The following is a 144,179-nucleotide window of genomic DNA, read 5'->3' on the forward strand; positions in this document are numbered from 1 at the left end:
GTTACCTTTTGGAATTAATAAAGGGGCCTTTAGTGGCCATTTAATCCAGAAGGTGTTGTGTTGTTAATTTAGGTTAAGGGGTATGTAAGGTGGTGTTAGTTAAGGGGTAATGAGCTAGGACTCTAGCAGTGCACCAGTCATCGAAAAACAAGGGTTTACTTCCTCTTTAACTTTATCTAAATCCCAGAAATGACAGTATCTAAAGATGCAGCATGATAAAGTCTGACATCTTACCTGTAAAAGAAAATAATAAGAGAGTTATAAAAATGACACCGAGTGTCTTCCATGGTGTATGTATTCTCAATAACCGTCTTATATTATAGAGTACAATAAAAAGCCTAAAGACTTCATGATTCATGGATTCATGAGATTCATGCGATTTTCAAGAGGAACATCTTCGATGGAAAACGGTAAAAGAAATGGAGGAAGAATGCCTTCGTAGGCCTCAGATTTAAATCCAAAGCCGATCCATTATCACAGTCCTGATATTATCACAGTCAGGAACTTCATCACATTTTTATCAGTTCTCAAAGCCCAGAGTGCCGGGACACATAACTTTAATTTAACAAGCTGTTAAAAGAAGAGAACATTTTGGGCTAAGGTCAGCTCATCTTAAAGAACAAAAAAAAAAAACACTTTGATAGATTTTGTATTACTTGGTGACAATTCTCTTGGTATGTCGTTATCTCTATCAGTCTCTTTCACAGATCTCTATCAGTTTGGCCCTCCAATGTGAGCGTATTCATCCACTCAATAGGATGATTCTGAGGAATACGGCTTTCTGAGGCTTTGGAGATCTAACTGTATTACTGAAGAAACAGGGAATGGAATGAACTTGGAGAAGAGAGAACTTGGATGAGATGGAGAGGAGGGGCAGTGATGTCACCGCTTCCATCCAGAGAATGAATTGTATTAATTTAAGAGAGAAAATGGAGAGAATAGTGCGCATACCACATGGATAATAAAAAAAAAATATTAGAGCAGCGACTCAAAAATGTTATACAACATATATAGTACAAAGAAAAAAGCTGGAATCCCGCTAAAAAAAGATTGAGAATACCTTAGTGAAAAGTAAATATTAAATGTGTAAATATCTGTGAAAAAAATCCATATAGAGTCCAAAAAAAATGATGAAAAGACAGAAACTTTTCTTGCAAAGTCTATGAAATATACAGAAGTGTTCAGTCTAAATAGTGTTAAAGACCACTGCTGCAATGGATGATGACAATGTGGAGACCACCCAAAACGACAATGCTGACCCTTACCAGAATCAATGATCCTAACGGATCAAGTCGTGCAGGAAGTCTCACAATCAAAAGGATGGATGTAGCACGCCACCTAGCGGGGTCCTCAGTAGCCACCGATCACGTCACAGAACATCCAAAGAAAAGATACTCACATAGTGTAAAGCCGTATATACAATCAAAACACAAAGGACATCACCCAGTGATTGACTGACGGACAGTGTGAAAAATAAAAAGGGTTACCACCACCACCAAACACACTGACCCTTACCAGAACAAATGATCCCAATGGGGATCAGACAGAGCAGGGAAGGTGTAATCCAGCATGGGGGAATGAAACGTCCTAGATGTTTAAGGTCCTCGGGGTCACCAATGAAGTGGCAGAGTGTCCATAAACAAAAATAGACTCATATAGTGTAATACCGCCATAAAATTTAATGTAAAAATAAACGGATACACTTACAATTAAGATAAAAAACAGCATAACATGAAACAGCCGGCCGGCGTAGCAGAACGAGGATTCGCGCTCAGCGTGCGGTGACCTCAGAGCGTCGCCTCCCGACGTTTCATCTGAAAGAGACTTGATCACGGGATGAGGAGAACGTTCTGTGTCACCGCATAAAAACATAGGGTGGGCGGAGTCAGCATCAGGCACAGATCTCGAACGGCCGCACACACGCCATCTTAACTGAGGGAAAGAGCAATGGAACTTGCTCAATATTAAATAGAAGGAAACAGCTAAATAAATAAAACTATGGTATAACCGGGGAAACTTGTAAAAGCGTTAACACTCGGTTTAGCAGGCTTAATACATAGTGAATACCTCACTGAAGGGAATGATATACACAGATATTAAATCAGTTATATTGTGTCTGCCGTAAGAGACCAGTGCCAGCACACTGACAACAATAGCATATCACAGTGAACAAAAAATGCATATATATAAATTATTAACCGCCAAACATAGCTGATAACTATGCATATAATACTCAAATAAAGAAAAAAAACATTTGGGGAAAAATGGAAATGTAAAAGACTAATGTATTTTGGAACTGTCCTCAAAAAAATCATGGAGCCTAACAAAGAAAGGCTGCACTAACAGTACCAAATACTATAATTATCCAAATATGAAAGATAAAAATATGAATAAAACAATAAAAATAAAAAATATATATATATAATATGGGTTAAAAAATATAATTAATTAATCCCGGTACATCTAGGAATTGTCAATGAAGCAGTTGACATCTACCTCTATATTGAGGCCATGCGGTTCATAACATTTGAGCGTATGCACCCACATCATCTCGGATCTAGAGATACTCCTAACTAAATCACTGCCTCTCCAATGGGCCTGATATTTGTCTATCCCCAAGAAAGTAGTACCTGTGGGGTCTTTATTATGGACCAACAAATAATGTTTAGAAACAGTGATTGGCAAAACCACTGTATATGTTGGCCAGATGTTCATTCAAACGTATTTGTAAAGAACGTTTAGTCCTGCCCACATATTGTAGCCCACATGGGCATTGGAGCAGATAGACAACTCCCATAGTGGAGCAAGTAATAAATGATTCAATCTGGTAGTTTTTTGATGTACAACTAGAGCGAAAACTGATGTTTTTTTTTAGGGGTACCTCTATTTATTGTACAAACCTGACAACGACCACATTTTAAAAAAAAACACAAGTCCAGATAGAAACATGGATTGAATTCTAGGTGGGTTTAGCACATTCGGTGCCAGTTTGTTTTTCAATGATGATGAACCCCTGAACACCACCTGAGGTTTATCAGGTAAGATAGTATTTAGAACCTTATCGCTTTTTAGAACATGCCAGTGTTTAGACATGATATGCTTCACATTGGCATGCTGGCAAGAAAAATCAGTGACAAAGGGACTTTTAAATCCACTAGCCAAACCGCTTTTGGGCTTGCTCTTAAGTAGGTCATCCCTGTTGGTATTGATTACCATCTCTAATGTTCCCAAAAGTGAATTGCGACAATACCCCTTCTCCACAAACCGCTCAGTCAAGACATTCGCCTGTCTGAGAAAGGTATCGTGATCACTGCAATTCCTTTTCAAACGAAGAAATTGGCCCTTGGGCACCGCCTTAAGCCAAGTAGCATGATGGCAGCTATCTTGTGGAATGAAGGAATTCCTGTCTGTGGTTTTGAAGTATGTCGACGTGACAAACTTCTCATTTTCCACACCAATAACCAAGTCCAAAAAATTATTTTTTTCCTTGCTGGCTTCATAGTTGAGGACGATACCCCTATCATTAGAGTTAAGGAATGTCATGAATCGAGAAAGATCCTCCTCAGAACCATTCCATAGGAGGAGGATGACGTCAATGTATCGGGCCCACAGCACGACCTGGGGCCTGGAGACCGCATCGACGACATCCTCCTCCCACTTGGCCATAAATAAATTTGCCAAGCTGGGGGCGTATTTGGCCCCCATGGCGACTCCTCTGTCTTGCCTATAGTAATGGCCATCATGCCAGGAAAAGTTGTGAGAGGCAGCGTACTGTAACAATTCCATAATGAAAGAAATTTGGACAACAGAGAGTCCCGAATCCCTTTCAAGAAAATGGGAAACTGCTTCCAATCCTAGATTGTGGGGAATAACAGTATATAATGACGTGACGTCTGCGGTTATTAACCACAAATTAGGAGGAGGTTGTATGTCAGACAGTAGATTAATAACATGTCTGGTATCCTTCACAAAAAAAGGCATACCCTTCACCAATGGCTGCAGAAAAAAGTCAATATATTTGCAAGAAAAGTTTCTGTCTTCTCATAATTTTTGTTGGACTATATATGGATTAATTTAAGAGAACTAAACTGGGTACCACAAATTGAAAACGCTATTTAATAAATTATTCATATTTAAAGCAAACTCACCCATCATCCATGTCTCCATGCTTTATTTTGTTGAGATAAACACCTCCCTAGCAGTTATAGCTGTGGCCATCTTGAGAAAGGGCGGATGATTCATGTAGCATTTACTTCCTGTCCTGAAATCCATCTGCCCTTAGTTCAGGCATGCAGGTAGGAGGGCATGCTTAGCTGAGAAAGAAAAATGTCAATGAAGACTCCTGAGATGTATAACATAATTTTGGCCTAGGCCAGAAACCAGGAAGCAACTGAAGAAATGTAAATAAAAAAAATCAATGAAAACAAGTAAATATAATATACACTATTTTGGGGCTCAACATTTTAAGTCCTGAGCTACTAGCCAGACCTCAAGGGTTACTCGCCACCAGTTGCCCCACCCAACCCCTACGCTGCCCTGCCCCTAATTCCACCCCTAAACACGCCCTCATAAATTATCTCGTGAAATTACACTTAAATGTTTTATGCAGAATTAAGTTTAAAAATATTAACAACAACTTTATCAGTGCAGCCTCACCTGTGCCCAACAATGCAGCCTATCTGTATTCATCAATGCCACTTCACCTGTGCCCAACAATGCAGCCTATCTGTGTCCATAAATGCCGCTTCACCTGTGCCCACCAATGCAGCCTACCTGTGTCCATCAATGCAGCCTACCTGTGCCCATCAGTGTAGCCTACCTGTGCCCAACAATGCAGCCCCACCAGTGCCTTCAGTGCAGCCTACCTATGCCCAACAATGCAGCATATATTTGTTCATCAATGCTGCTTCACCTGTGCTCAACAATACAGCCTACCTGTGTCCACCAATGATGCTTCACCTGTGCCCAACAATGCAGCCAACCTGTGTCCACCAATGCAGCCTACCTGTATCCATCAATGCCACTTCACCTGTGCCCAACAATGCAGCCTACCTGTGTCCATCAATGCAGCCTACCTGTGCCCATCAGTGTAGCCTACCTGTGCCCAACAATGCAGCCCCACCGGTGCCTTCAGTGCAGCCTACCTGTGCCCAACAATGCAGCATATCTTTGTCCATCAATGCTGCTTCACCTGTGCTCAACAATACAGCCTATCTGTGTCCAACAATGCAGCCTACCTATACCCAAAAATGCAGCCTCACCTGTTCCCATCTGTGCAGCCTACCTATGCCCAACAATGCAGCCTACCTGTGTCCATCAATGCTGCTTCTCCTGTGTCCATCAATGCAGCCTCCCTGTACAGGGAAAGAGAGGAGAGGAAGAGGATTGCCGGCCTGATCATTAGAGCGCAGAGGAACATCACTGTAGCAACTTAGATTTCAATTGCTGTGTGTTTCCAGCGCTCGCTGTCACATACAGCCCCGTCTCCTGGCCCGGGGACTTTGATATACGCCACAGGTCCCGGAAATGGACAGGTGATCTGTCTATCAAAGAACCCGGGCCAGTGGGCGGAGCTGTATGCGACGTTGATTGCAGGAACACATGACAATTGAAATGTAAGCTGCTTCATTGATGTTCTGTGCTCTGATGATCTGGCCGACTCTCTCTTCTCTCAGCACAGCACAGTGGTGTAGTGGTTAGCACTTTCACCTAACAGCAAAAGGGTCGATGGTTCGAATCCCGACCACGACACCATCTGCTTGGAGTTTGCATGTTCTCCCTGTGCCTGCGTGGGCTTTCTCCAGGTACTCTGGATTCCTCCCACACTCCAAAGACATGTTGGTAAGTTAATTGGATCCTGTCCAAATTGGCTCTGTATATACGTGTGTACGACTGTGTGTCCCAAACGTGTCGAGATCCTGTGGGGTAAATGACCGCACCAGCCAGGAAGACACTGGCTGCAAAAAGCGCCAAGAGGCGATTCAGTTCACAGTATCGCTATACAAGTTATTCATTCTTCCTCTGGGACACCTGCCTTTACACACACATGAACTTTAACTTTTATAATATTAAGTTGACCCACTCTTTGCAGCTATAACAGCTTAAACTCTCCCGGGAAGGCTGTCCACAAGGTTTAGGAGTGTGTCTATGTGAATGTTTACCATTCTTCCAGAAACACATTTGTGAGGCCAGGCACTAATGTTGGATGAGAAGGCCTGGCTCGCAGTTTTCGCCCTAATTCACCCCAGAGGTGCTCTACTGGGTTGAGATCAGGACTCTGTGCAGGCCAGCCAAGTCCCTCCACCTAAAACTCGCTCAACCATCCATCCATTTATGGACCTTGCTTTGTGCACTGGTGTGCAGTCATGTTGGAACAGGAAGGGGCCGTCCCCAAACTGTTCCCACAAAGTCAGGAGCATGAAATTGTCAAAAATGTCTTGGTATGCTGACGCCTTAAGAGTTCCATTCACTGGAACTAATAGGCCAACCCCAACCCCTGAAAAACAACCCCACACCATAATCCCCCCTCCACCAAATGATTTGGACCAGTGCACAAAGCAAGGTCCATAAAGACATGGATGACCGAGTTTGAGGTGGAAGAACTTGGCTGGCATGTACAGGGTCCTGACCTCAACCCAGTAGAACACCTTTGGGATGAACATTTTTTTTTCTAATATTGCAATGTGTTTGAGGCAACCACATAAGAGGCACAAGTAATATTCATCAATTGATTGTGGATCTTATAGATCAGATACTTATTGTACATGTTTTGGAATTTGTTCTGTCCCTGCCGAAGGGAGACATTGGAACCCCCCAAAACGTGTTGGTTTTTTGTAATGAAAACATTAAGACAGGGTTTGACAAATTTGCTTGGAATCTAGGAGCCAGCTAAAAAAGTTAGGAGCCAGAAAACATGCCCCGTCCCGACGAGCTTGCGCGCAGAAGCGAACACATACGTGAGCAGCGCTCGCATATGTAAACGGTGTTCAAACCACACATGTGAGGTATCGCCGCGATTGGTAGAGCGAGAGCAATAATTCTAGCCCTAGACCTCCTCTGTAACTCAAAAGATGCAACCTGTAAACCTGTTTTTTTAAACATCGCCTATGAAGATTTTAAAGGGTAAAAGTTTGTCGGCATTCCACGAGCAGACGCAATTTTGAAGCGTGACATGTTGGGTTCGAATTTACTCGGCGTAACATTATCTTTCATAATATAAAAAAAAATGGGGATAACTTTACTGTTGTCTTACTTTTTTAATTAAAAAAAGTGTAATCTTTTCCCCAAAAAAGTGCGCTTGTAAGACCGCTGTGCAAATACGGCATGACAGAAAGTATTGCAACGATCGCCATTTTATTCTCTAGGGTGTTAGGATAAAATATATATATAATTTTTGGGGGTTCTAATTAGAGGGAAGAAGATGGCAGTGAAAATAGTGAAAAATGACATTAGAATTGCTGTTTAACTTGTAACGCTTAACTTGTAATACCAACGGGCACTAACAGATGGCGCCAGCTCACACATCTGGTGGTAATAACTTGTAATACCAACGGCTCACCACCAGATGGCGCCAGCTTCCAAGCCAAGTCGCCAGGATGCTATTTCTAGTCGCCATGGCGACCTGGCGACCGGGATTTGTCGAGCCCTGCATTAAGGTTTAATAAAACGTATGGACTAGAAAACTGGCTTTGTGTTTTTTCTCCCTATATTTTAAGTGGATCTAATGTCTAAAGGTCTAATTGTGTCTGGATTTCCACTTAAGCATGAGGTCACCATATCATGGATCATCACATGACAACGTACTCTGCCTGTAACATTGATAAGCAGCAGATAGTGACTACCATACATTACACACCTGCTCAATGCTCTCACCTTTTTATGACGGTGAATGTTATTAGAGTGTTAGTGACCTTTGTATGATTTGTGAACATCATGCAGAAATAGTTCCATCCTTCTGGGCTCAGCGCTGAGTCTCTTTCACAACCCACTCCGTGTCGGCCCCTCAGCAAGGTATTGATCAATCGTGATCTGGGTTGAGTAAGCTCTTGAGTAAGAAAATATTAACTAGATCAAAAGCTCTAATACCCATATGCTCATGAAGAGAAAGCAGAGACTCATGAAGAACTTAGTTTGAAGAGACGCAGGTGAGGACAATTCATTTTCTTTTTTTCAAAAAGTATAAAATGATGAAGACATTGAGGCCAATTTACTGGAGGAGAGTGTTTTTTTTTACTGCGGCCTTTGTTCACAGCAAATGCCAAGTCTGGTTTAAGGGAATTTTGAAACAAATACAAATTTATTTTCGGAAAGTTTGGTTAATGAATAGCTTGAAATAATAGAACTTAATTATTTAATCAGCACCATTGTTCAACACAGTATATTAAGCAGACATATTACACTCTCATTAAACCTGTAAGCTGAGTGTATGTTATTTAATAATATTTTTATAAAACAGCAATAAAATTTAACTTTATTTCATGTAAATATCACACAAACACACAAATAAAAAAAATAGAGCAATAGTTTTTAGGAAAATACATTTATATTGTATAAATACCACCAGTACTACTACTACTAATATACTACTACTACTGATAATAAAAATAATAATAATCATAATAATATTGATACTATTAATGAGAGGAAGAATATACTATTACAATGTAGTAGTAGTAGTATAATACTACAACTACTACTAATAAAAGGTTAGTAGTCATTTATTAATAATATATTAATGATGGTGATGATGATGATGATGATGATGATAATAATATTGATAATATTAATGAGAAGAATATACCATTACAATGTATTTTATTATTATTATTATTATTATTATTATTATTATTATTATTATTATTAGAAGTAGTAGTAGTATAATACTACAACTACTACTAATAAAAGGTTAGTAGTAATTTATTAATAATATATTAATGATGGTGATGATGATAATAATAATAAATAATAATAATAATAATAATAATAATAATAATAATAATATTGACAATATTAATGAGAAGAATATACCATTACAATTTATTATTATTAATAATAATAATAATAATAATAATAATAATAATAATAATAATAATAATAAATTGTAATGGTGTATTCTTCTCATTAATATTGTCAATATTATTATTATTATTATTATTATTATTATTATTATTATTATTATTATTATTATTATTATCACCATCATTAATATGTTATTATTAAATGACTACCAAACTTTTTCTTATTAGTAGTAATAGTTGTAGTACTGCACTACATACAAAGTAATAATAATAATAGTATGTTATAATTAGTAATTATTAATAATGAATTAATAATAATATTAATAGTAATTTAGACAGAAAAAGCAGTATATTATTATTATCAATATATATGAATTAATATCTACTAATTATATTATGATTATTTTTAACAGTAGTAGTAGTAGTAGTAGTAGTAATAATAGAAGTAATATACTACATTTACTACAAAATAATAATAATACTTATAATGCACTATTGTTTTGTCTTTTTTATTGTTGCTTTTATTAGTAATAATTATAATAATAATAATATTAATAGTAATAATACAATTGTATATAAAACCTACATCTTCAGTGTTGCATAAACTGATGGCATCCCCAGGGCCGGATTCCAGACAAGGCCAGGCCTCGGGGCGGCAGTGGGTGCAGGGGCGGCACTGTGGCTGAGAGGAGAGGACACTTTCACCACTTTCACTCTCATTTCGGGAGCTCCCCCCTGTCATGTCACGGATGGTGAGAGGAGAGAACTCCCCCCCCCCCCGCTTCTCAATGCAATTTTCAGCAGCAGCACCCCCCCTCCCCCGGCGGATAATGTCCCCCCTGTACTGCGGGGGCGGCATTGAAGGACCCAGCCTTGGGGTGGCAAAGGGAGTAAATCTGGGCCTGGGCATCCCATGTGATATAAAATTGTATCAAAAACATATAGCCTAAAAGTGGTTATAAAATGATAAAACAGCGCTAAGATGGATAAAGTCCAGTGTATAATAAATATTGGAAAAGTCCACAGGTAAGTAAGTAAGGCACAGTTCAGAGAAGTATAAGAAGTGCTTCAAGTAATGGTAATACACCCTCCATCGACTACCAATCTTCACCACGCAAAAGTGAGGCACACTTCCCCTCTGGGGTTTTACACTCACCAGATAGCAGGTAAAACAGAGCCTTAAGGCCTCGTACACACGACGAAACACATCGTTTTGCTCGTCGAGTTCCCAATTTTCTCCATTCCCGTCAAGGAAATAGAGAACCCGTTCTCTTTTTGGCTCGTCGAGTTTCTCGACAGTTTCCTCGACGAAAATGTACACACGACCGGTTTCCTCGGCAAAAAAATATCTCCCAGCAAGTTTCATGCTGGTTTTTGCCGAGAAACTCGGTCGTGTGTACGAGGCCTTATAAATAGATCCTCCTGATCAGACCTCCAACATCATTCCAGAAACAGCAAAGGTTTTAATTCCAACTCACGGATCATAAAAAACAAAAGCACCAATATAGTGTAATTCCACTTTAATGTAAAAAAGAACCCGTTTATCAACACCCCCGCTTCCTATCTACGTACAATAAAACAACTGTAAAAGAGCATAAACGAGTGTGACTACACAGGGGGTCGCGCTTGTGCTCAATGCACGCTGCTGGAGATGCCTGTCCTGGTTGCGATGGTTCAGTCGTGGAGCGCACTCCTAACAGTTCCTGGATACGCCGTCGTAGCCACGCCCTGACGCGTTTCATCACATCCGACTTCAACAGGGCGTGGCTACATCGGTCGGAGGAAGCCTATTTTCAGGCGTATCTAGTTCTATGGGCACGGTGCACATTGACACTTACGTGGCGTATCTATAGATACATTGGCGTAAGTGTTACGTGAATCCAGGCCTATAACTTTTACGCAAACCAATAAATATACGCTTATTGCGTTTTTTTTACCAAAAATATGTAGAAAAATATGTATCGGCCTAAACTGAGGAAAATTTTTTGATATTTATTAAATCAAAAAGTAAAAATGATTGTGTTTTTTTCAAAATTGTCGCTCTTCTTTTGTTTATAGCACAAATAATAAAAACCTCAGAGGTGATCAAATACCACCAAAAGAAAGCTCTATTTGTGGGTTAAAAAACCCATAAAGATTTCATTTGGGTACAGTGTTGCATGACACAAACGAAAAATTGGTCTGGGCAGGAAGGGGATGAAAATGCCCGGTATGGAAGAGGTTAAACACATTCCAGTTAACTTAAATTCTTACCACCCACAACAAATGTATTATGACTTCTGACACATGTGGTGTTAGTAACGCTTGGAAGATTTGCATGGCATTATTAAAATGGAGGCGTATAAAATGTCTAGTCAAGGGCCCATTTAATGTCTCCAGGAAGTCTCCTAAAGTTAGGGTAAAATCATTTGAATGAATGATGCCGAAACTTTCTTTAATGGCTCTTCACGCACTTTGTAGAAAACCACTGCAGGCTCTTTTTATTGCTGCAATTCTAGTGCACAAAGTCACCATGCAGCAAAGCAGAGAGGCTTTCAAAGACTTCAATGTTATAATTTTCTTCTACGAACAAGCCGCATCCATTTCCATTAACAGACATTATAAGTTCAAACGTGTACTTTACTAAACATATAATATGTCCCAAGTATTACATTATATTCAGCATATTTGTCAATAATTGTACAAAAATATTTTTTACCATCATGTAACCAAACCTATATTTTATTTTTTATCACAGGGTGTTTATTTGGCATTATAGGTGTTGCTTACCCCTTTCATGACCAAAAGTCATTAAAAACCTAGATACCCAGACCAAATGTAGCAACGGCAATATGTGTTGATTTACTTAAAGCAGAGTTCCACCCAAAAATGGAACTTCCGCTTTTTTAAATCTTTCCCCCCTCCAGTGTCACATTTGGCACCTTTCAGGGGGGAGGAGGGAGCAGATACCTGTGTAATCCAGGTATTTTCTCCCATTTCCTAGCATAGATCACCGCGGTGACCTACGCTACATCTGCTGCCTACTCCGTCCCCTGCACTGTCTTCTGGGAGATACACAGGGACAAGTGGGATGGCGCATGCGCAGTAGGGAACTGTAACGGTCAGGGGTTAACACCGTTTACGATATTCCATTCCACCAACCCAAGACAGCTTATCCGACACTCCAACAATCCAGCAGACACGATCCATCAGAATTCCCCAGAAGGACGAGACACACACAGCTCTGTCTCTGGTCAAACAAATTAATACTTTAATGGTACACTCAGCTTGTTATATACAGTTGAAACTAAGGCCCCGTACACACGGTCGTTCCAAAACGATGAGAATGGTCCGACGGGCCATTTCCATCGGTTCACCGCTGAAGTGGCCTGATGGTCTGATGTGCGTACACACCATCGTTCCAAAAGCCGATCAGGTCAGAACGCGGTGACGTCAAACACACGACGTGCTGAATAAAACTAAGTTCAATGCTTCCAAGCATGCGTCGACCTGATTCTGAGCATGCGCAGGTTTTGAACCGATGCTTTTCTGTACTAACCATCGGTTTGGTCTGATGGGGCAGCGGTCCATCGGTTCGATTTTGAAGCATGTTTTACAATTTTGGACCGAAGGAAAACAGACCGATGGCCTATACACACGGTCGGTTTGGACCGATGAAACTGAACCTCGGTCCATTCTCATCGCTTTTGTCCGACCGTGTGTACGGGGCCTAAGAGTGGACAATGACTCAACTCCACCCACCACTTTACACATTCTTTTAGACAATGACATTCAGGTGTGTTAATTACTACTCATTACCCAGATGGTCTGGCTCTGCGACAAGTTATCCTCACCTGTTACACAAAACACATTCCTTTACTAAACATAATTGACATGCTAATTCCCTACCCCTGAAAGGTCAGATTTTCTGGCACCGAATCTAGAGGAGTTAATTACTACAGCTGACAAGTCACATTCCACATCTATTATCAATGGTATCTTCACACAAAACAGTGTCATTAGCATACACAATGAAAGATCTTAGAAGCAGATGTAATTAGCACAATGGACAACAGAATGCAATCACAGCAAGCCCCACCACTACAGCCAGGTGGACTTAATTAGCATCTCAACAGTCTATGTTACACATTGAATGAATTACACTCTATTGACCTGTTGAGGTCAAAATAAACCACCTGTAATATGTCAAGATATCCTGTAATACATGAATTATAATTTCTCAGTCATCCTATGCCCAAAAGGGACATAGGATGACCCTAGACCCAAGTGTCATTAGTGAAGCTGGCACAGGAGTAGAAGTGAAGCAGCACTCATTCCCTTACTGAAGATGGCGACTGCAACACCGAGAGCCGAGGGACTGATCGACATTGCGGGCGTCCAGGACAGACAAGCGTCCTAATATTAAAAGTCAGCAGCTGCAGTATTTGTATGCTCCATTCATACTTACCTACAGTAGGTGGATGCTGCATCTGTCCCCTGGCGCCTCTGCACTGAGAACTGTGCGATCGAACACAGAGTCGGTTCTCACAGATCCCTGAGTAGAGAGCTGCTGACTGTCAATCATCAGCTCTCCTGCTCTGCTCCTCCATGCTCACTGGAGCTCTGAGCTGTGGAGGGCGGGGAGCGTCCGTCTCAGGCTCTCAGCGGCCTTGCATCATGGGCATCATTATTGTCACGATGACTCAGTGCCTGGACTGATTCCTGTGACGTCAGTAATGAGTGTACTTCAGCCTGCTCTCTGCTGAAAATGGGTCACAGGAGTGCAAAACAAATTGCACTCCTGTGACCCATAGGAGAAGCCCAGCCAAACGAGCTCAGGCTGGACTTCCCCTTTAAATAAAACTCTATTAGCTAGATTCACAAAGAGTTACGCCGGCGTATCAGTAGATACGCCGGCGTAACTCGGAATCTAAGCCGTCGTATGTTTAAGTGTATTCTCAAACTGAGATACACTTAAACCTAGCTAAGATACGATGGCCTGCGCTGTCGTATCTTAGCTGTCTAGTTCCGTCGGCCGCTAGGGGCGTTAACGCTGATTTACGCCTAGAATGCGTAAATCAGCGAGATACGCCGATTCACCAACGTACGCTTGCCCGTAGCAGTAAAGATATGCCGTTTACGTAAGTCGTTTTCCGGCATAAAGTTAGTCAAACAAATAGCTGGCCTAGTCAATGTTAAGTATGGCCGTCGTTCCCGCGTCGAAATTTGAAAATTTTACGTCGTTTGCGTAAGTCGTCCGTGAATGGGGCTGGACGTAATTTATGTTCACGTCGAAACCAATACGTCCTTGCGGCGTACTTTGGAGCAATGCACACTGGGATATGTCCACGGACGGCACATGCGTTTTTTTTAGCCATCAATAATTTTTTTTTTACATTTCCTTTAACAACCAGCTATAAACAGGTTAAAAAAACAAAAAACACAAATCGCTGCAAAATCGCGGTAAAAACGCGGTACTTGCGGGGGAAAAAGTCACCGACCCTTTCCAAAAACGCAGAGGCACAAAAAAGCATTGATGTGAACATGTTCCATAGGAACCCATGTTAAAAAATTTCCCTGCTTTTCTGCAAAATGCACCAAAAAACGCATTAGTGTGAATGGAGCCTAACAGCTTCAACTCTTCTGGGAAGGCTGCCCACAAGGTTTAGGAGTGTGTCTATGGGAATGTTTGACCGTTCTTCCAGATGGACTAAGACTGGGACGCCATTAAAGTTCATGTGCATGTGAAGCCAAGCATCCCAATACTTTTATATATATATACGGTATATACATAAAAGAAAAAAGAGATAGATAGCACACCTGAACTTCAAATGTAGGGTTGGAATAAATCCACCCCTGGCTGCTCCCACCCCCTCCACAGCCCAACACTCCAGTGAGCGTGGGGGGGGGGGGGGGCAGAGCAGAGAGCCGGTGATTGAGGCTGCATTCACACTAATGTTTTTTTTTATGCATTTTGCAGAAATGCAGGGAATTTTTTTTAACATGAGTTCCTATGGAACGTGTTCACATCAATGCTTTTTTGTGCCTCTGCATTTTTGGAAAGGGTCAGGGACTTTTTTTCCTGCAAAAAACAGCGTTTTGCATGCAATAGAATTCAATGGACCTGCATCAAAAACGCAAGTGCCGCGATTTTGCCGCGATTTGCGTTTTTTTTTTACCTGTTTATAGCTGGTTGTTAAAGGAAATGTAAAACAATTAAAATTACTGGCTAAAAAAAAAAAAAACGCAAATCGCGGTAAAAACGCACATCAAAAAACGCAGCAAGCACCGCAAAAACGCTCAAAAGCAACATGCATAGGTGTAAATCGAGCCTGACAGTCAACGGCTCTCTGCTCAGGGAGCTCTGAGAACTGAGCGATCGGCTGTGTTTGATCCCTCATTTTTCAAGCTGGCGAGGGACACCTAGGTAAGTATGATCCCCCAGAGAAAAAAAAATCCCATACTTCTCTTTTAATTATCTTATAAAACAGGACTTCCTTTGTTAAATTATATTAACATAAAACGTTATTTTTTCTTTCATATAGGATAAGCATTCAATCCAAGGGTTAATATTTCCTTAAGATTAGGGCTTATATATTACTTGCATAAAGTAACCTCTGGTGGACAGAGATAAGACCTCGTTTAGCTAAAATGCCCAGATAAATTGACTATATGCTTAGTAAGCAAACTGATGTTAAACACAATCTCTTATGATGGAAATAAAACATTTCAAAGTTAATCCATAAGATTCTAAAACATTGGCACCTCTGAACTCCAGTATACTTAATTTAATGGAGTTTAAGATATGTCAAGGTTCTGAACACAGAACTTCCCAAATAAGCCAAAACTTTTGAGCTCTCATGTCATGTTCAGTGCAGCTTGATCTGCTCTTACAGAGAAGAGACAGAAGGAGCAAATCTCAAATGTAAAATAATCTCCTGTTCCACCACATCCCAAAGGTGCTCTATTGGATGAGATCTGGTGACTGTGGAGGCCATTGGAGTGCAGTGACCTCATTGTCCAGTGGTGAGATGATTGGAGCTTTGTGACATGGTGCATTATCCTGCTGGAAGGCGCCATCAGAAGATGGGTACACTGTAGTCATAAAGGGATGGACATGGTCAGCAACAATACTCAGGTAGGCCGTGGCGTATAAACAATGCTCAATTGGTACTAAGGGGCCCAAAGTGTGCCAAGAAAATATCACCCGCACCATTACACCCCCACCACCAGCCTGAACCATTCATACAAGGCAGGATGGATCCATGAGTTCATGATTTTTCACAGCAAGGGGGCGGAACGGACTAAGGTTTTTCTCTGTAAGTACGTTTTATTTCATTGAACAATAAAAGAGGATTGCTCAGAGCTGGATTAACTCTGTGTGGCAAGACTGGGCACAGATGATAGGAAATCTTATACTCTACATTGTGACATAAAAAAAATAAGTGATTTTGAATGTGGTATGGTTGTTGGTCCCAGACGGGCTGGTCTGAGCATTTCAAAAACTGCTGATCTACTGGGATTTTTACGCACAACCATCTCTCAATGGCTCGAAAAAGAGAAAATATCCAGTGAGCGGTGGTTGTGTGGAGGACAATGCCTTGTTGATGTCAGAGGTCAGAGAAGAATGGGCAGACAGATAGAAAGGCAAAAGTAACTCAAATAACCACTTGTTACAACCAAGGAATGCAAAATACCATCTCTGAACACACAACAGATCGAACCTTGAAGCAGATGGGCTACAGCAGCAGAAGACCACACCGGGTGCCACTCCCGCCAGCTAAGAACAGGAAACTGAGGCTACAATTCGCACAGGCTCACCAAAATTGGACAATAGAAGATCGGAAAAACGTTGCCTGGTCTGATGAGTCTGTAACATTCAGATGGTAGGGTCAAAATTTGCAATAAAAATCATGAACTCATGGATCCATCCTGCCTTGTATGAATGGTTCAGACTGGTGGTGGTGTAATGGTGCGGGGGATATTTTCTTGGCACACTTTGGACCCCCTAAGTACCAATTGAGCATCGTTTATACACCACGTCCTACCTGAGTATTGTTGCTGATCATGTCCATCCCTTTATGACTACAGTGTCCCCATCTTCTGATGGCTCCTTCCAGCAGGATAATGTCACCATGTCACAAAGCTACACTCATCTCACCACTGGACACCATTTTGCCAATTTTTGGAAAACAGTGGTCACCAGTTTAGACAGGTGGTATACATTTTTTACATTTTTTATATCCCCCACTTGTCAGCTTCATTTGTTATTGCCCCCCCCCCCCCCCAGGGCAGGGCCCCACTTTGAAAGCCTTATTTATTACTGTACTGTCCCCAGCCCCAGTGCCCCACCTTGTCACCTGACCTGCTCCAATCAGGTTCCCTTTGCTCACCTTCTAATCTGGACTGGTGTGGTGGGCGGTTGAGTGCCAGTCTTTTTTCCCTGGTCCAGGTTGGTCCCCCCCCCCCCAGGCAGTCGGGCGGCTCGGGCCGCAGGCGGGAGGAGGAGAAGTCGGGCAGTGCACTGTGGGAGTCGGGACGGGCAGTCAAACCATGGATCCAAGCCAGCCAGCACTACAGAATGCCGCCACCTGCCGGGAGCAGGGCTCAAGTCCTACGGGAACGCTTGGGAACGGAGTTCCTGCACTTTTTTCACAGCAGGAACTCAGTTCCCTTTGCAGGACTAGAGCAGCCGAGCCGACCGAGCCAATCCTTCACTAAGCAGCGATGCCCAGCTTGAGTCACTGTCATGGGCAGGCGAACCTTAGTAATCCTTTATGTTACTGGCCGCTTCCTGTATATGGATTCATCGGGTAGTGTGCGGGTATTCCGTCACTTCCTCGATGCCGCAATGTCTCCTGGGAGCTTTTGTCATTGTTACCAGGAGACATTGCGGAGGTCTGCAGTGAGTTATCGCGGGATTTAGAAAGAACTTGCTTAAAAAATAAAAAAAAACATGCAGTTTAGTAATTATGCATATGAGCCTATCATTTTTTTTTTTTGGTGGGGGAGTGGATCTTGGGTGGGAGTTCCCACACTTTTTTCCCCAGGACTTGACCCCTGGCCGGGAGGTCACTGAAGCCTCAAGGAGTCTGGAGGTGCTGCTGCCGCGGTCGGAGAAGGAGAGGAGGTGGGTGGACTGGGAGAGCAGGGCAGCACTGGGTAAAGGCCTTAATCCTCTCTGCCTCGCTCTGAGACTCTGCGAATGTGACGTCACTGGTTGCTGGATGCCAGGTGGGGCGACCCTAGCAAGCAGTTTGGCAATTGTCTATTAGGGTGGCTGTGTGTCCTCATTTCATTCCGGGACACTATATTGTCCTGGAATGAAGGTGCCCAGGACACGGGACACAAATGCAAATTGCGGGACAATCCCTGGCAATCCGGGACACGTGGGCACCCTATGACCCATTCTCTTACTCAAATAAAAATAAGCACTAGGGGGAGGAAATTAAAGGTAGAGATCTGCTGTTTGATCAGAAATCTTGCGACCAAACACTCATAAAACGCTTAAGTCATGTGTTTTCAGGCGTTTCTATAGAAGTCTATGGGGCCAAAAAAACTTGTAATCTGCCAAAAAGAAGCTCATGTACTTTCTTGAGCGACAAACATTTTGCGTCAGACGACAGAATGCTCATATGTGAACAGGGGCCATTGAAATTAATAGGATTTGGCTTGTTGAACTTCTAAGAGCTACAAGCTTCAAGCTGAAAATCGCTCAGGTGTGAATGGGGCCTAATACATCACTTAGCCCACTGCAGACGTTTATATTTAAAATGTTCCCAGGAATCTGTCTGCTGATCAATGACCTAAAGTGGAGTTCCACCCAAAAATGGAATTTCCACTTTAAGTGACGGTGACCCCCTGACATGCCACATTTGGCATGTCATTTTTTTGGGGGGGGGGAGCGCATACCCTCTTGTAAGGGCTAACCAGCTCCCACTTCCTCCCGGGGCTCTGCGGTGCCAGAAGGAAGTACACCTTTCACCCCTCCCTCTCTGCAATCTTCTGGAACAGGTCACAGGTCCCAGAAGATTGCCCTGCCAAACGCAGCATGTAGTGTGGCTCGCGCATGCGCAGTGTGTGCCAGGCTGTGAAGCCACAGCTGGGCGCCCACAGTCACAATGCCGGCACCGAGGAGAGGGAGAAGAGCGGGACTTGGTACACCCGCATCTCTGGACCGTGGGACAGGTAAGTGTCCGATTATTAAAAGTCAGCAGCTACACTTTTTGTAGCCGTTGACTTTTATATGGGTGGAACCAGGGCCGCCATCAGGGGGGTACAGGCAGTACACCTGTAAGGGGTCCGGAGGTCCCCAGGGCCCCGGATGGCAACCCCCTTTTTTTTATAAATTTTTTTAAAATAAAATTATATTATTTTTCTTTTTTTTTTCTTTTTATTTCTTTATATATATATATATATATATATATATATATTTTTTTTTATTATTAAAGGGCTCAGAGGTCCCCAGGGCCCCATGTGGCAAACCCCCCCCTTTTTTTTTATAAATGTTTATTTTTGTTTAAATATTTTTTTTTATTTTTTTTTTATTAAAGGGCCCAGAGGTTTCTTTTTTTTATTATCATTATTAAAGGGCCCAAAGGTTCCGGATGACAACCCCCCTTTTTTTATAATTTCTTTTTATAAAAAAAATTATAATTTGTGTATATATTAGGGTTGTCCCGATACCACTTTTTTAGGACCGAGTACAAGTACCGATACTTTTTTTCATGTAGTCGCCGATACCGAATACCGATACTTTTTTTAAATGTCATGTGACAGTTTTCAAACCACAATACAGACTAAGGATATTTTCTTTAGAATTATGAAGAACTCTAACTCAAGACATTATAAAAGAATAAAAATGAGTAAAAATGAATAAAAATGTTTTATTTGCTTGTCACGCAGTAGTAAAAAACTCAAAGAATTTTCATAGAACATGTTGATAAATACAAAAAAAGTATTCTATTTAGGTATCGGGAGCATTTGCGCGAGTACGAGTACTCCCGCAAATACTCGGTATCGGTCCCGATACCGATACTAGTATCGGTATCTGGACAACCCTAGTATATATATATATATATATATATATATATATTTTATTAAAGGGCCCAGAGGTCCCCAGATGGCACCCCCCCCCTTTTTAAAAAGAAATAAATATATATTTTTTTATTTCTCTTAATTAAAGGGCCCAGAGGTCCCCAGGGACCCGGATGGCTACCCCCCTTTTTTTACATATATTTTTCTTTATTTCTTCTCTTTTTTTGTAGAGGGCCCCCCCCGCTTCTCAATTCGTGGCACGCCCCCCCCCCCCCGCTTCTCAATTTCAGGCGGCAGCACCCCCCCCCTGACCCCAGTTCTCTGCTCCAGGAGGGCCCATGCCTGAAGCTGTGTAAGGGGCCCCATAATTCCTGATGGCGGCCCTGGGTGGAACTCTGCTTTAATAAAATTGTCAGCTATAAGGAGAAGTGCTTAAAGAAGAGGTCCGGGGGGGAAAAAAAAAATGAAAAGCCAGCAGCTACACATACTGCAGCTGCTGGCTTTTAATAAATGGACACTTACCTGTCCTGCTGTCCCTCGATGTCAGCAGTAGGGTTCCCGCCGGGAACCCTACTGAGCATGCGCGAGGCCCCGCTCCTCTCTCCTATTAGCCCGGCGGCCAGGGGAGGAGGAGAAGGGAGCCCCACAGTGACGTCACTGCCACGTCACGGCCGCGGCCAGTCTCCCGGAAGTGGGATAGGATACCTGTGAAAGACAGGTATCCTGTCCCCCCTTCCCTCGAAAGGTGCCAATTGTGGCACCGGAGGGGGGGAGGAATCCGATGAGCGGAAGTTCCACTTTAGGGTGGAGCTCCGCTTTAAGTAAGGAATTTATCAGTCACCACATTCATTTTTGCATTTTTCTTATCTTACCAACCTACAAGAGGCCGTGTCGTTTTTAGACAGAGATAGAGACGGCAACTCAGTACAGCCTATGGAGAAAAAAAAGAGAAGAAAGACTAGTAAGTGAATTTGTCTCTCACTTTTACCCTAGAAATCACTACTCTATCCGCCAGTGGAACTACATGTACCAGCCTGGCACGCTGCTAACCTATTAAATCACCAGGTCATTTAGCAATCAGACAGTTTCTTGCAACTTATAATCACAGAAGTAGTTTGAAAAATAGCGTTCCTTTCACACTTGAAACAGGTAACTAAAAATGCACTTTACCTGGCTAAGTGCCAAACCGCAGGGTCTTCTCAAAACTTACAACAGTTTCTACTATCTCTTCCCGTATGGCAATGTGTTAGTAAGCATGTCCAACTTAACACGGGCGCAAACACTTACCACATCCAATTTACACCAGATTGTAAGATTGAGGTGATTAAACTAAAGCAGTAGGTGCGTTTACAATAAGTTGCGCCAGTCCAAAACGGTATTTTAGGGCATTGCAGCCCACTATTATTTAAAAGCAAATTCATACAGATAGCTCTTCCAACGCAGGAGGTTTTCACCATTACTGCAAACACATAGGCCCGGATTCACAAAGCACTTACGCCAACGTATCTCGAGATACGCCGCGTAAGTCTATCTATGCGCCGTTGTATCTGTGCGCCATGCCCACAATCTGAGATACGCCTAAAAATAGGCTTATTTTTCTTGTGAAAAAAAAATAGGCTTCCTATGACCGACGTATCTTGCCTACGCCGTCGTATCGTGGGCGCATATTTACGCTGGGCGCATTTTCCGCTCCCATTGATTTTCAATGCACATATGCAAATGAGGGAGATACGCCGATTCACGAACGTAGTTGCGCCCGGCGCATAATATACGCGGTTTGCGTAAGTCGTACGTCCGGCGTAAAGTTTTTCCCCATATAGGAGGTGCAACTCATGCAAAGGTATGGACCAGGGAACACAGCCGTCGTATTTTACGTCATTTACGCAGTACGTGAATAGGGCTAGGCGTTGGTTACGTTCACGTCGTCGGCAGTGATTCGACGTATCTTAGGCAGCTGTTTCGATGTGATTCTGAGCATGCGCACTGGGATGCGTCCACGGGACGGCGCATGCGCCGTACGTTATTCGTAACTTTATGACGCTCAGTCCTTCATTTACATGGGGTCATGCCTCATTAGCATGGCTCACGCCCACTTCCACCTACGCTGGCTTACGCTGAGGAAACCCAGTGTAGATTTGAGAGCGACTGGGGGCCAGTGCTTTGTGAATACTGTGCTTGCATCTGTGCGCTGCACCGGCATAGCGTAAAAGAGATACGCTACGGCGGCATAAATATGCGCCGATGTATGTGAATCCCGGCCATAGCATTCAGCCTCCAGGCTTTCTTGTGGCAGCTTTACCTGTTCAGTGTCTTTCTGACCATCAAACACGTTTTAGTCTTCCTGACAATCAAACACATCCAAGAGTTATGCACAGATACTAATCTTTAGCTCTGCATCTTTCCTTGCAGCTCCTCATTGTCCCTCCTAGACTTTCTCTGCAGCTTCTTGGCTGCTCCCGTTCCACATAGACTTCCTCTGAGGCTTGAGCCTTCCTCGGCCCCAACCTAAACACCTTGATGCATTGGAGCAACTCACATGGCTCCCTTTAGGAACACTAACCTCTCTCAGGATGGTGGGGCCCTGAGCTCCAACTCTGGCTCTATTATAAAGCCAGCACATACCTGAACCATCAATGTGCTTGCTACTCTCAAAATTTGGCATTAACCACCATTTTACCAATGAACACAGGGTCACTCTGCTACAACATTCATATGCCTAGGTGGATGTATCAGCCGTTCATTTTTTTTTTCTTCAAAACCATACCTATCTAGGTGGATGCAGCATCAGTCTGATGCTGTATTTGTCCCCCACCAGCTCTAAGACTGAGAACCGAGCGATCAAACACTGCTGATTACTCAGTTCTTAGAGCTCCGTGAGCAGAGAGCTGGTCACTGCCAGTCAGTGTCTCTCTGCTCTGACCCCCGAGTTCACTGGAGCACTGAGCTGTGGAGGGGGGGGAGTGGCCATCTCAGGCTCTCAGCAGCTCACTGAGAGGCTGAGACAGGTACCGGTACAGGATTGTGGGTGAATATCTTGACTTTATTGTCAAGATCTTTCCCCAGCCTGGACCGGATCTGTGACGTCAGCTTCGGCCCGCTGTCTGCTGAAAATGGGTCACAAGAATGCAGAACGAACTGCACTTATGTCACCCACAGGAGAAGTACAGTCCTTCTTCTTTAAGGCAATATACCTTGATCTTCTTGAAGCCGAAGCCTTGTAAAGCAACCCTAATGGTAGCTACTTCTGGGAGCCCACACATTCAAGAAGGTTAGTTAGATGTTAATCCAAAACATAGACAGATAAACATAAAACATATAACTACTCACAGAGGTTCTTGAATGGTGTATAGACTTGAGGTTCCAAACCTGCCTGCCCTACCACAGAAGTCTCCAAACATAATAGTGATAAAATACTCAAGAGGCGCAGGGCTCAAGTCCTGTGGGAACGCGTGGGAACGGAGTCCCTGCACTTTTTTCATAGCAGGAACGCAGTTCCCTTTGCAGGACTAGAGCAGCCGAGAGCAGCCGAGCCGCCCGAGCCAATCCTTCACTAGGCTGCGATGCCCAGCTCGAGTCACCGCCAGGGGCAGGCGAACCTTAGTAATCCTTTATGTTACTGCCGCTTCCTGTATATAGATTCATCAGGTAGTGTGCAGGTATTGTCACTTCCTCGATGCCGCAGGCATCGAAGAAGTGACAGAATACCGGAACACTACCCGATGAATCCATATACAGGAAGCGGCCAGTAACATAAAGGATTACTAAGGTACAGTGGATCGAAAAAAAACAAAAAAAAACATGCGGTTTAGTAATTATGCATATGAGTGTATCATTTTTCTTTTTTGGTGGGAGAGTGGATCTTGGGTGGGAGTTCCCACACTTTTTTCCCCAGGACTTGACCCCTGCCGAGGCGCCTCTTATTTGTAGAGTTCAAGTTCGTACGGAGGTCTGGAAGTTCAAGCTTCAATCCACCCGACTTAGCGGCACCATTTTGTTTAGGGGGGCAAGAAAAATGACTAGCAGTAACCAACGTCTGTGGGCAGTTTCAAATCAAATTTATTTGATTGTACACATGTGGGGGGTCTGCTTACAATCAAAGGCCGCCACATTTTTTATGATCGTAAAGCCTTTTTATAATCTTTACACAGCATTCATAAGCGGCATTGGTAAGATTAAAAGTTGCACAAGTCAGATCGGTTCTGCTTGACATAAGTCCTGAGGGCATGGGGTTCCTTGAAATGGGGTCCCCCTAGTTGCTTGTAGGTTGTACGCAGTGCTAAATTGTGATGACTGATATACAGGATTCTATATATATGCAGAAATTGCTTTTTGAAACATAATAAGACGATGGCTGCGATTTATAAAAAATGTTGAACAGTTAGGTGTAGGGATGAGCTTCGAGTTCGAGACAAACTCATGTTCGACTCGAACATTGCCTGTTCGCCGTACAGAAAAAAATTTGGGGTGTTCGCGGCAAATTTGAAAAGCCGCAGAACACCCTGGAAAAGTCTATGGGAGAAATCTAAAGTGCTAATTTTAATGGCTTATATGCAAGTTATTGGAGACCTGGGTCCTGCCCCAGGGGACATGTATCAATGCAAAAAAGTTTTGAAAAAACAGCCGATTTTTCGGGAGCAGTGATTTTAATAATGCTTAAAGTGAAACAATAAAAGTGAAATATTCCTTAAAATTTCGTACCTGGGGGGGGGGGGGTGTATAGTATGCCTGTAAAGTAGCGCTTGTTTCCCGTGCTTAGAACTGTTCCTGCACAAAGTGTCATTCCTGAAGGATAAAAAGTCATTTAAAATCACTGCTCCCGAAAAAAAATCAGTTTTTAAAACTTTTTGCATTGATACATGTCCCCAGGGGCAGGACCCGGTCCCCAAACACTTTTTAGGACAATAACTTGCATATTAGCCTTTAAAATTAGCACTTTAGATTTCAAACGTTCGAGTCCCATAGACTTTAATGGGGTTCTAAAGTTCACACAAACTTTTGGTCTGTTTGCAGGTTCTGGTGCGAACCGAACAGGGGGTGTTCGGCTCATCCCTAGTTAGGTGATTAAAATGACCACTTCAAGCCAAACCCCTACACAATATATATAAATATATATTGTTGATTTAGACAATGTTGCTTTACTGTATCAATTTTTAAAACTAATCTGCTATATTCTGTGCTTTATATTAGATATACGTTTGTATGACAAGCTGATTTGCTAATACCAAGTGAATGGAGAGCTAGTCAAATATTAATTTGACTTTTGGCCTAGGTGAGGGCCGTATAGTTTGGTGCATGGCACTGACAGTGTGCAAGTTATCTTATCTTCTGCAAGGCTTGCAGATCGATGTCTATAAATCAGTAGGTAAGGAACACAGTGGTAAAGCCAGGAACCAAGTTATTATTCGGGCTATAAACTGGTGTATTTACATTATATTATCACAGCCTAGTGATCACTAAACAATAAAGAAACTCAAGACAAGCATTGTGGCCAAATTAAGCCTCACGATTAAGCCACGTTCACACGATCGGATTTTCCGTCGGAAAAACCTTGGATGTTTTTTCCGACGGAATTCCGCTCATGCTTGGCTTGCATACACGGTCACACAAAAGTTCTCTGAACTATCGTCCGTCAAGAACACGGTGACGTACAACACTACGACAAGCTGAGAAAATCAAGTTCAATGCTTTCGATGCGTCGAATTGTTTCGGAGCATGCGTCGTAATTTTGCGCGTCAGAATTGCTACAGACGGATTTTTTTCTATCTGAAAATTTGAGAACCAGCTCTCAATCTTTTGTTGGCGGAAATTCCGACAGCAAAAGTCCAATGGAGCATACACACGGTCGAAAAATTACGTTAAAAAGCTCACATCGGACTTTTGCTGTCGGAATTTCCGATCGTGTGTACGGGGCATTAGAACAGCCTCAGGTATGGTGGGATTTGACCACCTTTGAGTGGAGATGGTAAGTAATGACCACAGTAGTTTGAGGAATTCATCAGTCTAAAGAGTTTTTTCCATTTTCAGGGATCTAAACCACTACACTGGGGAAGGGGAGGGGGGGGTGCAGGTTGAGGCACCCTCTAAGAAGACCCTCTTTGCCTTTCCAAACATCTCCAAGGGCTACCAGCAGCAAGTAAAGATACCAACTTTCATCAGCGGTCTCCAGTACAGGCTGTGAAATCTCATCTGACTTGTTGAAATCTTATTTGGGAGATTTCCCCCTCTCTCTGACAGGTAGGGAAGTAACAGAAGATTAGGAAAAGTCCTGTAAGCAGCATATTTGGGGTGGTTCGGAAGCGCTGTAGTCAGTGCTCCCAAAACACCCCTGCCCATTGCAATGACTGGGCAGCGCTTCCAAAGAGCCTGAAAAGCGATTCGGAAGCACCGCAAAATGGGCATTTTTAACCCTTCCTTAAGAGCGCCCCTCTATCGGCCGAAAAGCGCAACTTAATCAGCAGTAAAGCGGTGCTAAAACTAGTGGCTTTACCGCTAACGCACTTGCGGGCCCAGTGTGAGAGGGGGTCTTAAGCTTTAAGGACATACAAAAAACACAAGAGACTGCAGAATGTCTCTAGGTATCAAAATGATTGCCAGCCAGATACAGTCGTAACCATTATGCCTCGTGCACACGGCCGGATTTTCCAAGAAAAAAAGTCAGACATGCTTTTTTTCTAGGAAATTCCGGCCGCGGTTAGCCTCCATCTGACTTTTTTTGGAAGTCCGATGGATCTTAGATAGAGAAGAAAAGAAAAAGGCGTACCAGCATAGTGTGTTACCGTTGACAATTTAATAGAATTAAAATGTAATAAAAAACTACTCACAAGGAAAGCAACATAATAGGCTTATCGACAACGCTGTAGTGGATACCCCTCACACTCCAAATGGGGGGGATAAAGGTGTGTCACTGCCGGCTGATGCGTTTCGAGGCTACAAAGACCTCTTCATCAGAGCCCAGCAGTGTAGACCCTTCTCTCCTTTTTGCTACCAGGATATTCCCCATCCATGAAGGGCAACAAGGCCACTGTTACCGTTTTTTGCATTTTTTGCACTTTTCCCATTGAACACTGACTGTTGGACAATCCACTTGTGCGCAGGGTACCTTAGATAGAGAACCTGTTCTCTTTCTTTCCGTCGGACTCCTGACGGACTCACGGCGGACTTTTGCACGGTCAAAAGTCTGACCATGTGTACAAGGCATTACTTTCAACTTGTGGGATGTTATAAATGACATATGAAAAGTGAAAAGATCCCCAAAATGTCTTTCAAAAAAGTTTGGATAACCCTTGCTTGTGAGGCCCCGTACACACGACCGAACATGTCTGCTGAAACTGGTCCGCAGACCAGTTTCAGCGGACATGTTCGGTTGTCTGTAGGCGCCGAATAGAGCCGAGCCGAGCTTCCTTTGGGAAGTCGTGACGCGCTGTGTGCGCCGTCGTTTAGCATGTCAATCAATTGGCATGACAATAGGAACGCCCACTCCCGCGGGATTCCCTACCCGGAAGCCGCGGTGAATTCCACGGCTAAACGCTATCTACAGCGAAGAAAAAAAAAAGGTCAGTGTCATTTTATATGCAGGACTGGGCTGGATGTAGTGTTAGAATTTTTTTATAGGGTGAACCTCCACTTTAAGGCCCACACGATCGGATTTTCTGACAACAAATGTGTGATGGAAGTGTTTTGTCGGATAATCTGATCTTTGGATGCTCCATCGGACAATTGTTGTCGGAATTTCCGACAACAAATGTTTTATAAGATGCTTTAAAAGATGACAACAAATGTGTCTTGTCGGATTATCTGATCGTGTTTGCACAAGTCAGTCGGGAAAAAAACAAAGTACAAACACGCATGCTCAGAAGCAATGCTAACCATAGCACAACATTGGCAGAAGTTGCCCAAAGGGTGGTGCTAAAGAGCTGAAAAACCACGAAAGTTTTGTGTATGTTGGCTGAAAAAGTTCTGCCGTCTGTATGCAGAACAGGTTCACGGCCAACGCCCTTCAGACAAAAATCCACAGATTTGTCCGATGGAATTGCGATCATGTGTATGAGGCTTAACTCTTAAAATAAACTTTTCCTGAGATAAAAATATAGGTTGTCATTGCTGGTCTTCTTTTGAAAATGTCAGATGTCTAGCTATCTCTGACTTAAACTCGTTCTGAGACACTGGCTTGAAACAGGTGTGCAAAACAAGAATCCTGACTTTACTCCTATTTTATTTTGCTGCACATACTTGGCTAGTGACCCAAAAAGCATTAAAACAGACAGAAGGAGGTCAGCAATGATAGCCTATTTATTTCTCTCAGTACAGGTTTTCTTTTTTTCTGTAAGAGCTAAAACCAGAAGGAGGCCAGACCAAATTCATAAATGAATCCCCAACAACTTTAATGATTTGCATGCCATCCAACATGTTTCAGGGACATAACATGCCCCCTCCCTTCATAAGGGGGCAGCAAATACTCTTGAAATCTTAAAACGTGTGCTTGTTACAGAGCTGTCAAAGTATGTGAGACTACCATTTTAAATGGGAGAGCTGCCAACTCACAGGAGATTTTGCATTGTAAAATACACTTTTATATTGGACAGTGATACATGTTACAAGCAGTATTTATTTTGGCAGCATTTTTCGATTTAGTTTTAGTCTTGGGACTAAAATGCCATTTTAGTTTTAGGGCCAGATTCACAGAAGAGATACGATGGCGTATCTCCTGATACACCGTCGTATCTCTGTTTCTATCTATGCGGCTGATTCATAGAATCAGTTACGCATAGATAGCCCTAAGATCCGACAGGTGTAATTGACTTACACCGTCGGATCTTAGGATGCAATACTTCGGCCGCCGCTGGGTGGAGTTTGCGTCGTTTTCCAGGGTCGGGTATGCAAATGAGCTTTTATGGCGATCCACGAAGGTACGGCGTTCGTTACGTTGTCGCTAGTCGGTTTTTCCCGTTGCAAAGTTAGGCCTGCTTTTTCATGGCTTAACTTTAGACGAGCCATGTTAAAGTATGGCCGTCGTTCCAGGGTCGAATTTCAATTTTTTTTTTTTTTGCGGAAGACGTCCGGGAATGCGAAAGTACGTTACGCACGTCGCCATTCAAAAAACACGTCGGGCGCCGTAATTTCACGAAATTTCCTAACGGAGCATGCGCAGAACTTTCGGCGCGGGAACGCGCCTAATTTAAATGGTACACACCCCATTTAAATTAGGCGGGCTTGCGCCAGACGTCTTTACGTTACTCCGCCGCAAGTTTATACTCAAGTGCTTTGTGAATCAGGCACTTACGAGGAAAACTTGCGGCAGTGTAACTTAAAGACGATACGTTACGCCGCCGCAGTTCTTTCTGAATCTGGCCCTTAGTCCCTATTTAGTCTTCTGCAATTATTTTAGTTTTAGTCATATTTAGTCGGCTAAATCTCCAGGACATTTTAGTCAACTAAAATCATTTTAGTCATCTAAAATCTAATGGGTGTAGTTTAATTGTGATACATTATTTAAAGGGTTAGTAAAGGAAAAAATGTTTTTCCTTTAAAATAACAAACATGTTATACTTACCTCCACTGTGCAGTTTGTTTTGCACAGAGTGGCCCCCGATCCACGTCTTCTTGGGTCCCTCGGCGGCTGTTTCTGGTCCTCCCCGCAAGTACTGACCACAGTCATGCGAGAGAGCTTGCATGGTGGTGAGTAATTGTGGGCGCTCACTGTATCACTCGGCCCCGCCCCTCGGCGTGCCGCGTCACTGGATGTGATTGACAGCAGCGCCAGCCAATGGCTGCGCTGCTCTCAATCCATCCGCTCTAGCCAATCAGCGGCCAGGCTGAGCGGTGAAGAGGAACTCGGGACCGCGCGCGGGACTTTCGAGGGGTCAGGTTAGTATAACAGGGGCTCGGGAGGGCCGGCAGCATCAGATGTTTTTTCACCTTAATGCATAGATTGCATTAAGGTGAAAATATTGTTTACTTTACAACTCCTTTAAGCATTTCTCTACAATTTCCAAACTCATTATATACTGCTGGAGTGAAAAATCGAATATGTTATTATTTATGTTCTTGAGGTATCAACATACACTACAGACTGTGTTATAAGGGAAAAACTTGCGCGCTGCTATGTTCTAATTTTTAAGTAAATATAAATCATCAATAAAAGCAACAATCAGCGCACAAATAATACAGTTAAGCTAAAAATATTGCAAGCTGAACACAAAAAAAGGTAATCATGACCTCAAATGTAGCAAATTAAAAAAATATGTAAGTGCAGCGCAATGAAAGTCCATATAAAAGTAACTGAAGATGACACCCAGTGATATAGCGAAAACTCTTCAAACGAAAGTGATGTAACCTCCACCAACAAGAGAAATGCTTCCTTACCAGATGGGATGGACCATTTGCGTTAACAACTGGTCAAAACAGCTTGGTCTCACCATGGGAGAGAAGACCAGCAGAGTGGTAAGTAATCCGATCAGATATGAAAAAACAACAGAAAACACGATCTCAGTGTAGACTGTTTGTATTTTATTCCAAGGGTAAAAAAGTTCACTATACAGAAAAAATCCTGGACTGGACAATAGGCACAGGGAAATCCACTGGAGGACTACCATGTGGTATAGGGAATAAGATTAAAAGCATAAAAAAAGCATGGCATGTAGCCGCGGTGTACAGCCGCAAACGGCAATGGAAAGGACGCGGGTGACGTCACAAAGCCCCTCCCCTGTAAGCACGTTACGTTCGATTGGACTTCGTCAGCGGATAAATCATCAACCTCCAGTGAAAATAGTGAAAATAAACTCAGATTTATTTTTCTATATATACTGTAGTACATGTATAGTGACCGTGAATTAGTTGCAACCACTTAGTAGTGTGCTCAAAAGACACTGCATAATAAATGTAAAAGAAAAAGTTGAGAATGGTGCGCTTATTCAATAATGTGCCATAAAGTAATATACTTAAGGAAAAAATATGATGAGTATCCAAACATACAAATAACGAAATAAATGTGAACAAAGTCCAACAAAAGCCCAATGGTAGGAATTAGTTCATATAAAGGCAAAAATCTCATAGGCATAACCAGGGCTGGACTGGAACAAAAATTTGGCCCTGGACTACATCCAGACTGGCCCACTTTGACAGGTCTCTCCCATGGCGGCCGGACGACTCCCGCACCCGGCCACCCAAGCCCCCTCTCCCCCTTCAATAGCCACTAGCCGTTCTACTTTATTAGAGGAGAAATGCTGGTACTGGTACTCTTAGGCCCCGTACACACGGTCGGTTTGGTCCGATGAGAATGAACCGAAGTTCAGTTTCATCGGACCAAACCGACCGTGTGTAGAGGCTATCAGTCTGTTTTCCTTCAGTCCAAAATTTTAAAACATGCTTCAAAACCGAACCGATGGACCGCTGCCCCATCGGACCAAACCGATGGTTAGTACAGAAAAGCATTGGTTCAAAACCTGCACATGCTCAGAATCAAGTCGACGCATGCTTGGAAGCATTGAACTTTGTTTTTTTCAGCACGTCGTGTGTTTGATGTCACCGCGTTCTGACCCGATCTGATTTTGAACTGATGGTGTGTACACACATCAGACCATCAGGCCACTTCAGCAGTGAACCGATGAAAACGGTCCGTCGGACCATTCTTATCGGTTTTGTCCGACCGTGTGTACGGGGCCTTATAGGCAGTACCAGTGGGGAAGCTAGACATTATTTCACCCAGGGCAAAGAATCAGTTTGGTGCCCCCCTTATGGGACAAGGTTTGGCAGAAGTGAGAAACTCCCAGGCCATAGCTGTTGAGTCAGCTGTTTGTCCCCTCCCCCATGCTCCTCTGTCGTCCCCCCTGCTCCTCTGGTCCTCCCCCTGCTTCTTTGTCCCCCCAGGTGAGCGCTGCTGGGAGGGAGAGGAGGTGAGCACTGCAGGAAGGGAGAGACAGAGGAGTGGAGGGGGGCGGCGGTCTGCTGTCACTGAAGCCGGCCCACTGAGCCATCGGCCCACCGAGAAACTCCCTGTAGTCCCAATGGCCAGTCCATCCCTGGGATTAACTTGATAGACGAAAAAAATTATAAAACATCTATCCAAACATTGACTGTTAAATTTATGAATTGGCCGCTCACCTCCAACAATGACCCAAGGGTCAAACAAGGCTAATCAGATAAGGAGTCTTGCTGATGGATCTGTAAAGGCATCCAGGTTCCAGGCAAAGACGAAGAGCTACGTCCAAAACGTGGCATCAAAACATCTTGGGTAATTCCACATATAGAGGAATGGCATCTATCTTCTGAAACCCTGATGAAGAGGAACAGTGTATGCATTGGCAATATTGCTAATCATTAAAGCTATTTTGGACTCCGTTATGAATTTTGTGTGGCACACCTTCTGTTGGTCCAAGCTCCAAGTTACAGAAGATTGCTATAGACTGTTAGCAAGTAATAGGAGCAGGGCCGTCTTTAATATTGATTGGACCCTGGGCAAAAAAATGCAATGCAATTTTGCTCTCCACATGCTCTGTGACATACAATAAATATCAGCTAGACTTAAGATCAGTTTACGGTATCAGATCAAGCAGCGATTGCGACTGGTTGCCAGAGGTTACAGCATATCATTACCACTCACTGATTAATTGCTAGAGGTTACAGCACATCATCTCCTCACTGCAGAGGGGCATGATATACATATGAATGCCGCTTTTATTTACATATCAGTGCCGTCGGCCACCGCTATTTACATATGAATGCTCCTATAATTTGCATATGAATGACGGTTATTTACATGTAAACACAGGGCACGAACGTGAGACATCTGTACACAACAATAGGGCAGAGCTAGGCAGCATTAGTAGCAGCACTTTACACTGAGATATCGGGACACAGCACAGGACTAAAATTTCAAGGGACAAGGGAATTTAAACTGGGATAGTTGGCAAGTATAAGGCAGCTGCTTTGGACCCCCACAACAATGACAGGGCCCAGGGCAGCTTGCCCTCTTGCCCTGGCTCAAAGACGGGCCCTGAATAGGAGACTTTCGAGGAGAACATTGTACTGCTTGAGAAGCCTGTTTCAATCACTACTGTTCTTAACTGAGTTAGGCAATGTTGGCAGTGTATGTCTGTGCCCTCTCCCCCTTTCACTAACTAGAGACAACCTTACAAGTTTTTGGAACGCTCCTTAGTGCTCTGAAAATGGCAGTCAGATAGCAACTGCACGCCTGAGCACTCTATGATGTTCATGGGCTTCCCTAAACAAGAAAGACAAAATGATTGAATGGGAATAACTGTGTATTGAAAAATATTACTCCACATAACACATGTATTTTAGATATCTGCTCTCAAATTTTCTTAAAAAAATTACATATTTCCCTGTTATTGTAAAAAAAAAAAAAAAACCTCCTTTACATTTACCAGTTTATAAAAATTGTGTTATTTATGTGTAGTGGTTCTTTCAGTCCACACAGGTGCTCCTCCAGCCTTGGATCATCTATGGTCAACATAACATCCTCTTGTAAATTCTTTGATAGTATTGTCAAGATTTCACAGACCACCACCCCATCAAGATGCAGAAATCCAGGTCACTTAGCGGGATCATCCGATGGTACATTTATGCCATCCATGGGCTTCTGTGTGAAATACTGTTTACCTCAATCTGGGACATTTTCGCCATAAAAAGCTGGAAACTGGTAGGAGTCAGCAGCATCTGGGCCATTTTCATATATGGGACAGCCATTTTTATAATTGAAAAGATGTATTTTTACCTACAGAGAAGATGTCCCCTCATTTTTCGATGTCTTGTATACACCTTGTGGACATACACATGGGAATTCTCCACAGGCTATGTGCTGAGGATTTTCGATGCATGTCCTTGGGACTATTCTCATTTCCCTGGAAACATCATGGGTCTTATTACACTGGAATATGCAGTACCCTGGTACTTTGGCTGTATGATAGCAGAACAGGTGGTCATCAAATACACACTCAGGTTACACTTGCTCCAAATTGGAAACCAAGAAAAATGCAAATGAACTCTACATTATTAAACCCTAGAAGGTTTGACTTGCAATGAAAAAAAAAAAAAAAAAACAACATATCATGTAATTCCAGGAAAATGCATAATTCTTGAATGTAAATAATGTTTTAAAGAAACTGGGCAATAAAAACAAAAAAAAATATATAATAGCCCCTAAAAGTAATAGATAGAAAGTTCCAGAACATAACTTTCTTGTCTGTGTTCCAACAAGTAACCAACCCCGGGATATCTACACTCACCAGTCACCACTTAAAGGGCTTTATTGTGGGCATTAGAAGAAATTTACATATATAGACATATCATCCTAGGGATATACTTGGGTCTGAGAAATAAAGCAGATCCAACCACTAGAAACTATAAATAGAAGTTAGTAGTATCTTTTTAAGAAAATATAAAAATATCAAATAGTCCCTTACTCATGTGTAGAAAAAGATACTGACCCATATGCCATTTGTCATCCCTACTCCATGTGGCCCAAAAGGAGACAATCTGGAAATACAGTAGCTCTCATATGTACCCCCCTATTGATGCCAAAATGGTGACATGTGTCTAGCCGTAACTCTGCCTGTACACACACAGTGATGTCAGCACGGTGACAAATGACCACGCCCCTGACGTTGCGCCCTGAATTTCAGCAAGCCATGTATAGGTAAATTGCTATTCAAGGCCATCACATATGAAGTGTGGTGCACCCAATCCACGATCTGCCCATCACCCCAGTCACAACTCTTTAAGAACTCACCAGAAGCCCCACACTGCACAATGACAGCTGAAGGCCTCCTATTCCAGCAAACTAAAGTAAAAATGGCAGCTGCACCTGACAATTGATAACTAGAGAATTGGGTTTTTATTGATGGACACAGTGTAGGGAGACACAACTCTACTCCCTGCATGCAAGGGTGATTTCATAGGAAGCTGCAAGAGAAAGGATGAACCCTGAAGCAGGAAACCCAAGAGAGCAGTCCTGGAACCAGCTAAAACAGGAATATAATATAGGCAAGGATTAAATGATTTCATTGCTTACTGAGTAAGCAATGAAATCAGCTGCTGAAAATGCATAAAAAATTGAGGGGTTAATATCATTTTACTTCTTTTGCACATGGCTCCTAGCTTTTCCCATGTTTTTTTTTTTTTTTAATTCCATCTTTATTGATGGCTATACATGGTACATATAATTGAACAAGCACATGGTTGACCATAGCCACATACTCACAAAAGCCATGCCTATCCTGTCAATAAGGGATGCACTGAAATTTCGGCATTTTGGGTCGAAAATCGCCTTTTCGCAATTTTCCGAAAGAGAATTCACGCCTATAATGGAGCTAAAAATGGGGCGGGGCCTGCTGGTGCCGCCCATCACGGGGGTGTCTTTCTGGAGCGCCTGTCCTTACTCTCTCCTCCTTGCCCATGCTGCAGGCGGCCTGTGGGGTCTCTGTGTGCCCTCTCCCTAAGCGGTGGCTGCATATGGAACCGGGTTCCCCGATCCTCAGCCGATGTGTAAATGGGCTGTGCAGGAGCACGGTCATGCTGTGTTTTCTTTTCTATGAAAGTGAAAGCAAGGAGAGGTGTCTATCAATGTGTGCTGTGCTCTCTGCCTCCCCCTACAGTGCAGTACCCGGCATGGAGAGTGAAGGCACAGTGCTGCAGTTGACGATATTTAAAAAGGCTGTCTATATATGTACAGTACAGACCAAAAGTTTGGACACACCTTCTCAATCAAAGAGTTTTCTTTATTTTCATGACTATGAAAATTGTAGATTCACACTGAAGGCATCAAAACTATGAAGTAACACATGTGGAATTATACATAACAAAAAAGTAGCCACCTTTTGAAACTGGTAAGAGGAGACAGTGTGAATCGGACCTTCATGGTAGAATATCTGCTAGGAAACCACTGCTAAAGAAAGGCAACAAGCAGAAGAGACTTGTTTGGGATAAAGAACACAAGGAATGGACATTAGACCAGTGGAAATCTGTGCTTTGGTCTGATGAGTCCAAACTTGAGATCTTTGGTCCCAACCCCCGTGTCTTTGTGCGACGCAGAAAAGGTGAACGGATGGACTCTACATGCCTGGTTCCCACCGTGAAGCATGGAGGAGGAGGTGTGATGGTGTGGGGGTGCTTTGCTGGTGACACTGTTGGGGATTTATTCAAAATTGAAGGCATACTGAACCAGCATGGCTACCACAGCATCTTGCAGCGGCATGCTATTCCATCCGGTTTGCGTTTAGTTGGACCATCATTTATTTTTCAACAGGACAATGACCCCAAACACACCTCCAGGCTGTGTAAGGGCTATTTGACCAAGAAGGAGAGTGATGGGGTGCTGCGCCAGGTGACTACCTCTTGAAGCTCATCAAGAGAATGCCAAGAGTGTGCCAAGCAGTAATCAAAGCAAAAGGTGGCTACTTTGAATAACCTAGAATATGAAATATATTTTCAGTTGTATCACACTTTTTTGTTATATATAATTCCACATGTGTTCATTCATAGTTTTGATGCCTTCAGTGTGAATCTACAATTTTCATGAAAATAAAGAAAACTCTTTGAATGAGAAGGTGTATCCAAACTGTTGGTCTGTACTGTATGTATGCGTGTCTGCATGCATGTTTGGGTGTCTGCAAGTGTGTGTGTTTAATTGAGTATGTTTATATGTGTATGTTTGTGTGTTTCATATGTGTGTGTTTTATATGTGTGTGTGTGTGTGTGTTTTATATGTGTATGTTTATATGCACTGGTGAGGCACTGGTAGGCTGCTGGGCACTAGTGAGGCACAGGCAGGCTGCAAATGATAGGCACTGGTAGGCTGCTGGGCACTGGCAGGCTGTATATGATGGGCACTGGTGAGGCTGCATTGATCTCCTGTACCATATCTTCAGTATCTGACTATCTCCTGTACCATGTCCACAGTCTCTGACCATCTCCTGTACCGTGTCCTCAGTCTCTGACCATCTCCTGTACCGTATCTGCAGTCTCTGACCATCTATTGTAATGTGTCTGCAGTCTCTGACAATCTCCTGTAATGTGTCCTCAGTCTTTGACCATCTCCTGTACCATGTCCCCAGTCCCTGACCATCTCCTGTACCATGTCCCCAGTCTCTGACCTTCTCCTGTAATGTGTCCCCAGTCTTTGACAATCTCCTGTACCATGTCCCCAGTCTCTGAGCATGTCCTGTATACATTTTTTTTTAAAACAGTCACTTTCGGTATCGGTTTCGGTTTTTGGCCTAGTGTATTTTTCATTTTCGGTATCGGTTTCGGCACCAAAAAAAACATTCGGTGCATCCCTACTGTCAATGTTACAACAGGTCAACATATATAAACAGGCGAAGCAATAGACCTACAGAATGTAAAACTGATCAAAAAAAGAAAAAAAAATAATAATAAAAAGGGAAAACCAAGGCAACATAGCTGGTTGGTCTGTACCATAGGACTAGTAAGGCATGCCTAATGTCAGTGTTCAATCTAGCCAAGGTAAAGCAAAGAATCTAAACTTGTCATATAATGAGCACATAAAACACAACAGAAGGATAGTGGAGATATACTGACAAGCTTCTGTGGATAACTCAAATACAAGTATAGCAATAGCACGTCATTATCGCATACAGGACAAAGGATCAGTAAATTCTTCTGAAAGGGGAGTAACCAGTTTAAAAGGAAATGGTGCAATGGGCAAGAAGGAGCGAGGAGGAAAGAGATCTGGGGAGAGAGTAGTGGGATAGGAAACTGGAGGGTCACCCTCCAGGGATCAGACACCGCCATCCATTCACAGATTGGGCCACAGTCAGCAAAATAACCATCTGTGCAGGTGAAATATCTCCAGGGCTTCCTCAGTATTGTTCAGGGTGGCAGTTAGTTCCCCATGTGTAAGATATTATTGACTTTAACATACCACAGGACCTTAGTCGGAGGCTGTGTCTGCCTCCAGAGTGAAGAGATGCAAGCTCCAGATGCATTCACCAGATGTATAGTGAGTGATTTTTTTGTATTTCCGGAAGGGTCTCCCTGTCAGGTGCAGGAGGCACGCCACTGTATTCTCACTTAGGTCCACCAATGCCAAGCCCTAAAAGAGAACACTGCCAGAATATATGGAACATTGTACCCATCGTTTGGTTGCAACGCCAGTAAATGTCCGGAACACTGATATTCATTTTGTGGAGCAATTGAGGTATGCAGTACCATCTCAATAGAAATGTATACCCCACCTCTTGATACTGGTTAGCTATGGATGATTTGTGGGCCAAGATAAAAATCTCATCTGCTTGAGAAGGTGTAAATTTAGTCCCCAGGTCCAGTTCCCATTGATGTAAGAACAACAGAAGTGGTATTCAGAGGGCACAGCAAGATAACCATAAAGAAAAGAGAGACTGTTTCGGGTCGGCTCCAAAGCAATTCATATGGTGTAAGTGAATGTGGTGAATAATGAGATCTTTGAAAAGGCTGTAAGTAGTGTCCGAGTTGGACGATCCTCCAACAGTCCATGGGAGGTTCCCAAGAGCCTGGTGATGTCAGCCTGGGAAGGAAACCCTCCGTGGGGTCATAAATCCAGAAAACACATCTTCCCCCGTTGGCTTCTTCTCCTAAGATGTCTGTTCGTGAAACCAAGAGTAAAGTCAAGGTTACCGAGGACCGGTGTCATGGGCGTGGGCAATGGTGAAAGGTCCATTCTACGGAAAACTGATCTCACTTTCCACAGAGAGGAACTAATCAGTGGGTGGTTCTGCATGTCCTCAGGAAATTGAGAAATAAGCCAGGGTGATGATCAGATAATCGGAGAAGGACAGAGGAGTATGGCCAAAGATTAGTTCTGCACTTCTATGACCCAGTTACTGCCTACAGTGGGACAAAAAGAAAACAATATTGCCCCAAATAGAAGCAGAATAAATGTCATAAAAAATTATATATATATATATATTTTTCAAAAAAGTGTTGTACTCCTAATCCCACTATTGGTAGTGCAAATAAATACCGGCATACAGTATATCATGTAAATGACAGTGCATTCATATTTTGCCATTTCAAAAATGAAATGTATTTAAAAATATTTGTGCGTAAAATAATCAAATCACATATTTTGTATTAATACCACAAAATTCTTTGAAAAAAAAAAAAATGGTGAGTGATCAACACAAAAATCCCAAAGATCTATAAATAAAAAATCCATTTTGCTGTAAAGTATCAACAGTCTATGTGTCCATCCACCGTTCATGAAAAGATTTTTAACGTGCTCTTCTTCAGAAAATATTTAGTGCTACACCACATGCAGTGTACTAAATGCACTCACCAGAAGCCCAAGGTCACCACTTCAGGACCAATCACGCCTTTTTCAATATAAAGCTGTATTACTCCCCAGCCATTATTACCACATCTCCTTTAGTTGTGTACTTCCATCCAACCAATGGCACCAATTATCATAACATAAATGGGTATTAGTGCAACACTGTTTTAATAAAACATAATTTTTTATAAAACCAAGCAACTATTTTTTTTATTAAAACGGCTAAAAAGAGACTGGAGAGTGACACCGCTCCTTCTTTAAGTGATGGGATTTTTTTGGATGTGTCTGCATCTGTCAACAAGGTAAGCACACATACAATGACAATTTAATAAAATTCAAGATTTGTATTACAAAATATCAGATAAAAATCACATGGTCCAATTACTGTAAATTGTGTTGTAATTCATAATTTAGCGGCGCGACACCACATGAGGAGAAGGCTGGTATAGACCACCCGCAATGAATTATTGGTGAAAGCCAGATCCACCAAAACTGGTCAGTAGGACGTTGGATCGTGTTAATAACATGGGATCATCAAACCAAGATAATCTGTATGAGACATAGTATCGGGTTATAACACAGGAGTCCGTGGCTATCCAGGAACGGGTACACCACTGACATGTATTGACGCAAAGAGAAGTTACATCTCCAAAAGCAATGGACTATAAGTTCCAGCATGAACCCTTGTGATATAAGGATGTGACCCCCCAAAAGTGAAGGAATGCAGGTCCCAGCATGAACCCTTGAGATCTAAGTATGTGCCCCCCCCCTACAAAGTGAAGGACTACAAGCCCTAGGAGGAATCCTTGAGATCTAGGATGAGATCCCTTAGATGTAGCACCCTCTACTAGAATGAGTGTAGGAAAAAACATATTCTGGCCAGGAATAACCTAAGTCAATAAATTGGGTCAGGGTTATTAGAGGCCAGGGCTGGATGACTCATCCTGGCAGCTCTCTGGTTCCTCCCCCTGGTATCTGGAAGGTTGGAGAACCTTCTAGAACAAGGAGGGTGGGGATTTAGGAGGAGCTCCCGTGAATATTTATGGGGCTCCAGCCAATTGCCAGTGGTGGGCTAGCAAGGCACTGGGACAACCCTAAACATAGACATGTGCCATGCCAGCAAGTGAAGTTGGGTGGAAGATGGAGATGGAGTGCTGAGGAGAGGCTGTCGTTGACCCTTGAGGAAACCCCCTGCCAGGGAGGGGGTAAGCTGGCCTAGAAGGACCCCACCATAGGAAGCAGTTGGTGAAGAACAGGCAGTGGGATAGAGCAAAAACAGACAGTGAGTATGAGATCAGCACTGAACAGGGCCAATACAAGAGGAGAGACTGTCAGCTACAACAGTGTTCTCTGAAGACTGCAGTGGGCTTAGTCTTCATCTTTGCCTGGGGACCAGCCCAACATCACCTAAGAATATTGGACCAGAAGGCAAATGTCCCCTACCCCCTAGTCTGGTCCTCTCCTGGACCCTGGCATTTGGGAATTACTTTGGGACCCAGATAGTTCTGATTATAGTATCTCTAGGTTTTAAAATGCTATATTTGGTGACAAGCTGTATACGATACATTATTAAATACATATCAATTAATGACATATTCCTTGAAAATAAGTAGAATTGTAGAGCAAAAGCACCAATTGTAAATAACCATCAGCGACCGAGTCCCTCTAGAAATATAGTTTAGAAAGGTTTCCTTGAAACATATTCCTTGAAAACACCATATTTTCTGAAAATTTGCAACTAATTTAAATAACACCATCTGATTGTTTACCAGCACATTTCCTCAGTACGTCTGTGGGAACAGGTGTACTATTCAGTGAAGATCAATATGCGTCAACAAGAAGCTGTTTTTAGCATTAAGTGACTTATTTCTTCTTTAAGTACAAAATGCGCCTGTGTTTGTGTGTGTGTGTATATATATATATAAAAAATGAATTTTGATTGTTTGGATCATTAAATGGCAATCGATTGAATGCCATTTTTCTTCATTTCCAATGTGCATTTATTTTAAATCTTATATTAAGATCGAGAGAGTTAATTAGTTCTGTATTAATTAGATGGAACCGTGGGGTATTTGGAATTGAATGTGTAAAGAATTTAAAAACTGCCAAGTACATAAGAGTTGATGCTGACTCATTTCCTGAATATCTTATAAACTGTGATCATCTACTGCAGTTGCTTAAAGTGGAGGTTCCCCTAAAAATAAACTTTTAACATTGCATTTATGAGATTAATGACTATTAGAATCGGCTGTTTTTTATAAAAAAATACGTCCGTACATACCGTTTCCTATATGTGTTCTCACCGCCGCTTCCGGGTATGATGGTCGGGACTGGGCGTTCCTACTTGATTGACAGGCATCCGACGGTCGCATACATCGTGTCACGAGATGCCGAAAGAAGCCGAACGTCGGCGCGGCTCTATACGGCGCCTGCGCACCGACGTTCGGCTACTTTCGGAAAATCGTGACGCGATAGATGCGACCGTCGGAAGCCTGTCAATCAAGAAGAAACGCCCAGTGCCGAAGACCATACCCGGAAGCGGCGGAGAAGATGTTACTCTAAAACGGTAAGTACTGCTTCGTTTTTAAAAAAACTAGCCGATTCCCCTAGACAAAATGAGCATGAATCTAATCTTAAATTTTTTTTTGAGGGGGAACTACCGCTTTAAGGCCCAACTCCAGACAAACTTTTCTTTAGATATATAGAAGGGCCCGGATTCAGAGAGCAATTGCGCCTGCGTAACCATCGTTACGCAGCGCAATTGCTTACTTGCGCCGGCATAACGAATGCTCCTGATTCAGGAACCTCGTTACGCCGACTGCAGCCTAAGATATGCGTGGCATAAGGCTCTTATGCCCGCATATCTTAGGCTGCATTCTTGTGATGGCCGTTCCCGTTGTGCTCAGCGCATAGTATGCAAATTGCATACTAACGCCGATTCACAACGTTACGCGAGCCCTGCGTACGCAGTTTACGTCGTTTGCATACAGCGGTTTTCGCGTAAGGCTATTAGGAGGGGCAGCCAATGTTACGTATACCCGTCGTTCCCGCGTCGCGAAAATTGAATTTTACGTAGTTTGCTTAAGTGATTCGTGAATGGCGCTGGACGCCATTCACGGTCACTTTGAAGCAAATGACGTCCTTGCGACGTCATTTGCCGCAATGCACATTGGGAAAGTTTCCTGACGGAGCATGGGCTCCACGATCGCCGCGGGAACGCGCCTAATTTAAATGATTCCCGCACCCTACGGGATCATTTAAATTGCGCGCGCTTACGCCGGGCATTTTGCCGGAGCGCACACGCAATTTACGGAGTTACTGCTCCGTGAATCGCGGGTAGCGCAGAAAAGTTGCGTGGCCGCAGGGCAAAAACGGTGCCCTGCGCCTACGTAATAAAAGCGCAGATGTTACTGAATCTACCCCAAGGTTTATAACTCATGTCCAGTTGTTTTTTTTTTTTTTTGAGTCCCTGTTCAAGAGATTTCCTCTTCCCATTAGGAAAAAAAGAAAAAAAATTATTTAAGAGAAAAATGAAGAACCTCTGTCAGGGGTTTTTTGTTTTTTGTTTTTTGTTTCCCCATTGGGGAGATTTTACATAATATGTTATCCGAACTATGGGGTTGATTTACTAAAGGCAAATAGACTGTGCAATTTCACTCTGCAAGAGCAGTTGCTCCAGCGTCTGCTGACTTCCATCATCCAATCATGTGCAAGTAAAAATTATGTTTTTTTTTTTTTTTCCCTGCATGTGATTGGGTATTCTTTCCAAAGTAAAGCTTTACCTCATTTACTAAGCTCTGGAGCCACTGCATTTGCAGAGGGCAGTTGCACTTTGCAAAGTCCAGAGTCTATTTGCCTTTAGTAAATCAACCCCACAGAGCCAATCCAAGTAGTTCTTTATCGCTCGCTCGGCCTCCTGGCTCTTTTTTTAACATCCTCCAATCCACGGGGATGTTAAAGTATGAGCCTGGATGCCGGCCGAGGTTTGGAGATTTCCGTCTGCAAAGATTTGCGCCTGCGCAGCCCTTACAGGAACCAGCTCGATAGGGGAACCTTAACGACAAGTCACCGGCAGGGTCTCGGCTCCCTGGAGAGATAGAAGATACGGCGCATGCGCAGGTGACGTCATCACAAATGAATATAGCGAAAAATCACAAGGCAAGCAGGTAAAGACAAAATTATTGATGGCAAATTATTTTAAACACTGCAATTGATAATTCAATAGAAAGTACCGTATTTATCTTCATATAGCGCGCCCCCCAGCGTATAGCGCGCACCCCCAACCTGGAAGGGGAATTTCAGGAAAAAAAGAAAATACTTACAGTTTGAATGCCCCTCGTCGGTGTCTTGCCCGGTGTCCATCGGCGGCCTTGTCCGGTCCGGCGTCCGTCTGCGACCTTGGTGGTGTCCTCCCGCTTCTCCCGCGCTGTTTTTGAGTCGATCCCCGCTTCCCGCGCTGTGTTTGAACACCGCCGCCGACATATACCGAGCGCAATACACTCGGGCACGCTCGGCCATGCTCGGCTCCTCTCGCATAAAGGCTAGGAGGCGGCACAGGGCGTGACCGCGAGGGGAGCCGTGCCTGGCTGAGTGTACCCGAGTGTACTGCGCTCGGTATATTTTGGCGGCGGCGTTCAAACACATCGCAGGAAGTGGGGATCGGCGTATATCGCGCACCCACAATTTCCCCCTGATTTTAAGGGGGAAAAAGTGCGCGGTATACGCCGATAAATACGGTATACAATAAATGGTGCTGGAGAAATAACAATCCACCACTCCAACATTCATAAATGTACCGTAGTAGTGAAGTGATTAATAGCCCACAAATATCAACACAAAACATTTGTCAGACAGTATTGTTTGCTCCGTCTTCTATGCACAGTATGGTGTACGTTTAATAAACCGTGATAAGCCGAGATCATGATGATCACGGCTTATCACAGAGCATTGCCGGTTTAATAAACTGTGATAAGGAGCAGAGAACACATTCTCCACTTCACATCACAGCACATGGATGTTTTGTCACAAATGGCCAGTTTAATAAACCGTGATCTGAAGATTTCACAGCTCTTCACCTGAAATATCTCCCTTCCAGATTCACCAGCTCAGAGGTGGAGAATCTGGGAGAGAAGCTGGTGTGATAAGAGGAAGAAGGCTTATTTCTTCCTAATTTCAACACCAGTGGGTTAAAAATGAATATTAACAACAATATAGATACTGTGTATATGTGTGTGTATATATATATATATATATATATATATATATATATATATATATATATATATATATATATATATATATATATATACACACACACACACACACATACATACAGGGCCAGATCCACAAAAACGGGCGTATATTTAGGCGGCGTAGCACATCTCATATGCGCTATGCCGCCGTAAATCAGAGTGGCTCCTAGGGTATCCACAAAGAACTTTCTCCCATATGCGGGCCGGCGTAGCGTAAATCTGCCGGAGTAAGCCCGCGTAATTCAAAGCAGGCTTGGAGTGGGCGTGTTGTATGGTAATCTGGTATGACCCCACATAATTGATGCTTTTTACGAACGGCGCATGCGCCGTCCATGGTCATATCCCAGTGCGAATGCGGGAAATCACGTCGCAAATAGTCAATGCTTTCGACGTGAACGTAACTTACGCAAAGCCCTATTCGCGAACGATTTACGCAAACAACGTAAACGAGGGAAAATTCGACACTGTCCCAACGTCCATGCCTAACATTGCGTACACCTCATAGAGGTAGGGGGAACATTACGGCGAAAAAAGCCTTACGTAAATGACGTAAAAAAATGTGCCGGGCGGACGTACGTTTGAGAATCGGCGTATCTAGCCAATTTGCATACTCTACGCGGAAATCAACGGAAGCGCCACCTAGCGGCCAGCGTAAATATGCACCTAAGATCCGACGACGTACTAAGACCTACGTCAGTCAGATCTAGCCCACATTCAGGCGTATCTTGTTTTGTGGATACAAAACAAAGATACGACGGCGCATCGTAGAACTTACGCGGCGTATCAATAGATACGCCGCCGTAAATTCTTTGTGGATCTGGCATACAGTATCTATATAATGTGTGTGTGTGTATGTGTATATATATATATATATATATATATATACACACATATATATACAGTATTTATATATGTATACACACACATATATACACACACAAACACATGAATATATACATATATACTGTATATGTATACATATATATAAATCCGGTATATATATATGTGTGTGTGTATGTGTGTATATATATATATATATATATATATATATATATGTGTTATCACATGTCTGAAAACATTAATTACATGTTGTTTTAAACTTTAGTTTCACTTTTTGAACTCGGCTGCTCCATAATCTCACAATATCTCACGAGATTACAGGCAGTCCACCCACTTTTACACAGATCTCGGCTGTTTTCAGAGAAAAAAACTTCACCTCTGTTCACAATCTGAGAACTGAAGTTCTCAGTTTATTAAACCGGCTGCAGAGGAGATAATTCTCCTCATGAGAACTGCCGTGAACTGCTGTGAACTGAACGGAGAAAAAACTTCACAGTTTATTAAACGGATATATACGGTAGGTTACAATAACAGCTGGGACTTTATCACTTCTGTATTTAGCCAAATAATGTTTCTTTAATCTTCAATATACTAAATACAATAATATTAAGGTAATACATTATCAGTTATCAGATTTATTCATGAGCCGGCTGTACAGCTCCGGTGCCATGATGAAAATGCAGCTGCTCCCTTCTGAAAACACTGTGATCAAATGATTAATTATATTCTTTACGTCGAGCAGGATCCTGGCAAACGCAGAAAGCGATGCACCCCTCTTCTCTCTTCCAGAAAAACCTGTCCCAAGTATCAAGAAAAATGTTACTATAACTATTCCCAGATAACAAATGTTACATGAATATTTCGCTTTTTATAAACTCGGGCTCACAACACAATAACTGTTCCTATGCTCACTACTAAGCCATGCTACTTCAAGTGTAATTCCACGTTTGTCATCCTCTGGGTGATCAATGGACATTACAGGGATTCTAACCACTTCAGCCCCAGAGGATTTGGCTGCCAAATGACAGGGCCACTTTTTGCCATTCGGCACTGCGATGCTTTAAGTCACAATTTGCGCGGTTGAGCGCAAAAATCCACTATTTAATGGAGGGTATGTGCAGGGGAGAAGGGAATTTCAGGGGTCGTGGTCGAGTTCCTGCACCTATTTTCAGAGAAAAAAAAGCCTGATTAAATGTATATGTGCCACATTTCAAAATGTTGCTGTAAATCCAACAATTTCAAAATACATCATAGAGAAACAAATTGAAATGTGATTGAGGGTTTATGGGGCTTTGCATTCTCATTCTAACCTGTTTTCTATGTTCAGGGTTGCTAGACAATAAAAAAAGAGGGGAGTATATATCTATAAAAGTGTTGGCATCTTCATGCTAGGTGTGTGAGGTCGCTGCAATATTAAAGCTACTGATTCCCCCCTATAGAGAGACAATGAGGACCCCCCCTTAATTTGAGCTCCACTTCTTTACCTTCACAAACGAATCTCCAATCTCAGAATTAACTTGTAGCACCACCTGCTGGCTAAACTGAAAACGTCCATCCAACACAAACAGCTGGTGTGAAGAGGCTAATGCCGCGCGCACACACGATCAATTTTCGGCATGTAAAAAACGACTTTTAAAAAAAATGTAATTTAAAATGATCGTGTGTGGGCTTCACATAATTTTTCCGGTTCTGTATTCAGAAAGCAAGATACGCCGACATTAGCCTAAGATCCGACTGGCGTAATTCTCTTACGCCGTCGTATCTTAGGGTGCATTCTCACGCTGGCCGCTAGGTGGCACTTCCGTAGTTTTCGGCGTAGAGTATGCAAATTACCTAGATACGCCGATTCACAAACGTACGTGCGCCCGGCGGTAGTTTTTTACGTCGTTTGCGTAAGGCTTTTTCTGGCATAAAGGTTGCTCCTGCTTCTATGAGGCGCACGCAATGTTAAGTATGGACGTCGTTCCCACTTAGATTTTTTAATTTTTTACGTCATTTGCGTAAGTCGTTCGCGAATAGGGCTGGACGTAATTTACGTTCACGTCGAAACCAATACGTCGTTGCGGCATACTTGGGAGCAATGCACACTGGGATATGTACACGGACGGCGCATGCGCCGTTCGTAAAAAACGTCAATCACGTCAGGTCATCACACAATAACGTTAAACACGCCCCCCTTCCACATTTGAATTACGTTGGCTTATGCCGGCCCCATTTACGCTACACCGCCGCAACTTACGGAGCAAGTGCTTGGTGAATACTGCACTTGCTCCTGTAAGTTGCCGTGGCATAGCGTAAATACAATACGCTGCGCCGCCGTAAGATCAAGCGCAGGTACCTGAATCTAGCCCAATGTCGTTTTTCGGGTTGTAAAAAATTATCGTGTGTGGGCTAAAACGACGTTAAAAACCCGCGCATGCTCAGAAGCAAGTTATGAGACGGGAGCGCTCGTTCTGGTAAAACTACCGTTCATAATGGAGTAAGCACATTCATCACGCTGTAACAGACAGAAAAGCGCGAATCGTCTTTTACTAACACGGAATCAGCTAAAGGGTGACGTCATCTGAATGGAACTTCCCCTTTATAGTGGGTCGTACGTGTTGTATGTCACCGCGCTTTGCTAGAGCATTTTTTTGTGTTTTGTGTGTTCGGGCAACGTCGTTTTATGCCTCGTACACACAATCAGTTTGTCTGATGAAAACGGTCTGATGGACCGTTTTCATCAGACTAACCGATCGTGTGTGGGCCCCATCGGTTTTTTATCCATCGGTTAAAAAACTAGGAACTTGTTTTAAAATTATCTGATGGTTAACTAACCAATAGAAAAAAACGATCGTCTGTGGGCACATCCATTGGTTAAAAATCCACGTATGCTCAGAATCAAGTCGACGCATGCTCGGAAGCATTGAACTTCATTTTTCTCAGCACGTCGTTGTGTTTTACGTCACCGCGTTCTGAAACAATCGTTTTTTTAACCGATGGTGTGTAGGCACGACTGATTATCAGTCAGCTTCATCGGATAACTGATGAAAAAGTCCATCAGTCCATTTTCATCAGATGGACCGATTGTGTGTACGTGGCATTAATGATGAAGTTGGAAAAAACTGTGGGCTAGATTCAGGTAGGGGCGCGCAGAATTACGGCGGCGCAGCGTAAATGGGGCCGGCGTAAGCGCGCGTAATTCAAATGTGGATGAGGGGGCTTGTTTTATGTAAATTCTTGTTGACCTGACGTGATTGACGTTTTTCCCGAACGGCGCATGCGCCGTCCGTGGAATTTGCTCCAAAGTGCATTGCTCCAAAGTACGCCGCAAAGACGTCATTGGTTTCGACGTGAACGTAAATTACGTCCAGCCCTATTCGCAAACGACTTACGCAAACAACGTAAAAAATTCCGATTTCGACGCGGGAACGACGGCCATACTTAACCACTTCCATACAGGGCACGTATACACCTTCCCGCCCAAGCCAATTTTCAGCTTTCAGCACTGTCGCACTTTGAATGGCAATTGCGCGGTCATGCTACACTGTACCCAAACAAAACTGGCGTCCTTTTTTCCCCACAAATAGAGCTTTCTTTTGGTGGTATTTGATCACCTCTGCGATTTTTTTTTTGTGCGCAACAACTAAAAAAAGACAGAAAATTTTGAAAAAAAATATGTTTTTATTTTTTTCTGTTAATTTTTTTGTAAATAAGTACGTTTTCTTTCAATTACGGGCACTGATATGGCGGCACTGATGGGCACCGATGAGATGGCACTGATGGGCATCGATGAGGTAGTACTGACGGGCACAGATGTGGTGGTACTGATTGGCGGCGCTTGTATGCGGCACTGATGGGCACACATAGGTGGCACTGATGGGCACACACAGGGCGGAACTGATGGGCACTCATGGGCGGCACTGATGGGCACTCATGGGCGGCAATGATGGGCACTCATGGGCGGCACTGATGGGCACTGATGGGCGGCACTGGGCACTCATAGGCGGCACAGATGGGCACTCATGGGCGGCACTTATGGGTGGCACTGATGGCTACTTATGGGTGGCACAGATGGGCACTGGGCATGGATGGGCACTGTGGGGTGGCACTGATGGACACTGTAGGGTGGCACTGATGGACAATGTGGGGTGGCACTGATGGACACTGGGGCGGCACTGATTTAGCTATGTTGCCAGTCAGTGCCCATTTGTGGGCGCTGATTGGCATCTTTTTTTTTTTTAATGCTTTTTTTTTTTTTTTTGACAGACTTTTTTTTTTTTTTTTTTACAGACTTTTTTTTTTTTTTGCCCACCCTGGTGGTCCAGGGTGGGCATCCCTGGTGGTCCATGTGGCGATCCGAGGGGGGGCTGCGCTGATAAACAATCAGCGCGAACCCCCCCTGTCAGGAGAGCCGCAGATCGGCTCTCCTCTACTCGCGTCTGTCAGACGCGAGTGAGGAAGAGCCGACAACGGCTTTTCCTGTTTACACCGTGAACAGCCGTGATTCGACACGGCTGATCACGTGGTAAAGAGTCTCCGTGAGAGACTCTTTACCAAGATCGGTGTTGCAGGGTGTCAGACTGACACCCCGCAACAACGATCGCCGCGATGCGCGCCCCCGGGGGCGCGCAGCGGCTCAGAATCCTGAGGACGTCATATGACGTCCGGTCAGGATCAGACAACCACTTTGCCGCCGTCAATATGTCATTGGCGGGCGGCAAGTGGTTAACATTGCTTGCGCCTCCTAATTAGCAGGAGTAAACTTACGCCGAAAAAACCTAACGTAAACGACATAAAAAAATAGCGCCGGGCATACGTAAATTTGTGAATCGGCGTATCTAGTCATTTGCATATTCTACGCCTAAAACGATGGAAGCGCCACCTAGCGGCCAGCGTAAATATGGACTCTAAGATACGACAGTGTAAGAGACTTACGCCAGTCGCATCTTAGGCTAATGTCGGTGTATCTTGCTTTCTGAATACAGAAAGATGATACGCCGGCGCAGATTTGAATTTACGCCAACGTAAATTCTCTCTGAATCTAGCCCTTTGTTTTTTACAAGCCGAATAATGATCGTGTGTACAGTACGCGGCATGAGAGTTTAGTGAGGTCTTTTGCACCCAACAAATTGCAGCTCCTGACAGATCAACACTTTTGATCATTTAATATTTATTGTCACTTTTACTGCTTTTTTAAAATGTATAAATAAAAATACATTAGGCTTCGTGCATCAAATAGCTAGACAGTAATACCGATGTAAATATGTTATAGAATAACATTGCAATTATTTTTTGATACATAAAAAAATGTTAAAGAAAAATTGCACGAAACACTGAACAACAATGGCAAGACAAGACATTGCATTTGAGTTTACTGTTCATTCTACATTAGAGCCAGATTTAAAGTGTAACTTTTAAAAGGGGAAAAAAATAGCAACATAAAATAATAATATTATAGTGTATAAATGTGCAACACAAGTCATATTGTAATTGAATGTTATTAAAAATTATCTTTCCCTTTCAATCTGCAACCTGAATGTGTTCTGTACCCCCCCAGAAATGTCACTTCCTGCTTGTGTGATTGGCTTACTGATTTTACCAGAAGTCTGCACTAAGATACAAGTCAGACTTTGGACATCCTCTGCAACAAAAATGTTGTTTTTGCTGATATATTCCCAAAAGTAAATTGTGTCTAAAAAGGGATGCAGACCCTGCCACTTTCCTCATCAGAGCAATGCAGGTCTGTAGTGTAAGAACTGACATTTCCTATGAAGAAACTATATATCCCACAATCCCTGGGATTCTCAGTCTAGTGCTCTGCAGGTAAGAGCTAAACAATAATTAGATATGACACAGATACAAACAGGTACATCAATTACAGACACACAGAGAGCTCACGTGCATGTTTTTTTTAACATTGTCACTCCCACATTTATAATGCAACATAGAGTGGATGGCATTGCATGCTGTTTGACCCTGTGGTCCGCACGCTGTGGCCTGCACAAGATGGAGCAGAGAGACCCTTTCCTGCATTTCCAGGATGTACGGCAGCCCATTCATATAAATATGAATAAGCTGCTGTGTCCCTGCAAAACGCGTCTTGCAGAGCACACAGGTGGGAACCCGACCTTAATAGCTCCAAGCCTGACAATTAAAACACAAATAACTTAAAACAGTTTTTTTACATTCAGCATCTTTATACTATTTTTGTACTTACTGAGTCTTTTCTGGGATGAGAAGGCTGTCCCCATTGGACAATGACACAACTTTATCACCAAGAAATATGACAGAGGACCCCTCCTGTAATAATAATACAACATAATAGACTAAAAGTTTAGGAAATATCTCATCCAAACATACAAAAGGTAAGCCACGTGAGCAAATTACATACACTATATTACCAAAAGTATTGGGACGCCTGCTTTTACATACACATGAACTTTAATGGCATCCCAGTTTTAGTCCATAGGGTTCAATATTGAGTTGGCCCACCATTTGCAGCTATAACAGCTTCAACTCTTCTGGGAAGGCTGTCCTCAAGGTTTAGGAGTGTGTCTATGGGAATGTTTGACCATTCTTCCAAAAGTGCATTTGGAAGGTCAGGCACTGATGTGGATGAGAAGGCCTGGCTAGCAGTCTCTGCTCCAATTCATCACATAGGTATTCTATCAGGTTGAGGCCAAAATCTCTGTGCCCCAAACTCGCTCATTCATGTCTTTATGGATCTTGTTTGTGGACTGGTGTGCAGTCATGTTGCAACTGTTCCCACAAAGTTGAGAGCATGAAATTGTCCAAAATGTCTTGGTATGCTGATGCCTTAAGAGTTCCCTTCACTGGAACTAAGGGGCAAAACCCAGCCCCTGAAAAACAACCCCACACCATAATCCCCCCTCCAATAAATGATTCAGGACAGAGTCCTGACCTCAACCCGATAGAACAACTTTGGGATGAATTAGACCCCATTCACACCTAAGCGACAAAACGCCCGACGCGGGACGCTTCTGTCGCTAGAGGGGAGAATTCCCATTGCCGTCTATGGAGATGGTTCACATCTCATAGACGCGCAACGCCTGTCGCCTGAAAAAAAGTCCCGGACCCTTTTTTTCACGCGACAGGCGCGTTTTCCCATAGACAGCAATGGGAATACTTTAGAAAAAAAAAAGAAACATTTGTAATCGCGGCAAATCTGCCGCTACACGCGTACGCGGCTGTCGCTTAGGTGTGAATGCAGCCTTAGAGCAGAGACTTTGAGCCAGGCCTTCTCGTCCAACATCGGTGCCTGACCTCACAAATGCGCTTCTGGAAGAATGGTCAAACATTCCCATAGACACTCCTAAACATTGTGGACAGCCTTCCCAGAAGAGTTAAAGCTGTTATAGCTGCAAAGGGTGGGCCAACTCAATATTGAAACCTACGGACTAAGACTGGGATGGCACTAAAGTTTATGGCCCGGATTCAGATAGATTCGTCTATCTGCGGGCATAACGTATCTCAGATACGTTACACCGCTGTAACTTTGGGCGCAAGTTCCGTATGCAGAAGGAACTTGCGCCCTTAGTTACGGCGGCGTAACGTATGTGAGGCGGCGTAAGCCCGCCTAATTCAAATGGGGATGTTGTGGGTGTGTTTTATTTAAATTTAAGATGACCCCGCGTATTTTACGTTTTTTGTGAACGGCGCATGCGCCGTCCGTGAAATATCCCAGTGTGCATTGCTCCAAAGTACGCCGCAAGGACGTATTGGATTCGACGTGAACGTAAATTACGTCCAGCCCTATTCGCGAACGACTTACGCAAACAACGTAAAATTTTCAAAACTCGGCGCGGGAACGACGTCCATACTTAACATTAGCTACGCCTCATATAGGAGGGGTAACTATACGCCGAAAAAAGGCCTAACGTAAACGACGTAAAAAAATGCGCCGGCGGGACGTACGTTTCTGAATCAGCGTAAATTCCTAATTAGCATATTCCTCACTTAACTATACGGAAGCGCCACCTAGCGGCCAGCGTAAATATGCAGCCTAAGATACGACGGTGTAAGACCAGTGGCGGCTGGTGAAGTTTTATGATGGGGGGGCGCAATACCCCGCCCTTCCACATTTGGTCCCTCCCACTTCTCATAAGCCACACCCCTTATAGAATCCACCACTCCGTCCCCTGTATTCCACTCAATGTCAGGAGTATACAGCTCAGCGTCACAGCACAGAGTATATAGCCCCAGCATCACAAATCATGGTATATAGCGCAGCCTTACAGATCGGTGCAAACAAACTAAAATATGACACTGTTAGTAATGAAGTACTCGAAATGGGCAGGAGATTACCAGAGACTGCGGACATACTGCACAAGATTACCAGAGACTGCGGACATACTGCACAGGATTACCAGAGACTGCGGACATACTGCACAAGATTACCAGAGACTGCGGACATACTGCACAGGATTACCAGAGACTGCGGACATACTGCACAGGATTACCAGAGACTGCGGACATACTGCACAAGATTACCAGAGACTGCGGACATACTGCACAGGATTACCAGAGACTGCGGACATACTGCACATGATTACCAGAGACTGCGGACATACTGCACAAGATTACCAGAGACTGCGGACATACTGCACAAGAGTACCAGAGACTGCGGACATACTGCAGAAGATTACCAGAGACTGCGGACATACTGCGGACATACTGCAGGAGATTACCAGAGACTGCGGACATACTGCAGGAGATTACCAGAGACTGCGGACATACTGCAAAAGATTACCAGAGACTGCGGACATACAGCAGGAGATTACCAGAGACTGCGGACATACTGCAGGAGATTACCAGAGACTGCAAACATACTGCAGGAGATTACCAGAGACTGCGGACATACTGCACAAGATTACCAGAGACTGCGGACATACTGCACAAGATTACCAGAGACTGCAGACATACTGCAGGAGATTACCAGAGACTGCGGACATACTGCAGGAGATTACCAGAGACTGCGGACATACTGCAAAAGATTACCAGAGACTGCGGACATACTACACAAGATTACCAGAGACTGCGGACATACTACACAAGATTACCAGAGACTGCGGACATACTGCACAAGATTACCAGAGACTGCGGACATACTACACAAGATTACCAGAGACTGCAGGAATTACTTGTCCTGCGACTTGGGACTTAAATGTTGCATGACAAGTCGTACCCCATGATTTCCAATGAGAACCGTTCATATCTGTGCGACTTCAAAGTAGTCCCTGCATTACTTTGGTCCCACTTTGATGCAACTTGAGGTCCATAGACCTCGAGAATACACAGGCATTGCTTACAGTCACATCAGAATTGCAGTAGAATTGTGCAACTTTCAGACTGCATTAGCCTGAAAGTCGCAAGATTCTGCCACAATTTTTTGGTGCGATTTTGCAGCGACTTGAAGCAATGCCTATGTATTCTGGAGGTCTATGGACTCAAGTCACATCAAAGTGGGACAAAAGTAATGCAGGGACTACTTCAAAGTTGCACAGATATGAACAGTTCTCATTGGAAATCATCGGGTCCAACTTATCCTGCAACTTTCCAGTCCCAAGTCGCAGGACAATTTGCAAGCGGGGGGTGGTGTTGACGGCCGATATTTTCCCTGCACATTAAGTATAAAAAAAGTTTTTTTTTTTTTAATAACTGGGGGGGGGGGTGGGGTGGTCTGGTGGGGTAGTGTTACCGCCCGCTATTTGTGCTGTAATGATTTTTTACATAGAAAAGAAATGTTGTTAATAAATGGGTAAATGAATTATAAAAAAAAGATTTTTTTAATAACCGTTATTGGAAAAATCTTTTTTTTATAATTCATTTACCCATTTATTAACAACATTTATTTTCTATGTAAAAATTCATTACAGCACAAGTAACACTACAGCGGGCGGTAACACTACCCCACCAGACCACCCCCCCCCCCAGTTATTAAAAAAAAAAACTTTTTTATACTTAATGCTAAATTGAATCAAATATAAAAAATAAACTGTTAATAAGCTTAATATATTTAAATAATATTAAATAAAAAAAAACATTGATTGGGGGGGGGGGGGTTGTTGCCTGGCATTATTTTCGCTGAATATTAAATATTAAAAAATATTTTAAAAAAATATTACAAAAATATATAAAAAAGAAATTGGATTAAGCAGGGGGGGTGGAGGGTGGATGCCAGCCGCCGAATATTAGATAAAAAAAAAGACTGAATAAGCGGGGGGTGGGGGGGGCCGCCGAATATTAAATGCAAAAAAAAGCCTTTGAATAAGCGGGGGGGGGTTGTGCCGCCGAATAATCAATTGAAAAAATTTATTTGAATAAGCGGGGGGGGGGCCGGCCGGCCGAATACGAACATACTTTGTGGAAATCGCAAATCGCGGGAGGGGTTGGATGCAGCTGTGATGCGGCAGCCGAAGTAGAGACAGGCAAGCTTACCTCGTCCACGGTCGGGCGCACTGAGCTCTAGCTGACCCGACGTCACTTCCTGTTTTTCAAGTGACGTCGGAACGAGCACAGAGACGGGCGGGTGCACACAGACAGTGTATGCACCCGCCTGGCCATAACTATACACTCCATCGCGCCGGAAGCAAATGGCGCGATGGAGAGCGCCACAAAGGCATATTTTTTGTGCCAATGTAGCGCCGCGTCTGCAATCCCGTGATTGCACAGACGTGGCGCTACTCTTACAGGACTGTTCCCGGCGTCCGGCGCGCGGACATAGAGCCCATAAGGCCCTTTTTTGGGAAAAAAAAAATTCTTAAAGGGACAGATTTAAAAAAAATTTTTTTTTTTTTTTTTTTTTTTTACTGACTGTGGGATGGGGGGCGGCGCCCGGGCGCCCCTATGGACGGGCCGCCACTGTGTAAGACACTTACGCCGGTCGGATCTTAGGGAAATCTATGCGTAACTGATTCTCTGAATCAGGCGCATAGATACGACGGCCCGCACTCAGAGATACAAAAGCGTATCTGAAGATACGCCGTCGTATCTTGTATCTGAACCTGGCCCCAGGTGTGTGGAAAGGCAGGTGTCCCAATACTTTTGGTAATATAGTGTATCTCACTACCAGCAAAGGTTGGTGATATTAGTTTGTCCTCTTCTGCCTCCCAACTAGTTCCTAATTGTAAATTTCTCTTAGCCAATCAGATTTACATACGCAGAACACTTTGTTTCTCTTTCTCTACTGAAAAATGGAAGATTGGTGCCTACCTGCACAGAGATTTTCCAACATATTGGGTGTGACAACAAGCCTTTCTCACCAGAAGAGAGAAGCCCATAGCAATACGTAGTATTGGGTGCAGGGCTGGCAATACTAGGTAGCAGGGAAGCAGCACTTACAGGGGTTAATTTAAGGGGAGTGTAGTTTGTCAGATCAGGGGGTGGCCTGAATTTGTTTTTCCCAGGGTAGGAGGGGCCTGGGGGTCTGGAGGTCAGCAAGAGAAGAAGGAGCTCCCACCCACCCGCCGTAATTTATATGTTTTTCTTGTATATTTATTGTGTGTTTGGGTTAGGAGTTAGCGGTTGGGGATCTTTGAAGGCAGTAAAAATTTAGACCAATTTGGCATAAGTAAGGGATCCTTGGTTCATGCCAGTTAACCAAGGTTTAACTGGCATCGGGAGATGGGTATCAGTGTGGGAAGGTGCAGAGTGGTATTGTCCTTGATTCTGCACTTTCTGTCTGGGGACCTTGGGTGGCCACGCTGATATGAAGGAAATTTGGTCAGTGCCTTCAATGATCCTCAATGGAGTGACAATGTATCTGTGAAGGGTTGTTTTTGTAAATAAAATGTTATGGTTAATATGTTAATAAAATGGCTGATGTGGCCAATTTACTCCAAAATGGGTGTTGCCTGGTTATTTGTAGGTTAAGTGTGGAGTTTGGTATTATGGCAATAGGCAGTTGGATCTGTCTTACCATAGTCATGTTGTCTCCTAGGGAAGTCCTACAGTGCCAAATCCCCACCCCACTGGCACCAGTAAGAAGTCATCACCATACCTCCCAACTTTCTGAGATGGGAATGAGGGACACCTATCAGCAAAAGTATGTAGGCATAGGACACACCCCTTGCCACGCCCCCTTAAAGGAGAATTGTACAAAAAAAAAAAGATTGGTTAAACCCACAAGTGCTTTTTTTACCACTACTATTTCTTTATATTGGCTTTCGGAATTTACAAATGCGGCAATTTAGAAATCAGATGAAAGGTTTAGCACTGGGAAACACTTTTTGATAGATAAAAAGTGCATGTTATATACATCCCTATAGATCAGACCAAAATGAGGGACAAATGAGGAGAATGAGGGACAGAGGGACATTGCTCCAAATCAGGGACAGTCCCTTGAAATCAGGGACAGTTGGGAGGTATGCATCACTGGAACTGCTGCATCTCTTGCAAAAATTAGATCAACCTTTATAAGCACATTTAACCTGGAGGAACCCTTGATAGGAAGGGGTTAACTGAGTCTAGACTCTTTACTGGGCTTCATGAGTCCTGCCCCCTGCCGTAAGCCACGTAAATACCAGGGGAGGGCTCAGAGCAAGCTTTCTCTTCCACATGGGATTTAAAGAGGAAGGTCTGCACCATGCAGTCCAACTGGAGCACGTGGCCGCCTCCTGGGTCACCCTGCTGGGTTCCTTCCTGCACTAGAATCCTACTATTAGTGTGTTTGGGTTGCTGAATGGATTTTGCTTCTGTAGCGCCTGTGTACTTTATGGTACCGGTGCTAGTTAAATTTAGAGGGAGATCAGAGTGTAGTTGAACTCTGATCCAAATTGTTAAGTGTAAAACAGGGTCTCTGTCTCAGCTTGGCTGTGCTGTGGGTGCTTTTCTGTTGTGTTGGGGTGTTCTTCCAACCCCGGTGCTGCAGGTGGCGGCAGTGGAGTCGAGGTTTGGGTGCTCTTTCCCAGCAGCCAATCAGGAGGGTTTGGCCTTGGTGTTTGAGTGTGGCACCCACCTTTAGGGTGACCACATAACGGCGCCCCGGCGTTATGGCCTACCTGGCCAGGGTGTGCGTGCCACATGGTGTTCCTGGTTCCGGGACCATGTTGGCCCGGAGCATCTGAGCAGCGATGGGGACCCAGTGAGTGACTGGGTTACCACCTTTGAGGATACCAAGCTGTATTGCTGTTTGGTGGGGAGTCTGTCTGTGGAGCGCAATTGAGAGGCTGGCGATCCAAAAGGGCCTCGACAAACCACCGGGGATCAAGGTAGCTGTATACTGAAGGATTGATTACCTGTCAGTTGGTACCTGGGCGACAAGTTGAAGGAGATCCAGGCGTCATTTATCTAAGGAGGATTGCCTCCATAACTACAAGTCAGAGAGGGTCTGTGGCAGAGACTTTTCCTCAAGCTCAAGTTCACCAAGGAGGGTCTGTGGCAGGGACTTTATCCTACAAATGTTCGAGTGATACTCCGGCTGCCAGGTCAGTGAGAGAGGCCTGTCCGGGTACACTAAACCCACTCAGGCAGGAGAGGCGCAAAGAAGTGTTACACTTGGGAGCAGGACTGTTCCTATCCTCACGCCTGAATCTGCTATTCTCCCTTCTTCTTCAACTTTACTTTCCTCACCACAAGTTTATTGTTTTTACCCGGCTGGGTAATAAAGAGCACAGCAAAGAGCACCTGTTGCGGACATTCCTTTACTTCTACCAAATGCAATACGCATCATACGTAGCCATGAGGTAATCGTGCCACCCAAAACAACCAGCAGCTCCTCCGGGGGTAGTGCTACACTTCTATAGAATGTATGAACCTGGGCAGCCTGCATTAGTTAGGGCTGGACTCTGAGTGAGTGAGTGACTTGTATAGCGCAACAAATGCGAACTTAATCGCCTTAACTCTGTTTCATGTACAGTATGCTGGTGTACTGTGTTGCTGAATATTCAGTAAAGCTGTTAACTAAAGTCTGGTCTGAAGTTATTCAATGTTCTATTGTGGCTGTCTGTCTCAAATATTATGGGATGTGTAAGTGTGTTTGCTGTGAGGAAAGAGGGGAGGGGACTCCTTCAGCGGCCCCTTTGCTGATAAGACTGTTAACTGATAAGTTTGAATTCACCTGACCTGTGTGTCTATTATCATAGAACAGTTTAACCCGCCCTGAATCCAAGGGTGGGGGGAAGTGTCTCGGAGTTGGATATCTGTGTACATGTGTGATAATAAAAGGAGATTTGATGTTGTTCACCCTACACTGTGTTACGGCTGGTGACTGGGTGAGCTAAGGGGTTTTGAAAAGTGCGGGTTCTGGACAGAGGGTGCATGGTGGTTAGAGGCGTATCTGCAGAACAGGGCCTGTAAAGCTATGAAGTAAGGAGAGCTACTACAAAGGTTAACTCAAGAGGAGAGTTGGAGAGCAGTTGCTATGGGTAGCCATGAACTGGCAAAAAGTGTATAGCAGCCAGTCATAGAGCATGGTACCTGGTGAAGGTGACAGATCCTTCACCAAGGGTGGGCAGTGATCTGGCTCCCTCCCTAGCAGTTGGTTCCCCAAAGTAACCGGGATTGAACCCGCGGTACGGAGACCCAATAGACCTAGTGGCATGGTACAGGAGAGTAATGGAGTGAAGTGTGCGTATACATGAGGTCCGCGGTAGTGCTTGTCGGTACCCCATTCTGTCACTGGGAGTGAGGTGGCAGAGGTATGCTGGACCAGTGGAGATGACTCAGGCAGTGTGCCCCCTAAATGCCACATACTTCGAGGAAGTTATGTAGTAACATGGGACAACACTTTATAGAGGGTCTCTGCATAATTAAAAAATAAGTTCACCTTTTGTAACATGTTACACTCATATTTAGGTTACAGATACACCAGCACCTGCCCCCCCCATCCCCATTTTGACAGCAAGTGTGGGATCTTCTCCTCTTGATTGCTGTCACATTCTGTGAATGTGAAAACGCCTAGCGCATTACCACCATTACATTCCATTGAATAAGAATATGTTTGTGTACTCACCAAAAGTACTACAAAACAAGTGCATCAAAAGACAACTCCAGGGCTCTGAGGAAGGTGGCACGACCCCCGAAACATGTTAGTTTCAACAGTGTCATGTTTGGATAAGCACCTGTGCCTTGTGGCTGTAGTTGTCTTTTGATGTGCTTGTTTCTTACTATGTTTGTGAGTACACTAAGATATTCTTATTCAATAAAATGTAATGGTAGTAATGCACTAGGCGTATTCGCCCTCCTGTGTGTCTCTACAGTTTTCTGGAGATTTCCTTATCTGAGGAGGGCTGCATTGAGCAAAGCATTACGGTGACACCATTGGATGTGTGGCCGATTGAATGCTGGAGTGTTTTTCTTACATATCTTAACATGCTACATTTAAACGCACCAGTTGCCAAATCCACGTATCCGTGTCTGATGCATCATGTTTGATTTCTCCAGATCCATACATCGCAGCCTGAAACACAAAACACAGGTTTATTGTAAAGGAGTTATTAAGACAACATTATGGGTGGCATGGTGGTTAAGTGCTTAAATATTCTTGCCAGGTGCCAGGTTATAACACAACATTTGGCTCCCCTGTGCTTCTTATCTGTCCACCTCTATGAGCCCCTTTGTGCATATAGTGCAGTAGACTCCAAGAGACTGATGCTACTGTAAGTCAATTTATATTTCTACACTATATAATGTAGCACACCCCTCATAAGAGCTGCAGAGTTAGGGTCCCCCCACTAGACATGTGCAATTCGTTTAGTTCCAAATTAGTTTAATGAATTTTGGAATTTTGAAATTCGGAATTTTGGAAATTAGAACATTTGAGATTTCGGAAATTCGAAATTTCAGGAAGTTTAACATTTCGGAAATTCAAAAATTTCGAAAATTCTATATTCGAAAAATTGGATTTTCGAATTCCAAATTTTTTAATTTCAGAATTTCGAATTTTGGAATTTCAGAATTTCCAGAATTTCGATACAAGTGAAACAAAAACGAAAATTAACACATTTTTCGGCAGCGCACATGTCTGCCCCCCCCCCCCATTTTATTAGGGGATGATAACTGGTGATGGAGTAGGGGCAGGGCTTTTTTTCAGCAGGAACGTGGGGGAAGCAGTTTCGGCACCTCCAGCTCTGAATGTATGTAATTGGACAGGGGTGCTGGACAGAGTCTATTAACCACTTCAGCCCTAGAAGAATTTACCCCCTTCCTGACCAGAGCACTTTTTGTGATTCGGCACTGCGCCGTTTTAACTGATAATTGCGCGGTCGTGTGACGTTGCACCCAAACAAAATTGATGTCCTTTTTTCGAACAAATAGAGCTTTCTTTTGGTGGTATTTAAACCCCTATGTGGTTTTTATTTTTTGCGCTATAAACAAAAAGAGCGAAACATTTTTTTAAAAAAGCTCTATTTTTTTACTTTTTGCTATAATAAATATCTCCAAAAAATATATAAAAAAAAGAATTTCTTTCGCAGTTTAGGCCAATATGTATTCTTCTACATGTTTTTGGTAAAAAAACAAAAGAAACCCCGCAATAAGCGTATATTGATTGGTTTGCGCAAAAGTTATAGAGCCAGATTCACAGAAAAAGTACGCCGGAGTATCTGCTGATACTCCGGCGTACTTTCAAATTTGGCGCGTCGTATTTTTATTTGTAATTCACAAACAAAGATACGACGGCTTTTGGCTAAGATCCGACAGGCGTACGGCTTCGTACGCCTTCGGATCGTAGGTGTAATTTTCCGGCGGCCGCTGGGTGGAGTTTGCGTTGTTTTCCTGCGTCGGGTATGCAAATTAGATGTTTACGGCGATCCACGAAGATACACGAGTTCGTCGCAATCGCTTACGTCGTCGCTCTTTGGCTTTTCCCGTCGCAATGTTACGAGTCCTCTTTAGGTGGTGTAAAATTACACCATCCATGTTAAAGTATGGCCGTCGTTCCCGCGTCGAATTTTAATTTTTTTTATTTTTTTGCGTAAGACGTCCGGGAATACGAAAGTACGTTACGCACGTCGCTGTTCAAAAAATACGTTGGGGCGCCGTAATTTCGCGCAAAGCACGGCGGGAAATTTCCTAACGGAGCATGCGCAGAACGTTCGGCGCAGGAGCGCGCCTAATTTAAATGGTACACGCCCCATTTGAATTAGGCGGGCTTTCGCCGGGCGGCTTTACGCTACGCCGCCGCAAGTTTACACGCAAGTGCTTTGTGAATCAAGCACTTACGTGGAAAACTTGCGGCGGTGTAACGTAAAGGGGATACGTTACGCCGCCGTAAATTTTCGTGAATCTGGCCCATAGTGTCTACAAAATAGGGGATAGATTTATGGCATTTGTATTATTATTTTTTTTTATTAGTAATGGCAGTTTTTATCATGACTGCGACATTGCGGCGGACACATTTGACACTATTTTGGGACCATTCACATTTATACAGCGATCAGTGCAAAAAAAAACGCACTAATTACTATGTAATTGACACTGGCAGGGAAGGGGTTAAACACTAGGGTGCGATTATGGTTAACTTGTTCCCTCACTGCGTTCTAACTTTGGGGGATGGGCTCACTACAACATGATCACTGCTCCCGATGACAGGGAGAAGTAGATCCCTGTAATGTTGCTAGGCATAACAGGTAAATATCCCCGTTCTTCCACTCCGTGTCACGATCGCCGCCCCCTGGCGGACATCGAGTTCACTGGACCTGTGGGCACGCTCACGGAGTAAACCGCTATTTAAAGGGGATGTACAGGTACACCCAATTGCCCAGCTGTGCCATTGTGCCGACATATATCATCGTGCACTGGTCGGCAAGGGGTTAATGCTGGGTGATCTATTTTTGCTTGGGCGTTAATCGCTGCTGGAAGAAATCTACTGTTGAACAAGGGGATCTATTGTTGCTATCTGATGGAGAGTCTATTGATGCTGGCTACTGGGAAATCTTTTGTTGCTTCTGGGTTGGTATTTAAATTTTACTACTTTTCTTGTTATCATTAACAAATGACTTAGCCCTACAAAATGATACTTGGCTCTGTATTCTCTAAAAAGGGCACTACTGGGAGGTGGGTAGAGTGTGGAACCAAGGAAACAGGGGGGAGGTATCAGAGAGCTGTCAGGTTGAGTCATCTAGCCCTTTCCTCTAGTAACCCTGACCCAATTCATTGACTCAGGTCTAATCCAGAGCCAGCTACAGTGGAACCTTGGATTGCGAGTAACACGGTTAACGAGAAAAAGATCCTAACTCGGTTTGCAAGTGTTGTCTCGCAAAACGAGCAGGATTCCGGCCAAAGCGGTGTGTAGTACCGTGTTTGGCCCAAGGTGGGGGGGCGCCAGAGCCGAGCAGAGCCAAAATGCATGGAGCCGATCGCAGCCGTTAGGAAATCCACGGAAAGGCAGGGAGGGAGGTTTCCGAGGTTTGTCGAGGTCAGCCGAACTGTCCTCGGGCCTTTCCAGCCATTTCCGAGGCTCTCCGGCACCCTCCTGCCTCTGGGCGCATGTGGTATTGCATGCCATTGAAGTCAATGCGGAACAAATTATTTTCGTTTCCATTGACTTCAATGGGGAAACTCACCTTAATACGAGCATTCTCCTGGAACGGATTATGCTCGTAATCCGAGGTTCCACTGTATTTTTCCTACACTGCCACTACTAGTATCACACACTAGAGGGAGCTACACTCACCTGCTTCTAAAATCAGCTGGAAAAATTTACAAAAAGATGGCTCCTGCGCTCAGCAAGGGTATCCCATAAGAAAATGGGGAGGGGGGGGGAGACAAACTTGGACAGGGCTTTATACAAATAAATTAGGTGTATCAAAAATATAAATGTACAGAATTTTTTGCTACTTTTCCACTACTAGTAGCACACACTAGAGGGTGATACATAATAAATATACATTTTATTTAACTTTGATATCTGCCTGGAGAGCAACTTTAACTGGCACCCATCCAAAACAGGTCCTAGCGTGTGTCTATAAAATTGCAGAGGAGACATAAATCTTAACACTATTTTCAGAGCCAGGACTGATAAAAATGGTCTGTGACCAATATAAAGCTGGGAGAAATTTCTCGGAGCTGTAAAAATGAATAAAATAAATATTTATTATGTTCCGTGTACGATGGCGGTAAAGGCTACATTTTACTGCATTCCACCCACACAGTCTGTGTATACCGTGGAAGAAAAGATATTTCTGTGTATGAATTCCTCGCTCAGAAGCGAACGTTCATTTTTTCCTTGACATCAAAAGCACTCAATGAGCAGCCATTGTACAGACTTCACTAACACGTTCTATGTAGAGTATCCTTGCCATTGTTTTCTTCTTTGTCCTCCAGTCATTGTTCATCGTTACTTTATGACAGCCACCTAAACTCGCCTTGACTCTTCGCCCAAAGTTTGAAATGGCTTCACTCCCAGGAAAGGATCAATGCATTTCAATTTACATACCACATCCTTTGGGTAACATTATTTCATAATATTAGCAGGATGTAATTGTTAAAACATTAGTCTTCAATTAAATGTTAATTTGTCATTAGTAAAACAGATCAGTAGGATGGCTTCTAATTTCAGCTGCTCAGATCTTTGGGACTTCAGCAATGAGGACAACTCTCTGGAGTTTTCTGCTTCATCTCTATTGAATATCTTAAGGGGCTTTGAGGACAACAAAGTAGCCCCCCTGCAATTTGTTTTCTCATTTTGGTAAAATGTAATAATGCTGTAATGGGAGTCACCAATACATTTGCTACTGTTTTTCAACAAGCTAATTTCAATTCCTGTTTAAGTGAACCTTGCCAAAAAAAACATAAAACACAGGGCGACTGTGAATGCAACTGTTTGAGTGTAGCAACGTCCCGATAATATGAGAATGGGAATTAATCTGGACAAAGAGAATGGACTTTTGGCAGGACAAGTAATTAATGTAAAACATCTATAAATATTTATTCATAAAGGGGATATACGAAGAAAATTGTATACATAACTTTGTGAAAAACCGTACAGTATCAGCATATTATCTCAGTACATATTATAAAGAATATTACAAAAAAGCTTATACTTATGCAGATATACTCATAACATGAGAACATATAGCACCAGAGGGTATATATAAACTTTTAATCCTTGAAACTGAGTTTGGTATGCGGAATGGTAGATTTTGCTTTTACTCTCGACATGTTTCGCGTATAGGACACTTCATCAGGAGAATAGAGGTCTAATGATAAACAAATATAACACAAGTTATGTATGTTTATCATTAGACCTGTATGCTCCTGATAAAGAAACATGTCGAGAGTAAAAGCAAAATCTACCATTCCGCATACCAAACTCAGTTTCAAGGATTAAAAGTTTATATATACCCTCTGGTGCTATATGTTCTCATGTTATGAGTATATCTGCATAAGTATAAGCTTTTTTGTAATATTCTTTATAATATGTACTGAGATAATATGCTGATACTGTACGGTTTTTCACAAAGTTATGTATACAATTTTCTTTGTATATCCCCTTTTATGAATAAATATTTATAGATTTTTTACATTAATTACTTGTACCGCCAAAAGTCCATTCTATTAGTCCAGATTAATTTCCATTCTCAATTGCAATTCCTGGCCCACAGGGGGTCTTCCCAAAACTGAGACATCACGTTTGCCTGTACAGGGCAACCTTTAGCCTTTAAAAAAGAAATTGTGATGTAGCCACATTTACTATACACTTGCTTATTCTTCTATATGTTGTTCATTGCATTGCACATATAGAACTTTAAAGAGGATCTTTACTAGAGGTCAACTTATATGGGTTTTTCTCTGGCCGATGCCGAAATTTAGAAATCGGGGTGGCCGATGGCCGATATATGATGCCGATTTTTGCAGCCGATATTTTAGGCTGATATTTATTTTTTCCTTAGTCTCATAAACTCACCCACTCCCACTCCACTCCCCCCGCTTGCTCCTGTCACTTTATCACACACTTGATGTCCTCAGTACAGATTGCACTGGTTGGCTCTGGCATTCGACACTGGTTGGCTCTGGCAGGTGGTACTGGTTGGCTCTGTCAGGTGGCACTGGTTGGCTCTGGCAGGTGGCACTGGCAGGCACTGGTTGGCACTGAAAGGTGGCACTGGTTGGCAGATGGCACTGGCAGGTGACACTAGCAGGCACTGATTGGCACTGGCAGGTAGCGCTGGTTGACACTGGAAGGTGGCACTAAGTGGCACTGGTTGACACTGATTAAAAGGTGGCACTGGCAGGTGGCACTGATTGGCAGATGGCACTGGTTGGCACTGGCAGGTGGCACTGGCAGATTGCACTGGCAGGTTTCACACAGAGCCGCGCCGTGGTGTGTGAAACTGACATGTAACTGAATGCAGAGAGAGGAGCTGTCAAATTCAGCTGTGATGTCGGGGGTGGGCGGGACCCGGGGCTGGGCCATTGGCAACACCAGCCAATGATTGAGCTGTTTAAGAAAGGGGTGGGACCACATACATGTAGCGGCCTGCCCAGATCCCATCCCATTGGCTGGTGTTGGACAGCTGCTGGGTCCCGCCCACCCCGGACATCAATGCTCAATTTTGACATCTCCTCTCTCTCTATTTATTTACACGTCAGTTTCACACACTGCGGCGCTGCTCAGCCAAGGGAAGGGAGGAGGGACGTAGGCATGGTGTGGTCAGTGTTCAATATCGGCCTAATTTGGATAATAATTGGCCGATGACAATTTCTCCAAAACGGACAAATATCAGTCGATATATCGGTCGACCTCTAATCTTTAACCTAGAAAGAAAAAAATACTGTAGCTCCTGACTTTTACTAAAAGCATACTTACCTGTCCAGAGATCCAGCGCCATCCTCAATCAGATTTTTCACTGGTCTTCAGGTCCCTGGCGCCAACATGCTTACTGTGGAAAAAATGACTCCTTGTGGCTTCACAGCTGGCTTCCCACTGCGGATGCTTGAGATGTGCTGCGTTTTGTAAATGGTCTGAAAGCCTCCTGGCTTGCGAATACATATTGCTGGCGCGTTTGAACCCTTAGGAGAGTGTAACGCACACGGTGTGGACCTTGGTGTGTGATGCATGCTTATATATCACTAGGACCACTATCTGCTTTCTGGACTGTTTACTCACCAAGTGTCAGCCATCTGTTCTTTGGCACACGTTTTTCCTGCACACCGCACCGGACCCGCTGCAGAGATATGTGAACCGTCACATTCTCTTGCTATGCGAATTGAATGCGGGAAAACACGCATTCAATTTGCATAGGTGTAAACCGAGCCAAAAAGTGATTGTAAACAATCACGTTGTAAAATAACCCACTCAGTTTGAAAAAATAATGAAAGGCAAAATATACACATATGAAGTCACACTTAACCCCTTCAGCGCCCCCTAGTGGTTAACTCCTAAACTGCAAGTGTAATTTTCACAGTAAACAGTGCATTTTTATAGCATTTTTTGCTGTGAAAGTGACAATGGTCCCAAAAATGTGTCAAAATTGTCTGATGTGTCCGCCATAATGTCGCAGTCACAAAAAAATCGCTTATCACCGCCATTAGTAGTAAAAAAAAAAAAATGTTAATAAAAATGCCATAAAACTATCCCCTATTTTGTGAACACTATACATTTTGCGCAAACCAATCGTTAAACGCTTATTGTGATTTTTTTTACCAAAAGTATGTAGAAGAATACGTATCGGCCTAAACTGAGAAAAATGTTTTTTTTAGATCTTTTTTGGGGGTATTTATTATAGCAAAAAATATTGTTTTTTTTTCAAAATTGTCGCTCTATTTTTGTTTATAGCGCAAAAAATAAAAACCGCAGAGGTGATCAAATACCACCAAAAGAAAGCTCTATTTGTGGGAAAAAAAGGACGCCAATTTTGTTTGGAAGCCACATCGCATGACCGTGCAATTGTCAGTTAAAGCGACGCAGTGCTGAATCGCAAAAACTGGCCAGGTCCTTTACCTGCATAATGGTCCGAGTCTTAAGTGGTTAACAAACATTTTAACAGATCAAGCTGTCCAGTAAATAGTGACAGGTGGTTAAGACAAAGGGGCTGATATACTAAAGGCAAAGAGATATCATACCTCTGTCTCATGATCGCCTGCAAATAACTGTAAGTATTTTTTCTGAATGATTTCTGAACGATGTTTATCTAGCCAACATTGAAATGAAAATGGTTCCATTACTTTTACAGTGCTAAGAGGGAAAGGGAGTTGGGGTGTCCAATCTGTAAAAAAAAAAAAAAAGAGATAATTAAAATATACAAATACAACATTAGCTGATTTGAAGTTTACCCAAACCCAGTTAAAGCTGCATTTTTAGAAATTAAAAAATTCCTTACTAAATGAACCAAACCAAGACAGGGAGTGACGGGGAGCGAATGCTGTTATATTGTGCTATTTAAAGGGCTTTGTATGTAGATTTTTTTTAAATGTATGCAAAACTCAAATATGATTGGATGGGAAAGGATTGGAACTTGTGTGATGCATTTATTGCTGCTTATGTCCAACTAACGATCTAATTGCCAACATTCGCTGGATCATGGAGAAAGCAAGGGAGTTCCAAAAGTCTACTTCTGCTTTATTAAATACAGTCAGGGCTTTTTTTCTTTAAGGCCCCGTACACACGACCGGATCTATCCGCTGGGATTGATCGGCGGATCAGTTCCAGCGGACAAATCCGGTCGTCTGTACGGCCTAGCGGATATTTATCCGCGGAGATTCGTCCGGCCGGTCCATTTCAAGCGGATAGAAATTTCTTAGCATGCTAAGAAATCTATCCACTTGAATCGGGACCAGCGGATTGATCTGGTGGTCTGTACAGACTCACCGGATCAATCCGTCCGCTCCCCTCCCTCGCATGCGTCGTAATGATTCGACGCATGCGTGGAAGTACTTACCTTCCAGCGTCGCGCACGTCGCCGCGTCATCGTCCCGGCGACACGTCACCGCGGAGGAATTCCGAACGGATTTTGATCCGATGGTGTGTACACGCCATCGGATCCAAATCCGGAGGACGAATCTCCGCTGGAAACGGTCCAGCGGACCGTTTCCAGCGGAGATCTGGTCGTGTGTACGAGGCCAGAGAGGTGCAGGAACTCCCCTTTTCTGAGTCCCCCTGTTTTTAGGCGCATATTAGTTTGTGGGTCTGGCGCACACATACGCCGGTGCACATTTGCACTTACGTCAGCGTAACGTGTTATACGTCGGCGTAGGTGCTTTGTGAATCTGGGCCATAGTCTTCAAAAATTACATTGTTCACGGATTATAATTACAAATCTAAACAGGTTGCCAATGGCAGCTCCAGAAAATGTTTATTTTAGGCTGGAGTTCCTCTTTAAAATATGACTGATGTAGGATTCCTCCTCAGATAGCGGAGATGAGATTTAACATCAGAAAGGCCATTATTTCACCAGAAATAAAATAATACAGTAGTTACATCTCAGGCCTATTGCTTATTCTGTCCAATCTGTATTTCTGTGATTTACTGACCTAATAAAATCTTATATCGTAAAAGAAAAATAAATGCCTCTGTCAATGCATTGCGTCTGCAGCTAAGCATATTACACGGCCTGATCTGTATTTCAGCGCGGTGCTGGAAATTAGACGAGTCTAGTAACGCTTCTCCCAAACTTGTTCAGTGTTCGGAATTCACAAGGGGACACAATAATTGAAGTTTCATCATTTCCAGAAGACATTAAGGTACATTCGCTGATGCAAATGAGTTTTAAGTTAACACAATTACTAAAATGATTTCTGGAAAGTGACTTTTAAAAACTGAGACTTGGGAGACTTGGGTTTGATCAGTGGTTCCTATTTAGTAAAATAATGTAGAAGTAAGAGCAATTTTAATGGATGTTCTCTTACATTTTAAAGTAGACCTATAAGCCAGAAGTGAATAATCATTAAAGAACTACTCCAAAAAAAAAAAAAAAAAAATGAATTACTATTTTCTAGGATCCCGGCAGGAAAGTATCATCTAACTACAGTTACAATGTAACAAACCTCAAAAATGTATATGGCCGACAAGGCCGGTATGCTCCTTTCTGCTCACCTTAGGATGTGAGCGACTTCTGATGCTGCAGCCAAGCTTCTTGTTCCTCCTTGATGGTTGACATATGCCACCGCCATGGCGTTGTCCGACTGGATCATGACTGGACGCCCTTGTAGCCTCTGAGACCATGTGGAGAGGCACAGCCTGATCGCCCAAAGTTCCAGGACCTTGATCGGCAAGTGGGAATCCTCTGGAGACCAACGACCCTGGGTCAACTAAACCCCCCAGACTCCCCCCCCCCCCAACCGGTAAGGCTGGAGTCCATTGTGATGACTATCCAGTGAAACGAAAGGAACGACTTCCCGGAGAGAAGTGCTGGTAAGGTCAGCCACCAACAAGGGAGGTCCTGACCAAGTGGCTCACCCGGATTTGATAATCCAGGGATGATGGGCGCTTGTCCTATCTGGACAGAATTTCCTTCTGTAGCACTCGCGTGTAAGATTAGGCATATGGTCCCGCCTCGAAGGAGGCCACCCTGAGGCCCAGGACTTGCATTCAAAAGCAGAGTGACGACCCTTTCTGGGATGTCAACTGTCGCACCGCAGCCTGATGGGTCTGCAACTTTTCCACAGGGAAAAAAACCTTTGCCTCTGAAGCGTCCAGAATCAACCCCAGATCTACTAGGTGTTGAGTCGGTACCATTACTGACTTCTGAATGTTCAGTACCCAACCAAAGTGTCGGAGGGTTTGACAGGTTATAGACACACTCACCTCTAATTCTGAGGCTGAAGTGGCCCTCAGAAGCAGGTCGTCCAAGTAGCCCACGATAGCGATGCCACGTTGTGTTAGTAGGGCGAGAATTGGGGCAAGCACCTTGGTGCACCCCCTCGGTGCCGATGCCCGGCAAAAGGGGAGAGCCACAAATTGATAGTGGTCTTCCCCGACCGCAAAACGCAGATATCTCTGATGCTTTGTTCATATGGGGACATGTAATTAGGCATCCCTGATGTCCAAGGATGCCAGAAGTCCCCCGGCAGTGACGACAGAGTGAACCGATTCCATCCGGAATCTTTGTACCTTCACAAAGCGATTGAGGGCCCTAAGGTCCAGAATTGGGCGAACGCCCTCCTTCTTTGGTACTATGAACAGATTGGAGTAAAACCTCTTTAACCATTCCAGAACCTGGGACAGGAATAACCACCCCGCGTTTTATCAGGTCTTGAACTGCCCCAATAGGGCTTCCTGACGAGTCGGTTGTAGCTGGAGGTTGGAGGGAAAAAATCTGTTTGGTGGGCAAGATAGAAATTCTATCTTGTACCCTGAAGACACTAGTCAGGGACCTGAGATGTCCACCGGGTCGCAAATTTGCGAAGACGTGCCCCAACCCAAGAGATGGGTGGGGGCAAACCTTCATGCGGATGTAGCTTTGTCTGCAGGTTTGTTGGGTTTGCGAAACCAGGGACGTCCCTGTGCCTGAGCAGGCCCTTTTTCGGCCTGTGGTCTTTTACCTGCCGTACTGGGCGGACGAAAAAAACACTTGTGTGCGGTAAAGAAGGGCCCTTGCCTACAGCGTGGTTCCTTCACCTTTTTTGGACTGTGGGAGCAGTGTGCTCTTAACTCCAGTAGCATCTTTGATTATGTCATCCAGGGAAGTTCCAAAAAGTCTGTCGCCCTTAAAGGGCAAGTCCATCAGGGCTTTCTTGGAAGATTGGTCAGCGGACCAACTCTTTAACCAAAGTAGACGGCGTAACACCACCGCCGGACTTGAAGCTCTGGCCAGCAGAGGAATAGTGTCCAAGGCTGATTCACAAATGATATTTAGGCCTTGTACTAGTTGGTCAGCTAAGGCTACCTCGTTCGAGGAAGCCTGACGTGCTTGTAACCCATTGAGCAGCATCATTGCCCATTCTGTGAGTGTCTGAGACACCAGGGCCCCAACTATGGTTGGGTGTACCGCTGAACCCACTACCATGTACAGGTTGCGGGTGATCGCCTCAGCCTTCTTGTCCGCAGGGTCTTTGAAGCTTGTTTAATCTGGACACAGGAAGGTCCACTATCGGGGGCGAGGTCCATCTTTTCAAGACACTCTCTTCAAGAGCGTAACACACTGCTAGATCTTTAGGGACTGAAAAAACCTTCTGTGGTTTATCCCACTCCTTGTATAAAAGTTTGTCTAAATAAGACACACAAGGAGACACTTTAGAAGTGCGGGTTGCCTTACGGAACCCAAAAGGGAACGGCGTGTCTGCTGCTTCGGCAGACCCCTCTATTTTTTGAGTATCTCGCACTGCGGTGATAAGGTCACTTACTAGAGCCCTATCGCGTGCTGACCTGGGTTCGAGGTCGTCCTCACTGTCTGGGCAATCTTGGTCCGCATCCTCAGATAACTCAGAGCCAGGGTCATGAGCGCTAGCTGGACTTGTCCCCAGAAGATGGCGGGGGGAGAGGGCGCTTTCTAGCCCCCGTTCTCCCATGCGCTACTTCCACCTTGGCCACGAAGGCATCTAGGATTGCCGACATAGCATCCACCGATATATCGGGTGCAGGGGCATCAATTGCCAGCTCAGGTGTCTCTGGGGAAAAAGCGTCTGCTTCTGACGCCATGCTGTCCACACACCTGACACAGGGACTCCCAAACAAGTAACCCACCACTCCTGGCTGCAGCAGAGATGAGGGGTTCCCCTCCAGGGGACTCACCACCCAGGAACCGTAGTAGATAGCAGAGCTGCTTCCTGCAGAGTGTGTCTGTCGATCTGTGCTCTCCAAAGCTGGGATCGAAGGCTGTTTGTGGGGCTGCTATTTTTGTCAATCTTTCAGACTGCTTCAGTCAGCAGCGTGTATATGTTCATCTGCCGTAATGCAGCAGTCAGTACACATCAGAAGAAATCTCAGGCAAATGGCCGCGGAGCGTTGCTAGGCCAATACAGATGCTGGCCGCCAGTGCAAGTCAAGAAATACAGCATGGACACACCAAACATGGCCGCCAAAAGCATGGAGCAGGACACACAGGTAAGCAGAATCTCTTATGCAGCTTTATACATTGTGCAAGTAAAGAAATACAGCATGGACACACCAAACATAGCCGCCGACAGCATGGAGCAGGACACACAGGTAAACAGAATCTCTTATGCAGCTTTATACATTGATTTAGTGACTTATGGTTCCCCAAGTAAAGCTCCCCAGAGGAACCCCTGCCAGCAGCTAGCTCAGAGAGTCTAAGGAGGAGGGAAGGGAGGGAGGGGAGAAGGGGGATAAGGCCCTTTACTCACCTCTCCAGGGATGCCCAGCTCTGTCTTCCTGCCAAAGCAGGGGATTACTACTTACCATTCCTGAGGGTTGTGCTGGAAACATCCTAGACAGACCATCTCCCGCATGGTAATGGAGGTGTCGGCCCGGCTGCTGCGACTCGGCCCTATAGATCGGTCATATGCGTGGCCTGGAGCGTCTAGCTCACCGGCCACCCGTAGAGCGACGGGTATGTCATGGACGACCCAGTGCGCAACTATGGTCGGCACATGCTCGATGGCTGAAACTGGGGGGACTCCAAGGATCTGGGATCCAGCCTGTCGCCCCATGTCGGCAGTTGATCGAAGATCACAGGAAAAAAAATAATTGAAAAATAAAATCCAAAGTAGATTTAAAAAATAAAGCCTCCAGGCCTATTGGCCCGAAGGGAGCCATGTCTTCTCCTTAACTAGGCAGAAAAAAACTGAACTGCTTGGTGCAGGCTGAGGGGATATAGCCAGTAGGACTGCTCCCGGGGCGGGGCTGTCCAGCTTTGAAGTTTGTTAACACTTTCTGCCTAGTCACTCCTAAAGGAAGGCTATTTCCCACTTTGTCAAGATTAAGGCTGTGTCCGTCCATGATTGAAAGAGAAAAAAGGGTAACCATGCAGAGAAGTCATCAAGAAAGCAAGACGCTGGGCCATGAGGTAGGTAGATGACAAATAGAATGCTCTATTAAAAAAGACCAGAGGGACAGAAAGGGAGCAGTAGGAAAAACCTGGAAGGTGTTTTGTGGGAAAAGGAGAAGTTCAACTCCACCTCCAGAAGAGGCCACCATGGGAGAGGCAGAAATGTATTCCAGAAGAGGCCACCATGGGAGAGGCAGAAATGGATTCCTGGAGCCAGGTTTCAGTAATAGCAAATAGGTATTCCAAAGGGTACATACTGTATTAGGGGTGAGCTGGCTCATGGAAGCAGGGGAATTGAAATAAGAGCACAAGGGTTGCAGCTGCAGGAGACTGCCAGTTCTGGGGGGTTAGGCCTCGTACACACGACCAAACATATCTGCTGAAACTGGTCTGCGGCGGATCGGACAGGTTTCCAGCGGACAAAAATTTCTTAGCATGCTAAGAAACATGTCCGCTGGAAGCCTGTCCGTCGGACATGTTCGGTCGTCTGTACGACTCACCGGACATGTCCACTCGGCCGAAAGCCCTCGCATGTGTCGAAGTGATTCAACGCATGCGTGGAAGCATTTAACTTCCCGGTTCGCGAACGTTGCCGCATCATCGTCGCTGTCACGTCGCCTTCACATCGTTGTCACGTCACCGCGTATTCTGTCCGCGCGGATTTTGGTTTGATGATGTGTACAACCATCAGACCAAAATCTCAGAGCGGACATGTCCGATGAAAACGGTCCGCGGACCGTTTTCATCGGACATGTCCCGTCGTGTGTACGAGGCCTTAGAGTTTGATGGTGGAGAGTCAGAGTTTGGGGCAATATAAGTTAAGAGTAGTAGGAGGGTGAGGAAATATTTATATCCAGCGGATCTCTTGTACATGTATTTATCTATTTATAGTATGTATGTAACTATCTATTTATAATATGTAACTATATGTATAAGTAGTTGTACAAGTTTGTTGAATCTAATTAGGGTTGGATAAAAAGTCCAGCCTAACAAAACAGAAAAATTGTAAAATAAATGTTCCTTAGACTGACAGTTTTTATGTTACCTGGGTCTGGCTTTCCAGTTTTATATTGTTTTGAGTTGAAAAATCTGAAATTAAAAATTGATATGTTTATTAGTTATTTATTTTTTATTGTAGAAGTCTAAGAAATCCCAAAATCTTTAATTTCACAGTTTTTCACATAAACGTGTATGCTAATGTAGCATAGGCATGCATGTTTATGTGGACAGAGAAAAGTGGAGTGTGTGCAGACTGATACTTTCAGCTTGTATTTTATTTTCACCATGTGATTCTGCATTTACACCCTTTTACCATCCTAGGGTGACAACAACACTCAATGTACCGCATTTATTGAGTAGCAGCGTTGTCACTCTAGAACAGAAAGTGCTTTAGGACTACAGAACACTCCCCCATCTTCTCGTATACATAACAAAGGGGTGAGGTTCTGTAGTCCATAGAGAGACCCGCAAGCAGTGCTAACTGATAACAGTCAGCAGAGGCAGAGTACACACCTGTTACAAGCTCACCAAATTTCTGGCAGGATTAAAAAGTAGTTCTGCACTTCTCAAACAAATATTTATATATATATATAATACCGGTTTGTGCTTCCACTTAAAATTCAATAAACATGCAAATGAGGTGAAACAAATGTCAATGTAAAAAAGAGACAAATAATTCCACAGTGGCACACCAATTAATCTACAAATCTCCTAAATATTAACATTGTGAAATGATCAACATAAAACACCCATACATAATGAAAAGTGTACATATGGCATATCCAAAATATACATATATATATATATATATATATATATATATATATATATATATATATATATATATATATATATATATATATATATATATATATATATATATATATATATATATATATATACTTCAACATATGCAAATTAATATGGTAATACAGTCCAACTTAAAAAGTGATGAAAAGATAGCAAAACAAAATCTTGTTGATCCACCAAAATCCTTTAAAGTGATGTGCGCCAATTCCACTCCCTTAAGAATAAAGCTCACCAGATGCTGTTGCCATTCACTCTCGTGTCTGGAAATATCGCCTTATTAGATTTTATTGAATTATACATGCCAATCTCCATCCAGATTAATAAAGACGCTCTCCGCATGTGGTGATAGAAATTGAGACAAAGTCTCCAATAGTGTAAAACCACCTTAACCACTTCCTGACGGCCGTACGACTTTATACGGCCGCAGGGTGGATGCAAATTTCCGGGAGGCCGTCTATACACGGCCTCCAGTCACTGAGATGCCGATGTGCGTGCCTGGCGGCCGCGATGTCCGCCAGGCACCCGCGATCGGCGGTTACACAGACAAGGACGTGGATCTGTGTGTGTAAACACACAGATCCACGTCCTGTCAGGGAGAGAGGAGAACGATCTGTGTCCCTTGTACATAGGGACACAGATCGGTCACCTCCCCCAGTCAGTCCCCTTCCCCCACAGTTAGAAACACTATGCAGGGTACACATTTAACCCCTTTCTCACCCCCTAGTGTTAACCCCATCCCTGCCAGTCACATTTATACAGTAATTAGTGCATATTTATAGCACTGATCGCAGTATAAATGTGTGCCAAAAATGTGTCAAAAGTGTCCGATATGTCCGCCAAAATGTCACAGTCACAATAAAAATCGCAGATCGCCGCCATTACTAGTAAAAAAATAATAATAAAAAATAATTATAATTCTGTCCCCTATTTTGTAGGCACTATGGCCCAGATTCACAGAGAGCACGGCGCACATTACGCCGCCGTAGAGTAACCCATGTACGCTACACCGACGCAGCGCAGAGAGGCAAGCATGGAATTCAGAAAGCCAGTGCTCCCAACGCTGCGCCAGCGTGGGGTGGGTATTAAAGGCGCAGGCCGGCGTAGGTGGAAGTGGGCGTGACCCATGCAAATGAGGCGTGACCCAATGCAAATGATGGGCCGAGCGCCAGACAAGTACTTATAACGAACTGCGCATGCGCCGTAACGCGGATCACTGAACGTAACCTATGCCCAGCCAGACACACGTCCAACATAAAATGCGCCGGCTTGTGTTCATTGGTGCAGACCTTTGCATGTCTGCTGCTGGGTTGCACCTCCTTTATGGGGCATAACTTTACGCCGGACGTACAACTTACGCGCACCTCTCGTAGCCTGCGTCGGGCGCACGCAGGTTCGTGAATCGCCGTATTTCCCTCATTTGCATGTTTAAATAGCTAATCAATAGGAGTGGCACTATGCGCCCAGCCTAAATGTGCGCCCACTCTACGCCGGCGTAAGCAAGTTACGTCGGCAGGGTGAAGCCTATTTTTAGGCGCATCTCTGTTTGTGGGTCTTGCGCACAGATACGATGGCGCACATTTGCACTTACGTCGGCGTAACTTGATATACGTCGGCGTAAGTGCTTTGTAAATCTGGGCCTATAACTTTTGCGCAAACCAGTCGCTTATTGCAATTTTTTTTTTACCAAAAATATGTAGAAGAATACATATCGGCCTAGACTGAGAAAAAAAATTAGCAACAAGTAAAAAATATATTTTTTTTTTTTCAAAATGTTCGCAATTTTTTTGTTTATAGCGCAAAAAATAAAAACCGCAGAGGTGATCAAATACCACCAAAAGAAAGCTCTACTTGTGGGGAAAACTCCATGCCCAAGTGGGTTAAGACAGTGCTGGAAAATAATGGTGGCCACACAAAATATTGACTCTTTGGGCCCAACTTGGACATTTTCACTTAGAGGGTACTCACTTTTGTTGCCAGTGGTTTAGACATTAATGACTGTGTGTCGAGTTATTTTGAGGGGACAGCAAATTCACATTGTTATACAAGCTGTACACTCACTACTTTACATTGTAGCAAAGTGTAATTTCTTCAGTGTTGTCACATGAAAAGATATAATAAAATATTTACAAAAATGTGAGGGGTGTACTCACTTTTGTGGGATATACTGTATATAATATCTTTATCTTATCTCCAAAAAGAATGAAAACTAAAATATAGAAGTATTATTTAAAAAAAAAATCTAAATATTCAGTTAGAACCCGACTAATAAGTATTAATCATTAATAATCACTAATGGCTGACTGGTCATGGCGTTGCAGACGTAACGTGACGCTGTGAGGGTGGGAGGTGCCGGAGCGCTCTATGGCAGCGAGGCAGCGTGTGTGCGGCGGGGATCCGAAAGATGCAGGAAACTGAGTTGATGTCAGAGCCCCGAAGCTAGTCCCGCGCTGCGCAGCGCGACCCTCCGCCAAGACCCAAAGACCCCTGACGCTATCTGGAAGCAGGCGAACAGACGTCGGATTCCACAGGCACAGGCACAGGCAGACACGCTGCTCCGGGAGAGAGCAGCGGAGGAAGACGGAGGAGGACGGAGCTGAGTGCGGGACGAAAAAACGAGCCTGGTCGGGTCGGGTGAGACGCTCAGTAGAGCCGAGCAGGGTCGGTTGCTGCACCGACCCCCCCCCCCCCCTGGGGCCCCCCTGTCCTCCTGCTATCTAGTCTAGTCTGTGCTGACCCGGTATGCATATATACCAAACAGTAAGGCAACTGGTGACAATCTGTGGCAGTGATCCATGAGGGAAATTAATTGATTTGCATGTTAAAATGACACAGGAATGATACGGAACCCGAAATTTAAAAAGGAACTGTAATTGATGAAATTGATGCATTTTGTAAGATGGTCATATGGTGAAGCAGGTATTGATGTTTTTTTGTTGTATGAGGAGCAGAAATTTGCATTATTTGAAAAGCGGACACAGAACACAATATCTGTATATCACTGGTGCAGGATCCACAGGAGACTGTGAAATGCTGGTAAATCCTGGTGCTTAAGACGGGGATACAGTGAAAAAAAAAAAAAAGTAGGAAAGTGTCTCTTGGACCCGTTGCCTCTCTTGCTGCATGAACATTACTGAGAATAGACTTGTCAGTATATGAGGAACGGGAGGGAGGAAGATAAACCTCTAAACCCCTAAACCTCCAAATATCCCCCTACACGCAAGGAGGGCGCCCCCCCCCCTCTGTTCTTTCTCAGTTCTCTGTTGTTTTCTGCAGATTTTCTTTCTTCCTGTTCCTTTTATTTATATCTGTTGCTGTGCTGATGCTGCTCGGTTGCCTACTCGTCTACTTGTGTAGCATTGGCACCTCTTAGAATATCCCCTTAGTAGGGAAAGGGAGGGAGACAGGGGAAGGAGAAGGGAAAGGAAAAGAGAGAGGAAGGAAATCTCCCTAAAATTCGCAAAACTGGGGAAGAGAATAAGACCCTCCAGTAATAGCAGGATGAATAGAACAACGAGGGGTGTTACCTCAAAACCAACTAAAAACAACTCAGGGAACAGTTCTATACAGCAATATATGACGCAGGAAGGGAGTCTCAAAAGCCCAGGGCTTGCAAAAAAGATTGATAAGAAGAAGAATGAAATCAAAAAGGGAGTAAGTAGTGTGGAGAGCTCTAAAGGTGAAACAACAATAGAAAGTGAGCAAGAGCTCAACAATCTGGAAGAGCAAGTCCAAGACATGCAACCGCCTACAAAGGCAGAGATGAACACAATGCTGCTGAGGATGGAAAATGTTATCAGGACAGAAATTAATAAAGTAAGAACAGATCTTGGCGGGCTCCGTGAAAGAGTGGAAGAGACTGAGAAAAGAATAGAGGAACAGGATCAGGAAATAAATGACCTAAAAAAACAAGTAAGGGCTCTGAGCGATAGCCAATGATTGGCGGCATATAGGATAGAGGACCAGGAGAATCGCAACAGGCGACAGAACCTGAGAATCAGAGCGATAGTAGAAGAAAAGGAGGAAGACCTGAGAACTATCATGAACACAATATTCAACCCTCTGCTTGAGAGGTCTGTACAATCAAAGCCCCTTAAGATAGAGAGAGTTCACCGAGTAGGGAACCCCCAACAGATAGAGAGGTACGGCCCAAGGGATGTTATCGTTCGATTCAGGAATTATGTCGATAAAGCAGAAATCTGGGGAAGACTCAGGGGGAAATCCCTGAGATATAGAGAGACTGAGCTACAAATATTCTCCGATTTGTCTAAAGAAACGTTGGCAAGAAGAAGACACCTGAAACCCCTCTTAGATCTAATGCGGGCACATAATATAAAATATCAATGGGGGTTCCCGGCTTGCCTCATAGGCATAAAGGGAGGTAAAACAGCACGACTTAGGTTCCCGGAGGAATTAAATGAATTCTGTCACAAAATGGATTTAACAGCCCCAGAGTTGCCGGACTGGGTGGGCTAGTCGGTTTTCTTATAGCTCCGAGGCTGGAGGGGCTGGACTGGGGGGGGGGGTGGGGCGGGGAGCTGATGGAGCGCCCTAGAGTACCACCACTAGTGAGGAGCCGTAGGTGGAGGAGAGGAGACAACCTATAGCGGCTCTCAGGCCAGGAATGGGCCAGGATGGGGGAGGGGGGGAACGGGAAGGTGGGGAGGGGAGGGGGGGTTTTGGAGGGATGAGGGAGGGGGGATGGGAGGGAGGGGGGAGTGGGTGGGAATTGGGAGAGTTGGGGGAGGCGGGGGGACCATCTGATCGACTCCACAAGAAACTTTCTTAAATGCTTTAGAAAAAAAAAAAAAAAAAAGTTGTATGACAGATATTAAGTTTCTCTCATACAACGTAAAAGGACTAAATTCTCATATTAAGAGACATAAAATTCTCTGTGAATTAACACAGTATAAAACAGATATTGCCTATCTACAAGAGACCCATATTACCTTGGAGTCCAATATAAAGTTGTACTCACCAGAATTCCCGGTATGGTATTACGGGGATACAATTTCATCGCGATCCCGCAGGGTCGCTATTGGATTCGCTAGTAGAGTCCGATTCACATTGGTGGATAGACAAACAGACCCTGAGGGGAGATTCCTGTTCTTGAAAATAAAACTAGGAGGAGAGGTTTACACCCTGGCTAATGTGTATGCCCCCAATGTGAACTCGGTTAAATATATTAGTAAAATTATGAGAAAATTAAAAGAATTTGAAGAGGGTCATGTAGTATTGATGGGAGATTTCAATTTCTGCATGTGCCCAAGCCTCGACAGTACGTCCTGTGTGCAGGGGACAAATCGTGAGCATCTAAAGATACTGATAAAACAAATGACACAAAATCAAATGGTGGATGTATGGCGGATCCTCAATCCTAAGGCCCGCGATTACACGTTTTTCTCACCTGTACATGGGACGTACTCGAGGATCGACTATGTCCTCATCGACCATAGACTTCTGGAGAGTGTGATAGAAGTAAGGTGTGAGATCATGACGTTATCTGACCACGCTCCTGTAACCATGAAAATAAAAACTTCTATACAAAAAGATACACCACCAGAATGGAGATGGGACGAGAGTCTGTTGGGGGATGAGGAAGTAGTCGAGAGGGTACAGAAAGAACTGGAACGCTATTTTCAGGAGAACGATAAGGAGGGTATCTCAAGAGCATCCCTCTGGGACGCCCATAAAGCCTATATAAGAGGAATTTTTATCGCAGAAGGGGCAAGGAAAAATAAAATAAGAACGAGTAAATTAAAAACACTAAGGGAGGAGATATATAGGCTGGAACAGGAACATAAATCACAGGGGCAAAAGAGGGAAATACTTCATAAGTTAAGTATAAGAAGAGACGAATATAGAGCTCTGGCGGAACAAGAAACGAAGAAATATATAGACAGGACAGAGAGAGAAAGATACGTCTGGGGAAACAAACCTAGTAAAAACCTGGCCAGAATGGTAAGAAAAAAGAAAACTAGGAATTTTATTGAAAAAATCAGGAATAGGAACGGCGACTTAGTCCACGCGACAAATAAAATAGCAGAAGTCTTTCGGAGCTACTATGAAGAACTATATGGCGTCCAACAAAAGATCAGGTGCCCACGCGAAAAAATGGATAAGATTAGGGAAATATTACAGCTAGCCAATCTCCCGAAATTAGAAGAGGGGGAGGTAGAAGGAATGGAAGATTCTATAACGGAGCTGGAAATAAGCGAGGTCTTAAAAAACACTCCCAAGGGGAAAAGTCCCGGGCCAGATGGCTTTACATCTGCCTACCTACAAAAGTTCAGTACCATCTTAATCCCCAGACTTTGTCAATACTTTAATGGCCTAGGAATAGACTACGAGATGAGTAGAGAGGCATCAACAGCAACGATCACAGTGATTAAAAAAGAGGGAAAGGATAATACGATTTGCTCAGGTTATCGACCGATCTCACTCCTGAACGTAGATACTAAACTGTATGCAAAAATTTTGGCTGAACGAATGAAGGGAGTGATGACAGCCATTGTCCACCCAGACCAGGTAGGCTTTATTCCTGGGAGGGAGGGAAAAGACAATGGTGTGAGGGCGCTCCTCCTCCTTGAGCAGATTAAAGAAAGTGGGACCCCCGGTCTATTCCTGTCGGTTGACGCTGAGAAAGCTTTCGACAGGGTAGACTGGGGATTCCTGATACAAACTCTAGAATCTATAGGAATAGGCCCAGGGATGATAAGGAGGATTAAAACCCTATATTACCATCCCTGCACAAGGATCAAAATTAACGGTTCTCTTTCCGCACCCTTTGAGATGAAAAATGGGACTAGGCAGGGATGCCCCCTGTCCCCCCTCCTCTTTGTCCTATCATTGGAACCCCTTTTGGCAATGGTCCGACAAAACCCAGAAATTTATGGAGTAGAAGTAGGTGAAGATGAGCACAAACTGTCAGCTTTCGCAGATGACATATTATTTTTTATAAGCAGCCCAAGAGTCACTCTCCCGAAGTTAATAGATACCTTAAAACAATATGGCGAGGTCTCAAATTTCAAAATGAATACAACAAAGACGGAGATCCTGAATATTAATATTCATAAAGAGGAAGAACTATATTTGCGGAAGAAATACAATTTCTCGTGGCAAAGAGAGATAAAGTATTTGGGTATAAAAATGGCAAATACTCTTAAGAAAATATATAGAATAATCTTTATCCCCCTTCTTGACGAAATTAAAAGAGAAATTAAAACCATATATAATAGACCAATTTCGTGGTTTGGGAGGATAAATGTGGTAAAAATGGTTCTTATCCCCAAAATTTTATATACATTTCAAATGGTCCCAATTTATCTGCCACCGTCCTATATCAAAATAATTAACTCCCTTCTGATGAAATATATTTGGAACAATAAAAAACACAGAGTCTCTGCACAAATTTTAAAACGGACCAAGAAAAAAGACGGTTTGGCTGTACCTGATATCAGATTGTACTACAACGCTTCGGTCCTCACACGGGTTATAGAATGGGCTAAAGAGTCCCAGGATAAAAGGTGGATAAGTATTGAATGCACTTTAGCGAGGGCACAGTTAGGGAGATTAATTTGGAACCCCCCACATTGTAGAACCCTACACACGTCAACACATGCAATCACACATAATGCTTTAAGGATTTGGGATAGATTACACAAACAATTAAAAACTAAATTTAATTCACCTCTTATAGACTTGAAAGAAAACGAATATTTTGCACCCGGGACTAAAGAGGTAGGTGGTAAGTGGATTAAAAATAGAACACAGTTAAAAGATATAATATCAAAGGGCAAAATTAGGACCCTTCACGAAATTAGGATTGAAATTGGGGCGCTCAACGAGTGGAGATACCTTCAGTTGGTGTCATTCGTTAAGCGCCTCCCACACCCTTTGAGGTCACGAGAGGAGTACACTACACTGGAACATATGTGCAGTACCGAAAGCTCAAAAGGAAATATTTCCAAAGTATATAAATATTTGCAGAAAATAGATGAGTCGGATACGCTAAACTACATACAAAAATGGGAGAGAGACCTAAGAGTTCCAAGGGGGAAGACGACCATAGGGAGAATTCTTAACTTGACCCACACTTCGGCGGTTGATGTAAGAACCGCCGAGATGAACTTCAAATGCCTGACAGGATGGTACGCTACCCCAGATAAAATTGTTAAATTCAGAGTAGGAGAGTCTGAGGAATGTTGGAGAGGATGTGTGGCAAGAGGAACGATGGCCCACCTGTGGTGGGACTGCATAAAAATCAAAATGTTTTGGGGAAAAGTTTTGGCCCTAATAAAAGAGATAACTAAAAAAGAAGGGGAAGACAACCCTTGGGTAGTCCTCTTTCATGGGGGAGATACACCAGTGAACGAATATAGGGGATCGTTGATTCCGCATTTGTTGAATTCTGCGAAACGATTGATACCCCTAAAATGGAGAAACCCGGAATGCCCGCAAATATGGGAGTGGATCGACTCCGTAGAGGGTACATATAGGAGGGAGAAAGTAAAATATGGCACGGAAAAGAACAAGGCAGGGAACAAGGATATTTGGGAAACATGGACTGAATTTAAAAAGTCTTGGAGATACGCAGAAAATATGAGAGTGGAATAAGAATGCAGTAGTATAGGAAATAAAAATACTAGGTGGAGTCGGGAGATGGTCCGGGGGGGGGGGGACGGGCAGTTGGGGGGGGAGGTGGAGGGAGGGGATAAGGGAGGGGTTTTGCGCTACGGTACCACGCTGTGATAACTTGTTGGACCTTGTACTCATGAGGAATGTTCTAGCCCGTTTTAATTGTTAAAGGGCTGAAAGAAGTTACGTGTGGGGGAGGAAAGAAAAAAAAAAATACTATATACAAAAGTAGAATAACAAATATAGAAACAAGTAAAAATTACCACAAATGATGCTATACCTGAAGGAGAGACGGAATTATGAATAAAATCATGAGCAGGTCTCTTGCTGTGGTTATGTCTGACGTGGCAAAAAAATAATCACTAATGGAGCTGTTAATGCCCAGTTCGATGTTTAACCCCTCAGGGCTCATCGTCTAATAAATTAATCCACTTTGTTTCCCTTCTGGAGAGGTCTGTAACTCTCTTAGAGACTCTCCATGCAGAGAGGACCCTATCCACACCCCAAAATTGGAGAGAAGAGGGGTCTTTTGCATGATGATGCCTGTAGTGTTCTGAAACACTATGATATTTATATCCTTTTAATATTTTGGTTATGTGTTTACCTACTCTTATTTTTGTGTATAAGCGGCTCTTCAATAACATCTAATAAGGCAATATTTGCTAGACACAAGAGTGAATGGCAACAGCATGCTTTATTCTTAGGCCCCTTTCACATGAGGCAGATCCGTTTTAGCGGAGTCCACCAGCTCAGCGGGGGATTGCTAAATTAACCTCCGCTGAGCCAGCGGATGACAGGTCCGTCTCTGCTCACTGAGCGGGGAGGGGCCTGTCAGAGCCCTGCTGATTTCTATAGGGAGATTGGACAAAAACAGACAGCAAGGCCGTTTTCATCAGATCTCATCTGATCCCATTTTTTTCTCTCTAAAACTTAAATAAAAAGATTGACATATAAAGGGATAGGGTACAGGCCCATTTACACCAGAAACTACACATAACAGCACGTTTTTGACTGTATGTTTACATTTGAAGCGCGCATGACATGCGTTTTGAGCTGCGTCTGCAGTGCATTTTTCTATACATTTTTGGGCTCGGCTTTCTTGGCCTAAAGGGGCACAGTGCATTTGAAGCGTGTTTGTAGCGCATTCCTTACATTTGCAGTGCAGAAAAATGCAGTATGCTGTACTTTTTTTTTAACTGCTCTGTACTGCACTGCAATGATGTGAAATATGCCTATAGGATTACTTTGATTTTGGGCTGTCTATGCAGTTGAAGTGCAGTTCAAAATGCATCCAACTTTAGCCAACTGCTTTACGGCCTCTAAAAATAAAAACCTAAGCTGACTTCTTGTCCAGTAATACCATTACTTTAATTTTGATGTCTCATTCCAACATGGCAGCTGATGCAAAGGATGCACAAAAATAGAACACAAGGCAGTTATCAAAGTTTCTGTAAAGATATATGCATTTTTATATGTTTTTAATATTCACACACATTTGCCCTTGCAATACTTCAATTGGACAGTAGGTGGCGAACTTACTCATTAATAACTGGAGCCAGTTGCTTTCCCAGGTCTTCACAGTAAAACCACCTCTCAAATAAAACCTCTGTGGAGGTTATGTCAACATAATACCTTTTGGAACAAAAAAATAAAAATAAAGCACAATATACTTTTAGTCTTGTTAGGTAAAACTATCTATCTATCCATCTCTGCTGTACTCAGTGGAGTAGCGATCTGTTTTGTTGGTCTGGTCAGGTTTTACCTAGGGTTAGTGGTTGATCACTCCTACCTGCTTATGGAAGAAGCTTCTATAAAGTAGAGTAGGAGGGTTATGAATATATTTAACAGACCTCAGCCAATCCCTTTAAAGTGGAGTTCCACCCATTTTTTTATGTTTGTCTGTGCTGCATGCTCTAATCTCATAGTGTTCAGAATGGACAATTTTTATTTAATTTGTTGCTTGTAAATACCTTTATTTTGTAGTCCTTCATTACTTCCTCCTCCTTATTTGCCTAGGCTATTTGCAAGGGTTTCTGGGATAGGCATCATGTTTCCCAGTAGTCCTTGCAAACCTGACTGAAACCTATTACATTGCTTGTGCACTGAGCATGTGGGAGATATGCAAAGCTGAAATCCAGGAAGTCATACAGTCTGGCTTCATGATGCCCACACTTAAGATGGCCACGGTCTATTTTTAGATTATAAACTATTTAAATGCTGTAACAACCTAACAAAACGGACCTTAGTTTACAGACTAACTTTACTAGAATACATTAAGCTTGTGTATTACAGGGGTATTTATATTTAAAAAGTGAAATTGTGGGTGGAACTCCCCTTTAAAGAGGTGTTCAGAAGGTGGCTAGCGAGACAATAAATATTTAGGAGGTTCAGAGGGTTCTTATCCTACAGCTGCTGCCTCTGGGATTCAGCCCATGTACCTGGGAGCTGATGTTGAACCTCAGCATGTGCTTGGCTGTGGGTCTGAGAAAATCTGGATTTAGTGATACTTGTTGGAGGGCATCACCTGTGGAGGCTGAACTAAGGAGGGGTCCTGGAATCACAGGGAAACATTGCGTGGAAGTTAGTAGGCAACAGCTATCCTTGACCATTGTGAGCAGGTTCTCTGCTAAAGACTCTGGGCCGGATTCAGAAAGAAGATACGACGGCGTATCTCCTGATACACCGTCGTATCTCTGAGTCCGGCCGTTGTATCTATGCGCCTGATTCATAGAATCAGGTTACGAATAGTTATGCCTAAGATCCGACAGGTGTAAGTGACTTACACCGTCGGATCTTAGGCTGCAATTCCAGGCCGGCCGCTAGGTGGCGCTTCCATATCTTTTATGCGTCGAATATGCTAATGAGCATTTACGCCGATTCAGAAACGAACGATCGCCCGGCGCTTTTTTTTTTTCGTCGTTTGCGTTCGGCTTTTTCCGGCGGAAAGTTACCCCTGCTATAGGAGGGGTAAGTGCGGCGTATCCTATGTCAAGTATGGCCGTCGTTCCCGCGCCGAGTTTTGAATTTTGTACGTCGTTTGCGTAAGTCGTTCAAAAATACGGCTGGACGTAATTTACGTTAACGTCGAAACCAATGACGTCCTTGCGACGTCATTTGGAGCAATGCACGCTGGGAAAATTTGCTGAATAAAGCACTTGCCTCAAAAACTTGCGGCGGCGTAACGTAAATCAGATAGGTTACACGGATCTAAAGATCCGCTGACCTATCTGAATCTGACCCTCTCGTTGTGCATGTGTTTGGGGAAGTAAGTGCCATTGATTGCTGTAAGGACTGGGACTGCTTGCATCCCAGATAGCAATGTATTGTGCTGCAAGTTTAAAAATGACTTGCTAAGCTATTGCTAGACTTGCCAGGCTTTACAAGTTTGTTGAACAATTGCAGCAAGTCCACATTGCAGGACACCAGATCAAAATTCTATGCAAACATTCTGCAAGTCTGCTGCAAGTTCTGGTTCAGTTATTTTGATCAATAGTCATCCCACCACAGGGGTCACTGTGGGAGCCAGAGGGAGAGCGGGAGAGGCCCAGGTGGCCATCCCTTCAGAGCGCATGCGCCGGTGACATTACCAGCTGAATGTACAGTATATATTTCCTAAAAAGTGCACATTTAGGAGATATTTTCAGTACCTATAGGTAAAAGTCAGAGATGGGAGTTTACTCCAACTTTAAAATATGAGAACAGGTTATATATTTTGGTTTCATAAATATTTTATTTACTATAGAGCAAATTATGTCTTACCGTAGGCCGTCTGTTTCAGTTTTTAACCTCCTCCTCTCGAGCACCAGGCCCACGGTGTTTGAGAATCTTTGCGGAGAGTGCGGGATTCGAGCAGGAAGCAGAAACATCTGTGCAGACAGAACGTGTTATTGTGGAATGGTTTGGAGAAAATTCATGCAAATACAACATTATCTTCCTGCAGTAAGCCGTAATTAAGCCTCACCCATGACAATTCTCTAATCAAACTCACCAATAACTAAATAACCCGCAAAGGCAGACAAATTCACAGATGTCCTTGGGAAGGCCAGGTCATATAGACGTTTCAGTATCAGCTTTGTCTCTACTCATGCTTGTGTTTTGTTACCATTACAATTATCCCTGCAGAGATACAGCTTGTGTGGAATTCAGTTTACCTAAAGGTCAGCGGCGGCCCGTCCATAAGGGGCACATTTATATATATTTTTTTTCATTGAGCACATTTATATACATCACAGTGTATATTATGTAGCACCCTCCTAGGTGAGTGCTAGAAGAGAGTATAGTTTTTGGTCTTTCTGCTTACCAGGAAGAAGCCTGGTACACACGATCGGATTTTCCGCAGACAAAGCGTAGGACTTTTGTCCGAAGGGCATTGGCCATAAACTTGTCTTGCATACAAAACAGCAAATAATTGTCGGCCAACAAACACAAAACAACGTGTTTTTTCAGCTCTTTAGCGCCACCCTTTGGGCAACTTCTGCTAATGTTGTGTTATGATTAGCATCGCTTCTGAGCATGCGTGTTTGTACTTTGGATTTTTTTCCAAAGGACTTCTGTACACACGATTGGATAATCCGACAACACACATTTATTGTCGGAAAATTGTAAAGCATGCTGTCCAACATTTGTTGGCAGAAAATCCAACAACAATTGTCCGATGGAGTATACAAACAGCCTGCCATCATACCGAAAATCCGAATGTGTGTACGGGCCTTTAGAGTGCTCTCTGTCTACCAGGGAGCAGGATCTATTGGTTAGGTCTGCTCATTGTGCTCGGGTGGGGCTCAGCTTGTTTGACTATCCCTCACTGGTCCAATAGGGAGGAATATTGGACAAAGGAAGGGGACCTGACAAGTGAGTGCACAGGCTTTGTTACAGTCCTGGCAATTGGCAGAGGAAAAGTGCTGCATTGCATGTTGGGATACTGTATAAAAACCCAGGGTACATGTGCTCAGAGTTAGTTGAGTCCAGGAGGGAGAGGGCCGCTGCCCTCTCCTCCGGTGAGATGGTTGTGCAGTCTTTGGTGGTCGACCAAGGGCCTAGAACAGGGGTGGGGAACCTTTTTTCTGCCAAGGGCTATTTGAATTTTTGTAACATCATTTGGGGGCCGTACAAAATGATCAACTTAGCCTGTTATATTTGGTCAAACAGTAACCCCCACAGTAGTGCAGACCTCAGACAGTAACCCCCACAGTAGTGCAGACCTCGGACAGTAACCCCCACAGTAGTGCAGACCTCAGACAGTAACCCCCACAGTAGTGCAGACCTCGGACAGTAACCCCCACAGTAGTGCAGACCTCAGACAGTAACCCCCACAGTAGTGCAGACCTCAGACAGTAACCCCCACAGTAGTGCAGACCTCAGACAGTAACCCCCACAGTAGTGCAGACCTCAGACCTCAGACAGCGGCGTGTGTTTCCCTCGAGCGCGGGCTCCTCCCCCTCTGTGAGTGTGAACAGAGAGGAGGGCCGCTGCCGGGTGTACCAAGATGGCCGCCGATCCGGAGCTAGGCCGAAGCCGGGGACTTTCCTAGGCCGAGGCTCCAAATGGTGTGACCCGTTCGGATCACGGATCGGTGACGATCTGTTGCACCCCTAATCAGAAGGAGCCGAAACTACAAGGTAAACATCGGCTCCTTCTGACAGCTCCGCAGACACACACTCAGCGGCACGGGGGGGGCCGGATGGAATGATTTTGCGGGCCGGGCCGCAGGTTCCCCACCCCTGGCCTAGAAAGAGAGAAGCTGAACCCAGAGGTTTTGCAGAGCTGACTGGAAGGGAGACACCAGGAAGTTTCTGTTTCTGCCTACTGTGAGTACAGATCTGTGTCTTTGGGGCCTGTCAAGTAAGGGCCACTCCTTCAGCGAGAAGAGTCAGTGGACGGGTGTCAGTAAAGGGGATGCTAGAGAGTATCCTGAAGATAATATAGTACAGGGGTCTCCAAACTTTTTAGCCCAAGGGCCACATTGTAGATTTTATAAATATTCGAGGGCCGAAAAAATGTATTTAGAAATAAATGAATAAAAATGTAAATAATCACATCAGAGCCTTTCTGCACTTCTGTGTCCCCGTCAGAGCCTTTACGCACGTCTTTGTCCCAGTCAGAGCCTTTACTCACGGCTGTGTGCCCGTCAGAGCCTTTCCTCACTTCTGTGTCCCCGTCAGAGCCTTTCCGCACGTCTGTGTCCCCCATCCTGATTACACCCCCAGATACCCCCCCCAATATAACACCACCCGCCCAGATACCTGATTACCACCACCCCAGATCACATCGCCCTAAATCTCTCCACTCTGATCACACCCCCCCCCCCTCCTCATACCTCTCTCCTAACACACCCCTCCACCATCACACACACCTTTTGGGTTTTGCATTCCTGCAGGCAGTTCCTCCCAGTCCTGCGGCTCCTCCTCCAGATGATGTCAGTGGAGGAATCTGCAGCACACCAGGGTGGGTTAGCTTCCACTGGAACAGGCACAATACCTTCATAGAAATCTGGCAGCTGCACAGAGTCTCCTCCACTCCAACCTCGCCCTCTGCCACACCTCCTCCTCTACCACCACTCCCCTAGCCCAACCTCCTCCTTTGCCACCACTCCCCCAGCCTAACCTCGTCCTCTGCCACCACTCCCCCAGTCTAACCCTCCTCCTCTGCTGCCACTCCCCCAGCCTAACCTCGTCCTCTGCCACCACTCCCCCAGCCCAACCTCCTCCTCGTCTGTCGCCACTCCCTTAGCCCAACCTCCTCCTCTGCCGCCACTCCCCCAGCCTAACCTCCTCCTCTGCCGCCACTCCCCCAGCCCAACCTCCTCCTCTGCCGCCACTCCCCCAGCCCAACGTCCTTCTCTGCCGCCACTCCCCCAGCCCAACCTCCTCCTCTGCCACTACTTCCCCAGCCCAACCTCCTCCTCTGCCACCACTCCCCCAGCCTGACTCCAGCACGCACAGCCAGCCCACATCCATGCTGCCCGACAACGGGGCCCCGGCTCTTTCCTGCATGCATGGGAATCCGCCCACCATCCTCTGCCTCATTGGATCCGCTCTGACAGCGGCACACATACATCACCCCACCTGCCTAATGCTCTGTCCTACTGCCCGCACGGGGGAATTGAAGCAGGCAGTCTCTGAATAAGCTGCGGGCCAGATAAAACATCCAAGCGGGCCAGATGTGGCCCTGCGGGCCGGGGGTTTGGAGACCCCTGATGTTGTGCATCAAGCCTGCTGCTAGTGAGAGCAAGAAGACTTAATTCCTCCATACATGTGGCTGTATGGTTAAAGCAGTGTGATGGGTTCCACAAATGATCTGGTGAGACCAAGTGAGAGAGTTGCCCTTAATCATTGAGAATAGTTCCAGTTGGAGTATCCCACTAATCCCTTCTCCCTTCCAAGTTCCTAAGTAAAAAAATACATAAAAAAATACCCTGGACTGGTCATTGAGTACCAAGCAAGCAGGAGAAAGGGTAGGACAAGTGGAAACCTAGAAACCAGCTGCAGATACCCAGAGAGAGGCCTATGACGTCAGCACCTAGCAAGCGCTGCAATTCTATAATAGCAAGCACAGTTTTTTTTGCGTAGAGAACATTACTCTTGCGGACTGTATATCATTGCTTTAACCACTAGGTTTGGAACAGAAGCTAGTACTAGATTATGAATTTTTAAAATGTTGTATATATTTTCTCACTATTGGCACAAATGTATTTATGTTTTGCATATATGTCCTATGCCCTATGGCATGTATGATACAACAGTGCCATCTAGAGATCGAATAGGAGAACGCTTCTCCCACTGAAACACAGTATTGCAAAAAGGGCCACACCCATGTGGAAATGGTAAAACATTTAAAATAAAAAGCCAAACGACAGAGAATGAAAGGGGTACTTAAAAATGAGGTAACACTAAGGAAGGTCTGTACAGTCAGAAGAAGCTAAACCTAAAGACGCTTTTTAAGTTAAGTAACTTTTAAGCATATTTCTACTGTTTACAAACCATAGTTTCTGCTTATTTGCTAGGAAGTAGGTAGCATTTTCTGGTTAAAGGTAGCGCAGGGCCACCATCATGAACTATGGGGCCCCTTACACAGCTTCAGGTATGGACCTCCTGGAGCAGAGAACCGAGGGGGGGGTGTTGCCGCCTGAAATTATGGTGCAGATATTATGCACTTGTCCAGTGCTTTTCAGACGAAAGGGTTTAATCTACTGTACCTCACAATCTATCTCTTCCATCGCTCTTGTCTCAGGCACACTTGGTTTACACCCCTCCACTCCACTTAAAACCTCCCCTGTTTTTCCAAACCCCAATTAAACTGGTAGGGTGCCCAGAAGGTGGCTGGGAGAGTGCATAAATAGCGTGGAGCCTAAGGTAGCAGAGTTTTTGTCCGGGAGAAGAAGTTCCCAGGCTGAAGGGCTGCTGACTTTATGGGCAGTACAGCTGAAGATTATACTTGTGTTCACTGAGGTCCCAGCTGTGCTTTGGGGGGCCTATTCTGCTACAATTCTCTGGAGCTACGAGTAAGAATCACGTGATGTGAAACAGGTCAGCCACCTTTTTCCTGTTGTCCACTACATTTTGACTGCATTGCTTTGGTTGTTTTTTGGATTTTATTTGTACAATAAAGACATCGTTTTAAGGAGTGCGGCAGTCGGCAGTCCAGGACCTTCTTCTATCCAATGTACCTGTGCATAGCCAGCACCCTTTTGGTTTAGTGGGACGGAAGCAAAGCCAAGGGATCAACTGTTTTTAGAGCGGTATTATCTGTCACAATTCTCTGGAGGTAAGAGGAGTTTCACCGGTGATCTGGTCTGGAAGATTCACCAAGGAATTGTCTGTGTGAGGCTGGAGGGAAACATCTATGTACCCGGGGACACTGAATAAAGGATCCTAGGGACTGTGGCTGCTGTTAACCCCTAATGCACCAATAGTAAGGAACATTGCTTAGTGTCCCAGTGCTTTCCATTTCCTGATATTTTGCTGAAGGGACTGTTCTAGGAAGTAACTGCAGAGAGAATAGTGTCCTCTCATTACTATCTGAAATATCCCACAGCTCCCATGAGACCAATCCAGGTTAACCAGCAATAAGGTTTGAAAAAGGCAACCCCTAGAACATGGCTTCTCAACCTGTGGCCCTCCAGCTGTTGCAGAACTACAAGTCCCATGATGTATTGCAAGGCTATCAGTTAAACACGCATGACTCCCAAAGGATGAGGCATGATAGGACTTGTAGTTCCGCAACAGCTGAAGGGCCACAGGTTGAGCACCCATGCCCTAGATTGTTTATTGAGCTAAAAGAGTGCATGTTGCTCTTTGCCTGGCTACTGCTACACTAGTGGGAAAAGAACCTGGGACAAAAATAAGTGGCCCTTTTCTGGGGTTGAGCGCTGCATCCACTATACTGTCAATCTAGTCAAGAGCATACCCTCTCTATATATCAATACAGCTTTAGCAAGCTTAGACTCTGCCCCGAACAATCAGCGAGATTTCAATCTGATACCTTTATATTATTTGCAATGAACAGTAGAAATGTACACTTGATATGTCTTGAAACTTCATAAATATTTATTGAAAGTGAAAAAAATGTTTTTGAGTTCTCAGAGCTCCCTGAGTCAGTGACTATTGGGTAGATTCAGTAAGAGTTAGGCCGACTTATCAGAAGATAAGCCGACCTAACTCAGAATCTACGCCGACTCATGTTTAAGCGTATGCTCAAACAGAGATACGCTTAAACATATCTAAGATACGACGGCTTGCGCCGTCCTATCTTAGATTGCAATATTTTGGATGGCCGCTAGGTGGCGCTTCCATTGCGGTCGGCGTAGAATATGTAAATGAGGAGATACGCCGATTCACGAACGTACGCCCGGCCGACGCAGTACTTTTACGCCGTTTACGTAAGAGATAGGCCGCGTAAAGTTGGAGCTTAGCCCTACATGGAATAGTAATGTTAAGTATGGCCGCCGTTCCCGCGTTGAAATTCTAATTTTTTACGTAGTTTGCGTAAGTCGTCCGTAAATTGAGATTTACGTTGTTTACGTCCACGTCAAAATCAATAGGCCCGTGCGGCGTACTTAGCTGCAATGCACACTGGGAGTTGTAGGCGCCCGGCGCATGCGCAGTAAAAATAAAACCGTAAAAAACGTGAGGTCAAGCGCCATTAACATAAAACACGCCCCCCTCAAACACATTTGAATTAGGCGCCCTTACGCCCGCCGATTTAGGCTACGCCAACTTAACTTAGCAGGCAAGTACATTGTGAATCATGTACTTGCCTCGCTAACTTACGGCGGCGTAGCTTAAATTCCTTAAACTACGCCACCGCAAAGTTACACCAACGTACCTGAAGGGAGGAACGCCAAAACGGCACTTGCCTTACCACACAGGTGTGTGTTTGTTCACAGGTCTTCACAGGTGAGTATAAAGTGGCTGTACAAGCTCCCAGAGGAGCTGGCTCCCAGTTGATGGTGGCTTCACATGTGGACTCTCTGATCAGAAGTGCATTCTTTGATCAAAAGTGCAAGTTAAAAACCAGGAGTTTGAAACAGGAGGTAAGACAGGAGTCTTCATTATTTTTTTCATTCACTGATCCAGAACAAGCTTGCAGCTAATAAAGTTGGAACTCTTGCTATATAGATTCAGCGGTGCAGCAGACGCTCTCATCTTAGTCTGCTCACCCCAGGGTTAGTGAGAGCAGGACGCTCTCAAACGAGTCGGCTCTCCCCAGGGATAGTGCAGCCAGGCAGGGTCCACCACACCCCCCTAGCCAATTGATCCAGGGTTGCACCGATCGCCGTTAAGGGGTCAGGAAGGAATTTTTTCCCCCGATCGCTGCAGATTGGCACAGCACGCCTGGGGTTTTTCGCCTTCCTCTGGACCAATCTGGGAGAGAAGACTCAACGAGTGACGGCTCACTTGGACAGTCTTCCACCCATCACGTCCGGCGTCTCGCGGCTCTTTCCGCATCCGCCCCAGACCAGGCCTCATTCGCGGCCGCCGCAATTAGGAAAGACTGACGACAATGTGACTGGCGACAATGGCTAATCTGCGATACTCTGCGGACTCTATTCGGGGTCTGAGACAATTCGCAACAGCATTACCAGCCGTCACCAAAAAGGCCTTAAAAATAGAGCAACTTTTGAGATTCGATCGACGATCGACCATCAAAAATTTCAACCATTTAACCCAGCTTGAGCACATATCATGTGCTTTGATCAACACAAGATCGGCAGTAAAACACCGATTAGAAATCCACGATTTCTTACTACAAAATGATCTAGACTGCCTCTTTATTACAGAAAGCTGGCTCTCAGACGACTGCAACACCATTCTCGGAGAATTGGTGCCAGAAAACTATCGCATTATAACGGAAAACAGAATAGGGCAAAGAGGAGGAGGCCTGGCGGTGATCCACAAGAATCGCATTACAATCACTAAGCCAGCTCTTCAAAATCCTCTTCCATTCATGGAAACCCTTACTCTTCAACTTCAAACTTCCCCCCAGGAGACTGTTCACATTCTCCTCTGCTATAGGCCACCTGGGCCAAAATCGCAGTTTTTGCCATCATTAACGGAGTTTATATCCACTTATACCCTTAACAGCAAACACCTTTTGCTGCTCGGGGACTTTAATCTGTGGGCCAACTCCGCACAGGATCCCATTGCGGACGCCTGCATTGATCACCTGGAGGGATTAGGGCTACAGCAACTTATATGCGGGCCAACACATGCTTCAGGTCACACACTCGACCTAATTTTCAGACAAAATCTGAAAATAAGCATTTTAGAAAATGAACCATTGCCATGGACAGACCACCATGCAATTAATTTCATAATCTCCAAAATTCCCCCAGTGATAAAAGCACCCAAGCCGGTGACAATACACTGGGCTAGATCTCAGAAGAAGCTCCATTCGGAACTCTTCAAATCTACCTTGGGAAACAGAATCAAAACAATCCATCCACATCAAACAGCCGCAGATACACTGGATGCCATAAACGCAGCCCTGCTACAGTCAGCCGATTCAGTAGCACCGAAACGCAAAGCCTGCATCCGAAAAAGAAAGTCCGGCTGGTTCAACAACCAGCTGTCGCTTCTGAAGCAAGAAAAGAAGCCCTGCAGAGGATAACCTCATCATCTACAAGGCAATAACAACACGATATCATAAAGAAATCTTCAAAGCCGAGAAACACCATTTTTCTATGGCGATTAACAGCGCCCTAAACCCCCCTGCGAACTCTTCAAGATGGTCACCCAGACCATGAATCCAGGATGTCTTGAAGTCCCCAACTCAGACACCCAAGAGTTCTGCAATGAACTATCGGATTTCTTCATCAACAAAATTGAAAGAATCCGGGAAAGCATCATGCAAAACAATACCCCCCTCAACCCCACCGTCAATCAACCACAAAACACCCACAGAAACGCTCTACAATCAACAAAGTTCACTCTGGAACCGATCTCCATCGATACCACAAAAAATATCATTGGTGCTTTGCGGAACAGCACATCGCCCAATGATATCATCCCCACCAAACTGCTGAAGGAATGTGCCGACATCCTGGCACCACCCATCACACAGCTTATAAACCAGTCATTTAAGGAAGGCACAGTGCCATCCCTGTTGAAAGAGGGCACAATCCAGCCCATCTTGAAAAAACCTAACCTGGATCCCAAGGACCCAACTCACCGCCGTCCCATAACAGGCCTAAATGTTCTCTCCAAGATAATGGAGAAAGTAGTGGTACAACAGCTGCAACAGCATCTAGATACCCACAATCTACTGGATCCATTACAATCAGGCTTCCGTCCCGGACACGGGACAGAAACGGCCTTACTCAAAATATGGGACGATGCCCTCGAGGCCGCAGACGAAGGAGAATCTTGTCTCCTGGTTCTGCTGGACCTAAGCGCAGCCTTTGACACGGTAGACCACAAACTGTTACTGATGCGACTAGCCAAGGTAGCAGAAGTCGCAGAAGGTGATTTACCATGGTTTTCTTCCTTTCTTGAAAACCGATCACAAACAGTTAAATTGGGTTGTTTCACGTCGGAAAAGCGCACGGTGTCATGTGGAGTCCCCCAAGGATCCCCCCTGTCACCGGTGCTTTTCAACATCTATCTTCGCCCTCTCTTTGATATTATCAGTAGCCAAGAACTACTCTATCACTCTTATGCAGACGATACGCAACTGTATTTTCGCATCTGCAACAAAAAGGATCATCATCTCAGTTTAGAGAAATGTCTCTCTTTGATAGAAAACTGGATGACTAAGAGTTATCTTAAACTCAACAGTTCAAAAACAGAACTCCTTATGTTTCACGCCAGCCGAAAGAGTCAACTGGCAACAACCTGGACACCCCCGCCCATTCTGGGCCAAATCATCACCCCTAGCTCCAAAGTCAAAAGTCTCGGGGTCATCTTCGACACCTTCATGACAATGGATGCACAAATAGGGTCAGTAGTCAGCGGAGCGCACCATCTGTTGCGCCTACAGACTTATTCCATTTATCCCCAAAGAAGACGTAGCAGTCGTGGTGGGAACAATCGTGAATTCCAGACTGGACTATGCTAACGCCCTGTACCTCGGACTCCCAAAGTACCAAATCTCCCGTCTGCAAGTCGTTCAGAATACGGCCGCCAGACTGGTGACTGGGAAAAAAAAATGGGAATCAATCTCACCTTCGTTGAGAACCCTTCACTGGCTGCCAGTAAAAGACAGAATTGCATTTAAAGCACTCTGCCTGACACATAAGTGCATCCATGGGAAGGCTCCGCAATATCTTTGCGACAAGATAGAACCTCACAATTCAAATCGCGTTCTGCGATCCACCGACCAAAATCTGGTCAGGGTACCAAAAACCAAATACAAGTCCAAAGGAGAAAGAAGGTTTGCTTTTCAGGGTCCTAGACTATGGAACGCTTTACCAACCAGCATTCGGTTGGAGGAAAACCATCTGACTTTCAGAAGACGGATCAAAACTCTGCTCTTTTGATGTCATGAGACACGAACAACTAGCGCCCAGAAGCGATTCAGTTCGCATGCGCCGCGCTTTATAAGTTTTTCATTCATTCATTCAAAGGAAATTTGTTATAATTAAGGAAAATTTGAGATCTGTTTAATCTTAATTGCGGTTAGGAGAGGTCGATTGTAAAATAAAACTATGTGCTATCCCAAAAATATTTTTTTATTGGAGGGGAGGGGGGTGCCTTTAAATATAACATATTTCCTGTCTAAAATAAGTCAAATTGTCGTGTTATCTGCTGTACCTCTCCTTCTCTGATGTGGATATCTCTGTGTTCTCCATTTTCAATGATCTTCAGACACATGTCCCCTTCCAGCTGGTAAAATAACTAGAAAACAGGAAAATTGAAAATTCAGTTTAACTTCAGAGTTTTGGTTTACTAAACCGTGTTTTGGAACTTTATGTGCTTTAATCAGTCACAAGGATTGAAGCATAAAGGCAGTCTTCACTATCAGGCTCACTGTAGTATAATTTGCAATCACTGTGTAAGGACAGCTAGCATAGAAAAAGTTGTGTAGCACCCTCCTAGTTAGGCTGCTAGGTTTGACTGGGCAAATTTAGTCCTTTGGCTCTCCTGTAACCAGTCGAGCAGTGTGTGATTGTTTTAGCCTGCTCTGTATTCTGCAGGCTGCAAGTTTGATTGCTTTCCCCTGGTTTCTGAAGACTTCCAGGATAAAGTGGGTGGAAGAGTCAAACAGGTTGCCTGAATATTTATGTAGTTCCAGCCAATGCGGGAGGTGTGCCCAGATTGTGGTTTGGGAGTACATAAATGGTTTGGAACCACAGAGAGAGGGATTATTTTGCCAGGAGGAGAGGTTCCCATCCAGAAGGGCTGCCTGTCATTCCTGGCTATCCTGCAAAGGGTCCAGACGGTCTCATTGAGGCCCCAGCTGTCTTAGCTGGGGAGCCTATCCTTCTACAAGTTCTTCAGGAGCTTAAAGCGGTTGTATACCCGCATTTGTTTTGTTTTTTTTACACCTGAAAAGTAAAAGCCATAATGAGCTAGTATGCACCGCATACTAGTTCATTATGAAATACTTACCTTAAAACGAGGTGTAGGGAACTTACCTGGTCTATGCCGAGCGAGGATTTGTGCGGATTTCCATGCGATGGAGTGTACACACCATTGCATTGAAATCCGCGCCGAAATCCTCTGGCGATGACGTGTCGCGCCGTCGCCGCGATTATGACGCGGCGACGTGCGCGACGCTGTCATATAAGGAATTCCACGCATGCGTCGAATCATTACGACGCATGCGGGGGATCCCTTCGGACGGATGGATCCGGTGAGTCTATACAGACCAGCGGATCCATCCGTTGGGATGGATTCCAGCGGATAGATTTGTTTAGCATGTCAGCAAATATTTATCTGCTGGAATCCATCCCAGGGGATAAATATCTGCGGAAACAGATCCGCTGGAGTGTACACACCATAGGATCTATCCGCTGAAACCCATTCGCTGGGATTTTTCAGCGGATGGATTCTATCGTGTGTATGGGGCCTAAGCCTTTTGGACACTGAATACAGACCCAAGGGGTTAAGGATTTCAGTGACTGTTGCTGTTGCACTGAAGCAAAGGTTTTCCTGGCCTGGGACGTTGCTAAAGGTGCCCCATGTTATGCCCTACTACTTAAGGGACTGTGTCCAGAATCTATTATAAAGGGAAGAGTGTCCTTATATGACTTGTTGGAGTTTTTTTGTGAATGAGCAACCCTTACTCAAAAAAAAAGACCAAAACATACCGTCGCCTCCAGTTTCGTATAACATAGAAATAATCGGGGGCATTCCGGTCCCTGATCAGCTCTATGGTAACCCAGCGGATGCACCGCCTTCAGTGCCAGGAGAGACCGAAGATCCTGGAATAGAAATCACTTAATCCAGTGGCTAATTAGCTGCTCAAAACCAAATAGAGAATCGCCTGCAGATTAAAAAAATAAATAATACTTAGTTGATGGCTGTAGCTGCAAGCATCTGCCCGCTATAAGCTTCTGAACTAATGAACTATAATACTATATGTATGTAAGCCGGTCCGGAAGTGGATAAACAAAATTCAAATTTTTTAAGTCAGAATTCCGATTTTACCAAATGTTAATACATTTTGAAGAATGGCCCCAGGGGCTCTTCCAAGTTTCTGAAAGCAAGGATTTTGGAGAACAAAAGAGTGGTACAGTAGGTAATTTTTTATGTCACACGAAATTTGTGGTTTTTATCAAGTGCAAATTTCAGTAAAAAATAAAATTTCAGAATTCTGGCTTTTAAATCACGGAATTCTGACTTAAAAAGTCAGAATATAATTCTTGTAAACTTCTTTTAGTAAGGCACCAGTGCTCATCCGTAAAAATATGTTCTGTTTGGGAATTTAACCACTTCAATACCGGCCCATTGTAAAATGACGTCCACAAAGAACCCCTACCGTTCAGAGTGGGCGTCATATGACGTCCTGGGCTTTGTGGGGGGGATATCTGAATGATGCCTGCAGCTAGTGACATCATTCAGATATCCTTCTCTTCTGCCGGCGATTCTGCACAACGTAAGAACGATCATAGAGGCGGTTCCGCCGCTAGATCGTTCTTACAGGCGGCGGGATGTCCCCTCCCGCCGCCATCTGGTGCTTCTCCGGGCTCTCCCGTGCCATCGGGGGCCCGGAGAACGAATCGTCCAGCGCTGGCAGGAAGCATAGAGATGACTGGTGACCAGATGGTCACCAGTCATCTCTATGACCATCGGAGGACCCGGGCGCGATGTGATGACGTCACGCCCGGGTCCCCGTAAGTAAACAAAGCCGCAATTGCGGCTGCTAAGCAACAGTACGCATGAGATTGGTGAATTTTTTTTCACCGATTTCATGCTTTCCAGCCTGGAGGAGAGATGTGGGGTCTTATTGACCCCGCATATCTCCATAAAGAGTACCTGTCACACACATTCCTATTACAAGGGATGTTTACATTCCTTGTAATAGGAATAAAAGTGATAATAAAAAAAATTTAATTAAAAAAAAAAGTGTAAAAAAAAAAAAAAAATATGTAAAATTGAACGCCCCTGTCCCCACTAGCTTGCGGCCAGAAGCGAACGCAAGTCCCGCCGACATGTGTAAACGCTGTTTAAATCACATATGTGAGGTATCGCCGCGTGCGTTACAGTGCCAGCAACAATTCTAGCACTAGATCTCCTCTGTAAATCTAAACTGGTAACCTGTAAAAAAATTCAAAGCGTTGCCTATGGAGATTTTTAAGTACCGAAGTTTGGCGCCATTCCATGAGTGTGCGCAATTTTAAAGCGTGACATGTTAGGTATCTATTTACTCGGTGTAACATCATCTTTCATATTTTACAAAAAAATTGGGCTAACTTTATTGTTTTGTTATTTTTTTAATTCATGAAACAATTTTTTTCCCCAAAAAAAGGCGTTTGAAAAATTATTGTGCAAATACCGTGCAAGATAAAACGTTTCAATGACTGTCGTTTTATTCCCTAGGGTGTCTGCTAAAAAAACATATATAATGTTTGGGGGTTCTGCGTAATTTTCTAGCAAAAAAATTATGATTTGTACATGTAGGAGAGAAGTGCCAGAATAGGCCTGGTATGGAGGTGTGTATAAAAGCCCTGTATGGAAGTGGTTAAGCTAATCTTTAGCCCTAATTTTTTTTTTAAAACGTATGCAAAAAAAAAAATGCAAGAATTGTAGTGAAAGCGTTAAGCATAGCTGCGCTATTATCCGGAGAGCATTTCATGTTCACTGGTTGATCTTACTTGTCAGCTGGAATGGATCTTTAATCTCTGTTGTTCATTTTTTTCAGCACACAAGAATCATTTAGCCAAAATATGAAGATTACATTTTCAGTCTTAATCAACTGTTTAATGGATAATTTAATTAGTCGATTATTCTTCTTCATTTTTATTCTCCTGAAATCCAGCGTCAGGGCAAACTTAATTATCGAAATGTGTAAGTTATCAGTCCCAAGATGTAAAAGTCTTTATGCCTGTCTTACCTAGTTTCAGAAAATTACTAATGTGTAGTTCTGCATTTATTTAGCAACTTATACTAAATTTGCTGAAAAGTTTAGTGGTCAGTAACACTGGAAGCCAAAACAGATTATAGCGCACACATGCAAAAATGACATTTATCCTGCAAGGCTAGTTAAAAACACCTGAACATATTAAAAAATACGGGGGTTTGGTCACAATATATGGTCATATAGTGCTAAGCCCACTTACTGCGACAAAGTACCCCGAATTAGGACCACCAAGGGCGTCCTCATTGATTATTTGATGACTGGAAGATCTCAGTCATCAAATAATAAATCAGGACCCCCTTGGTGGTCCCTAACCTACCACCACCTTACTGCACTGCTATGAACTCACCCTCATGATCCAGAGCATTGTTTCTCAAACTTTCACCTGTCAAAGCACCCTTTAAAATTCTACACAATCTTGTGGAACCCCACAAAAAATAAATAAAACAAATTGTTTTACATAATTCAGAAACATCCCAGCGTTAGAGCCGGTTGACACTGGGGCAACATCACTTTCAGCACGACTTTGGGAGGCAACTTGAACACGACTTGAGTATGAATCACAACGCGACTTACAACACGACTTGAAGTCGCCTCCAGGAGGGGGAACTCAATGTCAAATTTTAAATAAAAAAACAGCATTGGTTTCCCCTCTAGGGGCATACCAGGCCCTTAGGACTGGTATGGATTTCAAGGGGAACTCCCTACACCGAAAAAACGGTGTGGGGTTCCCCCCAAATCCATACCAGACCCTTATCCGAGCACGCAGAGCGGCCGGTCAGGAAAGGGGGTGGGGATGGACGAGCGACCCCCCTCCTGACCCGTACCAGGCGGCATGCCCTCAACATGGGGTGGATGCCCCCCCCACCCCAAAGCACCTTGTCCCCATGTTGATGGGGACAATGGCCTCTTCCCGACAACCCTGGCCGTTCGTTGTCGGGGTCTACGGGCGGGGGGCTTATCGGAATCTGGGAGCCCCCTTTAGTAAGTATAGGCAGAGAGCTGAAGGACATGCTGACAGGGGCCTGACATTTCACCCACAATCAGACTGAGTATAATGATTTGTAGGATACTGGGGAAAAGAATAATAAGTGAACACTTTTGTTTAAGCAAAAATATGTGCATTTATTATTTTTCCAAATGGAGTATTTAGCCTTTATTGCAAAACTGGTATAAGGATCTGCTGCTCCCTGCTGTCTGTAATTGTAGGTGGTTTTGCTTCTTACTGTCAAGCCTCGTTCATGACAAGAAAACTGCTGGCAGAGATTTTTGCAGAGAAAACCGTTTGTGTGTATGGTTTCTCATCGAGAAAACTGTCGTGAATCGTGACGAGAAAAAAAAGAGAACCTGCTCTCTATTTTCTAGTCGGGAGTCTCAATTTTCTCGTCGGGCTGGTTTATGACAAGAAAAACGTTTGTGTGTATGCTTTTCCGAGTCTTAAAAACCCGCGCATGGTCAGAATCAAGTATGAGACTAGAGCGCACCTTCGGTAAAACTAGCGTTTGTAATGGAGATAGCACATTCGTCACACTGTAACAGACTGAAAAGCACAAAGACTGAAAAGCGTGAATCGTCTCTCACCAAACTTTTACTAACACGCAGTAACATGAGATTAGCAAAAGCAGCCCAAAGGGTGGCGCCAGTGGAATTGAACTTCCCCTTTATAGTGCCGTCGTACGTGTTGTACGTCACCGCGTTTGAGAACGACAAGATTTTGGCTTGACAGTGTGTATGCAAGGAAAGCTAGACAAGAATCCCATCAAGATTGACAAGAATCCTGTCGAGAAAAACAACGTTTTTTTTACGACGGGATTCTCAGCCGTGTGTACAGGGCTTTATAGTAATTTATGTGCATCACTTCCTGTCCCTGTTAGCTGGGTAAGACACCCAATAGGAGGACTTTGATATATTCATAAAGGAGAATTTCCAGTAAGTAGACGGAGAAAGAACATTGCCACATGCCCTGTCCATGGAGTTGCTACTGTTGTATTTTCCCCCAGACCAGAAAATACTATTATGCAAGTATTCCTATAATGTAATAGTTTAACTGCAGCTGCTGAGTGTATATGTATATATATATCTTGTCTTCAGGTCTCCAACACAAAGACAGACACCACATCATCCTCAGGGACTCCTGCAATGGGACTGTCACGTACCTTGTGGCTGAGCCTGTCATGCAAATGGAGGCCTCTCGTACAGCCCCGGTACGGGGACCACCAATATTGGGACAGTGGCCGCAAGAGCGTGGTGAGGTAGGAGTGCCTGTGTAGTCTTTTGCTGGTTTCAGTGGTGCATAACAGGTGCGTCACCAGAGTTGGCCAGATAGCTGGAACAGAGCATGGCAGCAGGAACAGCAGACCCTTGGCTGGTGGACAGCATATCGGCATATAACACGCTCGCATGATTTTCAGGGGGGATAATCATGTGAGCGTGTTATAACCCGATAAATGCAGTAATTGATCCAAAGCCATTATAGTTTCCTTTTTAAACAAACATATTATATTTAATACAATAAATTAGGGCAATATACTGTACGAGAAAAGATGCAATATTACCTCTTCTCCTTCCTCAATGTGATAATCTTTCCTTTGGTTTGGACCTCCGACAAACATTACCTTCAGCTGATCATTGTGCCTTCAAAACAAATATACAATTTTAATGCAAAAAATATGACCCGAGGAATTTTCTTCTAATTAGCAATGTTCCTTCTCTCCCCAGCAGATAATTGTTAGGCTACAGTTGTATTCTCCATTGTGCTCATACCCAAATTACATCTTGAGATACTCAGATACATCAAGCATAAATTATAAACAAGATGATATAAAAAAAAAAACAGACCATTATAATAGCATAGTTCTCCACTATCTATCAGGACCAAAGCATTTTGAGCTAAAATAGGACTTTTTTTTTGTTCTTTTACCAAAATGTGATAGATATCTATATAACAGTAATGTTTTATCATCCTCAAATTGTATGTCTAGGCAAAAAAAAAAAAAACACCATTCAATGCACCTTCTTCCTTTGTTTTGTCTTTATAGTGCTAACCCCCGAAGGAGCCACTTGATGTGTTGGGTCCCTTGTTCCTGTGCCCACACCTCTGCGAACAGTACTACACACACTGACACACCTGGCTGGGTGGGGAATGTGTATTGCAGGTAGCTGTATATACACACCCAAGGGCTCAAGGTGTATACACACAGCAACTGATTAAAGGGTTTGTAAAGGAATTTTTTGTTCTATCCTAATAGCTTCCTTTACCTTAATGCAGTGCTGTTTTCATGTCCTCATTGTTGGCTTTTGCTCTCAAGTTGCTGTAATTCTTCTCTGATCTCCACACTTCCTGGTTGTCTGTTTCCTGATAACCACAGTACTGGGAGCTTTCTCTCTGTGGTCACTAATCAAGGAGGTGTGATTACTGTGTGTCTAAAACCCCTCAGCACCAATCAGTTTAGTTTTCCAAACCATCACTGCCCTGTATTGGCTCTGTGGCTCTGTACATCACAGAAGCAGGAAACAACATGCAAAAACGAAACTAGAAACTGCAGGTACATTATATGATTGATTTTTATCTATTTTTAATCATTTTTAAAAGGAATCAGTTAACTATTATGTCTCTATACCCTGTAAACAGTAATTTCAGCAAAAAATTAATTTCCTTTACAACTCCTTTAACCACTTGCTTACTGGGCACATAAACCCCCTTCGTGCCCAGGCGAAATTTCAGCTTCCGGCACTGCGTCGCTTTAATTGACAATTGCGCGGTCGTGCGACGTGGCTCCCAAACAAAATTGACGTCCTTTTTTCCCCACAAATAGAGCTTTATTTTGGTGGTATTTGATCACCTCTGCGGTTTTTATTTTTTGCGCTATAAACAAAAAAATAGCGACAATTTAAAAAAAATATATATATTTTGTACTTGTTGCTATAATAAATATCCCATTTTTTTTTTAACTATTTTTTTTCTCAGTTAAGGCCAATACGTATTTTTCGACGTATTTTTGGAAAAAAAAAATCGCAATAAGCGACTGGTTTGCGCAAAAGTTATAGCGCCTACAAAATGGGGAACAGAATTATGTTTTTTTTTATTATTATTATTTTTACTAGTAATGGCGGCGATCTGCGATTTTTATTGGGACTGCGATATTGCGGCGGACGTATCGGACACTTTTGACACAAATTTGGGACCATTCACATTTATACAGCGATCAGTGCTATAAAAATGCACTATCTACTGTATAAATGTGACTGGCAGGGAAGGGGTTAACACTAGGGGTGAGTAAGGGGTTAAATGTGTATCCTGGGTGTGTTCTAACTGTGTGGGGGGAGGGGGGTGACTGGGGGAGGTAACCGATGCTGTGTCCCTATGTACAAGGGACACAGATCGGTCTCCTCTCCTCTGACAGCACATGGAGCTCGGTGTTTACACACAGAGCTCCACGTCCCTGCTGTGTTACCGATGATCGCGTGTACCCGGCGGACATCGCGGGCGCCAGGTACACGCATCGGCTCTTCAGCGATGCGCCGGGACAGTGTTTACCCGCTGCGCGCCCCCCAGAGGCGCGCGCGGGTAATGCACTTTAAACGACGTCCACCCGGCACTTGAGAGCCGCGCTGTTGACGTCTTTTGTCAATAGTGCGGGTCTCAAGTGGTTAAGTAAGTCTTGCTTGCATAAGTAAATTTGTATATGCTTTTTTTTTAATCTGTGTGAAAGATGTCTTAGACGGAATGCAGAAAAGATGTATACAAATGCACATAAAAATATGTTAACCACTTACTGACTGCCCCATAGCATATTTATTGCTACAGTTCGGCTCTCCTGTGCAGGATCAGGTATATATACACGGAACCTGAATTATGCACTTTTGTCTACAGGGGGCGCATGTGCGCCGCTTTTGGGCCGCTTCTGCTGTGATTATTCACAGCAGAAGTCAATCAGCGGGTGCTGAGCACTGGATGTCTGCCGGCGGCACCCGCCAATCGCCAGGCAGAGACACAAGTTGAAGATCTGTTAACAAGCCAGATCTCTGTTCTGACAAGGTGGAGGAATGGATTCTGTGTCCATGCAAAGCAGGGAATAAAATCCATCTCTTCCCCTTGTAAAAGCAGCATGTACAGTACCCAAAAACACTGACTAGGCACACAGTTAACCCTTTGATCGCCCTAGATGTTAACCCCTTCCCAGCCAGTGTCATTAGTACAGTGACAGTGCATATTTTGTAGCATTGATCACTGTATTAGTGTCACTGGTTGCCGCAAAGTGTCATGGAAAGTGTATGTGTGCTGTTTAGGCTCAGAAAAAGAGGGGATATGTAGACGGTACATCCGCAGTTGCTGTGAGAGTGCTGACAGGGGATGGAGCCCCCCCTGGCTCCTGCAAGAGTTCAAGGGGAAAAGGGGTAACCCCTGGATGTTGCACATCTAAGGCCCCATACACACGATAGAATCCATCCGCAGATAAATCCCAGCAAATGGGTTTCTGCGGATAGATCCTATGGTGTGTACACGCCAGCGGATCTGTTTCCGCGGAGAAATCTCCTCTGGGATGGATTCCAGCAGATCGAATATTTGCTGACATGCACAACAAATCCATCTGCTGGAATCCATTCCAACGGATGGATCCGCTCGTCTGTACAGACTCACCGGATCCATCCGTCCAAAGGGATTCCCCGCACGCGTCGTAATGTTTTGACGCATGCGTGGAATTCCTTATATGACAGCGTCGCGCCCGTCGCCGCGTCATAATCGCGGCGACGGCGCGACACGTCATCGCCAGAGGATTTCCGCGCGGATTTCAATGCGATGGTGTGTACACTCCATCGCATAGAAATCTGCGGAAATCTTTGAGAGGATTTATCCGTGGAAACGGTCCGCTGGACCGTATTCGCGGATAAATTCTCTCGTGTGTATGGGGCCTTAGGTGTCATAGAAAGGTGAATGGAGTGGCAACTTCAGCCTGGACCCACATCCCCAACGCATTTCACTTCGCCCCTACAAAAATATGTAGCAGAATACATATTTGTCTGAATTTATAGACATTTTATTATTATTTTTATTTTTTTGTAATTGGATATGTTTAATTTTAGAAAGTAAAATATATATATATTTTTTTTACCGCTTATGGACTAGAAGATTTTTCCCCTTAATGACCAGGCCATTTTGCAAAATGGCACTGTGCCGCTTTACCTGACAATTGCGCGATCGTGCGGCGCTGTATCCAAACAAAATTAACATAATTTTTTCCCCACAAATAGATCTTTCTTTTGGTGGTATTTGATCACCTCTGCATTTTGTATGCTATAAACAAAAAAAAAGACAGACAATTAAAAAAATATATATATATTTTTTACTATAGTAAATAAATGTAAGGCCAATATGTATTCTTCAAAAAATTTTGAAAAAAATAATAATAATTGCAATAAGCGTATACCGATTGGTTTTGCACAAAAGTTACAGCATTTCCAAATTAGGGGATAGTTTTATGGCATTTTTATTATTTTACTAGTAATGGCGGTGATCTGCGATTTTTAGCGGGACTGCGACATTGTGGCAGACAGATCGGACACTTTTTTGGGAACATTAACATTTATACAGTGATCAGAACTAAAAATAGCCACTGATTACTGTATAAATGTCACAATTGAGAGAAAGAAATTGCTGTTCCTGATCACTAGGAACAGCAGATCTCTCTATAACTTTCTTGTCAGAATGTGGATCTGTCTGTTTACATTCACAGATCTCCGTTCTGGCTCTCGTTACCGCGATCGCGACCGCCGGCCACGCACATCAGGTCCCCCACGGCTCCTTAAATAGCTTCCTTTACCTTAGTGCAGTCCTCCTTCACTTACCTCATCCTTCCATTTTGCTTTTAAATGTCCTTATTTCTTCTGAGAATTCCTCACTTCCTGTTCTTCTGTCTAACTCCACACAGTAATGCGTGGCTTTCTCCCTGGTGTGGAGAAAGCCTCTTGAGGGGGCGAGCAGGCAAGTCAGGACACTCTCTACTTTGCAGATATAGAAAGGAGCTGTGTGTTAGTGGGCGTCCTGACACTCCTGCTCACCCCCTCAAGAGGCTTTCTCCACACCAGGGAGAAAGCCTCGCATTACGGTGGTGAGTTACAGATAGAAGAACAGAAAGTGAGGATTTCTCAGAAGAAATAAGGAAATTTGAAAGCAAAATGGAAGGATGAGGTAAGTGAAGGAGCGCTGCACTAAGGTAATGGAAGCTATTTAGGGAAAAACATATTTTTCTTTACAACCCCTTTAAAGGAGCCGACGTACACCTACGGCGGTTTGCGGGAACGTGCCAACCTGGTCGGCAAGCAGTTAAATTGTTGGACTTTATTTATATATAAAAAAAAAATAACGCAGGATCTGTTCCGCTGCCTGTGTGTTTTTTTGGTTGTTGCTGTATTGTTGTTCTCGGCGCATCGAGGCCTACGGGTAACTGACTGCGTTTTGTACCATTTTGTACTTTTAAGAGTTTTAATAAATACAAATAAATAAATAAGGAGGTGATCAAAAAACACCAAGAAAATTCTATTTGTGGGGGAAAAAAAGGACAGACATTTTATTTCATTTGGGCACAGCACTGCATGACCGCGCAATTGTCAGTTAAAGTAGAGCAGTGCCATATAGCAAAAAATGGCCTGGTCATGAAGGGGAGTAAATCTTCCGGAGGTCAAGTGGAAATAAACTGCATGAAAAGGAATTTCTAAATGAGAACTAAAACTGCATAAAATCCATGCATAGTCATATGTACAAAGGGCAAAAACTTTACAAACATTCCATGTCATAAAACTTGGACTGTTGATAGACAATTGTATTCCTTGTACACAAAATCCATTTTCACGCACAAATTCCTAACCTTCGTTCTTATTGGTGACGGAAATCGCTGTACTTACATGAGTTTGTTGCACACGGGTGGTAAGAAATCAGCTTTGTTTTCTTCTATCCATTTGGTTACATTAATTGGCTGGAATTCCATGACCGCAGGCAGAACTCCGTATAGCTCAGTTTTGACTCACAGATTGGACTGCGTGGAATCTGGTCACTGATCCTGAAAGACCACTGCATGTTTACTGAACAAAGGTTGAAAGAGGCAAAGGTAAAGGCAGAAACAGAAGACTTGCAGCAAATAAAGGGAAACCTTTACGGAGAAGGTGACCGCAAATGTGAAAGTTACATGAGTAAACATAAACCGTGAATTATAATAAAGTTAAGTGCCTGTCTGCATAAACAGTAAACCAAATTTCAAACGTGAGATTGACAAATCATTAAAAGAGCCGTGGCATAAACCTATGTGCAAAAACCAAATACAGATCAGAAATGAATGTGAACAAATCATGAACTATGGGCCAGATTCACGTAGAATCGCGGCGGCGTAACGTATCGTAGATACGTTACACCGCCGCAAGTTTTCATCGCAAGTGCCTGATTCACAAAGCACTTGCATGAAAACTTCCACCGGCGGCCTCCGGCGTAAGCCCGCGTAATTCAAAGGGGCGTGTGCCATTTAAATTAGGCGCGCTCCCGCGCCGGACCTACTGCGCATGCTCCGTTTTGAAATTCCGGCCGTGCTTTGCGCGAAGTGACGTCATTTTTTCGAACGGCGACGTGCGTAGCGTACTTTCGTATTCCCGGACGTCTTACGCAAGGACAAAAAAAATTCAAATTTCGACACGGGAACGACGGCCATACTTTATACAGCACATACGTGGGCTGTGTAAAGTTAGGGCAGCAAAAACGACGACTAACTTTGCGACAAGAAACTAGACTAGCAGCGACGTAGCGAACGTGAAAAACCGTCGTGGATCGCCGTAACTACTAATTTGCATACCCGACGCTGGTTTACGACGCAAACTCCCCCCAGCGGCGGCCGAGGTATTGCATCCTAAGATCCGACAGTGTAAAACAATTACACCTGTCAGATCTTATGGCTATCTATGCGTAACTGATTCTATGAATCAGTCGCATAGTTAGGAAGACCCTAAAACAGAGATACGACGGTGTATCAGGAGATACGCCGTCGTATCTCTTTTGTGAATCTGGGCCTATAAGCCCTGCAATGGGCTGTACCACTAGTAATAGGCAAAAAACGTAAACACAGTGAATTAACCACCTAACCCCCGGACCATATTGCTGGTCATAGACCAGAGCACTTTTTGCGATTCGGCACTGCGTCGCTTTAACTGACAATTGCGCGGTCGTGCGACGTGGCTCCCAAACAAAACTGGCGTCCTTTTTTCCCCACAAATAGAGATTTCTTTTGGTGGTATTTGATCACCTCTGCGGTTTTTAGTTTTTGCCCTATAAACAAAAATAGAGTGACAATTTTGAAAAAAATGAATATTTTTGACTTTTTGCTATAATAAATATCCCCCAAAAATATATAAAAAAAAAAAATGTTTTCCTCAGTTTAGGCCGATACGTATTCTTCTACCTATTTTTCATTAAAAAAATCGCAATAAGCATTTATTGATTGGTTTGTGCAAAAGTTATAGCGTTTACAAAATAGGGGGTATTTTTATGGCATTTTTATTAATATTTTTTTTTACTAGTAATGGCGGCGATCAACGATTTTTTTTTCGGTACTGCGACATTATGGCAGACACTTCGAACACTTTTGGGACCATTGGCATTTTTATAGCGATCAGTGCTATAAAAATGCATTGGATTACTATAAAAATGCCACTGGCAGTGAAGGGGTTAACACTAGGGGGCGGGGAAGGGGTTAAGTATGTTCCCTGGGTGTGTTCTAACTGTAGGGGGGTGGACATGGGGAAATGACTGATCTTCTGTTCATACATTGTATGAACAGAAGATCAGAATTTCTCTCCCTGACAGGACCGGGAGCTGTGTGTTTACACACACAGCTCCCGGTCCTCGCTCTGTAACGAGCGATTGCGTGTGCCCGGCGGCGATCGCGCCCGCCGGGCACGCGCACCGGAGTCGGGGCGCGCACACGCCCCTAGTGGCCTGCGCGAGAGCCGACATATAGCTACGGGCTCTCGCGCAGGGGAGCCGACCTGCCGCCGTATAACTGCGGCGCCTGGTCGGCAAGCAGTTAAAGAGAAAAAGAAAGTCCATATAGCTGCAATATGAGGAAACACCCAGTGATGGTCCAAAATGACAGCTGCTCTTTCTTCCTAAGATCCGCAACTTTAAGTGAATTCCACCACCATAGAGTAAGTAAAACTGCTTACCAGAGCCAAAGGTCCCTTTTGATATAGGACCAAAACCAGCATAAGTGTTTAAACCCAGCAGACACGACAGAAAACTGGATCCATGGCGTGATGATACGATGATATAATACGACAAACTCCTCAGCATAAACGTCAATTGGTATGGTATCATGCAAAGAAAGCAGATGCCTCGATAGTGTAAAACCAATGACTTTTATTAAAATATAAAACAAACAGTAAACAACTCACATTTCGTAAGTGTAAGACCAGCCTTAAACCTGTTGCACCAGCCAGACGCAAACAGGAAAAACCCGTCCGTATGGGAATCCGAGCAGATGAGGGTGATGACGTCAGCAAGCCGCTCGTTCCGCCCGACGCTCTTCGTGATAGGTCACTTCGTCCCGAGACGACGTGACCTATCACGAAACGCGTCGGAAATTTGGTTTACTGTTTATGCAGACAGGCACTTTACTTTATTATAATTCACGGTTTATGTTCACTCATGCAACTTTCACATTTATGGTCACCTTCTCCATAAAGGTTTCCCTTTGATACTAGCGCAACTATCGTATTTATTGGGGTATAGCGCGCACCCCTAAAGTTGCCGGACATTCCTGTGGAAAAAAGTTTTTTTGTACTTACAGTTTTGGTGTCTTGCTCGGCGTCCATCGGCGGCCTCGTCGGGTCCGGCGTCCGTCTGCGGCTTCGGGTGTCCTTTTCGTCGGGTCCGCGGCGTCCGTCTGCGGCTTCGGGTGTCCTCTTCGTCGGGTCCGGCGTCCGTCTGCGGCTTCAGGTGTCCTCTTCGTCGGGTCCGGCGTTTCCCGCGCCGAGTTTGAATACTGCGCCGACATATACAGAGCGCAGTACACTCGTGTATTGTCGGGCAGGCTCGGCAACTCTCGCGCTGACGTCCTGTACGTCCAGGACGTGAGCGCGGAAGGAGCCGAGACTGCCCGACTATACCCAAGTGTACTGCGCTCGGTATATGTCGGCGCAGTATTCAAACTCGGCGCGGGAAAGCGGGCATCGGCGTATACCACGCACCCACGATTTTGCCCTGATTTTCAGGGCAAAAAAGTGCGCGGTATACGCCGATAAATACGGTATATATATTTTTCTCACTTTTATTCACTGTTATGTTTTCAGGTTAGTTGCTGCTTATTTTCGTAGAGCTTCAGGCCATTACTAATTTGTAGTTATCCTAGCACAGTTTCTTTACCATTTTCTATTGCAGCATATGAAGACCAGATCAGTTGTCTGCCCCCCCCCCCCTTATTCACACCCTAAGACCCCTTTCACACAGTTTTTTTTTAGGCGCCTTAAAAAAAAATCGCCTGTAAAGTGCCTGAAAGAAGCTGCATCTGCAATCCCAATGGGAAAGCCTGACTGCTTTTACACTAAAGCGCCTGAAAAACGCCCCAAAGAGGTCTTAGCATAAAAAAATCCCAAAGTGAAAGCCCGAGTGCTTTAACACTGAGAGGCTGCGCTGGCAGGGCATCAAAAAAAGTCCTGCAAGCAGCTTCTTTTCAGAGCTTTCGGAGCGTTGAATATACCGCTCCTAAAGCGCCCCTTCCCACAAGCGTCATAAAAACGCCCCAGTGTGAAAGGGGTCTGAGCGGAGCTTTACGAGCGTTTTTCGGGCACTGGCAGTGTGAAAGGGCTCTGAAAGCACTCAGGCTTTCACATTGGGATTGCAGATGAAGCTTCTTTCAGGCGCTTTTTTAACGCCAAATCGCCTGAAAAACGTCCCAGTATGAAAGCTGGATACACACTATACAACCTTAAGGTTTGACCTCATATGGTTTTGGTAAATCTAAAGGCAAAAAACCTACAGAAAATTGTATAGTGTGTATGGCCCCTTAGACCAGAGGTCTCCAAACCCCGATCCGTGGGCCAAATCCGGCCCGCTTGTGTCTTTTATCTGGCCCGCAGCTCACCCAAACTCTGCCAACAGCAGCTGCTGTTATCGGCGGTCCCAAATAAAGCCGCTACCCCCACACCCTCCCATGCTGCACGCTGTGCTTTAGGATTAGCTGCTGGGACCGCCAATGTCCTAGCAAACAGTGACATCATCTGCGTGGCACCTCCCGGCTACCTGCCTGCTGTTCGAATTAAAGATTCTTCCGTGTATGTAGCAGTGGGCGGGAGGCGGGAGCTGCAGTTGGCTCATACTGAGGCAAGAGGCAAATGTGCTGAAGATAACATGTACAGGACACTCTGATGGAGACACTACTGATGGGGACACTCTACTGATGGGGACAGCATGGGCGTAGCATAAGGGGTTGCAGGGGTCACAATCGCAACCCCGCCCCTAGGTCCAGGGGGCCCCAATCTGCCCTAGAGCCCCACAGCCATGCTCCAGCACTAAGCTTCCACAGTCCACACCCCTCTGTTCTCATTGGCTGGGAGAAGCTAGGAGCTATTTCCTGATTAGAAAGAAGCATTGGGTGAGAACAGCCCAGCATGGGGAAGTGTCTGTGCTGTGTGCTGGCAACATGGAATGGTAACTGAGCTCAGTGAGTTAAGAGGAGTAGAGTGCTGTCCTGTAGCTACGATGGGACCGATGTCACCGGTGAGGTAAAATAACGCTCAGTGTCACCAGCTGGGATTCTCTTTACCCACCCGGGGATGTCCGCTTACCCTACTTCCCTGACAACTGGGGAAGAAAAAACACACACCTCCGGGAGGTGACCTTCCCCCCAAAACTTGCCAACACTGACAGAGAAACCTTCAGAAATTGCTAAAACAAATCCCTTTACCACGCCTGTATGTAAAAATCTCCTAAACCATGCAGGTTTAGGAGATATTTCTTGCACCTACAGGTAGAGCCCCATACACACTATCAGTTTTCCTGATGGTTTTCTCTTCAGGTTTACCAAAACCATCTAATATGAGGTCAAACCTTAAAGCGGTGGTTCACCCTTAAAAACAAGTTTCTACCATTAAATCCAGCATACTAGCGTGAGCTACAGTATGCCTTTATTTATTTATTTTTGCGCCGTACTCACAGTTTAATCGCGTAGTAAAGTTTCAGACTCCCCGCGGGGAATGGGCGTTCCTATGCAGAGGGGAACATGATTGACGGCCGGCTATGGCGCGTCACGCTTCCCGAAAATAGCCGGAGTAGGACTCGGCTCTTCACGGCGCTATACGGCGCCTGCGCACAGACTAGGAGCTGACTGCGCAGGCGCCGTGAAGAGCCAAGTCCTATTTCGGCTATTTTCGGGAAGCGTGACGCGCCATAGCCGGCCGTCAATCATGTTCCCCTCTGCCTAGGAACGCCTACTCCTCGCGGGGAGTCTGAAACTTAACTACGTGATTAAACTGTGAGTACGGCGCAAAAAAATAAATAAAGGCATACTGTAGCTCACGCTAGTATGCTGGATTTAATGGTAGAAACTTGTTTTTAAGGGTGAACCACCGCTTTAAGGTTTGACCTCATATTAGATGGTTTTGGTAAACCTGAAGAGAAAACCATCAGGAAAACTGATAGTGTGTATGGGGCTTTACCTGTAGGTGCAAGAAATATCTCCTAAACCTGCATGGTTTAGGAGATTTTTACAGTAAATACAGGTCTGGTAAAGGGATTTGTTTTAGCAAAAACCCCCGCTTTAAGCGTTTCAATTTGAATGCAATCAGGCAGGCCCTTGTACTACATGGTTTTGGTAAACCTGAAGAGAAAACCAGCAGGAAAACTGATAGTGTGTAAGGGGCTTAAGCCTTAATATAGGCTTACGTGTAGGTGCAAGTTTTCTGGTTTTAAGGCCTGATTCACAGGTTGCAGTTTGCAAATTGCAGGTGCACTATGCGTTTTTTTTCTATACACATCTTTAAGCCATTGAAGTCTATGGAACCAAAAACCAGAAAACAAAACCTGGCCCTTTCCATTATAGGCATAGATGTGAACAACATCCATAGGAAACCATGTTAAATTAACTGTAGTGTGTCTCTGAAAAACTGAAAACACACAAAAAAATGCATAGATGTGAACCAGGCCTAAAGGAGCATGGTTAAAGCAGAACTAAACCCTCCTATCCTTTTCAGCCAAGGAAGCTGCCATCTTGTTTGATCTACCATGGTGGTGCTGCACATGTGATCAGTTATAATCCCAGCCATTTTATGGTTTGACCGTTTGGTTTGGAGCACAACCAATGTGACAGTTACATTCAAGGCATGCCGGGAATGCTAACAGTTTTTTACGCCTAAGCCTACATATGTACAGTATACACTGTACACAGTTTGCAATGTGTGTACCCACAACATACTAGATAATTACTGTGTTAAGGAGTGAGAGAATGACTTACATAGACCTAAGGGATCAGTAGGAAAATCCTGCCATATGTGTGCACAGATCCAGAGTACAGTGTACGTCCTGCTATATGTGTACATAAAGATACATTTAAGAAATGAGGAACACTAATAACAAACGTTCCGGTGTGTATTGTGAAATATTGTGCTAATCCCCCTTCCCGTCCCTGTTTTCTGTTCCTCTTACTCTCCTCTCCTCTTCCACCTCTCACCAGGTTTGCAGGGTCCAGCTGCTTCCAATAGTTATTTAACCAGCACCATTCAGCCATTTAGTAAATGTACTCTGTCATTGTAACTTGTATCCATCCAGACCTTCTGCAACTGCAGCCAATGAGGGAAAAGGTGGCAATGTCGCATGACAGATTTAGAACCTCACAAAATGGCTGCCGTTCCAGAAATTATGAATGGATACAAGTTACAATGACAGAGTACACTCACTTAGTGGCTGAGTGGTGCTGACATATCAGTTGACATTTCTGTTGCCCTGCTCTATTGTGCAGAATGGTGATGCCAGGCAGGGGAGGTGCAGGACAGTGCTTGGATCTGTGGGACTGTGGAATCTGTATCAAAATCTGGGGCAGTCCTGCAGAATTCCTGAGCGGCGGTTCACACAGGGGCAACCCGACTTACAGCCCGACTTTGCAAGGCAATTTTGAGGCGACTGCAGCGCAACTTTGAGCAACTTACAACGCAACTTAAAGTTGCCTCCAGGACAGGCGACTTTGGCCAATCACAGAATAATCAGCTCTGTGGGAGGGAGGGGTTTGCATACCTCCCAACCGTCCCGGATTACGCGGGATCCTCCCGCAATTTAAAGTGTGTCCCGGGGTCCCGCGGACTAGACTAGAGTCCCGGAAAACAGGGCCCCCGGGCGTGACATTTGGTGGGGCGACATTCCGTGCCTCCATGTTTGTTTTGGTTTCCCGTCGCCATGTTTGAGTCCGGTGCCCTGTGATTGGGCGTATGGTGGCCATGTGCGGTGTGGGGCTGGCCTGTCAGCGATCGTCTAGAAGTCCCGCCTCCGCACATGACCGCTACACGCCCAATCACAGTGCGACGGTACAGTGCAGTCATACACCATGGAGCGGGCTGCAGCAGGCGGATAGAGCAGACGGGGAGTCGGGACAGAGCGCTATTTGCACAGGTAGGAGAAGAACCCCCACAGCTTAACAACTTTGATCCCCGCCCCCCCCCCCCCCGCTGAACAACTTTGATCCCCCCCCGCTCAACAACTTTGACCCACCCCCGCTCAACAACTTTGATCCCCGGCCCCCCCCCCCCCCCCGCTCAACAAGATGTCCCGCATTGGATTTTTCAAATGTTGGGAGGTATGGGTTTGCCTGAGTAAACTATTTTCTTTTCCTGTAAAGTTGCTTCAGTTAAGATGGAGATCCCACTTTGGAGGCGACTTCCATTGAAATCTATGTGTACAATTTGTTTGGAAGTCGCCTTAAAGTAGTACAGGAACCTTTTCTGAAGTCGGAGCGACTTCAGTAGTGTACATTAAGACAGCTCTCATTAACTATAATGGAATTTCTTATGTCATGCGACTTGGGGCAACTTGAGGTCTGACAAGTCGGATCCCAAGTGGCTGTAGTGTGAACCGGCACTAACTGTTGGGAGGTTTGGCTCTATGTTAACTCAAATGATCCATATCGGCTTTTCTTTTTGTAGATGTAGATTCTTGTTTTGCTGCTGCTAAGCCCTACTGCCGCGTACACAAGATCATTTTTCAGCATGAAAAAAACGTTGTTTTTCAAAAACGTAATTTAAAATGATCGTGTGTGGGCTACCCATCATTTTTCAGATTCTGAAAAACGACAAAAAAAAAATTTGAACATGCTGCATTTTTTAATGTAGTTTTGAACTATGTCGTTTTGCGGCTTGTAAAAAATTATCGTGTGTGGGCTAAAACAACGTAAAAAAACAGCGCATGCTCAGAAGCAAGTTATGAGACAGGAGTGCTCGTTTTGGTAAAACTACCGTTCATAATGAGACAACATAAATATTAGCTATATAAAAGGGGTCTCACCAGCCAGGGGTCCACCACAGGCTGATAGTGAGTGACAGCAGTAATGTGAGGGATATTTTAGTGGTCATCAGATCGGCTCAGGGCCAGGGGACACTGTATTGTCCCAGAATGAGGGTTCCCGGGAAAGAGCTGACAACTGCGGGACTGTCCCGCCAAATCAGGGACAGTTGGGAGGTATGGAGGCTAACAGCTAGGCAACTGGCAATTGTAGATTGAGAAGTCAGCACTGGCAGCCCCCAAGTCTTTCACAGGTTTCCTTTAAATAGCATTTTTTATGCTGGCCATACACTATACGAAAAAAATCGGCCAAACACATTTCCCAAAACCAAACATTCGGCCGTGAGAGCAAACAATAGTGCCATTATATAATGACCAATAAATTATATAATGGACATAAATAAATCAATTTTTTTGTTTGTGTTTTTACATATACCTAGTGCGAACAGTTCAGACGGGAAACACATTTATCTTTTAATTTATCTTTCATTCGGTAGAACATTTCCAAACTTCTTAATTTTTTAGTCTCAAAAACATCCCAACGATTACCGATTTTGGCCAAATGACCGAATTTCGGCCAAATTTTCATATAGTGTATGGCCAGCTTTAGCGGTGAGCATAGAACAGACAGTTAGCTATGAGACAAAGTTTACAAGAAGCTAAATATTCATGTAACATTTGTAATCCAGGATATGTTATAGTGACATTTTGCTTGGGACAGTACATGGAACAGGTTTTTCTGGAAGAGAGAAGAGGGGTGCATTGTCTTCTGCAGGATTCTGTTCAAAAGAAAGGATATAATTAGGTATTTGATCACAGTGTTTTCAGAAGGGAGCAGCTGCATTTTCATCATGGCACTGCCGCTGTACATAAATCTGATAACTGATAATGTATTACCTTAATATTATTGTATTCATTATATGGAGATTAAATAAACATTATTTAGCTAAATACAGAAGTGATAAAGTTCCAGTTGCTATTGTAACCTATAAAATGTGCAGAGAAGACAAACAATAGTGTCTGCCAACTGTTTTTTGTTAATAATGTGTGTAGTACTCTCCTGAATAGGTTGCTAGGAAAGCTAGGTACATTTTGTTATTTTTGGCCCCACTGTAACCAGTGGAGCAGTTTGTGATTGCTTTGGGCTGTTCTGGGCACTGCAGGCTGTAGGTTTGATTGCTTTCCCTTGTCTTCAGGAGAATTCAAGGATGAATTGGGTCAGGAGGAGGCAAATCAGCACTCTGAATATTTATGTTGTCTCAGCTGTGCAGTTCATTTTGTTCATTTTGCACAGAGTGACCCGGATCCGTGTCTTCTGGGGTCCCTCGGCGGCTGTCTTGGCTCCTCCTCGCAAAAGCTTTCCACGTTCATGCGAGCTCCCTCGCATGGTGGAAAGCTTTTGCGAGCACACTCCCGTAAAACAGCAGCGGCCATAGCCGCCGACTGTATCACTCGGCCCCGCCCCCCGGCGCGCGGCGTCATCCGCTGTGATTGACAGCAGCGCCAGCCAATGGCTGCGCTGCTATCAATCCGCCCAGCCTAGCCAATCAACGGCCAGGCTGGGAACCGAGCAAGATGACAAGCATGCGCCCGGGACTTTCGAACGGCGAGGTAAGTAAAACGGGGGCTCGGGGGGGGGGGGGGGGGGCGGTGCTGTCAGATGTTTTTTTACCTTAATGCATAGGATGCGTTAAGGTAAAAAAAACTTTTATCTTTACAACCCTTTTAAACTAATACTTTGTTGAAGCACCTTTTGATTTTATTACAGCACTCAGTCTTTTTGGGTATGAGTCTATCAGCTTGGCACATCTTGATTTGGCAATATTTGCCCCCTCTTCTTTGCAAAAACACCCCAAATTTGTCAGATTGCGGGGGCGTCTCCTGTGCACAGCCCTCTTCAGATCACCCCACAGATTTTCATTCGGATTCAGGTCTGGGCCATTCCAAAACTTTAATCTTCTTCTGGTGTAGCCATTCCTTTTTTGATTTGGATGTACGCTTTGGGTCGTTGTCTGGAATTAGAAACTCAATCACATGGCAGCAACTCAATACATTTAAGCATCTAGACGTGGTGAAAATGACTTTTCGAAGTTCAAACCGAGCATCAGAATGGGCAAGAAAGGGGTCTCAAGTGACTTTGGACGTGGCATGGTTGTTGGTGCCAGACAGGCCGGTCTGAGTATTTCAAAAACTGGTGATCTACTGGGAATTTCACACGCAACCATCTCTCGGGTTTACAGAGAATGGTCCAAAAAAAGAGAACAAGGGTCTGTCAGGAGTCCAAAACTGCATTGACCTTTTATACACACACACTAATTACAAGCAAACAGATCACAGGTGAGGATAGTTACCTTTAATAGCCATTCAAACCCCTTTGTGTCAACTTGTGTGCATGTTATCAGGCCAAAATCACCAGGGTATGTAAACTTTTGATCAGGGTCATTTGGGTAGTTTCTGTTTTTGCCATTATGATTTAAAAAGAGTAAACACAGTTGATTGATAATAAATGGCTTCAGCCAAACACTAACCATGAGTGAAAGAAAAATGTTTGTGTTATCATTCATATTCTCTGAAAAATGGACAAGAAATCATAAATTCTGCCAGGGTATGTAAACTTATGAGCACAACTGTATAATGCTTGGGGGTTCTAAGAAGTGTTCTAGCTAAAAATGATGTAGGAGAGGGATGTCAGAAATGGTCCTGATTGGAAGTAGTTAACACCCGCTAGTTTAACCACTTAAGCCCCAGACCATTTTGCCGGCCAAAGACCAGAGCACTTTTTGCGATTCGGCACTGCGTCGCTTTAACTGACAATTGCGCGGTCGTGCGACGTGGCTCCCAAACAAAATTGGCGTACTTTTCTTCCCACAAATTGAGCTTTCTTTTGGTGGTATTTGATCACCTCTGCGGTTTTTAATTTTTTGCGCTATAGGCAAAAATATAGCGTCAATTTTTTATATTTTTTACTTTTTGCTATAATAAATATCCCCAAAAAAACTATAAAAAACAAAATTTTTCCTCAGTTTAGGCCGATATGTATTCTTCTACATATTTTTGGTAAAAAAAAAAAAAATCACAATAAGCGTATATTGATTGGTTTGCACAAAAGAGATAGCATCTACAAAATAGGGGGTAGTTTTATGGCATTTATTATTATTATTATTTACTAATAATGGCGGTGATCTGCGATTTTATCGTGACTGCGACTTTATGGCAGAAACATCGGCCACTTTTGAAACATTTTTGGAACCATTGTCATTTTTACAGCGATCAGTGCTATAAATTTGCCCTGATAACTGTGAAAATTACACTGGCAGTGAAGGGGTTAACCACTAGGTGGCACTGAAGGGGTTAAGTGTGTCCTAGGGAGTGATTCTAACTGTTAGGGGGAGTGGCTACGAGTGACACGTCACTGATCGCTGCTCCTGGTGAGAGGGAGCATACGATCAGTGACAGTGTCACTAGGCAGGACGGGGAGATTCTTGTTTACACTTGCCTCTCCCCGTTCTGCAGCTCTGTGACCAGATCGCAAGACATCGGCGGACATCGAGTACGCGTGTCCCATGGGCACAGTCACGGAGCTTGCAGTAGGGGCGTGCGGGTGCGCCCGCACAGCGGGAATTTTAAAGTGACTTATATATATATATATATACGTTACTTTGTCCGGCCATGCCATTCTGCCGACGTAAATGTACAGGAGCCGGTCCTTAACCGGTTAAATGAGCCCTAAGGCCGTTGGCAATAATTATCTCAATGGCTTGAGTGCTAACTGGAGGCCATACATCTATTTTGGCTTTATAAATAATATTTTATTTACTATAGAACAAATTACTACTAATAATAGTATGCCTTAACGTAGGCTGTCCGTTTCAGTTTCTAACCTCCTGCTCTCGAACACGAGGCCTACGTAGGGTGACCACATTTCCAAACTACCATTCAGGGACACTGGGCCAGATTCTCAGCAGAGTTACGACGGTGTATCTCAGGAAACACCGTCGTATCTCTGTTTTTGGCCCCGGGTATCTATGCGTATGATTCCTAGAATCATTTTCGCATAGATACAGCGTAAATCCGACAGGTGTAAGTCACTTACACCGTCGGATCTTAGATGTAATTCGACGCTGGCCGCTAGGTGGCGTTTACGTTCAGTTCTCATTTGACTATGCAAATGAGCCTGATACGCCGATTCCCGAACGAATTTGCGCCGCGTTGTCGTCGTTTCCGTAAGCGTAAGGTTACCCCTGCTATATAAGGGGTAACATTATGCCAGTCCGCCGTATGCCATATTAAGTATGGCGTCGGGTCAGCGTCGTCTTTTTCCGACGGTTACGTCGTTTTACTAAGTCGTCCGCGAATACGACTTTACGTCAATGACGCTCACGTCGGCGTCATTGACGTTTTCCGTCGTGAACTGGAGCATGCGCACTGGGCTATTTTTCCGCCCGGCGCATGCGCAGTTCGATCAGCGCGGGGCGTGCTTAATTTGAATACAAGCTGCCCCCTTTGAATTACACGGCCATACGCCAGGCCATTTACACTACGCCGCCGCAAATTACGAAGCAAGTGCTTGGAGAATACGGCACTTGCTCCAGTAAGTTGCGGTGGCGTGGTGTAAATGGCTTACACTACGCCAACGCCAATTCTATGAGAATCCGGCCCACTGTCCCTTCCCAAAAATCAGCTTGGGCTGCAACGAATCACAGCACAGTGATTGGACACAATAGGGGGGGTTTATGATTTCTCCAACCACAAGCAGGGGGCGGGATTGTGCTCCTCCAGGCAATCCCGGCCAGGACAAGTACTGTCAGTGAGTAAAGTGGTGATGTGGCGGCCTTTTTTGGGGGCAACAGATTGGCCCTGGAGGGTGGCTGTGTCAGTTTCATTCCGGGAAACTGTATTGTCCTTGAATGAATGTGCCTGGGACAGACCTGCAAAATGCGGGACTGTCCGGGGCAATCTGGGACACGTGGTCACCCTAGGCCTACGGTGTTTGGGAATCTTTGCGGAGAGTGCGGGATTCGAGCAGGAAGCAGAAACATCTGTGCAGACAGAACTTGTTATTGTGGGATGGAGACAATTCATGCAAATACAACATTATCTTCCTGCTGTAAGCCGTAGTTAAGCCTCACACATGACAATTACTTTCTTCTCTAATCAAACTAACCAATACGTAAATAACCCACCAAGGCAGAATGGCTCACAGATGTCCCTGGAAGGCCAAGTCATAAAGATGTTCTAGTTATCGGCTTTATCTGCTTGTGTTTGTTACAATTACAATTATCCCTGCAGAGATGCAGCTTGTGAGTTTTTTGGAATTTAGTTTACCATGGAGATCTGATCATCAAAGGTTTTGTTTTTTCCATGTGAGCACAAGAAGCTTAAAGGGGTTGTAAAGGTTTGTGTTTTATTTTCGAAATAGGTTTCTTTAAGCTCGTGCATTGTTGGTTCACTTATCTTTTCCTTCAATTTCCCTTCTCAGGCCCCGTACACACGACCGAGTTTCTCGGCAGAATTCAGCCAGAAACTCGGTCGGAGCTGGATTCTGCCGAGAAACTGGGTCGTGTGTACACTTTTCAGCGAGGAAGCCGACGAGGGTCAAATAGAGAACATGTTCTCTATTTCCTCGTTGTTCAATGAGGAAAGTTGGCCCGCCGAGATCCTCGGCGGCTTCAACACTGAACTCGACGAGGAACTCGATGTGTTTGGCACGTCGAGTTCCTCGGACGTGTGTACTGGGCCTAGCTGCTTGGGGGGCCCCTGCACTTTCCCCAAAGTAGCTGGTGCTTGAGCCCACGCTCCCCCGAAATTGGGGGCCCCATGATGGCACTGAGAGTGATGGATACACAGGGGAGGCAGGCTGGCAGCGGTGACCCATGCTGTGCAGAACGATACCTATTATTTCACAGCCAGCAGGGAAGGGCAGGGCCGAAGTGCCAGTGATGTTCTGAACCCACCCCATGCAGCTTGAATGCTTGGGACTCGAAGGCTGCGGGGTAGGAGCTGGAGTGGGAGCTGCTGAGTTGGCAGCACTGAGAGCCCAGTAGCATTGTGGATGGTGTCATGGTGAACCCAGCTGTCCAGCACTGTTTGCATCGAAAGGCTTGGGATGCCTGGAGGGATGCTCCATCTCCATTGAAGGGGCCCCAGAGCATTACTTTGCCCATGGGCCCATGATGCTATTAAGATGGCCCTGCCGGGAATGCAAGGACGTCATATGACATCCACTCTGAGGGAGGGAGGGAGGGTTCCCGCCGACGTCATTTTACAATGACTCGGTAGGGAAAGTGTTAAAGGAACCTATTTAGAAAATAAAAAACAAACCTTTACAACCCCTTTAAGGCTCCATTCACACCTAGGCGTTTTCACGCCCGACACCCGACGCTATTGCAGCCTGCAATACGCTGGAGGGGTGATTTAACATTGTCGGCTATGGAGATGGTTCACATCTCCACGCCGAACGCCGAAACGCTGTACGCCTGAAGCACAAAACAAGTCCCTGACCCTTTTTTTCAGGAAGCTTTCAGCGTTCGGCATAGCCGACAATTAAAACCCCCCCTCCGGCGTATGTAAGGCTTAAAAAACTACGTGTTTTGTCGCAGCAAATCGCGGGATAAAACGCTGCAATTTGTCGTGGCAAATTGCGGTACAATACACCGCGTTCAGGTTTGAATGCAGCCTAAGGCCCCATTCACACCTAGGCGTTTTTACGCCTGAAACGCACTGCTCACAAACGCCAGAGGGGAGAATTAACATTATTCCCTATGGTGACTGTTCACGCCTGAACGCCCAAACGCCTGTCGCGCGAAGCTCAAACAAGTCCCGGACCTTTTTTTGTCGCGCGAATCGCGCGACAGCGGCGTTTGAGCGTTTTTTTTTTCCATAGAAAGTAATGGGAAACGCGCGTATTGAGCGTATCGCGCGACAACGGGCGTTTGCTATGGGCGTTTCGTCGCTTTAATCAATAGAACTTGTCGCCCATGCAGAAGATTAAAAAAAATCTACCAACATAGCAACAAGTGATGAAAAGATGATAATTTTTCCTATTGGCTAAAATAAGAAACGCCGAAGTACAAAAACGTCGCACGACGCTGTATGCAAACGCGCAAATAAGCATGAATACGCGCGAAAAAAAACGCCCGAAAAAACGACCGAACGCCCTACGCTCAGGTGTGAATGCAGCCTTAAGGTCAACCCAAGGCTCCATGCTCGTCCAAACTGGACCTCTACACACCTTGTACAATTTAGAATTTTTTACGTCGTTTGCGTAAGTCGTTTGCGAATAGGAATTTGCGTAGAATGACGTCACCGTCGTAAGCATTGGTGGGTTCCGGTTTAATTTCGAGCATGCGCACTGGGATACCCCAGGGACGGCGCATGCGCAGTTCCAAAAAAACGTTGTTTACGTCGGGTCACGGCGTACTAACTTAAAACACGCCCCCATTCGATCCATTTGAATTCCGCGCCCTTACGCCGCGATAGATACACTACGCCGCCGTAACTTATGGCGCGGATTCGTTGTGGATTCCATTTAAAAAAGATAAGTTACGGCGGCGTAGCGTATCTTAGATACGCTGCGCCCGGCACAGATGTCTGTGGATCTGCCACATTGTGTTTTTTTTTTTCAAAATTGTCGTTCTTTTGTTTATAGTGCAAAAAATAAAAAAACGCAGAGGTGATCAAGTACCACCAAAAGAAAGCTCTATTTGTGTGTGTGTGTGGGGGGGGGGGGGGCGTCAATTTTGTTTGGGTACAACGTCACACGGCCGTGCAATTGTCAGTTAAAGCGACGCAGTGCCGTATCGCAAAAAATGGCCTGGTCATTGGGCAGCCAAATCTTCCGGGGCTGAAGTGGTATATTCAGGTGTCCCCATCGAAGTGCCCCCTTACATCAGGTGTGTGCCCATCAGGTTTGTGCCCATCAGAGTGCCCCCTCACATCAGGTTTGTGCCCATCAGAGTGCCCCCTTACATTAGGTGTCCCCATCAGAGTGCCTCTTTACATCAGGTACCCCCATCAGAATGCCCAATTAATTTATGTGTTCCCATCAGAGTGCCTCTTTAATTCAGGTGTGGGAATTCTTTGCAAATTGGGTGAATGTTCAATGAAAGTTGGGTGAAATCATTACACTACACTACAGCATGCAATGCAATATACTCTTCTGCAGTAATAGATTGTAGAGATGCAGTAATACAAATTTACCGCTAGAGGGCAGCATAGCACTGATTAGAGCACCGCTATACACAACCTATGGGGACAGAGAGTGAGCCTGTGCAGTGTGTGTGATCTCCGGCACTTCTATCACTTCTATCACAGCTTCTATTTGTTTTATTCTTAGTGCCAGAGCAAGAGAACCCTCCGCTACTCACTTCTATATCTTCCCTTCCTTCTTCTCTACAAAAAGCGTCCTGGAAGAGAACATGTCAGAGCTCCAGTGGCGCAATCGGTTAGCGCGCGGTACTTATACAGCAGTACAATGCAGAGCAATGCCGAGGTTGTGAGTTCGAGCCTCACCTGGAGCACTCGTTTTTCCTCAGAGACACTAATTTTACATTCTTCCTGTATGTATTGGAAACATTGTATCGCTACAAGATTCTGTGCTTCACACTGAGGGAGGGGGAAACAAATACTGCCATTTCAGGAACAACACCACAATGTATATCGTTTAGTTGCATTATTATTATTCTTATTCTTTTTATTATTATTATTATTAATAAACAATATACAGTTTTAAAATTCTTATGAAATTCTTCTTTCTTTATTATATTGTTATTATTATTATTATTATTATTATTATTATTATTATTATTAATAATAATAAACAATATACAGTTTTAAAATTCTTATGAAATTCTTCTTTCTTTATTATATTGTTATTATTATTATTATTATTATTATTATTATTATTATTAGTATTTTAATATTACTACTACTGAAGCAAATAATACATATTCAATTTAAAATGTCTTCTGAAACCTACATTGATATTGATATTATTACTATTATTATTATTATTAATAATAATAATAATAATAATAATAATAATAATATTGCAACTAAAATAAATACTGTACACTACTATTATTATGATAATGTTTTTATAATAATTATTATTGTTTCTACTACTACTATTACTAGCAGTAATAATAATGCAACCAAAATGTATTCAATTTTAATTCTCTGAAAATGCCTGAGTTTATTATAACTGCTTGCCAACCAAGGGCCAGATTCACAGAAGAAATACGCCGGCGTATCTACTGATACTCCGGCGTATTTTCAAATTTTGGTATCTTTAGTTTGAATCCTCAAACCAAGAAACGACGGCTTTTGGCTTCGATCCGCCAGGCGTACGGCTTCGTACGCCTTCGGATCGTAGGTGTAATTCCTCTGCGCCCGCTGGGTGGAGTTTGCGTCTTTTTTCCGAGTCGGGTATGCAAATTAGCTGTTTACGGCGATTCACGAAGGTACGCGCGGCCGTCGCATTCTCTTACGTCGTTGCTAGTCGGCTTTTCCCGGCGTATAGTTAAAGCTGGTATTTCGGGGCCTATCTTTAGACCTGCCATGTTAAAGTATGGCCGTCGTTCCCGCGTCAAATTTCGATTTTTTTTTTTGCGTAAGTCGTCCGTGAATAGGAAAGGACGTAACTCACGTCGTTGTTCAAAAAATGACGTTGGTGCGACGTCATTTCGCGCAAAGCACGGCGGGAAATTTCAAAACGGAGCATGCGCAGTACGTTCGGCGCGGGAACGCGCCTAATTTAAATGACACACGCCCCATTTGAATTAGGCGGGCTTGTGCCGGACGGCTTTACGCTACACCGCCACAAGTTTACAGGCAAGTGCTTTGTGAATCAAGCACTTTCCCATAAAACTTGCGGCGGTGTAACGTAAAGGACATACGTTACGCCGCCGGAATTGTATGTGAATCTGGCCCCAAGATTTTTCTGGCACTTTTTCTGGAGGTTTTTTTTGTAGTTTGAATCGGGCAAATTTGAGATATTTTTTGAGATATTTTGGTGCATTTTTTAATTCCCATAGAAATTAATAAAAAGCGCGCCATTCACGCGTTTATGTGCGGAATCACACTTTTTTTGTGCGCAATTTTCTGCTCAAATTAAAAATTGTAAGACAAAGCATAGCAATAATATATGAATAAATGAATGGAAATTAAATTCACAAATAACTAAAGATCATTATAAATAAATAAATTAAATTAATACTACTGTATGTAACAATACATAAATAAATTATAATGAATCCCTAACCTCAAAAAATATTAAATAAATTATTATTAATAATAAGAATAAGAACAAGTAAACACCCAAGCCTGAACAAAAACAAATATTAATAATATTGATAATAATAATAGTAGTAGTTTATTTATTTATTTATTATGAGTTAGGGTGTTTAGTTATTTATTATTATTATTTTATTTTATTTTTTAAGGTTTGAGGGCTAATTATTTATTTTCTATTACTTGATATTTATTTATTATTTTCTTGTGATAATTTTTATTGATTTGTGTATCTACTGTATTTTATATTTATTTATTAATTTTTTAATTTATTATTATTATTATTATTATTATTATTATTATTTATTTTTTCAAATAACAATTTTTATTAGACACGAGGTAACCCCCGTGCCATAAAAGGAACAGTACAGGGATGTCAGCAGAACATCAGCAGAAAAGAAAACAGTGCATAGCATATAACAGTACAATACAAGGCGGATATCAGGGGGAGCTCGGTAACTCCACTCATAAGCAGCCAACATTATTATTATTATTATTATTATTATTAGTAGTAGTAGTAGTAGTAGTAGTAGTAGTAGTATGTGCGCAATCGCACATTTTTTTGTGCGCAATTTTCTTCTCAAATTAAAAATTGTAAAACATAACCTAGCAATAATATATGAATACATGAATATAAATGTAATTCACAAATAACTAAAGATCATTATAAATAAATCAATTAAATGAATACTACTGTATGTAATAATACATAAATAAATTATAATGAACCCCTAACCTAAAAAAAAATTAAAAAAAATTATTAGTATTAATAATAAGTATAATAACAAATACACACCCAAGCCTGAACATAAAAAATATTAATAATAATAATAATAATAATAATAATAATAATAATAATGATGATAATAATAATAATAGTAGTAGTTTATTTATTTATTATGTGTTAGGGTTAGGGTGTTTAGTTAGTTATTTATTATTATTATTATTATTATTATTATTATTATTTTATTGTATTAGTTAAGGGTTAGGGGTTAATTATTTATTTTCTATTACTTGATATTACATCCGGCCCCCTAACCTACATGCGGTGTGCCGGATGCATGGATTCCAATTGTGTGTGCTCTGCACCTCTTTCTTCGTCAATCCTGATAAAAAGCCAGGTGCCTTAGCATTTTTCTATAGAGAAAAGCGCCTGCAATTCAGTGTTGAAATTCTTTCTTTAACCACTTCCATACCAGGCACTTAAGCACCTTCCCGCCCAAGCCAATTTTCAGCTTTCAGCACTGTCGCACTTTGAATGACAATTGCGCGGTCCTGCGACGTGGCTTCCAAACAAAATTGGCGTCCTTTTTTCCCCACAAATAGAGATTTCTTTTGGTGGTATTTGATCACCTCTGCGATTTTTTTTTTTGCGCAACAACTAAAAAAGACTGAAAATTTTGAAAAAAAATTACGTTTTTATTTTTTTCTGTAAATTTTTTTGTAAATAAGTAAGTTTTCTCTTTCAATTACGGGCACTGATATGGCGGCACTGATGGGCACCGATGAGATGGCACTGATGGACATCGATGAGGTAGTACTGACGGGCACAGATGAGGTGGCACTGATTGGCGGCGCTGGTATGCGGCACTGATGGGCACACATAGGTGTCACTGATGGGCACACATAGGCGGCACTGGTGGGCACACATAGGCGGCACTGATGGGCACTCATGGGCGGCACTGATGGGCACTCATGGGCGGCACTGGGCACTCATAGGCGGCACAGATGGGCACTCATGGGCGGCACTTATGGGTGGCACTGATGGATACTTATGGGCACTGATAGGTGGGCACTGATAGGTGGGCACTGGGCATGGATGGGTATGGATGGGCACTGTGGGGTGGCACTGATGGACACTGTGGGGTGGCACTGATGGACACTTGGGGTGGCACTGATGGACATTGTGGGGCAGCACAGATCCACCCATGTTGCCAGTCAGTGCCCATTTGTGGGCACTGATTGTCATCTTTTTTTTTTTAAGACTTTTTTTTTTACATGCTTTTTTTTTTGGCCCACCCTGGTGGTCCAGGGTGGGCTTCCCTGGTGGTCCATGTGGCGATCCGAGGGGGGGCTGCGCTGATAAACAATCAGCGCGAACCCCCCCTGTCAGGAGAGCCGCCGATCGGCTCTCCTTTACTCGCGTCTGTCAGACGCGAGTGAGGAAGAGCCATCAACGGCTCTTCCTGTTTACATCGTGATCAGCCGTGATTGGACACGGCTGATCACGTGGTAAAGAGTCTCCGCCGGAGGCTCTTTACCGAGATCGGAGATGCAGGGTGTCAGACTGACACCCCGCATCACCGATCGCTGCGCTGCGCGCCCCCACAGGCGCGCGCGGCATGAAATCCTGCAGGACGTCCATGGACGTCCTGTCAGGATTGTGTAACCACTTCCCGGACATAAATTGGCCATAGGCCGGACGGTAAGTGGTTAAACAGTGAAGCTGATCTGTTTGTTCCCACAGGGGGACAGCCGTGTGATTTCATGTCTTCAAGTTACAGTTCTGGGTATCCCATATCTTCCCAACCCCAGGGTACAGCGTCGCACGACAGTTACAGTAACACAGTGCGGTTTGGCAAAAAATGGCCTGGTCATGAAGTTGGGAAAATGTTCCGGAGGTCAAGTGGTTAATGATATAGCAGCACAAATACATTGAAAAATAGGGGAGGTGCTTACTGTCAACAAAAGTGAGTACACCCCTAAGTGAAAATGTCCAAATTGGGCCCAAAGTGTCAATATTTTGTGTGGCCACCATTTTTTTCCCAGCACTGCCTTAACCCTCTTGGGCATGGAGTCCACCAGAGTTTCACAGGTTGCAACTGGAGTCCTCTTCCATTTCTTCATTGACAACATCACTTTGCTGGTGAATGTCGGAGACCTTGCGCTCCTCCATCTTCTGTTTCAGGATGCCCCACAGATGCTCAATAGGGTTTAGGTCTGGAGACGTGTTTGGCCAGTCCATCACCTTTACCCTCAGCTTCTTTAGGAAGGCAGTGGTCAACTTGGAGGTGTGTTTGAGGTCGTTATCATGTTGGAATACTACCCTGCAGCCCAGTGGGAGGGGATCGTGTTCTTCCTCATTATGTCACAGTACATGTTGGCATTCATGGTTCCCTCAATGAACTGTAGCTCCCCAGTGCCGGCAGCACTCATGCAGCCCCAGACCATGACACTCCCACCACCATGCTTGACTGTAGGCAAGACACACTTGTCTTTGTACTCCTCAGCTGGCTGCCGCCACACACGCTTGACACCACATGACATGGTTCCAGTAATTCATGTCCTTAGTCGGCTTGCCTTCAGCAAACTGTTTGTGGGCTTTCTTGTGCATCATCTTTAGAAGAAGCTTCCTTCTGGGACGACAGCCATGCAGATCAAATTGATGCAGTGTGCGGTGTATGGTCTGAGCACTGACAGGCTGACCCCCCACCCCTTCAACCTCTGCAGCAACGCTGGCAGCACTCATATCTCTATTTCCCAAAGACAACCTCTGGATATGACGCTGAGCACGTGCACTCAACTTCTTTGGTTGACCATGGCGAGGCCTGTTCTGAATGGAACCTGTCCTGTTAAACCGCTGTATGGTCATGGCCACCGTGCTGCAGCTCAGTTTCAAGGTCTTGCCAATCTTCTTATAGCCTAGGCCATCTTTATGTAGAGCAACAATTCTTTTTTTCAGATCCTCAGAGAGTTCTTTGCCATGAGGTGCCATGTTGAACTAACAGTGATCAGTATGAGAGAGTGATGCCGCGTACACGCGACCATTTTTTGGCATGTAAAAAACTAAGTTTTTCAGCCTCTAGAAAAAACGTAATTTTTTTCCAACTACATCATTAAAACGACGTTGCCCACATACGATCATTAAAAAAAATGCTCTAGCAAAGCGCGGTGACGTACAACACTATAAGGGAAAGTTCCATTCGAATAACGCCACCGTTTGGGCTGCTTTAGCTGATTTCGTGTTAGTAAAAGACGATTCGCGCTTTTCTGTCTATTACAGCGTGATGAATGTGCTTACTCCATTATGAACGGTAGTTTTACCAGAACGAGCGCTCCTGTCTCATAACTTGCTTCTGAGCATGCGCGGGTTTTTAACGTAATTTTAGCCCACACACACGATCATTTTTTACAACCCGAAAAACGACATTGTTTTAAACGTCGTTAAAAAATGCAGCATGTTCGAATTATTTTTTTCTCGTTTTTCAGAACCCGAAAAATGATGTGAAGCCCACACACCATCATTTTAAATGAAAATTTTTAAAAACTTTGGGCCAGATTCAGGTAGAATCGGCTTACTCTGCGGCGGCGTAGCGTATTACATTTACGTTACACCGCCGCAAGTTTTACGGGCAAGTGCTTGATTCACAAAGCACTTGCCTGTAAAATTGCGGTGGCGTAGCGTAAATCCGCCCGGCTAATTCAAATGGGGCGGGGACCATTTAAATTAGGCGCGTTCCCGTGCCGAACGTACTGCGCATGCTCCGTCCCTAAAATTTCCCGACGTGCATTGCGCTAAATGACGTCGCAAGGACGTCATTGGTTTCGACGTTAACGTAAATGGCATCCAGCGCCATTCACAGACGACTTACGCAAACGACGTGAAATTTCAAATTTCGACGCGGGAACGACGGCCATACTTAACATTGGCTAGACCACCTAGAGGGCAGCTTTATCTTTACGCTGCGTATCTCTACGGAAACAACGTAAATTTACAGCGATGGGCAAAACGTACGTTCGTGAATCGGCTTAACTAGTCATTTGCATATTCTACGCCGACCGCAATGGAATAGCCACCTAGCGGCCGGCCTAGAATTGCAGCCTAAGATCTGAAGGAGTACGAAGCCGTAAGCCTGTCGGATCTTAGCCAAATGCCGTCGTATCTTGTTTGTGAATTACAAATTAAGATACGATGCGGCAAATTTGATGCAGATCAGCAGATACTCCGGCGTACTTTTTCTGTGAATCTGGCCCAGAATTTCCAACAACAAATGTTCGATGTGAGCTTTTGGTCGGATATTCCGACCGTGTGTAAGCTCCATCGGACATTTGCTGTCGGGAATTTCCGACAACAAATGTTTGAGAGCTGGTTCTCAATTTTTCCGACAACAAAAGTTCTTGTCGAAAATTCCGATCGTCTGTAGCCATTTCCGATGCACAAAAATCCTACGCATGTTTGGAATCATTAAACTTAATTTTTCTCGGCTCATCGTAGTGTTGTACGTCACCGCGTTCTTGACGTTCAGAATTTCCGACAACATTTGTGTGACCGTGTGTATGCAAGACAAGTTTGAGCCAACATTCCGTGGGAAAAAAATCCACGTTTTTTTTTGTCGGAATGTCCGATGGTGTGTACGCGGCATAAGACTACTGTTTTTCCTCTGTTCTTTTTTTCTTCCACTTTAACCTTTCCTACTTTCTCCTCCTATATTCCTCGGTTGACTGACATTCCTCGGGTTCAATGACCGAGAATACGTTGTAGCTCAGCGCCTTCCTTGCGGTTCCTGAGGTTCAGACTCTTTCAGTTTTTCTTTTTACTTTTTTTGTTACTGCCGATAGCTATGTTGTACCTTTCAGGAACATTTGAGCATCACATTTATAATGTGGATCGGTAAAAATTTTTCCATATTTCACCTATTGTTCTCTCTCTTATCCCAATGTATTCTGGAGGAATTCTTCGAGCTACGTTGTGCACCGATAACTTGACTGCTGAGGCGCAATGGGCCTGGGTACAAATGAAATGTAACATAATGGGATCAAAAACCCCCACCACCCTTGCCCCCTCACCCAATTAAATAAAACACTTACAACCACTAGGTTGGAAAGGGCAAGGCCACAGCTTTATTTAATTTCAACACATAACATGTGAACACATTTAACCAGTTCCAATAACAGTCATACTGTGAGCACGCAATTCCAAAGGGGGGCCTGTCCAGGCATGTACTGGCCATCAGGACTACCCGGAGTTTCCCGGTGGGCCAGTGGCTCAGTGGGCCGGTTTCAGTGACAGCCAGTGGCGTCACTAGGTGGTGGCTTTTGGGGATATACCCGCAAATCTGGGGCCCATAGCCCCGAGTCCCAGGGGTCCCCAACTGCCCTGTTGTGGGCCGTGGCCTCTCTGCCGCCGTGCAACCTCTCTGCAGCCATGTAGTGGGGAGCACAGGAGAGCCAGGCAGGCGAGAGATGACATAATCTCTCACTGCCTGCCCTGCATCACCACTGTTCTCCCTCACTGTGCAGCCACAGGCAGCAGAGAGATTACATCATCTTACTGCCAGCCCTCTCTCGGGTGACCCTGTAAGGAGCGGCTCTCTGGGGACTCTGAGGTAAGGAGGGGCTCTCTGGGGACCCTGATGTAAGTGGGCTTCCTCTCTTGGGACCCTGATGTAAGGGGGGGGCTCTCTTGGGACCCTGATGTAAGGGGAGGCTCTCTTGGGACCCTGATGTAAGGGGAGGCTCTCTGTGGACCCTGATGTAATAGGGGGCTCTCTGGGGACCCTGATGTAATAGGGGGCTCTCTGGGGACCCTGATGTAATAGGGGGTTCTCTGGGGACCCTGATGTAATAGGGGGCTCTCTGGGGACCCTGATGTAATTAGGGGCTCTCGGGGACCCTGATGTAAGTGGCATAGCCCATTACAGCAACTTTAAATGTTGGCAAAGTCAAGAAACCGCAGCCAGCTGTGACATACCATAAAGGAGAAAAAAGGGGCGTGAGGGTGGGCAGCTCTTCCATCCACTTCTTCAAAAGACCCAGAATTCCCAGGGGGCAAACGTTTTGTGAGCTCAGGACCAGCCCATCCCCCATGTTTCCACCAATCCTTGGTGACCATCAACCACCTTGTCCGGCACCTGGCCATGCCCCCATCAATCAGGGCTCTATTTCTCTATGGGGCTCAAAAGGCCTTGTAGGCATATATTGGATAGGGGGAGGTATAATATAGCATATCTCCCAACTGTCCCTGATTTGGAGCAATGTCCCTCTGTCCCTCTTTCCTCCTCATTTGTCCCTCATTTTGGTCTGATCTATATAGTTGTATATAAAATGCACTTTTTATCTATCAAAAAGTGTTTCCCAGTGCTAAACCTTTCATCCAATTTCTAAATTGCTGCATTTGTAAATTCCAAAAGACAATATAAAGGAATAGTAGTGGTAAAAAAAAGCACTATTTAATATAATTCTCCTTTTAGGGGGCATGGCAAGGGGTGTGTCCTACACCTATATACTTTTACTAATAGGTGTCTCTCATTCCCATCTCAAAAAGTTGGGAGGTATGATCAGGTGTTGTAATTTTTTTTATTTTTTTTGCACAAACACTTTTTTGATATATAGGGATTGAGGAGGTTTCCACTTTATTAAACTGAATACACCACATCTGTTCATCAAGAGGGGGAGTGTATTGTTGCGCTGCACTCCATATACATTTACTTACTTGGGAGATATAATTAAGGTGCTGACAGCTACTCATTATAATATTAGCATTTTAACCATAGTGCAGGATTTATATCCTGTATGTACAGGTATACCCAACAATCATAGGAGTCTATGTATGGAAAAAAAAATGCTGTGCTGATGTCCTAAGCATTCAGACAGGCACCATGAGTCAATGCCATATTGTTTGTAATATAATTATCTCCTATGATCATCATCGCCATCTAGTGGCCATAATTTTTTTATTTTTGTTTTGTTTTTCTTAGTATTTCAGTAAAATTACCACATTATGACCTCTAAAATGAGCTGACAATAATAGAAGATAATTATATTGCATATATAATACGCCAAACATTCATAACGCCTGTGCAAACGATTAAGATAGCTGCACAGTTAATATTTTATACTCTTATCTCAAAGTATTTAAGATTTAAGCACCATAAATCAAACTGAACTGACCATCTTAACCACTTACCGATGCTGCCTCCTGGCCCTTTAAGAGGTTCTAAACACCGGGAGGCGGAGGCTGGCATTCCGATCATGTGACCACTGCGATTTCACACCCCCTCTATCCTCTACCCCTCAAATTTACCCTTAAGGCACATACCCCCCCCCCCCCCCACCCATTCAAAATCTTTCCTTCCAACACAAATTCGCCTCCCCCAATCCCCTACTCCCTTCCCAGCACAAATACCCTCCAATCATCCCTACAAGCAGAAATCTTCCCTCCTAGCACAAATTATCCCCCCACACCTCCCTAGATTTGCCCTTCTAGATTAATTCTTACCCTCTGCCGCCTCCCAGAGACCCCTTAACACAAATCTCCCCCCCCCCAAATCTCAGAGTGGTGCCCCCCCACCTCACATGATACCACAGTGCCCAGGGAAGCCATCCCTCCTGCCCACCCCTTGTCCCGGACCTGCCAGTACACACTGGTCTCTGTGCTGGGACAATGCATTTTCAGCACAGAGTTGTTTACATAGAGCCAGGGGCGGACTGACAACTCATGGGGCCCCTGGGCAATAGAAGATTATGGGGCCCCCGGGCTTACAGATGGCCACCACGCCAGGAGGCAGTGCAGAGGCGGGGCAGCTAAAATCTCCGGATTTTAACATCAAAAGCATGTCAGTTTCGGACATATCAGGGACAGATGTAAAAAAAAACACAGATTTTTACATAGTGTCCCTGGTTTTACTGAGCCTGGCAATCCTGATGGGGCCCCCTAGTGGCATGGGGCCCTTGGGCAGTGCCCGAGTGACTCAATGGTCAGTCCGCCCCTGCATAGAGCTACATATATGCGCCATTTCAGCGGAAAAGTCTACTCTCCAGGAGTCCGCATATATGTGTATGGCCGGAGGGAAAAGGTTAAAGCATGTTTATATATTATTTAATCTTAATATTATTATTACTTATTACAAGTAGAGCATTAGAACCTCCACCAGGTTTTTAATATTTTTTAATTGATTAATTCACTTGGGAGTATAAATTTGACATATACATTTCTTTCTTTTTCTTATTTTTATTTTTTTATTTAGTATAACTAATATACTGCAGATTTTCCTCCCATCTTAAAAATCAATTGCCTTATTTTTACTTTCATTCTCACAAGTTTCCACTGGATGGCAGCATTGTCATCTATTAAAAAAGCTACAGAAAGTTCTTTATTGCAGCGTCTGTACCTGAAATATTTTAAAATAAATATTCCAAGATGTAACCCTTAGCTTCTTTCTTCTTACATGACTAAAAAAAAAGTCAATAAACATGTCAGCATGCTTCCCATTTGAAAGTCGAGTGTTTTTATTTAATAAAAGAACTCTGCTGCCCATTACCTGCCTCTAAATATATCACACAGCATTTTTTTTTCCTCTTCAAATATTTTATTCTTATTGATAAGATCAACAGATAGCATTACAGATAATAAAGAAGAAGAAAAAATATAATTATGCTGAGTCAGGTATAGTACATATAAGATAAGTACCAATGTAAGTCTTATCATACGATAATCTGTGCAACCAAACCCAAATTAAATAACAGCATTCTTTTTTAACTCAAACAGAACAATAAAATATTTCAGAAAAAAGAGAACTTGTCTGTAATAAATAAAAATTCAATGCCGCCAACAGTCAGGCAAATGTGTAAGAACTTAAAAAGTTACATAGTATGGGCCAGATCCACAGAAGAATTACGCCGGCGTATCTCTTGATACGCCGCGTAATTTCAAATTTCCTGCGTCGTATCTTTGTTTTGTATCTACAAAACAAGATACGACAGCATCTGGGCTCGATCCGACTGGCGTAGTCTTAGTACGCCGTCGGATCGTAGGTGCATTTTTCCGCCGGCCGCTAGGTGGCGTTTCCGTCGAATTCCGCGTTGAGTATGCAAATTAGCTAGTTACGGCGATCCACGAACGTACGTCCAGCCGGCACATTTTTTTACGTCGTTTGCGTTTGGCTTTTTCCGGCGTATAGTTACCTCTGCTATATGAGGCGTACTCAATTTTAAGTATGGCCGTCGTTCCCGCGTAATGAGAGGCTTTCTCCCTGGTGTGGAGTGTCGTGCTCGCCCCCTCCCTTGGACTACAGGAGAGTCAGGACGCCCACTAACACACAGCTCCTTTCTCTATCTGCAACATAGAGAGCGTCCTGACTCTCCTGTAGTCAAAGGGAGGGGGCGAGCACGACACTCCACACCAGGGAGAACAGTGCCAATCCTCCCACGCTGCCGACAGTGACATGTCACATTAAAGATTAAAGTTGAGAAGCGGGGGGAGGGGGTGTTCTGCTTTCGGAAATTACATCTTCCCATTAAAGTGAGAAGCGGGGGGTGCTGACTTCTTACCTATCCTCCCATGCACCCAGCGAGTTGAGAAGCGGGGTGAGGGTCCGAAAATGACTTCTCACCAGGCGGGGCCTATAGTAATTTGGGGGCCCTCCGCAGTCTTGCGGGGCCCTAAGCGGCTTGCATAGTGAGCCTATAGGGTGGATCGGCCCTGCAGACAGAAGAACAGGAAGTGAGGATTTCTCAGAAGAAATAAGGACATTTAAAAGCAAAATGGAAGGATGAGGTAAGTGAAGGAGGACTGCACTAAGGTAAAGGAAGCTATTTAGGGGAAAAAAAATTGTACCTTTACAACCCCTTTAAGAAAGTCCCAATTCAGAGATTGCATATGTACAACAAAACAGTGATGATGGCAAAACTGATTCAGCCCTAGATTAAATAAATAGCGGTCAAACTAGGCACAAGTTTGGGTATATCCTCTGATTCACAAAGTGGTGTCCGGGTAGTGTGATGACATCATGCACCTGTCTTCAACTTACACGTTACGTCCACAAGACGGAGCTTCATCAGAGGTTTGCTGAGCTTAGAGAGTTGTCACCCTGGGATAGGGAGCATGTTGCTTACAGAATCAACCAGTGAAAATAAAGAGAAAAAAAATATAGTCGCCATATGTAAGGGTTGCTAAGCTGCAATAAATTAGGTTTTTGGTTTGGGGTTTAGATACGCTTTAACCTAGATTGCAATATTAGACAAAATTGCCCTTCAGTTCAAAATGACAGAGAGTTGGGTGTCATATGGTTTCATGTTTGGGTATAGTAAAGGCTCATATGTGTTTGGTGAAGCTACTAAGTTTTGGTTTTTATAGTTATAGTCATGTTACTGCTATAAAGTAATATTAACCCTGTATGAGCTGTTTGATCCGATTATTCTGATATCTTTTTATACATACCCATATGTATATTGCCTTGATCACTGTAAAATTGGAATTTTAGAGGAATCCAAGAGAATTTTTTTGTTTTTGTTTAACATATACTTTATTTTATATAGAATCCATTAGAAGATTAGTCCACCTAGAACTACTATTTCAGTTTAAAAAAAGAAAAAAAAAAGAAAGAGTGTTAAACCATCTGACAGCTTCATATACTATCCGCAACTCAATCAGTTACATCTCTTTGATGAGTTGGAGGGTCATTAGAACCGCTATGAACATTATGAGAGAATCTCTTTCTCCTTGTTCGATGTTTTCTTTTTTTTTATGCATGCAACAAAAGAGGGCTGAACACAAAGGGGCCTATGTATGAAATATTTGCTGTGCGCATTTGTGACAAACGTTCGCATAATCGGGGCACAAATGGTGTAGGTTCTCTGAAAAGAATAGTTCTTCTATATCAGCAGTGCCACCTAGTGGTCATAATGTTTTTTTTTTCCAGAAGACCTCAATCGGGGAAAAAAATAATTGGGGCCACTAGATGGCACTCACAATATAGGAACCATGCAATTGTAGGCAGGCATAGCCTTGTATTAGTAAGAAGAGTACATAGGTTTATATTGTTTACTCTGTGCAAAACGAACTGCACAGTAGAGGTAAGTATACAGTAACATGTTTGTTATTTTAAAGAAACAATTTTTTCCTTTAGTGACCCTTTAATGTTGACTGAAAGAGTTTACTTCTGCTTTAAATAAAGTCATCTACCCTAAATAAACTCTCTCCCCAAAATCATAGGGCCAGATTCTTGTAGAATCTGCGGAAAGCGAAGCGTAAGCCATTTACACTACGCCGCCGCAAATTACTGGAGCAAGTGCCGTATTCTCCAAGCACTTGCTCCGTAATTTGCGTCGGCGTAGTGTAATTGGCCCGGCGTAAGGCCGCGTAATTCAAAGGGGGTGGCTTGTATTTAAATTAAGCGCGCCCCCGCGCCGATCGAACTGCGCATTCGCCGGGCGGAAAAATAGCCCAGTGCGCATGCTCCAGCTCACGACGGAAAACGTCAATGATGCCGACGTGAGCGTCATTGACGTAAAGTCGTATTCGCGAACGACTTACGAAAACGGCGTAAACGACGGAAAAACCCGACGCTGACCCGACGCCATACTTAACATGGCATACGACGGACCTACGTAAACTTGCCCCTCATTATAGCAGGGGCAAGTTTACGCTTACGGAAACGTCGTAAAATCACTGCGTCGGGGAAAACGACAATGCGACACCTAGCGGCGGGAAAAAAATTGCATTTAAGATCTGACAACGTAAGAGCCTTACGCCTGTCAGATCTAATGGGTATCTATGCGTAACTGATTCTAAGAATCAGTCGCATAGATACCCAGGGCCAGATTAGGACTTACGACGGCGCAAATGGTGTTGCGCCGTCGTAACGCCTTTGAGAATCTGGCGCATAGTTTCTAGGGGTTCATTAACCCTTGCTTCGGCTTCAACAAGGCTTCGGACAGGCTTTGTTAAAGCTCTCTGAACGCTAGTCAAAGCTCCTGTCACTAAATAAAATGGTTAGCTTACAGTCATGTTTACATTTGCTTTGCTTTGCTTCAGCTTCACTTCAAAAATGATACCCCATGTAGCTTCAGTGGTGCCTCAAAGCGTCTTCAAAGCCTCCATAGAAATCTATGGCAAAGCTCACTTGAAGCCCCATCGAAGCCCTGCAAATCCTCACTGAAGTTCCTTCGAAACTCCACCAAAGCCCCATCGAAGCCCCATGAAGCACCATCGAAACTCCACCATAGCCCAACCGAAGTCTCATCGAAGCACCAAGCAAAAGCAGGTGTAAACAGGACTGTAATCTAACCATTTTATTTAGTGACAGGAGTTTTGACTAACGTTCAGAGAGCTTTAACAAAGCCTGTCCGAAACCTTGTTCTGAAGCAAGTGTAAACTAGCCCTAAGGATCTTTTTTTTTTTTCACCTCAAGTGGCTCAATGAGTGATATTTAAAGTTTCCACTTCAGTGAAATTTAGCAGATGGTGAAATCAGTCATTTCGCAGCAAAATTTATTTTTCCAAAGTCACTTCACTCATCCTTAGTAGTTATGCAAATATAGAAAGTCCTCCTCTTCAAGGAAGAAGGTGAGAGAAGTTGGAATTACATTGCTAAGATATATAAAGGGGTCACATAAAGCATGCACAGTAGGTCAGAAATACGTTTGTAGCGCCGGGTTACTTTCAAGGTAGCCGGTGCTGTCGAAATTTAAGGGATAATCAGAGTGTAAGGACTCTGATTTCAATCGCAATGTTTGGTTAGGGTCTCTGTTTCGGCTTGGCTGTACTGTGGGCTCATTCTGTTGTTGCTCGGGTGTTATTGCACCTCGACCGTTTACAGATTTTGAGCAGCTAGAAAGGAATAAACTTTTGGCGGCGTAGCTTAGCGTGTTTAGGCTACGCCGCCGTAAGTTAGCTAGGCAAGTACATGATTCCCAATGTACTTGCCTGCTAATATACGGCGGCGTAGCCTAAAGCGGGCGGGCGTAAGGGCGCCAAATTCAAATGTGTGGAAGGGGGGCGTGTTTAATGTTAATAAGGCTTGACCTTACGTTTTTGACGTTTTTTTGTTACTGTGCATGCGCCGGGCGCCTACATTTCCCAGTGTGCATTGTGGCTAAGTACGCCGCACGGGCCTATTGATTTCGACGTGGACGTAAACAACGTAAATCGCTATTCGCGGACGACTTACGCAAACAACGTAAAAATTTCGAATCTCGTGGCAGGAACGGCGGCCATACTTTAACATTGCTATTCCACCTAATAGATGGAATAACTTTAGGCCTGATAATGCCTTACGGAAACGGCGTAAATCTACTGCGGCGGCCAGGCGTACGTTCGTGAATCGGCGTATCAACTCATTTACATATTATACGCCGACCGCAATAGAAGCACCACCTAGCGTCCATCCAAAATATTGCAATCTAAGATAGGACGGCGCAAGCCGTCGTATCTTAGATATGTTGAAGCGTATCTCTGTTTGAGCATACGTTTAAACATAGGTCGGCGTAGATTCTGAGTTAGGTATGCTTATCTACTGATAAGCCGGCCTAACTCTTTCTGAATCTACCTAACTCTATCTAAGATATATACGTTATTATCTACCCTAAATTCACCTGTTTTACCATCATATACGACCAAATGGGAGCGGGAATATACCGGTTAACACAAGAGGAAGATTGGGATCAAATTTTTATTAATACTCATAAATTTTCAATAGCTTGTGACACCCAAGAGCGCAATTTTAAATTGCTATCTAGATGGTACCGCACTCCAGTTAATTTGAACCAAATTTTTCCATCACAATCAGATCGATGTTGGCGTTGTAATGTTGCTATAAGTAACTTATCCCATCTATGGTGGGACTGTCCCTCTATTTACAAATTACGGACCAAGTAATTAACTTATATAATACTGTTGTGGATGAATCAATCAATAATTCTGTTGAATTGGCTCTTTTCTCTTTCTTACCTCAAT

The 144,179-nt window shown here is 44.1% G+C and overlaps 2 protein-coding genes and 1 non-coding gene across 4 annotated transcripts; 2 read left to right on the plus strand and 1 right to left on the minus strand.

The window, feature by feature from the left end:
- Nucleotides 1–7,958: 7,958 nt before the first annotated feature.
- TMEM229B (transmembrane protein 229B) lies at nt 7,959–34,095 on the plus strand. Of its 2 annotated transcripts, none has more exons than XM_040351526.1 (2): nt 7,959–8,144; nt 33,460–34,095. In XM_040351526.1, exon 2 carries the CDS (start codon nt 33,568–33,570, stop codon nt 34,030–34,032), a length of 465 nt encoding a protein of 154 aa, XP_040207460.1. In that variant the 5' UTR covers nt 7,959–8,144; nt 33,460–33,567; the 3' UTR covers nt 34,033–34,095. The 2 variants fall into 2 exon arrangements, with proteins under 2 accessions (XP_040207460.1, XP_040207462.1); XM_040351528.1 differs by lacking the exon at nt 7,959–8,144 and adding an exon at nt 20,905–20,994.
- Nucleotides 34,096–45,956: 11,861 nt separating this feature from the next.
- Nucleotides 45,957–110,787, minus strand: HAAO (3-hydroxyanthranilate 3,4-dioxygenase). The gene is made up of 10 exons (XM_040351529.1): nt 110,600–110,787; nt 105,253–105,331; nt 98,929–99,012; nt 88,439–88,545; nt 86,219–86,311; nt 75,282–75,325; nt 68,415–68,557; nt 60,739–60,807; nt 51,607–51,689; nt 45,957–46,202 (listed from the first exon to the last, which is right to left on the minus strand). Exons 1-10 carry the CDS (start codon nt 110,680–110,682, stop codon nt 46,124–46,126), a joined length of 864 nt encoding a protein of 287 aa, XP_040207463.1. The 5' UTR covers nt 110,683–110,787; the 3' UTR covers nt 45,957–46,123.
- Nucleotides 110,788–127,641: 16,854 nt separating this feature from the next.
- Nucleotides 127,642–127,735, plus strand: TRNAI-UAU. The gene is made up of 2 exons: nt 127,642–127,679; nt 127,700–127,735. It is a non-coding gene; the product is annotated as a tRNA-Ile (tRNA).
- Nucleotides 127,736–144,179: the final 16,444 nt, after the last annotated feature.

Source organism: Rana temporaria, chromosome 4 (assembly GCF_905171775.1).
Source record: "Rana temporaria chromosome 4, aRanTem1.1, whole genome shotgun sequence".
Classification (NCBI taxonomy): Eukaryota; Metazoa; Chordata; class Amphibia; order Anura; family Ranidae; genus Rana; species Rana temporaria.

What these genes read in the sequence shown, in the direction of transcription:
- TMEM229B (XM_040351526.1), top strand. Translation starts at nt 33,568, where the DNA reads ATGCAGAAATCCAGGTCACTTAGCGGGATCATCCGATGGTACATTTAT.
- HAAO (XM_040351529.1), bottom strand. Translation starts at nt 110,682, where the DNA reads ATGGAATTCCAGCCAATTAATGTAACCAAATGGATAGAAGAAAACAAA. An exon ending in ACTGAAACAGACGGCCTACG is followed by an intron (nt 86,312 to 88,438) that starts GTAAGACATAAT and finishes TTGTTCCAAAAG; the next exon opens with GTATTATGTTGACATAACCT. An exon ending in CAGGCGATCATGAGACAGAG is followed by an intron (nt 60,808 to 68,414) that starts GTATGATATCTC and finishes TTTGTGTTTCAG; the next exon opens with GCTGCGATGTATGGATCTGG.